Raw genomic sequence first — 142,154 nt, 5'->3', positions numbered from 1 at the left:
TGAGCACATGTCTGTTTTACTGTTCACATCCCATCCAGGATAAAAATCGTACCAACAATGGCCAATTTATTTTTGTACTTGAGCTAGCACTAGTAAATTTAGTGTAAAACTTCATTGTGTATAAAGCTGTAATCACCATATTAAGGGCTTGGAAAAAAAAAAAAAGAAAATCCCAAATAACTTCTTGAGAGCTGAGAAGATTTACTGAAAGGCAAAATGCCATTCAGGGTGCTGAGATTTTTTTTTTTTTTTTTAGCATTTTTTCACTACTTTCCGACATTTTACTAACCAGTAATTGGAAAGAAAAAAAAAAAAAACTAGCTGCAGCCTTAGACTTAATAGATAAGACTTCATTCAGATTCAGCTCCATAAACAGATGATATGACACCATGACCTCCATGAATCAAAGGGGACACTGAATGCTACACCCTCAACTGATTGCCACTCTTCAGTGTACTAGTCTGACACACAGATGCTCTTAAACCTTAAAATGAGTAATCTGCTGCCTTCTAGTAAGTGTTCCCTCTATCTGTCTGTCGGAAAGAAAAAAAGAACAATAACCCGCTAATAAAAAAGAAAAAACACTTTGTATGGTCTTGAAGATGAGTAACTTATTACAGAACTTTATTAAAAGATTTAACGCCGTGCCATATTTTGGTTTTACATAAAGCCATTTACAAGGCTTCTGACTAGTAAACCTAAACCAGCAGTTTTCACCCTCACTGAACTTTGGTCTACTCTAAGGCACCTCAGGTTGAGACATCTTATCAATGGCTTGTACAAAGTTCAGTTACCCACTTGAGCCCACGTCCTAACAGAGTGACAGCTACTAAACAACATTTATATATCAGTCCTACCAATGCATCGTCAAATGAAAATTATGATGTCAGATCTCTAAAATGCTCAGAGCTGAAAGCACGCAGGCTGCAGACAGACGGACTCCACAGCTAATTCAGCTGATTCCGTTGCAGGGTGAAAACTACACATGAGCTAACTAACTCTATCAAAACAACTCGAGTAGAGTGAATAAACATAGTACATGTAGCCAAGAGGACGCACCAGGTCAAAGGTCAATGCTTGCTCTGGCCTGGGAGCAGTCAAGCAGAGGGCTAAAGATAGGTTTCAGGTGGACGTTAGCGAAAAGCTAGCTAGTTAGCTGGCTATCTGTCATTGAGCTATAACAACATAAGTGGATGGTAGGCTAATGTCGCTAACTAGCCTGGAAGCTAACTGACAGCCAACCAAGGAAAGCTTTGCTAGCCAGTGCAAGACTGTGGGAGCCTGAAAAGCTCAGCTCAAGTACTACACAGAGCAAACGAGAATACTTCTGTTACAGAAACTAAACTGTCAAACTTTTCAAGTAATTAAAACAGTAATTTTCGAAAATACTTACAAAGCAGCCTGGCAAACAACCTGCTATGAGACATCTTCGGTCATTCACCAATGACACCGGAGGCGGAGGACCTGACCCACGGAGTTTAGCTGACTACAAATATCCCCATTAAATGTGTATTTTTAAATGAGCTTGAAAACATTTTCTTTTTGTATCGAACTCCGGAATTTCAGCATTTGTTTAGAATGGACTGTCGTCTGCTATATAAAAGACAGAAACTGGCAATAAAATGATTTCAGGCGAAATAGTGGACTACTTCATTTCACAATGAATTCTGGGTAGTGTTGTTCTCTTCGGTGTGAGTGAAAGAAATCGTGCCAGCACTAGAGGGCGCATCAACCGCATGAATCATTTCAGTAAACGTCACCCTGAGTGCCCTTGACTAAAAATAAAGATTACAAATTTTTGAAAGCTTGACCGTTACTTCTTAACCCTGGAAACGGTAGTAGTAGTAGTAGTAGTAGTAATAATAATAATAAGAAGAAGAAGAAGAAGAAGAAGAAGAAGAAGAAGAAGAAGAAGAAGAAGAAAAAGAAGAACCTAAGGCCTTTTGTGAGGTTTTGTTCCTCCGTTACAGGAAAATACTGTAGTTTTAATTTCACTGAATTTATTAGACAGTCACATGTATGTCAACTTTTACCAGCACTTCTAGAATACAGTGCATTGCTGTAGTGACACTGAGTGGACCATCTAAAACATTATAATACTGTTTACGTATTAACACCTACAGTAAATAATTCATAGTTATTTCATATTGTTAAAGGAACTGAGCTTCAGAATAAATATTTGTTCAATAAAAAACTCCAATAATAATAATGTGACACGTGATCTTCTCTTGTAATGGGAGTATTTGTCTATTAGGATATTGCAAATTTGTGAAGAATCTGAGAACCCTGCTTCACCATTCTTAAGCAAAAGGGTTAACCTGTTTTACTTGAAGCCAGTTAAATTAATGGTGTCTGAGGTCCTGATCCCTGAGCCTTAAGCTTGGCTGGTTTTCTATACCAGCATGTAATTTGCATTCATCTGCTGTCACCTTGTTCCTGGAGGCTGGATAGTGGGAATGTCTGTTGGTGTCTACTCCAACTCATGGCACTCAAGTAGCAAGATTGCCTATGGCCTCATACAACCAGTAATATTAAAAGGCTACCTCCAGTGGCATGAACAGTACAGGAAACTCTGATGCTAGTCTCGACTAGCCTGGACAAATATTTGTCATCACACAGTAGGCTTAAATAATATTACCTGTCTATATATACTAGGTATGGTCAGAGATACCTGCAACAAACGTTGACTTACTCCCACTCTGGGATGTGAGGGCTATGAGTAAGAAGCAGTGAGCACATCATATAATAGACTACATGTAGCCACTTATATTTGCAAATCTGTGGATGTTTACAATTTCAGAAACACTCCTTCAACACTAATTAAAAATTGTGTCAAGCACGATGAGCCACACAAGCGCTGCCTTTAGGTACACCCCCAATATTTTGGAACCTATGTTGCTACTATGTTTTGTAACCAGATGAAACCTGAATCCTTTGGAGTGAAATCATGACTTTTAGTATGAAACAGTGATCAAAAGATTGCAGACTGAGAGGTGGCTTTGCATGTAAGGAGCACGCAGGCCTACTCAACAGTTAACAGCGAGGGACCAAAGTGTGCAGCAGCAACATACAACATGTGTCTAATTCCGTCAATACATTTTATTAAAACATTAAATACATCTGTGTAAAGTTATTCTATTAACACCAAATGTCACAGATTTCCTGTAAGATTTAGATTAGATATACGTACATATATAGCACATAATTATTTATTTATTGGACTTTATTTACGTTATCAAAATCCGAAGTTTACGAGGAGCACATGAAGTCGGCAGAAAGCACCTTCCTCACGCGGAATTCAAGTTGTCCAATCAGGAGACACCAACTCCTCTACCGCTGATTGGGCACGCGTTTTTACATCACGTGCCGTTTCTACGTGTATTCACGAAACCACTAACGCGTTTCTTCGGTTATTTCTAAGTCTCACGGTCAGCGTTTACGTACCGGTGGCGAGCTGCGCCCAGAAATCTACGCAATGACATGAACGAACGCCAGGAACTATCCAAGTCAAACACAAAACCTGACCCAGTGAGCAATTCAAGATGGTTTTAGAAAGTATTTCAAGGATAATAAAAGTCCAGCTTCCAGCCTACCTCAAGAGGCTTCCGCTTCCGGAGACGATCGGCGGATTTGCAAGGTTAACAGGTAACTGCAGCTGTGTTGCACTCCTGTGAAGATGACTTCTGAACTCATCGGGGCACTTTTAAGCACATAGCTCTCTACCTTTCGCTAACCTGCAAACGAAAAGTCAGTCATAGGCATGCTGTGGTTGGCAGCGTCCGACAAAACCTGTGTAAGGTCCTGAAGTCCTGCTCGGCTCCCGTAAATCTCTTTATCACCGTTTGATTTAGCTGTTTTTATTAGCACCATCAACTCCTAATGACCTCAAACTAGTGCCTGTTCTAAGGCAATAATCTTCACAGTTCAGTTTGCTCTTTTGTTTGAATGACCTTAAACATAAAACGTCTGCATCTTCTAAGTTGCAGCCTGTCGTCTGCTGTGTAAGTGATATCCTGTTAATTCCAACAATTGGAAATGTGATGCTATGTTTATCTCAAGCACAACATGTAACCAGCTCAGTCATGAAGTGATGCACAGGCGTGACAGTCAGTCCTGGACAGGAGGGAGCACAAAGTCTCCAAACACAGACTATTTCAAGGTCAGGATGTCACAACCTTTCTAGGTCTGTGACTTCATGTTAGATCCCCCAAAAAGTCATTTTTGAAGCATAAAATGCTCATCATGTAATAGTTCCAGCTTCTCGAATGTGAGAATTTGCTTCTTTTTTCATCTATAACATTTGAGTAAATGGAAGTTTTTGACTGCCGGTCAGACAAAACGTGGCATTTGAAGGATTATTTTTAATAGTTTTGAATATGACGATGCTGACTTTATTGAGTTGACTGATATCAGCCACAATCCACATTACACAGCCTGCAGCTTCTTAATTAGTGTTGGTGGCAATTTATTAATAAATTCTTATAAATGTTTTCTATTTTCTCCTCTCCTCTTACTTTGTTCTGCAACTGCTGCACAGCAGTTTCCCTCTGGATAAATAAAGTTCTGTCTCATTGTAGCTTAGAGAAACCTCTCCTGGACTACATCATGAGCTGTTTATCACATGCAGCATCTCTATTAAAGTGAGAGCACAAAAGCTGTGACTCAACTGTACACTGAAAGAAAGTCCTCACAGCTTGTAGTTCAGTACAAGTGCACAGCTTAAATAAAGGACAGCGTGCGAAGTGTCCAGTGAAAGTCCCCTTCAGCTTGATCTTTTGGCCTCACAGATCTTCGTAAAGTATCAAATGTGGCCTAAAAATAGCTCAAAAAAGCAGAAAAGCAGAGCTAGTCCTGCATCACTCAAATGCTTTTGTGACAATTGACATGTGAGAACCACTTGAGTAGAGCCTCTCCGAGAAGGCCATGAAACCAAAAGCAGAAGCAGGGATGGACGATTTTAGTGATCGTGGTTCTTATCACTAATTGATAAGGACTTTGAAAGTTGGAAGCATTACTGGCTTTTAAGTTAGATGTTTCCAGATAATGGCTGTGGTAAAACTTTTGTCCAAAGTTGTGTTTTCACTCGTAATTGTAGATGAAAGATAAGTACTTATAATTTCTTCATTCTGGTATTTTCAAACATGGGCCGTATTGTTACATATTTTGGGGTCTAAATGATGAATAGGTGGGCCTAAAAAGTCTTGGAATTGGTCCAGTAGATTTTCTCAGCTGGCTGCAATGTAATCTTTGAACGCAATAGTTGAGCTTATTGATATTTTCCAGTTTTGTATACACTGATATTGCGCGAGTGAATTTGTCTGTTTTGGAGTGAGTGGGAGCAGTGTTGATTGTAAAGTCTGACAGCAGCATGAAGGAAGGACCTGCAAGCAGCCTGTCACTGAAGGAGCTGCCCAGCGCTGTGGGACATGTTCTCCATCAGGGATGACAGCTTAGCCATCATCCTCCTTTCTCCCACCACCTCCACTGGGTCATGGGGGCATCCTAGCGCAGAGCTGGTCTACTTAACCAGTCTGTTAAGTCTTCACCTGGCAGCAGTCGAGATGCCGCTGTCACAGCAGACCACATCACAGAAAATGGCTGCCACCACTGAGTAAAAAAAAAAGGTCCTCTGGAGCACCACCTGTACTCCAAACGGCCCAAGTCTCCTCAGCAGATACGGCCTCCTCTGACCTTTCTCATATAGTGCGTTTATATTGTCAGTCCAGGCCAGTTTATTATTCAGGTGCACACCAGGGTACTTGTAAGAGTCCACCATCTCAGTGTTGGTCCCGTCCACCACCAGCTCTTTGGTTTTTCCTGTATTGAGCTGGATGTGCTTCCCTGCATCAGTTCTCAGCCAAGCAGGGCGGACTCGCAGTATCCTAACATACTGTGGTCCATGCAGTGAGGTGGTGGTCCACTCCTGTGGGCTCCAACTTGCCCCTGGGCTGTATGGTATTGAAGGTGCTGGAGAAATCCAAAAAGCCTGGTTCTCAGTGCTCTAAGCCTTTTCCAGGTGAGAGAGGGATCTGTGTAGGAGGTAAATGACAGTGTCGAATTAGCCCCCAAAGGATTATGTTGCTGCCATTGCGTCCCATTTTGTGGCTGCCGGCTGAGGCCATTATTAGTCATTTAGACACCAAAGTATGTGAAAAATAGGGCCGAGGCTTAAAAATACCACAATTATCCTTTAAAGAGATTAAGGATTAGCTATGTCCCATTAGGTATCAAATCCTTTTATTGCAAGTATTTTAATTGCCATAAGAGTGTCATGAAAAGTTCTGGAGTCTAACTTCCAGCTTATAGTGAAATTACATAACTGGTTAATCCTCGCTGTGTTTCACTCATCTGTCCTCTCCATGTATGGTGGACTGAACGGTGGGTTTTCCCAAAGCACATTTCTGGGCTCAGCGTGGCATTTCCCCAGATAGCTGCTTGCGTGAGACGATACTCTTCAATGATCGAGCTCAGCAATGGAGCAGAAATGCCGATAAGAGGTGAGCTGGTCCTCCAGCTGAGCCAGCAGTTACAGTGTGCTGCCCTGCACTCACCTCAGCAGGATTAGGAGGAGAATAGAAGCAGGCGTAGCAGAGATTAGACTCACCAAGAACTGTTTACATGATCGAGCATTTTCAAGTTTAACCGTGTTATACACCTTTGACATAAATACTGTAACTTTAACCTTGAGGATGGTGTAATGTCTCAATGAAATCAGGGTGTCAAGCGGAGGTCAGATCTGCTGCATGTATTCGTGTTAACCATTGACTGCTCAGACTGTTCAACATTTAGTAATTTGATACACCTTGAAGACGAAATAAAGTGTATTAGCAGTATTGTAGCTGACAAACAAATGCAGCACCGTTGAAGCTGTTCTCTGTGACGCCCAGCCTCCTGGATGGCATCCAGCCATGGATGCAGTGCATGTAGTGGAAGCAGTCTTACTGTGCAGTGCACACATCTGGAACTGAATAAGTGAAGAACTCATGTTTTAGCTCTGAATTTAAGTGTCAGATTTTAGAGGTTTCAGTAATGCACATGAAGCCCGATCCCTTAATAAGGCCGACAACCACAAATACACACATTTTCAACCTATAGCCAACACTGCTCTACACAAAGTATGCCAGTCTCCACAGTTCTCCTCCTGTGTTTGCGAATGTGTGTGTAATCTGCATACTGTGTCTGCAGTGTCCGAGTGGCTCCGGTTGCTGCCCCTCCTGGGTATACTGGCTTTGCTGGGCTATCTGACCATTCGCCCGTTCCTGCCTAAGAAGAAGAAGCAGAGGGACAGCCTGATCAACCTGAAGATCCAGAAGGAGAACCCAAAAGTGGTCAACGAGATAGACATCGAGGACCTGAACAGCGCAAATGTGTGTTACTGTCGCTGCTGGCGCTCCAAAACTGTAAGTTGTTGGTTTGAAACATGTTGCTGCATCAAATTGAGAATAACATATTGAAGCTGAAGAGGTCAAACATTAAATATATTGTCTTTGTACTGTCTTTGTAATGATTAGGAAGTCATCAAATTCTGTTTTCTTTTTTTTAGAATAAAACAACTTTTATTCCTGAAGCCAATGTTTAATTAATGTGTATATATTTTTTGACTTAAGGATAAATGGGAGTTTGCTGCTTCTACTGTATATTTTGCTGGTCAGCTAATATGAAGTTGTTTCCTGTTTTAGTTTCCTGTTTGTGACAAGTCACACTTGAAGCACAATGAGCTAACTGGAGACAACGTGGGACCGCTCATACTCAAAAAGAAGATACTGTAATCGACCACTGATGGAGTTTTCCTTTCACTTCCCCAGCCTCTAGTTTTCATTTGTTAACAGTTTGTGGTTTTGTCTGTTTTTTATTTTATTTTACTTTATTTTTTACAAGAGTCTTGGTCTCACCTTGGTGTCATGTTAATGTTGGCCAGAAAAATTGACTCTCAGTCTTTATTAGAAGTGGTCACAACACGGTCTGATTGTTTGAAAATCATATTTTAGGTTGAGCAGTTGAGAACGTTTTGCTCGTTGTGTTTTTTATGGCCCGTTATTCGTTGCTCACTTTTGTTGGTTGACAGGAATGCCTTTTTATATGACTGTCAGTTCAATTTTAGTCAGTCGCTTTGAGATCACTTACAGTGCACCATTGGGACCACTTTGGGGGAAAACTTGAAACATAATCGCAGTGACTTTATGATGACTTTCAGAAGCCATCAGGGAAAAAGGGTTTTCCCCTTTAATTTAGATGAAATACTCAGTCCAGCTTGTGATAAACACTTTGTACAGTATGTCCTCATTCTGGACAGATCTTTGATAGAATGGAAGTCAGCCTTTGTTCGCCTTCTTTCTCCTGTTCCAGATTATCTGTGTGCCAAATATGAACATGTCCACACGTTCAGGATGTGAAATATTCTCTTCTAAGTTATTGTGTGTGTGGGAGGCTGCCACTGCTTATTCTTCACGTGTTTTGTTCAGAGCCTTTAAGCGTTTGAGTTTTACTCTTTGTATTCAACTCCGTTGCCTACAAACATTTCAAACCACTGCACCGTTGAGTAATACCCAGTTATGTACAGTTTAGCCTCACTGCGCTCTGTGCTGTTTTTCTGGCCTCTGCATGGCCGTAATGGCTGTATCGACTTCCTGCTGGAGTATTTCCTCTTTAATTAATAAGCAATATTTTATACATAAATGGCCTCTATTGTCAGATGTGTATTTTCATGAGGATGTCTGTGAATGTGAATGAACCTAATTCATTCATTCTGCATGTGAAATGTAAAAAGTTGAAATCAGGATGTTCAACTCGACAGTTTTGGCGAACAGAATTGCAGCTTCATTTCCTTCTTGCGCTGTTAAAATTGGAAAATGCTTCATGTAACTTTGAGTTGAAATTAATTTAAATTCAGGCACCCGAGGACATCGCTTTGTAACTGTCTGCTACTCATTTTTTTCCAAGTAAAACTTCTATCCAGGTCATATTTCTGAAGAGTGCATTGTTGTCTGTCAGTACAGCCTCAAAAAAACAAAACACCACGAGTGTCAGATTTTCTCTTTCTCGTGCATTTTGTGAATTGAAAACAGGAAGAACAAAGCTGAGACTCCACCGGGTCTGTGAGGCTGTCCCAACAATCGTGCTGCTTTGAGCTAAATGCTAACAAGCTGATGTTTGGGAACAACTGTACAATGCGAACACTGTCACCAGCTTAGTTCAGCGTGTTAGCATGCTAACATTTGCTACTTAGCGTCACACACAGATTGGCTGAGGCTGATGGGAACAGAATTTGTTTTTCAGGTATTTGCTTAAAAACAACAAATGTTTGACCTTATGGTGGCATTAGAGGAAAAGTCAGAGGATGACTGAAGTCGTTAGATTTCATCAACTGGGCACCTTTTGGCTATCTGCACTAAATTTCACTACAATCCATCCAATGGTTGTTGAGATATTTCAGTCTGGACTGAAGAGGTGAAGCGACTGACAGACCAACACTGCTCAGGATCCAAAACTTAACGAGACAGGGACATAAATTAAGGACATCATAAAGTAAAATAGTATAAATATGTTCAATAGTAATAACCAAAGAGACTGACAATTCTTGGTATGTTTTATCATTTATTGTTCAAAGAATATTTGGTAAAAAACTAACGCTTAATCATGTCAATCTATCATAAATAATTGCTAAAAAAATACACAATCTTTTAAATGTAAAATTCAAACAAATCAAAAACATCTCAGTTCAAGTTCATACCTCTGTAATATAATAAAAAAAATCAAAACATGTAACAAATATGAAAAATCTACTTAATAAAACTAGAAAAGATGGGTTTGAAACAGACATGTTCATGGTTGAGCAGTCTTCATACTGGAAGCAGACGTAGTGAGTGTAGTAGAGTTTTAGCAGCACTGTGTATAAAGTAAAGCATTGTAGATTATTTCGATCTCCTGAGTCTTTGTAAACTATACAAACCCTTGTCATCACCAAGACGTACAGCTAATACACATTTGATTAAAAAAAAAAAAAATACACAAACACAAAGCGATAAAAATATTGTACTGAGTGCAGAACACCTAAAGACTGAAGTGTGTGTTGTGAAAGGTCAGAAACATTCAATTATGTAGCCCTCTGAATGAAACAGCCCATGATAAAATACAGCATTAATTTTCCAGATTGTCCAGATACAGCAAACAGTCATAAAAATGTAGTGGATTCAGTGAATGACAACAACAGAAGAACATCCACCTTTACAAAAATGTAAACCACATTCATGCCTCATTAATAGAGTTGATTAAAAGTTCAGGTCGGATCAGAAACAACCCCCCATATTCACACAGCAGTGCACAGTGCAGACGCCGGGTGGGGGTCATTTGCTTGGAGCCTGCAGCCTGGAAACCCCTAGAGGCTATAAATACAGAGTGATTCATGTCTTCCTGAAGTATGGCAAATATCAGGAGCTGACCATCAGATAGAGAGACAGAGAGAGCCACTCGGTGGCTAAAGGAAAGCTCATAAGTCTGAGGTGTGAAAGCACACCCGAAGTCTCTTAATATGTCCTCACTCACTGGATGAAGACAGGTGAGGTCAGAGTGTACTCTCATAGGTGACGGGAGTTTCATTGTCATCTTCACCTCCTGCTGCTGTTCCTAGGGAAGAGGGAGGGGAGACAGAGGGAGGAGAAGTCATGAGAAAAGCTTTGGCAACAGGCTGATTGCATGCTGCTTCACATTCTTAAGTAAAACAGACAAAATCAAAGAAAAGCCGAAGACTTGCTGAAAACCATGAGTTGCACTCACGCACTGTGGTTAACAGCCACAGTGCCATTGTTGTGTGGATGTAAAAGACATGAAGGCATGAGTGACAGGGTAAACAGAAGCTCTCTAAAGCTATGCAAATCCTTGTCCGAGTGGACGCATCTATCACACAGGTGAAGCGGGGTGAAGCTTTACAGGAAAGGATATTCACTACTCACACTACTACAAGGCGAGGGTCTGCGGGCGCGTTGAGCTGAGTTTGAATCATTGAACATTCGACTTCACCTACCTAAGAAAAAAGCTGACAAAGTGGGTTTGACTCGCTCACCGCAGGAGGAGTTCTTTGGTTTTTGGAGCAGGTAAGGTCCAGCGAGCCCTATGATAAGAGCTCCCACAGGAGCTGTGAGAAGGATGGCTAGCACGGCCACAGTCAGCACGTCCATGCCGTACTTCTGCAGCTGCTTGTCATCCCTCGTCCTGGCCATGTCTAAAGCTGTGGAGCCTATGGCTGCCTGATGAAGACAAGGACACCAGTGATCCTCTGCACTCACTCACAAATGAATTTTACCATCACTATGAGAGGACGCTTGAAATGACCAAGTTTATTTTTAATCTGCGTGTTCTGAAAAAAAAAACATTTGCAGATATGCACTAGGAGAAAAAGCCCTAAACTGAGCTCACAGAAAAGGAGGAAGGAGGAAGAGCGTACATACCTGCACTGTAGCTTTGGGCATCCATGCTAGGGCTATGAACACTTTCTCCCTCATGTTAAAACCAGCACACAGCACGCAGACAAAGGTGAACAGGACTCGAACCAGCAGGGCAATGAGCAGGGAGGCTATACCCAGACCTAAACAGACAGTCACAGAGAGGTGTTACGTCATATTGGTACTGAAACATTCTGCTATTAAAACAGCAGTTATTAAATTACTGGTATTTCCTGTTCACAGCTGTGGGCAAGGCAAAATAGTGGTGAAAAACAGAAACCACAAAGGCACACAGATGGGCTTTTATAAGAACCACTTAGAAATATCTTTGAACTGTGGTGCATGTACTCATATACTTATACCCTGTTTCCTCTTACACCTTGGAGTAATTTTATTGTATAAAACAAAGGAAAAATCTAAAACTGTTTCCTGTGGATCACAACAAATATACTATAATATATGTAATATATAACAATAAAAACTAGATATTTTGTTAAAGAAATAAAGTAATGAAACATTTTTTCAGAGCAAAGATTGATCATATCCCATGTGTCAGAACACTTAGAGCTTTACTGCATGAACTCTTGCAGAGAAGGACTTGACTTCCTGTCTGTTTCAGTCTCTAACAGAGACATGTTTGAAGTGTTTCCACACACATACCTGACTTCAGCTGAATAAAAGGGGAAAATGTAACGCAGCCACACACTGGATCTAAATGTCATGCGACCAGTCTCCAGCTTTGGTCTCTCATTTGAGTTTTCCATATGGATGGCAGCAACACTCCATAAGTTTGGCTAACCGGGCTAACCGGGCTAACGTGAGTGAGATTTTAAATAACACCTGCTCCTCTCATCTCTTTGACAAACATGGGCCAGTGGGCCACAGAGAGATTTCAGGTGGATTTTTCCTAAAACTGCTTTTGTTTTGTTGTTGTTTAGGTCCCAAAGCACAACTACACTGTACACCATTCCCAATACTGCGTGTACAGTATATCAACACTGCAAATATGTTCCTTGTGAAGATGATGCTCTGAATCATGCAACAGTGAATTTGGGTGAAATTTCTGTCGCTTTTTTCATCCACAATAAATTATTTTTCAAGAAAATTATGTCTAGTTACACAAAATATATTACTATTTTGCCATTTGTTTGGGCATGAATAAGATTGCTTTTCTGGGGAAAAATATAAGATCGGTTTTCCAAGGAACTCTCATATGGGAACTGCGATGGAAGCACAGCACATGAGTGCTAACTCAGACTCAGAGTTTAATATTTACTGGACACACAGAGAGATAAAAACTCTCCAGTGTTTTCTTTTTTGGCTATGCAAATATATTTACATCCATACAGTCAAATTTGAATCTCTCACAGTGATAACAGCCACCTCACTGTGTTATTCTAAAGCGTGTGTGTGTGTTGTCGTCGTCTCACCAACTGTGTTTCCCTCCAGCTCAGAGACTCGAATCTCTGCTCCTATTAGTCCGAAGAGTAGAGGCTGAAACACATCCCACGCCCATCCCACCACTTCCTCCACACGTGCCTTAAGACAAACAGAACACACAGAAATGTTTATCTTTGACATGCAGCAGTGTAGTCAACCTTGTCAGAATTCTGCTCTGAAGATGGATAACTGCAGATAGAGAGCTAAAATAAAAGCTGTATGTACTACAGATGTGGAAGGCGTATGTGATCACCTTTTCTGTACCCCAGCCGAGGCCAGCCAGGAATGCCAGCACCAGGGTGCAGAGGCCTCCAGAGCCAGGAAACCCCGCCACGCCGCTGCCGAACACGGCAAAGACGGACAGGCCCAAAACCAAGAAGGATCGCTTCATTACTATGTGTTTCTGCAAGGAAAAGACAGTCAATGATTAAATATATTTTAATATCATGAAATCTCTAATACAAATACTAATAACAGTCATATCTGTTATTGACCCAGGAAACTGTATCTTTTAAAACAGACATAGCAACATTTCACTGACTTTTTTCACAAGCGTTTGTTGGTTCTTCCCAAGATGTGTCACACACAGGCTGTGCTGTCATGGTTTTTAGGATGACTCACATCGTGATCAGTGTTGGATGAATCAGTGTTAAGAGTAATGAGCCACGTAGCATGCTAGTTTTGTGATTCAAGTGAGGAGTTAAAATCCCTGACGCATTTGCACTGTGTCTGTTTCTTTCCTAGTTGTGTCAGTGCACATGTGTGGATCAGCTGGCGAGATGGCAGAGGGGACAGCCTTTGCAGTGTGGAAGTATTCTCATTCCTTTGAATTTGTGGGTGAAAGAGACAAGAAAATGGCAATGAAAATGTAAACTATGAATGGGTGACATGTCTGTCATCTGTGAAGAGCTCTAGTACTCTACTTGAAGAAGCGTCAAGCAGAGCGCTACAATACTCAGGTACTTGCTTTCAATTTGCGTTCATTTATTTCTAGTAATTCACCTCGTTTCATTGCAGCTTACAGATTTTGGGCCATTAACCAGCCTAAGCAATGACAGTCAAAGGTTGATGTGCAGTAGACTACACACCTTCAGGACAATATAACCAAAATGAAGCAAGGACGGGCAAAGAGACTTTCAGTTTTGGTAATGCAAAAGTACTCTAAGGAGTTACTGTTCTCAGTGGGTGTCACACTGTAAAGTAACAAGTTACTTTTTAATGGTAGTAATCCTCTAATGTAAATAAACACCAATCATGGTATTGCTGTAAGAGCATGCCTACCTGGTCAACACTAGGAAAGTACTGAACGATGAAGCCGAGAAGAATCCCAGCAACCATCCCACCAGCCACCTCCAGTACACCTCTCAGGAGATTATACAAAGTGGAGCCTAGAATCATCAGCAGAGAATATATAGAGTTAATAAAATGCAAGTAGCTGAACCGATTGCCTTAAAATGTGTTAGCAATGACAATTTCGAGCAGTAGCTGGGTAAACAGTAATGGTATTATTTTGTGTTTGAAAGGAGTTTAGTATAGCCCTACAGAGGCTCTACATTGTGGTATACTGGAGTCATGACATAAAATCCACAGTGACTTGGCACAAAAAAACAAGAGTATGCAGCACACCAACACCCTCTGCTGAGCAACTGACTAACTACAGATAGAACTTATTTATTTCATGTGCTTCTCAGTGTTGACCTTCGCTGTGGTACACTGAATTCTGCCACTCCCTTTAAAATAAAGGTGGTGTTGTACAAAGAAAAAGAACATTAAATTCAGCACTTCTTATTGTCCTTCACCTCTCCACACACTCAAAGACGCACATGTCCACAGGTTACCTGTGGCAAAGGCCATGCCCAAGCATGTGGTGAACCCTGTGATGGCAAGGATGTCATCAAAGCTTCCCGCAGCCATCAGCAAGGTGGGGATACCCTGCTCCACGCCATAGCCATCCTTCTGCAGCAGCAGCATGGAAGGAACCACCACTGCTGGAGACACGGCTCCCAGCACAAAGCTACAACGTGGAGGGGATGGATTTTGATTAATGTACACACTACGGGTATCTCAAGCTCTATTCCAACTACTGACAGCACACAAATGGTGACGAGGCAGAAATATGAAGGCACTTATTCTGGAGTTTTAAATCGGCAAAAAAGCCCATCAACCATAGATTGATCTTGGAAATAATAATTAATGTCCTTGTCCTTTAGCCCAAGCTTATTAGGTTCAGACAGGAGGTTGTAATGTGATCTAGTGACTCAGCAAAAGTGTTTGCCATTCTCTGCTTCATGGGAACAAGTTTTTTGCAGGTACAGTGTGTTGTGCAGTGCTAGTCTAACTGATCTTTGTCACCAAAGTTCAGCCTTCCATGTCTTACTTCTAACGCTCGACATTCTCACCGTGCTGCTGTGTCAGTGGAGTAAATTGGTCCCGTAGCTCTGAGAGCTGCACGGTCTGCTCACACAGCAAATAATGGAAGTATGCTGTCAATTAAAAATCACTGATTGTCGTTCTGTTGCTTTAAACTCTGCCTGACTGCATAAAGTCTTTTAACATAACTTGGCTCCTGCTTTAGAGTTGAAACTGAAATTGTGCCTGTTTGTCTGTCCTACGCTCACTGTGAAGGTTATACAAAGCCTGTTAACTAGAAAACAGAGAGTGGAGAAAGAGAGGGAGAGTACGTAGTGTTGTATTTACCCAAGGATGAAGCCCCACACCCAGGGCAAGCCCATGAGGAAGTGAGACACCAGAGCCGTGGTGCAAGCCTCTATGATGCAGGGTCCGGCTGCGACTCGCACACACACTGATTTTAATTTCCTCAGAGCCTGAAAACAGATACATACATCACCAGTTGGTTACACTAATTACTTTAAAGCTGGGGTTAATGGACTCAGATCATTCTCAGTATGTAATGTAATGTAAAACAAATGCATTTGTGAATGGAGCCACGCCATGCGGAGTGTCAAAGAACCCAGTTCAAGTTTGTTTATCGATGTAACAACATCCAAGTATGTGTGTGATGGAAATTGTACTTGTATACAATGATAACTATTTGTGTGCACTGAAAAGCATTTATGTGGAGAAAGTCATTCATACACATAATCCCAAAATCTGTTTGTCAATCCTTCTGCGTGCATTCATTAATACTGAGACTGATCAGAGAAAAATCACTTGATAGCCATTTTTAAAACAAAAATACAAAGCATGAGCTGGTTAGGTCTTCTCTAAGGCTCAGATCAGCTTGGTTTTCCTCGTATCATCACTGGAAATTGGTTATTTCTGATTATCTGACTGCTGGTCAGATAAGCAATGTGAAGAAGTCGCTCTGGGCTAAGATTTGTCATTAGTTCAATTTGTAGAATTGACACTAATTAACACTAATCCATAAAATAATTAAAGATGAATCATCTGCAGAGATGAGGCTAGTATATCATTATTATATCTCTCTAAACATTTCTGCGTACAGATACAACAGTGGAGTATATGGCATACCGTGGGATCCAACCCCAGACCCGCTCTGGCCAGGATCACAGCCAGAGCGATGTTCCTCAGTGAGGCAGACCATCTGTAGTCAATGTACACCCCATCTCTTATAACTGGGATGTTTCTCAGCATGAAACCCATCAGCAGCATACCTGCAACACAGCAGAGGGTGTGTGAGAAAGGACAGATGATCCTTCAGGACTGTCTCCCACACAGATACAGAGCACGAATAAGGATCGCCTGTGGCTTTTTGAACTTACAGTGCTCATGTTGGACAACTGAGACACCAAGACTCACTGTGATCACTGTCTTGTAACACTGATGAATCAAGTTTCAACAAGATCCAATCCTACTCTACAAATTCACAAGTCATCTGCCAGTTCTGGTGTTCACAACATGCAACATGACAGAATATTACATTACACCACATTATTAAGAATCGAGAAATTCAGCTAAATTTAAGATATGTTCAATTTCGGCTATAAACAATCAACTGCAACCAGACAAAGGATACATCAAGAGCAAATATTTGAAACTGTTAATGAGTGGGGACAGAGGACTTCACTTTCAGCCTTCAGACTGACCACAATCTTTTTGTTATGTTACTCTTACATCATGATTATAGGAATCTTCTTGGCAGATGGCGTAAAAAACAGACCTTAAGCTGGTAAACAAGAACACTCTTTTGAGAAAAACACAGGAAAATGAAGTTTAGAAGGAAACAAACTCCAACATCTATTTTACTTGAACTTCGATCTACCTTTTGATGTCATTTGCAAATAAGGAGTGGCTCCAGCTTCCTTGATTTTTATCTTGTTACGGGTGCAGCTGGTGGCTTACAATTGCCATTTGCAGATTCATAACACCAGGAATTCACATTTTTGTTACATGTACACCAATGCCAATTATTCAAAGGCAGCATTAATGATGTAAAATAACAGACATTCATCACCTTGGGCAAACAGGTTTACTTAACCAGAGCATGACCACCACTCACATCTCTTATATTTCATAAGTAGTGACAACATTTGTCTTAAATAAAACAGTATTTCCTGCAACATCCATCCATCCATTATCTAATCCACCTATCCCTTTCGGGGTTGCGGGGGGCTGGAGCCTATCCCAGCTACAATGGGCGAGAGGTGGAGTACACCCTGAACCGGTCGCCAGCCAATTGCAGGGCCACATGCAAGGACAAACAACCGTTCACACTCACACCTACGGACAATTTTAGAGTCATCAATCAACCTAATGAGCATGTTTTTGGCCTGTGGGAGGAAGCCGGAGTACCCGGAGAGAACCCATGCATTCACGGGAAGAAACTTCACACAGAAAGACCCCGCCTGACCCGGGGATCGAACCGGCAACCTTCTTGCTGTGAGGCACGCGCACTACCTGCTGCACCACCGTGCTGCCTGTAATGTATCCTGTAATGTATGTACAGCACACTCAGTGTATGGTGATTACCCATTTGCAGGCATCTGTAGGTAGCTGTATGGTGTTTGCTGTTTACCAAAGAAGCAATGAGGGGATACGATTGATGGGGATACAATTGCCAGCAACTGGAGCAACATGGAGACAGCTGAAGTGGGCCGTTAGCTAATGCTAGCCTCTCTAGCTTATGCTTGGGTGGAAGACTTTGATCACTGAGGGCAATGTCATAACAACACAGTGTGTCCATCACCACCTCAATTTGCCATTTACTAACTTTTCAATACTTCCTGATTTATGGTGACTAATCAGTCTGTTATAACTATAGTGGTAAACACTGATTCCATAGTTGAGCCTTTATGTAAACTGTTGCATTGTTCTGAACAAACACATGGATTTCCTCTGTCAAATGAGAAGTTTTAACACAGACACTAGAAGATGATACAATGTCCTAAATATGAAATAGAGGCTTGTACAAACACACCAGCACATAACCACGAAATCCTCGGCCTTACCAAGGAGCGGTGGGAACGGTGGAAGTTTGGGCAGACGTATGAGAGCCACCAATTTCCCACCAATGAGTGCACAGATGAATAGGATTGTGATGCCAAACAGATTGCCCCCTGGAAGACATTCCTCCTCCGTGATGGACCACACCACCCCAAAGAGCACAGCTGCCAAGAGGACTGGAGAGGACACAAGAGAAAGACATGAGAACACTATGTCACTGACAACAGGCTTGAGTGAAAGCATTTCCTGGGTAGGATCTCACTAAGCCAACTAAAGGTCAACCGTTGCTTACCTTTAGTGACGAGAGAGGCCAGAAGGCCTCTTGGAGGACATGGGCAAAATCTGTGGAGCAAAGGGCAGCAGACCACTGGCGGGTCTGTGTTGGTGCCAGCATCCACCACAGGGTTTCGAGGAATAAAATAGGTGGTCTCCTCTGTGACATTTGGACTGGAGCAGCGTCGTACCACCACCTGGATCTGGTTCACATTTAGGTGCTGGAGGAGGGGGAACAGGTCAGTGATCACATCTTCCTGATAACTTTTTCATATGTTGTAACATCTTACTTTTCTAAAATAGACTTGCTGGAAAAAGATGCAGATTAGTATAAACATTTTAACAGTTTTCAAAGCCTTAAAAATGATTATTGACAGGAAAAATTCTATACAGTACATGTATATTATTATCCAGGCCTTTAACAAGTAGCTGAGCAGTGAACATAAATGGGACACCTTACACAGAATATCAGATCTAAGGAGACACACTGACACAAATGTGAATGCGTTGCTCATGCAAAGATTAGAAACCTGGTAGATGTCCTTGTAGCCTCTTTAATTGTCAAACCCTTATCAAGTGTTGTGCTCTATCAGTTTTGTTGGCACATCATATCAGCAAATTATAGGCTACAGTTTCCTGGATAGTCTTGGATTGAAGGTATGAACTTGATAAATGATGACTGCGACTTAAAACAAACAACCTCTTTGACATATTGCTCCAGTGGGCGGTACACCGGCTCAAAGTTTTGACTTTGCCTCTGGCTGCATTTTAATTCATTCTCAATTTCGAACTGCAGCAACAAATAATGAACAAATTATCTATGGTGAATAAGCCATTTTACAAGGTAAGAGGAGAGTATACTAAAACATATTAACACACAGGAGACTAATGTAAGATACAAGAAGCAGAGCAGCAACCACACCATTAATGCAGAGCTGAAAATATGTCTTATTTAGTCAATATAAAAAGGTTAGGTCATTTTTTCCTACCAAGGAGCATTATTTTTTATCAGGCTGTAGTAAATGCTGTAAAAACTGACTAGAACTAGGTCACACCAAGAGTAAAATACAATACCTCCACATGGTTTGCTGCAGGCAAAGCAATTCTGTCCAGCAGTGGGCTGGGTGCTGGGCTGGGTGCTGGACTGGGTGCTGGGCTGGGTGCTGGACTAGGTGCAGGGCTCGGCTCCGGGGTGACAGGTTTGGGCTGGGTGTCTTCCATGGCAACAGGCTACAGTATTTCTGGTCCACTCGCTTCTATTTCACTGTACATCAAGCAGAGGGGTGGGGTTGGCCATGGATGGGCAGTTCCTTCACTTCTGCTCCTGTATGTCCAGCTCTGACCTCAGGCTCCTTTTCAGACAACACGCTCTTATCAGAAGGCAAACAAACTATTATGCACTTAACAATGGAGACCAGTGGTGTTGGGACAGGTTTTGAAATTGCCATGAAATGATAAGTATAATCTCTCTCACACAGAGACCTGTTTTGTTTAGTTTAACAGATACTGGACTAGGCCTGCCCCATAAGAATTAATGAGGAAAAAAAACTAAATAGGCTTTAAGAGACATAATTCCTGTTTGCATGATTTATAGTATGTAGCTGCATGCTAGCTGCTGTATGCTAGTAGCTGTCAACCTGTCAACACGACGCACGACAATAAGTCATTGAGCTTTAATTCATTACAAAGGCCAAATACTACACTCAGTGCTGCTCTGCTTTTCACAGCTCGAGTTGAAGCTATGTTGAAAACAAATGTTGACAAGTTACATTAAACTACCTCTACTACAATGTTGACAATTGCTTATGGCAACAGACGTTTGTTAATCCAATTGCGAACGGACCACGCTAATCAATACTTACAGCGCGACCATATGGCACACTAACGTTAGCTAGCGTTAGCTTACTGTGAAATGCCGACAACAAACCTATTCAGTTGGCATCGGTAGCCGAAGCAAAGCAAACGTTTCAGGGTGGTCTGAGCGCTTGGTTCAGTGTAGACACGGAGCTACCAAGTGACAGAGACAAGTGGAACTATAGCTACAGTAATTAGTTTGTGAAGAGGCAAATCCACGCCTCGCCACAAACCGTGTCAATGGACCCATTATCGGATAACGTGCGCTCTCGGTAGCGACATTTAACTAACGTTGATAACTACGAACTAGCGACTTGCCACAGATCTCCTCAATAGTAAAACATTAGCCTGTCATCGAAATGGGAACCGCCTTCAAATGCAGCATTTCGTTAGTTGCTGTCGATGTGCACCACCGGGCATGAGTCCCTTCAGGCTGCGTAACGTTAACGTTAGCTAACGTCAACGCTTCGGTTACTCTTTTAGCGCGAAGCTTCACCAGTCATCCACAATGTCTGAGTTTGGTAAATAAACCAACCCTCTATTTCACTTCCTACTCCGATACATACATGTGCGTAATCACCAAATTTCGCGGAAAGAGGAATCTCGTTGTCCGATATTGGGTTCATTGCCAGTAGCTGTCTGTACGCCCCTAACTGCTGTCAGTGTACTCAGCACGGCAGCTTGCTTAGCAGACACCGCTCCTGACCTCCTCTTTCAAGGTTCCCTAAATATATCAAATATCAAAGAAAAGCTAACTCACCTCATATCGAAAACACTGGCATCGCTTGTCAGTGGCAGCGTTTCTGGCAGTCCTGTGGCAGATAGACCAGCTGGGAAATAGGAATCAGGCGGATTAGTGATGGCCAAGCAAGAATGTACCGCGCACAGGAGCGCTTGGTTGGGGGGGGGGAGTTGTGTTCAAAGTCAGTCAGAGGTATTGGTGAAGACGTTTTAATTTGATGTTTTAATACATTTCAGTATTAGTCACATAAAAAAGCCAGATAGCTTAGTAAAACATTTTACAAGGGATCTATCTATTATAAGCTGATAACACCAGTATACTGCAGCTGTGATTTTTACATTTACCAATTTAATGATAATGTCAGTCAACAAATTAATATTTTGGCTTTGCGCACATTTGCAGCATAGATTTAAGATGGGAAATCAAATGACAAATGTCTCCCACCGAATCAGTGAACATAATATGCAAAATCAGAAATGATCAAATAAAATTTTATTTGGGGTTTAAATGAGAATGGAAGCAACTGCCTCCACTGCTGTCAGGATGAGCTCAGTACAGTTTTCTCAGAGTCTCCATCCTCCATCGATGATGTGCTCTGTCCCAGTCACATAGGTCGACTGTGAAGGAGCCAAGAAACATCAGATCACTTGGAAATGGTTTCATTACGGACCAGTCAACAACTTTCTAAACTACGAAATATTTAACGTTTACATTGGGATTAAGTAAAAACATACACTCAGGGAAGTTGCCAGGAAAGACTTTTATCAGACACTGAAATTTAAGTTTCTAAAACCTTTTATTCATTTGAAATTTGAAAAAACAAAATGAAACTTAACTGTTCAGTTTTACTCTCTGTCAATCTGATTTCCAACCATGAGGATCAAAAGCATTTAGATTTCGTTTCAAAGCCTCCTCTGCACTTCCAGAAATACAACTATGGTCAATCATTAATCTATCATTTATTTACCGACCTAAAAGCAGTTTAAGTGTATTGATTCTAAAAAATACTGGAACCAGCCTTAAAATATCCTCTGTGTCCTCAGTGGTAGGTACAGCCCTGCGACACTGCCTGACTGCCGATACAATGTACCACACATGCATTACATGGATCCGTTATCTGCAAGCACTCACCTCGTCAGATGCCAGGTATACGCACAGGTACGCCACCTCTTCAGCCGTGCACATTCTGCCAGTTTTCTGTCTTGCCATGAAATCCTTATAAGCCTGGAGAATTACAGAGAGAGAGAGAGAGAGGAGAGATTCACTTATAGCACTCATTATCTTCAATACTCAGCCATCAGGATTTCTTCTTGTGGAAATAAAGATAAGATGTACCTGTTAAGTGACTCATGCAGGCATTACTGTCAGATTAAGAATGGAGAAAATGACAGAGCAGAGTCTCCCTTACCTGTTCTGGGTCAGGCTGGGCCTGGATCCTGCCCCTCAACGATGGAGTATCAACAGTACCTTAGAAAATGTACAGGAACAACCTTGAATTTGTTCATTATAGCAACAATAACAATTTTGAATACAGAAATATAGATAGTCTTTGACAAACTGGATGATTTTGACTACAAAATAGGTTTGACGGTGTTCAGTCCTGGTCTGTTGTACAAATAAATGCCCGATGAGTTTGTACAGCAGTTATTCAAACTGGCTTTGAAGCCAGGCTTTGGTATTTTTAAAATACACAATGTCCTCAAACATTGAAAAAAAACCTTAAATTCTCACATTAAGCATCAGTCTGATTTGTTTACAAGGATGTCTACAGTATACAGTTTTAATTTAATACGCTCACAACCTTGTGCAACACTTGAAGAAGAACAGAAAGGACACAGTGACGTGGTTTTATTTTGCAGGGCCTCCTGAGCTTACCAGGACAAACACAATTACAGCGAATGCCTTTTTCAATGAAATCCGCCGCTATGGATTTGGTGAGTCCGATCACTGCAGCCTTGGAGGTGCTGTAGACACACCGGTTCACAACACCTGTCGAGGAAACACACATGTCGCTCACACATAGACACACACACGCAGAGCAATTATCTGAGATAAGAGGATTACAATGAACATGGTCATACTTCAACGACTCAATGGCCCTTTAATTGGCCATAACATTTGTTCTATAACCATCGACAGTGAAAAGATCTGTGAAAGATCATTTACCTTTAATGCTTGATGCAACAGATGCCATGTTAATAATGTTTCCAGACTTCTTTGCCAACATCTAGAATGACAAAATTAATTAGGAGGGTGGCATATAAACAGAATATAATTGGCAAAAATGAAGGGTCAAATTATGCAACAATCTTATTTCTATGTGACAAATGACAAATGTGCTGGGATCCAAACTAAAATTCCTCAGTGGGACAGTTTGGTTGGTTTGCAGCTAAAGCTGGATTAGTGATTGGGCAGTCACCGCCCATCATGCCACAGGCTCAGAGTAATACAGCTAATCCCAGCAGACAAAGGATGAGAACAAAATAAAAGCATATGTCGCTCCATTTACAACAGCACCTATTTTAATCTCTCAACAACAGGATAAACAGTGTTAAGCATTCAGTAAAGTGGGCAAAGGTCACCTTGGGCAGGAAAGCCTTGCACATGAGGTACATGCTGCGGATATTCACGTTCATTGTGAAGTCCCAGTCCTCCTCTTCGCAGTCCAAGATGGAGCCATGGTGCACAAACCTGTAGACGGTAGATGGCATGTAAACTTGGGAAATGCAATATCAGGTGTAATCATCTAAACACACAGCTTTAGCCAAGAGGTCAAATGTGTCAATCAGACACAAAACAGAAGAGCGCATGGGATCAATATGAGATATCAATTATTAAACGAAAAATAAAGCCTAGCTGAAATGCTGCATAACCCCAACATTTTACTGACCCTAAAGGTGTCCACTGAGAGACCTCTGTTAAGGAGATTGACAAAGGGTCAAGTCGAGGTTAAACCTCAAATTATGGGGATTTTGGATATGTAGTTAAGCGGGAGATGGATAAACGTGCTTAATGTGGAAACAGCATAGAACTGCTATACAATAGGCGTATACCAAAGGATAAGGCTGACAGTATTTTTTTTGTCATTATGTTCTATGTATTTATTATTGTCAACAAGTCCCATAAAAAAATGTCTGCCTGGCCCACTTAAAAAGTGAATCTCTAAAAGCTGCTATCAAATTTAGCTGTGGCTTTAGTGTGCTAATGCATATTTACAGCATCACAGTGGTGTATGTGGGACAGACTAGTGTCACCAATTCAGTATCTAAACAAATCTCCCCTTCTGTTCCTGAGATACGGAGTTGAATAATTGCCAAAAAAGTGTTTTTGCAGAACATTATGATGTCACAGTGAAGCTGACCTTTCACCTACTGGATAGAAAATGTCATCACCATTTTATTCTATCAGAGACATTAGTGTGAAACATTTTATCTTAATTAGGAAATTAATTCTTGAGTCATGGCCAGAAATGTGACTTGTGTGGACACGGTGACCTTTGACAATCAAATTCTAATGAGTTCATCCTTCCGTCAAAGTGAATGTTTGTGCCAAATTTAGAGAAATTCCCTCAAGGTGAGATATCACATTCACGAAAACGTGGCAGATGGACGGACAACGTGGTCATCGCTGGCATAGAAACAGAGCATAATCAGATGATACAGGAAAGAGGGAAAAAGTACCCTGCAACGTTGAACAGCACATCTACATGCTCATGCTCCTTGGCCAGGGCCTCCACTTGGTCCTTCTTCGTCACATCCACGACCTTGGTCTTGATCCCTGTTGGTGAAGAGAAGAATTAAGCTTTGGTTCCAGTCCCAACTATTCTAATGGCAGCTGCACCGATTTGAAACCAATAAAAACCAAACTGTCTTTATTATTGAACATTTAATTGCAGGAGAAATAAGTTTAAGATGAGGCTGACAACAACCTGCGTCACATCTGCACAATTACAGTACCCACATTCACATACATGCACATACATGCACACATGCTCTATCATTTCCTGCTGGCCACTCAACAGCTCTACAATTACATATGGAGTGCTTCGCTTGTGAGCTACCTGAAAGGAGGTTTTGAAGGAGAGAAGAATATTGATCACCTCCTATTCAGTCAAACCTGGCCCAGCAGGTTCAATTCTCTGCAATAAGCCTGCTTCTTAAATATATTGCTGACTCGTTACAAATACAGCAATTTAAAAGGATATATGTTAAAGACGATATAATAACATGCAATGCACTTGCTAGCCAGTAGATGGCAGCCTCACACCATTGGAAATTAATCTTGCCTTGGATGCCATCAAGCTCTTTTAGCTTCTCTCCATTGATGTCTGTTGCTGTGACTTGAGCTCCCTCCTTGGCAAATGCCTACAGTTGGGAAAAAAAGAGGAATATTCATAGTGATACAAACAAATATGTTTTTAATCTAAAATTAATTACAGCTGTTTGCTAAATAAGCTTTGGACTGTGTAAAAAACTACATGCTGGGAACAATGGGAGCAATTTTTAGGACAATAATTCAGTTCACAGTGCCGACACTAAGATCTCATTACCGGTCCATAGACAGAATGCCAATTTCTAACCTAATCCCTCAACGTTAAAATCCCTTCTACCTCTGGTCAGGTGAGAGCTGAAGGACTCACTGCATCATTGCACCATATGGCAATTTAAACACAATGTGAACTAGATGGACAGATCTGTCATACAAGGCACGTTTTTCCACACTTAAAGACACCACTTGAGGGGAACGGTTGTAATGATGAACCAATCTTTCCTGAAGTTGTGTTTGCGTCATCTGGAGAATCACTGTTACAGGCCACGCATGCAGAGTGATAGCATGTTCAAGCAAGGCGAAACTGGTTCTACCAATAAAACAATGTATTCATAAAGACATCAGCCTGTACAGTTCTTGGGGATTTCAGTGGATTTTATTAACACTAAACATATGCAAGTGGGTTTCTGTAGCACAGTAATTTGGAAGAAAACATGTTTTGGATCACCATTGTTGTTGCTGTTGTTCAAGATATCATGGGACGTCTGTGACATTAAAATCTGCCGTGTGCATTACACAAAGCTTGTTTGAAATATGTAATGGAGTCAAAATATACCCTGCTTTGAGTCTGCACACCACAGGCTATTAAATAAACAATTTTGCTCTGTGATTTGGTAGGAAATATATTGGTGAGAAGTTCTTATTAAAGCTCATTACTATTGCTGCAGCACGTCCGATCCCTTGCGCGGCAGCTGACAACACAATCACTTTCCCGTCCAGACGGCCCATAGTGCACCTTTCGCTGCTGCTGTGATCAAAACAAACAAACAAAAATAGAGTGTTGAACAGGAACCATAAGTTCATTTTGAAGATAGAGGCTCTCTTTCTGAAGAAGAAAAATAACTAAAAATCTCCTGCTGCAGATTCATTAGACACATGCAAATGTGTTTATGAAGGACTGTTTAAGCTGCGAGGGAGCTGTAAGGAATGACCAATGTTCATATATCATTCATTCAAATGCGGGAATTCTGGTGTGCAGCTCAAAACTCACACAATGAGCTCTCACCAGATTTTCCACTTTAGCTTTGCTTCTGGATGCATTAATCAATCACAGGATGAACTCTTTTAAACTAAGAAGTAATGATTGACAGGCTATTTCTCACAGTTATTTTTGAGCAGACACCTAAAATGTGCAAAGTGGATTTACAGGAGGCTGCTGCAGAAAAGTCTCAAGTGACCATCCATACATTACCGAGCATTACGACACCTATAACAGACGCTACACATTGATGCTGTATCAGATTTTATGAATCTGAACTGATTGGCTGGCTTGCTGTGTTCTTAGTAGTACTAAGTCCACAGCTATAAATACTGATGTATTGCAGCCAATTTTATCACAATATCTTAAAAAAAGGCCTTTTAAGGACATGTCTTTTACCAGTGGCTTTATCTTAAATCTTCAAGGACAGGCTAATCACTGATCTGTTTTAATGTTCTCTAATATTCAGCCATGTTAAACCTTAAAGAATACAAGACAAATTCCTCTCAACTTCTAAAATAGGAGTGCTCCTTTATTCTTTTGTTCTTTTAGTTTCTCACCTTCAACAAATCGATGTGACCATGATGACTCACACTTATTCCTCAGAGTACTCGTGGATTTATCATCGGGGTGAACCAGAAATGCACCACCTCAAATGATCTTAACTTTGGTGAAACTTCAGGATTCCAAAATACAGTATCCAAAGTTATTTAATTTCCATTAGGATTATCATGACACACCAAAGCAATAGTGGGCTGTCGGGCACCATTGGGGTGTGTGTATCAGCAGCCATTGGGTTCAATTTCACCCATTTCCTGCAGTTCTTTTTTCCACCTCTGCCTTTTTCTCCTTCAACAAGTAACATTATGCAACGATTGGAGTCAGCAAAGAGTGTAGACAAGTCTCATGGAGTTAATATCATGCAGATTTGTACAGAAGTAGGTGTTTGTACAGAAGAAACAAATGAGAAACAACAATAGTAGCTTAATGCAACTCCCAAAGACACTTGTACACCACAGCCAACAGCCAACATCAAACTGCTGCTGTGATTCAAGCAGCAGTCATGTGCAATCAAGCCACCCTTTATTCTGAACTCCTCCGTCTTTGAGACTTTTTAAATCATTTTTAAAAGTCCACTTGAAAATCAAAGAAAATAAAACGACGCTCCTTGCAACAGAACTTGCCTGAGAATCACAGTGTTTTTAAATTTTCTTCAGTATTCGTTGTAGATAAATGTTTTTGCATGCATGGATGGTCTGCACTGCAAACAGGGACTTCTCATGGTTAATTCGGCTTACTTTTAATGATACCAGTTTGTCAAAGGCTTACAGTACCATAGAGCATCAGTGCACGGTGAAGTGAAGAAAACAAAAATCTAAACTTTTCATGTGCCTGTTTTCTTTTTCCTCAGTTATATTCTCAATTTGTATTCCTATCATATTTTGTTCCCACTCTATGTTCTTTTTGAGTAAAAAATACAGGCGTTATTGTTAATATTTCATAATAATAGCTTCTCATGCACATGCATGTCAGCCATCAGTCGCAGTGTTTAATGTGTGCTCAACGCAGCTAAGACCAGCAGACCTGAGGCAAGGCCAATGTTTGATATCCTTTGGTGGCTATGAAATAGGCTCAGTTACCTCTCATATACTGGAGGAATTGAATTAATGTGCACAGATCAGTTTGGGCAATATTAATCAGTCAGCACTAAAGAAGTTATGACTGACAGCTGTAAGTTATCTGCAGTCATATGACAGCCTCAGTGGCACAGGACATTCATACATGATGCCATAATTCAAAAGCAAATATAGACATTAATGAAATGACTTTGTCAGCTTTACTTTGAAATCCCGATGTACGTACTTATATCTGTCGAATGCAGATCTAACTCTTCTGGTTTCTCTGGCTCAGGGGTTTTCAACACTGTGGGCGACGGGGACCATCCATTTTGACAAACTGGTATCATTAAAAGTAAGCCGAATTAACCATGAGAAGTCCCCCTTTGCAGTGCAGACCATCCATGCATGCAAAAGCATTTATCTAAAACGAATACTGAAGAAAATTTAAAAACACGGTGATTCTCAGGCAAGTTCTGTTGCAAGGAGCGTCGATTTATTTTCTTCGATTTCCAAGCGGACTTTTAAAAAGGATTTAAAAAGTCTCAAAGACGGAGGAGTTCAGAATAAAGGGTGACTTGATTGCACATGACTGCTGCTTGAATCACAGCAGCAGTTTGATGTTGGCTGTTGTGGTGCACAAGTGTCTTTGGGAGTTGCATTAAGCTACTATTGTTGTTTCTCCGAAGAAAACTGCGTTTGTTTCTTCTGCAAAAACACCTACTTCTGTGCAAATCTGCATGATATTAACCCCATGATACTTGTCTACACTCTTTGCTGACTCCAATCGTTGCATAATACCTTTCTTTTTCTGCACTTAATTAAAAATGCAAGTTGTCGGTCACTGCAGCTAAACACACTGTGACGACCAGCACTGTGGAACTTGTATATTTGCTATTCGTATGTTACAAAATCAAGTTAAAGACCAGAAAACCTCATTTTGGAAACTCACCCTCCGTTCAGGTCCGACACATTGGACCTCAGAGATCACAGCGGCCCAACGTGACCTTCTGCCTGTTCCGCTATTGGTTCCAGACCAGGAAGTGAGCATGACAGCGGTTTATAACGTGAGAAGATGGAATTGGAGAGCAGGAGCCTGTAGTGTCTTCTTTGCCCAGCAGGGGCACTTCAAGTTAAATATAAGTATATTCCTCCTGACAGAGCGTACGTTTCTTAATGTATAAGAGTTTTAGCTGCCTCTTCACCTCTTCTGTGGTTTTTTGTTTGTTTGTATATTTGTTTGTTTTTGGCAAACATAACTTGGCTCTTCTTTTGGTAGCTGCGAGCTGTCTTGGTAATAATTGATTACTGACCTTTGTGATCTGCACAAAGTTCTTCGAGGCCCCAATTTTATTACAACTCAAAGTAAAACACTGACAGGGAGCATTTTGCTGATAACCTAATACTTACCTACTTTTACCCAAGTAAGGTTTTTAATGCAGGATTTACTTAATGCGTTTTTCACAGTGTGGTACTTTTTCTTAAGTAAAGGATCTGAAAACATCTTCCACATCTGATATAAATGCATGTATTGTGAGTAGTTGTCTGTCCATCATGTATGGTTTTCACATCAGTATTAATTTCTCTTGTCTGTTTTTAATAGATTTAGAAAGTCTGCACTCAAGCAGCAAGAGTCAAGGTGATGTAGACCCTTTAAAATGTTTCTATTCATTTTTTAAAATTGACAAAACAAAGAAATAAAGCCATATTTTTATAAGATTTGTGCCTCCCTTTTCCTTCTTTCTGGTTGATGTTTAGACTCAAGGAGAGCCAGATTCTCTATTCAAAGCAAGGAATGTCCTTTTGGCTTTAGAGTCTTTGTCTTTTCAGAGCCCTGCTTTCTGCTGAAGTTATCCAGCCAGGTCTCCCACACCTTTTGAAAATCTCATGCATTTCTTCAAAGCACATTATACTGACTGGCCTCAAATTACCACTGCCATAGTTGTAGAAACGTCCTACTGAGCCAACTAGAAGATGAAGAAGGATGCTTCTAACCTATGTCTGTGGTGTCAACGACACCTGATAACATCCATTTAATAAGGTTAACATTCAAAGCAGCTGCATTATCTTCACACACACACATACATGCACTTTTCTTTATAGTTTTATGGTGCCTCCTGTATATAATTTTGGAGAACTTTTATATATGAAGGTTAGCTCTGCTCAGCCTTTGAAACTTTTTTTTTTTTCTCACATTTATTCGACAGCAGAGAAGAAACCAGGGAGAGAAAGGGGTATGACATGCAACAAAGGTCACTTACCGGAATTAAACTGGCAGTAAAAATAAAAAAGGATGGTGTTGGAAAAAAAAAAAAAATCATGAAGACACACAACCTGAATTAAAATCTGTGGGCGTGGAGTTTGAAAGGCAAAGCCATTCACCAGGTATTGATTGTGTTACAAAAATATGGTCTTAAACTTTTGACCTAAAGTTCACTTACTGACTTTTTCCAGAGCTCTCAACCACGCCTCACAGGCTTCAAACTCTATCCACTAATAATTATGATGACATGCAGCTGGAAATTATGAGAAAAGCAGGTGAGTGGGCCTACTGTTAAGATTTATTTTGTCAAGATACTATTTCCAGGAGAGTTGCATTGATTTTGACCATTCTATGTGTCTCTGAATGCAAAACAAATCACTTGAGTTCCCTTAAAGAATCAATGCATTTGTGCAGAATCTACATCCAAGGTGACTTGTAGCAAACCTTTAATAACTTATTGATTGAACTGGAAGAAAAAAATGAATGTGTTTGCTTCATATGGTTATATAGCCATTTAATCCAAGGTTTACACAATTTGTTTAACCCAAATGAGCCAATGAATCAATACACAGAGAGCCATTACAGCACACAAAAAGTGTTTGAATTACAGTATGTGTTTATATAGAGTTATATCTTAAAGCAGCCCCAAAAATCAACCGTGAACAGCCAGGATTTCTTTGGCTGTGAAAAGCAGTGACACGTCCACATCTGAAGGTCTGACCTCCTGCTATTACTTTTCCTTCCTGTAGGTGGTGCAGGCTGCTTTGAGTCTGAGCGAACAGTTCCACCTTGTGGGGAATCGAAACATTTTTGCATCGGGATGTGTTGCAGAATACAAGCTAATGCAGATGTCTATGTGCAATTATTGATTAAGATCAAAAGGAATATCAACTTATTTTATGGTGTATGCTGATGAAATGATACTTCCAGAACATTTTGCTGTAAAGATGTTCAGAAGTAGATTTGTAACTTTTAACTTTAAGTTAATTTAATGTTGTATTTAGTGTGCTTCCACGATTGTATTGGTTTTCTGTGAGTGGTTTCGGTCATCAAGCACATGCATAGTGGAGAGATATAGCCATTTTTTCTATAGCTTTATACATTATGTCTATCAATATTTGATATGCTGTCTACAAGCAAACTCATTCCAAATGCATAAACATGGATGAAACAGAATCCATGAGCAGACTTCCAATGAGACACAAATGCATAATGGAAAAAGAGTCTTTAAGCGTTTTTTTTTGTTGTTGTAATACACTTCATTTAAAAAAAACAAACTGGACTTTAACCTTGCCTCTCATGTTGTTAAATGTCCTTGTAACTGATATGTAATTGTCCTCTAAGAGCCTGTTAACACATCTCAATATGATCAAGGACCAAGTCACGTTAATGGGACCTCATGTCAGTAAGGAGTAACAAATTGCTGAAAGAAAAGCTTATTACGACCAAAAGAAGACAGTGCATTAATAATTATAGTTGGCAGTGGACCTTTCTGCTGTTACAAATTAAGAAATAGGCCTTTTTCACATTTCTGTAAGCTGTTTTTGAATGCCCAAAATAAATCAAATGTCTTAAAGAATAACAATAGGAAGGGTCGGCACCACACCACTGCATTAAGCTAGATCTAATCTTATTTCGGCTGCAAGCTTGGCTCATAGTTTGACCTCTGACGGACATTGCTGCTGTATTACTGCTCTGATCAAGCGACCATAAAAAAGAAAACATTAAGATTTTATAACATATGAGGAGGCAATTACTGGTACTGACACGAATTACGTAAATAGCCTCCAGCACAACTTAAGGTTTTCACACAGGAAGAACAGAGACAATTTCCCTCACACTGAAACACAATCACAATTACAATGATTACAAACTCATTCAAATTCTTAGTCAAGAGTAATTAGTCATTGGCAATATGCCACTCAGGAAAGCTCTTTTGATGCATTTTTATTTATCTTACTAGAATAGAACTGTAGACATTAATAGCATCAAAATGCCATCAGGAAAACAAAGCCAGGAATAGCCTAATATTACATTGTAATGATAATAATAATTCATCGGTTCGACACATTTTCAGACACATTAAAACAAGCTTAAAAAGCCAGGACTGAAGCTTAGGCTCCAAGCCACACGGTGATCTATACTGTCTGGTTAAATTCCCTGCATCTGTATTGACTTTAAACACCACAGTGGAATCAGTATGAATCCTTGATGCATGAGGTCTCTTATCTGATGACAGACAGGGACTGAAAATGTCACTGGAGCTTTTGAAATGTAATCTCTAGCCATTGTTCAGTTAAGCTTCATGCATAGACAAACACGAGTAACCTAACAGTTATATTGACTGACCCAGAATGAATTTTAACTGGACTAGCCTTATCCTATAAAGTTTAATAAAGTGATGTGTAGTAGCACTTAAATCTGTTTAAACACATGTGGGATAAACAACTGACATAGTCGCAATCATGAAGATGATATGCCGAACATGTTGCCTACTTCACAATCCAGCAGGCCGTGAGCATTGATTTGGAGTTGTGTTTCAGGCCACGGGATTAATGGAAGTTCAATATTTGCTCTCCTTTTTGCCTCTTTTTGGCTTTCACCAAATCCAGAGGGAAATATCTGGCTTTTGAGCATCAAAATGCTCCTCTATGTTCATTTCCTTTGTATGTGGCCTAGAACGAAAAACAGTAAAGATGTGGTCCGTAAAACCAAAACAATGAGCTGCAGAGTTAAGCAATAATTCTCAAGGGATCCATTACACTTTGTCACATGACTCATTGTCAACATAAAAATTGATTGCAGCAGCAACAACAGGAGGCTTTTCACCCTTGTTTTGCAGTCACCTGTCGCATTTGATGAAACTCTTTTAATCAATCCAGCTGTCTCTACAGGTTGCTTAATGGCTCATAGTTCACTTGCGCTTAAATTTTTTACAATATTTTTTTGCTTTGAGTCTTTGTTCGTCCATTTTACACAGTTATCTACAGTGATTGCGTTGGGCTCTGAGTGCTGCCAAAACATAGGAGGCCTACACTCAATACTGTGCATGAACGCATCTTGTATAGACCCAGACAGGGGGCTGAAGCTGCTGCTCTTTGGTGTATGCAGCATTTAAAGTATAATAAATTATATTGTACATTTACTGAAATACACATTCACATTATTATTGCAGCTTTTTACATTGTATATTATAATTTCAGTCTGCTTCACTTACATAGACATGAGACTTTTCATTTTGGATGACTTCAACTGTTGAAAGGCCTTAGAGAAAACGGGTTATGTAAGAGGCAACAGTGTGTTGTCAAAGGATCCAGCAGCAATAGCCTTGCACAGAGGGCTGATCTTGATTGCAATGGATTCGCTGGAAAATCCCATCAACCATTTCCAATCTACCGGAGTTGAATTCTATCATTTCAGTAATATGACAAAACTAAGTAAAAATTGATTGTTTGAATTTCTCCGGTTACAGAAAAATTGCCACCCCAACGTCACATGGCTACTGTTTACACTAGGCTTATTTCAAGTGCCCCTTTCGCCATTTGGAAGGTGAGCAATGTTGATTTTGATTCCAACTTCGAAGATGTCACTTGGCCAAAACAGAAAAATACCACCAGCTTTAAAAAATAATCCCATCTGTTGTTGCTAGACCTTAATTTCTTTGCTATTTTCCTCACACTGCCATCTGTAGAGCTATCCTCAAAGCAATAAGCTTACTGATATTTGCTCCCATACTGTGACAACTGAGCAAGGAGGATTGCGGTCCGAGGTCAAGGACGCAGGCCTGTGACTATATGAATCCTCTGAGAGGTTAGTTGGAAAAAAAAAAATCAGTAATAACCCTCTGCTATCTATAGTGCTCTAAATGTAAATAAGTTAAAGACATAGTTTGCCGTTTTAGGAAACATATGTTTTCATGCAGATAGTGGAAGGAGGGGAAACAGGTGGCAGCAGTTAAAAACTCCACAATTGAATCATTAATTAACATGTTAGATGTCACTGTTAATCTGCACACACATAAAAATGTAACAACAGTTTGTCATCTTTTCTAAAAAAAACAAAAAAAACAAACAAAAACCAAAAAAAACCCACATTCACATCACATTACTCACCACCTTCCTCCTCATGAATTTCTATGAGATGAATTTGAGCCAGTGGCAAATTGACGCTGCCATGTTGGATTCACACAGACTGAATGGGAAGCTGCTTCGCTTCATTGATTGCAGAGACATTTTTTCTCAGGGTAATGGCAATAAAGTTTTGATGCCATGGTTAAATTTCAACTTGTGGAATGCTTTTATAGCCTACTAACCATGCTTAGTTATAAACCACGTTGCAATATAGTATATTATTCTTTTCCAGCTGTAAGTTGGAAATAAATTTCCTCTTTGAGCCATTTGGCTGCCTTGATCTCTATCCATAACATCTCCTGGAGGGCCTTTGGGAAGAAGCCAGAATAGTTGAGGTAACTCCAGACAGCCATGGCACGGCGAAGTGTTTGGCACTTGCTGAGCTGTGCGTCCTTTAACAATAACATTTGTGTTTAAATCACTCAAGCTTGACAAATTTAGATTTGAAGTGAAAGCAAAAAGCAGTTTTGCTCCATGTTGAAGGATGTGTGCACCCTCACAAAAAAACAAGAAATGGAAAGCTTCCCAAATGGCAGGGATGATTTTTTTTTATTCCTTTTCATGCAGAGCTGACAAGCTAATGTTCACATAACCTTTGTTCTGTCTCTGAGGACCTCTATGAAAAAGTCAAGGCACTTGACTCAAAGTCTATTCGTCATACTGATTGTACTACCTGTTGTGATTTATGTTGCTGTCATGCCACACACGGGTCCAAATGTAAGAAATCAGAAAAGGATTTTGTGCTTTATCTGTCACATTTCCCTAGAGTGCAATTAAAGAAAGAACATGCAGTTTGTGTAAAAATCAATATATCTGTTTTCACATGGAAGTTATGCTTGTGCATACACTTAAGACAAAGAACCTCCAAATGTTTAAGCCACCTGTCGGAATCAGATTTTTCTGTCATAAATTTGTGGCACACACATTTCATCATGGCACCAGAACAGTAACTCATGGCACTGTAACAACAGCAATTCATAATCTGCCAAAGAAGTGAGCGCAGATAACAGAAAAAGGATCCATTTAATTTTCCAAAAGGAAGAGAATAGGTAAAGATGTAGTGTTGAAAACAAATATGTAGCTTCGAATGTAGTCGATGAATTCCCACTTAAAATCGCTGGCACTGGAGTATATTTTGGGCTGTTTAAAATGAATGAATGCGCGACTGGCAGAACACTGAAATTCCATGCACAAGGCTGGGAGACTTTGGCAGCCACATTTTGTATTTACAGACTGACAGAAAGACAAAAAACAGAATATCTCCAGTCTCAGCTGTCACCAGCAGAGGCATAAAAACTGAATTAAATGTGTCCATGGTAAAGAATTCTGTTCATTTTCCTCTCACTAGTCATTGTCCTCTCTGTTAAATGGCGAGCACCAACCTGGTTTAATTGCAGTAAAGTGTAATTTTCAAGTGTGGACTTGAGTATAAACTGAGTAAGAGAAAGAAAAGAACATTATTGCAGCCTGGCAATCATGAACATTCACAGAAGAAGCAAATGATTTGTCCTGTATCTTAAAAGCAAGGGAGGATGCAGTTAAAAATCTGGGGCAGCAACATAAAAGTAATGGCGTAAAAGCAAAGACTAAAGAATAACCGCTAAGAATAACTGCTAAAGAATAAATAACATATTATAAAAGTAAAAATATAGCTTTTTTAAATAAGTAATGCATAATGTTTTATATATAGCGATTGCTTCTGCTATATGTACTGCAATCTGTTTTTTACTTTACTTACAATGACGTAACAACAGCAGTTTGGAGTCATCTTTAGTAAAACCTTACAGAGTGATCCAACTTTGCAACTTTTTACAGTGTAATCATTGAAGACAAAAATAGAGCATGAAGTTTTTGTCGCTTGAAATAAATAAATCAAAAAAGAGAGGAAAATTGAATAAACAACTTTAAACAAAAGAAGGCTGTTTCAAGGAAATAGACATTTTCCACTTCATCCAGATTTCCCCTAAATTAGATTCCTGAAGCCTCACAGAGAAGGTGATTCTTTCCATTACAAAGATTTCATTAAAGATATGATACCCATCCTCTTAAGATGGAGTGTCTGGCCATTTCTTTTTACAAGCTTTTCTAGCAGCTACTTCAAATAAGTATTTTGTTTTAAAAAATGTAGATGTTGAATGTAGAAGCCCAACATTTTATGACACTGTAGTGGCATCTGCAGTCTACTACACAGTGGTCTGCTGGAGCTGTGACAGGGACAGAAAAGGACTGAACAAACTGGCTGGAAAACACAGGCTTAAATACACCGAGGAGAGGAGACTAATGATGGAACAGGTGAATTAAATCAACAATTATAAAGGTGGGGCTGCGCGGTGGCGCAAGCAGGTAGTGCGCGTGCCTCACAGCAAGAAGGTCGCAGGTTCGATTCCCGGGTCGGGCCTTTCTGTGTGAAGTTTGCATGTTCTTCTTCCCGTGCATGCGTGGGTTCTCTCCGGGTACTCCGGCTTCCTCCCACAGACCAAAAACATGCTCATTAGGTTGTTTGGTGACTCTAAATTGCCCCTAAGTGTGAGTGTGAATGATTGTGTGTATGTGCCCTGCGATCGGCTGGCGACCGGTCCGAGATAGGCTCCGGCCCCCCCGTGACCCCGAAAGGGATAAGCGGCATAGAAAATGGATGGATGGATTATAAAGGTGGGAAAACACAGGGAGTAAAGCAAAAGATAACACATGAGGACAACTTTCAACATAAAACAGGAAATAACAGAACAACACCCACCTCGCTTGGTGATCAGAACTGCATCAGCAAAACTAGATCCTCAAATGGGCTTACATATAGTCGTCCTTGTAGAAGAGAGTCCAAGTCCTCCCTTGATCTTTGCTAGTTGAGAATCTTATCATTGTTCATCAAACAAAATATATTGTTTGTTTGTTTTTTTCAATTAGTGACTGAAAACTTTCTGACAACAGGTTAAAATTTAAGGCATACAAATTTGTAAATTCTTTGTGGATGTCAACTCCTAGATAAATCCCAGTTTAGTTGGATGTTAGAGCTTATGATTTGGTTTGACCTGTAACTGATCTTTGGAATATTCAGTTAATAACCTGAGGCTGAACTAAAAACCTCTAAGAATGGCTATAATTGAGAAACTGAACTGTGTTTGACAAGTGAATTACAATGTCGTCTGCAAATAAGGATTTTTTATGCTCTTGACCCAGCATGTTTATACCTGTAACATGAACTGTAAGTGTAACTGAGTGATGGCCTGACTGACTCTTCAATAAACGTTGCAAACACTGATGGATTTATTGGACAGCCCTGTCTGGTCCTCTCCTTCCAGGCTGAATGAATTTGATATGGCTCCATTTATCTTCAGTTCGGCCCTTGAGCTACTGGACGACACTTGAATACATTTAATAATAATAAAAGTCTGATTAAATCCGTGAAAAATTACCAATTAACTCGATCAAAAGCCTTTTCTACATCAAGGCTCAACAATACTGCTTGAATTTTATCTTTCATTTTAGGTTCAAATACATTGAGTGAATTATCCTATTCTTGCTATCTTATGTCTGTCTTCGCATTTTTAATTTGCAAGTGAATAGTTTTGGCGATTTCCTCCCACTTCATAATATCTTTGTTTTAGAATGATAGCTTTTTTAATGTAATTTGAGCATTTCATTCAATTCATTCTTCTATTTGTCTTTTTCCATCTTTACTGCTTGATTCAGAGTCTTTTAATCTAAACTTCCTTTTCTCTGCTTGTTTAATTAGAGCAATAGCCAATAACCTTCCCCTTCAGAACCGCTTAGCATGCATCCCAAACAGTCTGTGGGGGTATTTCCCTGTTTTCGTCAAGATAATCCTTTATGTCATCCTTATTTGCTGCCTCATTTCGTTTAGACTCCCTGTGATTAACCTCCAGGTAACCTCCGTCTTTTCATGTCCATGGTTTTTTGCAATTTATCGCCCTATAAATCTTTTGGAAACATAAAAAAATGGTCAAACCTTGAATAGAGAAAATGTGAATGGGAAAGAAGGTATTGCTCTTCTTTGTCTTTTCAGATCCCTCCTTATATCTGAAAGTTCCCCATTATTAATTTTTGATTTTTTGTTGTTTTCTTCCCTTGTGAGTAGCAAGCTTTCGATTTGTCAAAGGTGAGGTGAAGTCGAACATTAAAGTCTCTCCCTGACCCTGAGCCTCTGAGATTTATTTAATTCGTTCATGAATTCCCAGTGCTAGTGCAAATCTTCGATCAATGTCTTTCTTTTTATATGTGCACTCAAAGTTTCATTTACTAGAAATTAAATTTGCTATCCCTCTCAGAACTCTGACTACAGGTAGAATAATAATTGACTTTGTACTTTGTATTCTTTGGGTTTATTTTAGTCTCCTTCAAACTTATTTACCTATAGCACCAACAAAATACCCAAAACATGATCTCTCTGATAAGTCCACCGTCATATTGTGAAATGTGTTTGACAGTAAGATCTGTTTCATTACTTAATTTGTTTTTTATTGCAAAAGAAGCCCACAAACTGTTCTTTTTTGACTAAAACTACATTTTTAGGTTTAGTTTCTCTTTACCAGTTCTCATGCAGAACCTGGACTGATGGTGGTACAGAAGGCAGTCCTGACCTTATAGGATTTCTATGTTTTGTCATTGAACTGACTTGCCTTGTCATCTCTTTTCTTCTAAGCTGTGGGACAAATGGTTGACAGCATGAAATCCTAATCAGTCCTTTGATGTTTCTGTGAGCAAACAAAGTATGATGGAGGAAGATAGGCTGCCTAATATCCTGAATCTTCACTCTAAGTACATGAAGATTGTTATCCACAAAGCAGACCCACACTGGGTATCTTTAAAGCTAGAGGACATTTTATCTAAAATCAGGTAAAAATGAACTTTTTTCAGTTGTCATTTTATCTGCAAGTTAAATTACAATGGCCATGTAATGCTGTTGACATCATAAAAAACAAAACCATTCTGCACTATGGTGCAGGTACCACACTGTCACATCCATATGCTGTACTGTATGTTCCAGTCAGAGGAACTTAACACTTCAGAATTGTGGAGAGAAGCCAAACACTGATGTACAGCAGGGGTCTATATCAAAAACTGAGACAGGTTAGCAGCTAACGATGAATTCAGCTTTCTGATCTTATAGAGTTTTCACCAGTGTAAAGCTGTGCACTTCTTTGGAAAGTCTGCACACCTGCAGGCAAGCAGAACTGTGTACATTATTAATAATCCTGTTAGTTGAGGGACAAACACTATTACTGAACAAGCACTGTTTGAATTAGTGGGGAGTCAATGAGGGGCTCAGTTCCCCCAGAAGAGAACAGAGCTCCACAGGACTCAACAGCATTTTGAGTTTGGGAGGGTCTCCAAAAACTGACCCAAAATAATGACCACGAGCATTTCCAATGCTGCAGTGAATTAAATTTGTATCTTGACATCAGCCATTTTAAATGTGTGTGCAACTCTGCTGTGGTCAGTGGAGCTGATTTTATTATCTGTCAATAATGCGTGTACGTGATTGACCCGGACATGTTCTGGGTGTCCTTTTATGTATCACGATGGTGAGTCTCAACTATCGGGCAACAGGAGTCAGCTACGCCTCCTGCCAAGCATTAAGTTCAGCAGTGTATCCCCTCTGCATTAGCATTTTTTTTTTTTTTTTGGTGAGTGGGCTACGTTCACTATGCCAGAAAAAGTCACCAGTGCCCTTGAATGTAGCGTAAACCTCTCCACCTGCATGTTGTGGTGGAGACAGCAAGAAATGAAAGCTACAGTGCCAAAAGGCTTTTCAGAGTCGAACTACAACTGTAGTAATAAACCATTAAAATATTTGCAGCTGTCTTTCAGTTCAGCAGCAAACGTCACTCATTTCACTCCTGTTTGAGCCATTTCTGAGTTCCACAAAATTCCAATTATGAAACCCCATCCTGCAGTAAATTACATTATACATGAAGCCCATTTAGCATTGAGGTTTTGTACTGAGTCCCTTCTGAAATGTGCCATGTTTATCAATACACCTCTTTGGTGTTGTAAAAGAATGGAAATCTCTTCATTAAATACCCCAGTCACATACTTACATATGGGCCTCTCCTCAGAGGAACAAAGCCCTCCTGTACTGCCAATACTTGTATTATTAAAGCTATCGGCTGCCATTTTTCAAGTCTAACTCACTGATAAATGAGCTTGACAACAGCACTTTAAGGGCAGCCCCAGGGAGGAACAGTTTTCTATATTTGGAAACCTTTCCATCCCTTTGGTTCTCGGAACATAAAACAGAAGAGCCACAAAGTTAACACTTTCATTTGTTTGCGAGGCCACCAATACAACTAGCACCATTTGAATGAAACAGTATTACTCAAAAACATTAATACAGTACTGTAGTTTATTATGGGGCCAGCCTTGGCATTTGCCTCTGTTCTAAACAATTTTCCCATCCTACCAAAATGCTGTTTCATGTTGGGCATCTTCCTAAAAGGGAAATGAGTGAAGGGACCCAGACAGAACACAGCATTCAGTGTTTTCTGTGCATACTATATGATGACATGTCATACTGTTTGATGACGTACAGTTTATCTTCCTGTTACCTCTCAGCATTGTCAGAATGAGCTCTATGTGTAGAAGCTGTCTCTATGTACTGAAGTCCATCATGGGGGTACATCTGAATCTACACAGGTGCATATGCATTGATGTACAGTTGCCTCCTAACATTTTTTTTTTTTTTTATACCTCTGGTTTAGTCTTAACCAACATTTTGCGCTCATATGGAGCTTCGGTGTGTTAAAAGTACCAGAGCAAAACCCCCAAACACTGCAAACATACCGTATGTGTACCACGTCCAAAGCTTCCCCCTTTGTGGATGAACTGTGAAAGAAAATGGCATGAAATGGACAGACGGAAACAATAAAGAACGTAGGACATGTAATTAGAGTGCATGCCTTACTGTGTCAACCAACCAACTCACCTCCTCCGTGCTCAGTGGCATTGAGCAGTTCAGTGCAGATACAGATGTGGCCTCTGTTTGCATGTCAGCAGTGGCAATTATTCCTGCAAAACCTCTCACCTGCAGACAAAAGCAGAATTCACAAACAAGTCATACTTGCAACAAACCATAGCAACCTTTGACATCTGTCAAAGGCCCATTACCCGTCATCACACTGCAGCATGTCCTTCGCTATTTAATACCAGCATAGTTACTGCCTTGAAACCATTGATGTCACAGGTAAGGAACTGCTTGCACTCAGACCTCCTGTAGAGACAAGCCCTGAGGTAAAGCGATGAATGTTGATATTGGAAAGCAGAGACAAGACATCATTTCTTTTAATTTTCTTTGAATGGGGCCTGTTCTGAACGGTGTCCTAAAAAAGAAGGATGGGCACACCTTTCATCTCAGTTTTTGCAGTTTCATCCCTCTCAAGGAGAAAAAGACCTGTGATAGTGATCTTGTAGAACAAGCAATAAAGACGTTTGCAGACTGGGAGAGGCTTTATGGCACTTGGCTAAAATGTCATTCAAAATGCATTTACCTGGCTCCCAGCAGCCAGTATAGTGATTTAAAAAGGCAAACAGTGCCAGGGGATGAAGACCTTTGGGGATGACACCCAGAAAACTTTAGAATAGTAACAGCTCTGATTGAAATTCAAAAAAGTTTCCAAAGCATGTGAGAGTTTTAAAAAATCCCTCAAGAGACGATCACACTGAGTGAATTGCATTTCTAACTAACTTGGTCTCAGAGAGAGAGGGACTCTGTTTTACAATCATTTCTTCAGCAATAAAAGAAGAATAATTAATTTCTAAGGAAGCTCAGCTGTGTGCCTTCAATGCAGTTAATTCGATTGCAGTATAGTTGCTGCCTATAGAGAAGCAGTAAGTTGAATATCAAGAATTATACTTGAAGTATGTAAGAGCATGCAGACCCATTCAAAACATGTATTTGTATTAGAGACCAGGCAGTCAGTGTATGTCATCCCTCATCAAGTAAAACAGAGAAAGATACGAAATGGAAATGAAATGGAAAGACGTGCACTCACAGCTCAATGAGATCTTTTCAATCTCTTTCTTTTTGTACAAGAACAATGCAAGAATGTTTAAAACATACAGTTAATACAGTTATTTCCCCTGAGCACTGAACATGTCAGAAATATGCAAGAACACAAATATTCCAGACATGTTCAGCATAGAAAAAAGGTTCTGCAGAGATTTTCACTCCTGGATGGTTACCTTTTTTGTCGAGGCACTAACATGTTGAGTTTGTCAGGTAAACAGACTAATAGAAAAGAGATGTATGCAGTTAAGATCAATCGCCTGTACAACCCAGATTCCAAACTGTGTAAAACAAAAATTGCCACACTGCATTCAGTCTCTTACCTGCTGCCATTTCCCTTTCATCTGTTCACCTGCTCAGCCAGTACTTTTCCACTTTCACTCTCCTTGCCAGCCACGCCCACCTGCCCACTTACCTGATCCTCTTTCCCAATCAGCGCAGTATTTAAGCTGTTCTCCCACACTCACTCTACGCCAGATTGTTCTTTGCTTCCATGCACTTCCAGGACTGATCTCTTGCTGCTGAACCTGCCTGTCTTGGACTATGTCTCCTCTCCTGTTGCCTGGTAAATACTTCAGCCTTCTGCCCCTGGCTAAGAGTTGCCCTGCACTTGCTGGTTCTTTGTTTGCCTGTGTTTGTTTACCGTTTGCCTCACCAAACATTTCGAGAGACTTTGAATCTGCTCAAAAAGACTGAGCGAAGTGAGTTTCCTCTGCACACCTGGCGCTCGACAGCAGTGAATAGAGTGAGACTTTTTGCTGAACTTTGTACCTGTTTCTGCCAAGTCAGATTAAAGTTGGTACAAGCTATATGTGTTCTGGTAGCACTACATTTGGGCCCTAAACCAACCAGAATAAAAACAGAATGTAATCACTTGCAAATGAATGGAGTTTACCAACAATGGTTTCATGAAGTGTTCCTGAGCCCATGTAGTAATATCCTTTATACAGCCATGTGTTCACAGAGTGGTGAACCTCGCTCCATCCCCGCTTGTGAACGACTGAGCCTTTCAAGGATGAAATATGTTTCATCCAAAATGTAATACCCAAACTATTTAGTACATTTTTAGGAGACAGGGGTTGACAACACCCATCTATTCCCAGACACAAGTCAACACTCTCATACACATTCCGAGCAGCAGTCTCATCAGCACCAGGAAGACAAATCAACACAGCACTTCTATTTTGTTCCTTTTACACTTTTCTCAGAGACAATGGAAGAGCTGGCATTACATTAACCACCAGCCCGATTCAATCTACAATTCACTCTAAACACTCACCCAGCCCAATGCTTCATCTGACAACTCATCAACCCTCGTTGCCTCTGTTCCCGGCTCACCCCTGGGCCCTGCCACATTGCCCACCTCTTGTCCAACCTTCACCAGCCATGCAGAGCACAATCTGAATCATGAGCCCTGCTAATAATAAAGATGACAGAAGGAGAGAACAGCTCTCTTTTGGCCAGCCAGGCGAAACAGATAAGGCCAGCAAGGTCACCAAATGTCCGCTTCTGCCCGTCGACAACGTGGACACAGGCGTGGATAAACTTACTCTTGGTTAGAGCTAAAAACAGCAATTGAGACCTTGAAGTTCATGAATGAGATTACTCATTTCATTTGTTTCAACTGTTAAAAGAAATAAGAAGAGAGGTGGCGAAGCAGCTATTGCTCGTTCATTGAAACCTGCGGGGTCTCATCTACTGTTTCTACAATCAAATGATTATGCAGACTTTTTTGATGACATTGCAAACCATCCATTTTTATTGCTTTTGAGCCATCGTCAGTCATTTTAAGCCTCATACAGAACAGCAGCATCAAAACACTCTTCTGCATTCTGAATAATGTTGGACAGACTCAGCGTGAGACTGTGAGGAGTCATATGAAAGGTCTTAATATCCTGTGACAATCACACCCACTTTAAACCTCATGCAGTATATTCACCAGTCTGTATCTACTCTGATTTTTCATGTGCTTTGACGCCTGTCAATGGCCTTGTTCTTAATTTCCCTTCAAGTTATGCAAAAAGAACTTCACAGATATACACCATAATGGTTAAATTCCCTCAAATGAAAGCGTTGGAAAGTCAAAAACAAAACTTCAAGGCCTCCATGACATTTATAAAAGTTCACATCTATAATTTCAGACCTGAGAAATGCTAAACAAAGTCTATGATATGTGAACAAAAATAATACATGAATGTTATTCGCTGCTGTTGATTGACAAATGCTCATGTACGACACGTAAATGCACCTTCTGATCTGAAGTTCCCATCTGCAGGATGACATCTTCTTGTGATGGTTAGGGTTTGGATCTCTTTAGACACAAAAACAATTACTGAATCTCTTTTGGCTCCTCCATATCAGAAAAAAACAAAAAACAAAAAACAAAAATGACATCACACCAGCAGTGACACAAAACTAATGCAGTTAACGTACCATTAACTGTGGAACCTTTGTGCTACATCTAAAACGCTCTTGTTTTTAATAGCCAGGCATCAGCAGTGCTGCAGAGAGTACACTGTTCTGCCATACCAGGTTGTTTCCTGAAAACTGCTGTTTAGATGCTTTGGCAGAAGCAATTACAGATTCATTTCAAAAGTGCAGTTCCCAGGTAAGCCATTGAAAAGAGCTGTTTCAGAAAAGCTCTCAGCTTTTCACAGTTGTTTTCCAGGCAGTGCGTCTGCTTCCCCATCACTGCCCAAATGTGGTCCACCTAAACCTGAAGATTTTAAAGTAATAAATGTATAAGGTGCCAAGCAAAAAGGAAACAAGCTTTATAAATGTTATTGATTTAAACAAACCTTTTACAGCGTCCGACATTGATAATAACTTGAAGTGAACTGTTCTCTTGCGGTACTCTGACCCAGCTCAACCTTTTGCTTTCTCCTGCCTCTCTTACACATTTCCCCTTAGAATACACCTGTTGATAGTCCCACATCGCAGGCTGTTGTAATAGAGCTCGTTGTGTTCTTTGTCTTGTACAACAACCAGCAGCTGAACTCAGCCCAGCATTATTATGTGTACCAGAGTGCTGTTACTCTGCTATGCCAATGCTCGGAGTCATTATCCTCCTCACCCACACACAATCACAGTTTTCAAGGGATAAAGACAGTCCTTAGAGTCCTTCAGTCGCTCTTGTATACAGTTTTCTCACAGCAGAGTGTGCTGTGTTAGATAAGCACTTTGCCTCTGGGGTTTCTGCTGAATTAACACAGTTGGATCTCTTAAACAGGAGCTCTTCAAACCGGCAGCCCTGTTGCTTGAGGTAAGGGACAACACCATGGTGTCATATAAGTGATTTGAGTTTAAAGTTCTATGTGATGTAAGTCTGGAGTGTAAAACGTTATAGAAAAAACAATTGTATAACATTTTTTTCAATGTTGTGAACAAAAGTTGCTGAATTTATCCAAAATTGATCCAGAATCTGGGAGTAAATGTATTAAAGTAGCAGACTGGATTCTTGATCATAAACTCACTGTTGGCTGCACCTCTGATATAAATTGATGCTCAGTGATTTGATGTTTCTCGCCAAAATGCATCATGGGAGTCATACATTAAGTTTTCATCCAAATTAAACACAGATTGTAATGGAATTTTGAGAAAATCAGCACATGAAAATGCAAATGAAGTCCCATTTCTATCCATTACTGTTAAACAAAAAGAAAACATGCATAAAAACAGGTAGATGGAAACATTACCTCTTATGTAGTGTTTATACACACAGGTGTGTTAAACATTTTAGCAAATCAACTTGTTCATCTTTTGCACTGATAATCTGGAAAGTTTCATGTCCATCTAAGCTGTGAAGGTGTTGATATGAGTCACCTCAAACTATACATGGAGCAAATGAATATGACAGTTCAGACCAGTGGTGCCTGAAAAAGCTCCTTCCTTTGTGTAACTCTGTAGGTGTTCATTATGTACATAAATGTTTTTTATTTGTTTGTTTGGACATGCTGGGCATTTATGGAAAGAGCCTGAACGATTGTGACATTTGGCACCTGGAAATGAAGTGTGCTCTGTCCTTGCACAGGCTAGATTACTATTAGGTTTAAAACTAATTTGTTCTCATTCTGTATGTAAAGCCTTTTAAATTTTGGACCTCTTCTGTCCTACCAAAGCAACCCAAATTTACATACTGGTCCAATATGAGAAGAAACTCTTCAACATCAACCTCTGGAACAACAACTGGCATGGTTTATTAAAGCAAATGTGTGTTTGTGCAAAGGGAATTGAGAGATGAAACATATAGTGATTTAAAAAGGCAAACAAAACGAAACATAACGAGGTGTCTGACATGAGCAAGTCAACCCAGTTCTGTTTGCAAATACTGCAACACCATTTATGGCTGAACTGCTTTTGATTGCTTAGTTGTTAAATGCCATTGAGATTAACACACAACATGGGGTTGCTTACATTTAATCAAACATGCTCCAACCTGATTAATTTGCACAAGCATGTTATATAACAATGTGTTATTCTGAATGCCACACATGACAAAGTTAATAAAGTTTTCACTGCTTTATTTACATATTAGAAGTCACATTACTCAAACACTTAACGTTGTGTTTCATAAAACATTAGGCTTGAAAATGGATGAGTAGTTGATGCAAAAGCAAAATATCACACGTGGCACAGACCTGCCTGCTGAGGATGAGTCAGAGAGGACTTGCGATAGCACTTAACTTCTGAGACACGTCATGTTTTCTCTGCACTGGAAAGAGCTCCCTCATCATTGTCACCTTTCAGCATGAAAAGGAGCGCAGTGGATGTCATCACAATCGGTTTTACTGCTGTGTTGCTCGAAGCATCAATATTTGTTAATGATATATATCTATACGGGGGTGTGAGATTAATCATTTTAATTGCAGCTTTTTGAAAGAGAGCAGTCTCACAACAAAGGAATAGTGATCCTGGATTCTAAATATAATCATAATTTTCCTAACAAGGGAGAATTTAAGGCAGCGGCCATTGATGCGCTCAGCTACAGTTTTGACAAACTGCAAACTGAAGCTAATTATTGTTATTCTGGCAAAAGAACAAAAAACAAGCCCTCATGTTTTGTCTGGTTTTCACAGTATGCTTTCTCTTAGGTTGGCGTTAGTACTGATTACACTTGGCCCAAAATGGTCTGATTGAGAAAGAAACATCACAATTGTAATGTTAAAAAAAAAAGTCTCAAGACTTCGTCTACATATACAATGTAAGTAACCCCCGAACATTATTGTCAGATGGGAGCAGAGCTGCCTGAATCTCTCATTGAAGCTTCTGAGCACATGTCTTTGTTTTAAGCCTATCAGTATAAAAGTTCTGAATGAGGAGGAAAGATGCAGATAGGAAAAATGAATTTAGGTAAAGACATCATCGTGGGTTGAAAATGTTTCAAACGAAAAAACGACATTGCCAGCTCACTACAGTTATCTTCACAGTCACAAAAACACGGTCCACGTTCAGCCATGCCATTATTTGGTGAAGCCTTATTTTAAAACCAAGTCTACTGAGAAGACTGAAGAATTACACCAACAAATTAACAACATTGCATATGCAGAGGACCATGTCTGCTGCCACGTGAGGTTTGGCTGGGTCCTCCACCTGCAACTGTTGGGGATCTTAAAAGAAGCATGCAGTCCTATAGGCTCTATGACCAAATACACAGTTATGATAAGACTAGCAGACACTTAAAGATGCTTGAAATAACTTGTGATGCTTTACCTTGACACCTTTGAATTTTGTCAAGTAAAAAAAACCCAAACAACCCAGATAAAGATGAGATCCTCCTCCTCATACAGAACATTTTAACTGACATCACCACCTCCAGCTCAACAAGAGGTGGACCTTCATAAATATATTATGCATAAATGAATGAAATGTAAGTCTATCGCTGTCACAGATCTAATCACTGAAACACAAATGAGCGTCAAGCACTTAATGAACGTGAACTTTATGTCAGAGAGGGCGATTGCTTTGCTATCATTATATTCAACTTTCACGAACTGTGACTGCAATGAAAAGTTACATGAATGCAAACATATAATAGCTGTATTAATAGATTAGATAAGAACGCCACATACAGCATACATCTGCACACGCAGGTCAGACTGGCTGAGGACTCTAATCAAAATCAGTCGTCAGTGTGAATGTGAGGGATTGGCTAAATCCAAATGTCAACTCTCTGAATTTCAGACTGAGCCTTTGAGCCTTTGTTGACTTCAATCATTTGTACTGTGACATGTTCACAGTCATCTTGGCAAATATGCAAGGGCACTGAGCCACAAGGGCATAAAATATGTTTGTAGACAGGGCTGAAGACCTGGACAATTTTAGCTTTGACCCTGTAATCCGTCTCAATGCATTTTTCTGTGAGGTTATCATTGTGTTGTGGGTCAAAGCGCACACACTCTGAAAAGTACGTGCACATTTTCTCTGGCACCTTATCGCTTCATGCCTTTTACTGAACATCCACATGTAACTTGTAGTTCCTGGTTGAAAAGTTAATTCAGAGAACTAACTTTGGACCAGGTGTTTCCTTACATGGATACAAACAGGAGTCTGAATGATTTATGGGGTAATTAATTGCCTAAAGATTGTGTCCAGCTGTCTATATAAGGCATCGCTGCTAATGCTGGTATGTAAGAATGTCTCTATCTCTATGCAGTAAGTCAGCGAGTCTGTAAACGTGGAAAAGTCTGGACAGTTGGACTCAGCTTGTCAGACTGTTTTGCACATTTCCAGGGTGTTGCCACTCTATTGTAGTGTTTGAAGGTACTCTATTTGTATGTGTGCAGTGTTTTGTTTTAAACTTTTCCTATCATTCTTTGATTTTAATAAATATTGTTCAAAAGTGTTTGTGCTCTTACATATACCAGAATAAACTGGAGATTAGATAATAAACTTTATTTTGTCCAAGAGCACACAGGATTGCATCTGTTGTAGCTGTCCTTTCACAGTGGATGATTAATGTTAGCCAACATAACACAATGTAGCTTGTCATGCATGACAATGAGAGTGGAGAATCTGCAGAGGATTCAGCGGAGGATTAATATTAATAGTGTTTGAAAAAGTCAAGCACACATGTTCTCAGTCTGTTATTTTCACTGTAATATTTGTTGGTTGATGATATCAGTGCTAACAATGATATTATGACCTCGCACCATCACACACATAATTAAAAGAAGGACCTGATGTCTGGGAGTGTAATCATGCTGCATGTCATTAACCTGATGCAGATGGTTTGCCACACAGAACCATCTGGGGGTCGTCCATGGAAACTTTTTGGAGAAGGGCAGGCAGAAAATACTTGGCAGGTGATTGGATGACTCATCTGTCCATCACCGCCTATAACAGGCTAACTTCAACCAATCAGATCAATGAACCATGTAGCAGCGTCTGCGCTATGGAGCCATCACTGTTGTTTATGAATGAACGGCCCCTTTTGCGCTGCTGTCACATCTAAACCTTGTCCACCCGAAGGTGGCACTAGTTCCTCACAGGATGGTGATTGGTTGGAACGACTGTTGCACGACCATGAACGCATAACTTGAAGCCTTACGAGATGAATTCTCACCTTGTGTGATCATGTGATCTCATGAATCGAGCTGCCTCGCGGGTGAGCATGCTGTAACTAGATTCAACATAATTCATTGTGAATCGATAAACATCTTAGTTCACCATGCCCGTAATTCATTTTTTAGTTTTTACAGAGTCTCTGCTTCCTCCGTTCTTCCTCACTAAAACATACTTTAAATTGTCAGGAATCCGCATAGTTTGAGGCTCCTGGTGTGTCATGCAAGACTTAACTCACTCTGAAGACTACATTACCCATTCCTACACTCCAATCAAGTGTTCATGGGGCTCCTCCAGCGGACGCAGCTAAGGTCAAACACGCTTTTCAGGGTTATCACTCAGGAACAGCTCTTGAAACAGACACAGTTTAACTTCAGCTTCTCACACCTCGCTCTTGTTATCAGACCTGCATTCGCACACAAATACGCACCTAAAAATAACAGCCTATTGTGTCACAGCAGGAAAAGCACAGGTGTAACCAACAACAGTAATGATGGATTTGTTCAAATTCCCCTGGAAGAGGAATGTAAATGGAATAGAGCCATTGTCTGTGCTATTAATTAGACCTGTGTTTGACAAGTAAAAATGTCTGTTGTGAGAAAGGAACTCACGTCTCTTGCCATATTGCCTTATTTGGACAGTTTGGTTGTATTTGGAAAGTCCCTAAATTGTAAACATTTTATCAGATTTATCAAGTTAATCTTTTCACTGGCCAGAGTTACATTCAAACAATGCTAGACCTACCTGCTCGCAAACATGGCTCATAAATAGTCTCTTTGTATCCATAATGTCTGAGTTGGAGGTTTGGCTGACTCACCGGGGTTGAGGTTTCAGGCCATGGCTCTGTACTGGAGACCTGCTTGTATGCTGCCTGGTTTCACTCTAATGCAGGTTTGTTGGTGTCACTGGACCAGCTCTCGTTCAGAGTCTTACCCTGTTTACACCTGGCATTAACATGCTGCTGATTGGATCACAAGTGGACAAAGTGGAAATACAAGAGTATACAATCACTGAGACGCATTGTGATCCCATCATTCAAACCATTTGCTGAGGTGGTCTGGGATGCTTGTGACCACATATCTTTTGTAAAGTAAATACTAGTGCGTCCTGATGTGTCCCTGACAAAGAAAGAACAGGAACATGTCTCACCAGTGCAGGTCGTGGTGGTTGTTACAGTTACAGAGTACAAGTTCCTTTTTTGCCTTGTCCTGCGCTCATCTGCAAGTCACAAATGACTTTGTTCCATCAATCTCAACAGTTGGAATAGCTTGCACATGTATATTAGATCTGAAACACTTGTTTTCTTAGCTAGCTGTTAGCCAGTGTGAAACAAACATGGCAACACGTAATAAATGTGCGCAGTGCCCGGCTTCAGCTATGTGTCTTGGCTGCCTGCTTTTGATTGGATCACCCAAGACGCATGTTAACGCCAGGTGTAAGCAGGGCAAATATGTCTCCAAAGCGTTTCTGGGTCTTCGTCCTGTCCCAATGGGCCCTTTTTCACAGCTTGATTTGTTATCAAGTGTCCCAGTAAGTCGTGACAGCGTAACAGTGAGTCAGCATACGATACCAGAACTGAAGCAGCTGAATGGAATTTAATTCATTTTAATTTTTCATTAATTTTATTATTTGCACCTGTGCTTTTCCTCCTGTGACATATCTCATCCCTCTACCTTAACTTTCAGCTGATGATGACTACGTTTGTAGCTCATAAAATACTTACAGGTAAAAATAAAATTGATAATTTCATATAAACGTGTCAGTCACTTTCACTGTAATACAATAGAAAGTGAATATGCACTTGTGGTGCTGGTGTTTATTGAGATCCATTATATTGAAATACTAAAATTTATTTAAAAGAAAAATTACCTGACAGAGATAAGATGGATAAGATAAGACTTTATTGATTCCACACCGGTGAAATTCAGTAAGTAAATTCTACTTTTTACTGATTCAGGGACTGATGCAGATGTGATATGTCATGTCCCATTATTTGGAAACATGATGATCGTCTTTAAGGTATTTAACTTTTATTTAATCAGACAGCCCTGACCACACTGAAAGTTTAGTTGTATAAAGTCTGTTAGCATGTCAGGTAAGTACATCATAATGTAAACATGTGTTTCGAACATCTGGGAATGATCGTTAATTGTACTGTCTAAAAGACTGAAAGGCTACAGATAATAGCGGCATATAATGTTTCAAACACTGTTTTCCATGTAAGTCTGCACACCAGGGGCTTCTTGATGCTCATCAGAATACACTTAAAGCTACTGTATATCCCAGACTGATAATGCATGCCAGCTCTCCAAAAAAAAAAAAAGACATTTTGTCACATTCACTGTCTGGAACGGCACCTTCTGTACCTTCACGACTTCCTGTGTGATTCATCCAGTGTGTGCTGCAGGCGTCTGTTTCTGACAAATGACACATGGAACCATGACACTGCTGATATGTGTTGCACTTGAGTCTACAGCTAATGATCCCCCTCACAGCTCTATGACAGGTAGCAGCAGTTTGGTAACTGATCTGTTGCACTGCATAGCTTACTGCATAACACATAATATTTATTCAAAATGAACCATTTGCAAAAAAGAACAAGAACAACACTTTCACATCTGACATGCATATGCAGAGCTTAATGCTGGAGGCAACTGTAGATCACAGCACCATGTCTAATATAACTTGCATTGTATTTCAGTGCACAGTGAACCCTGACTGTAAACTCCCAAACCATAATAATGAGGTGAAGAAAAAGAAAAAGAGTCCTTCTTGAAATGACGAATAGATGAAGGTGAGTGAAATGTTCCAGACCGCTAATACCATTTTACCAAGTCACAGGAGTACACACTGGGATAAGACCTACAAAGGCTGATGTAACATAATAAAAATACAGCAGTGGCAAAAACCTATAATCTAGTGTAGCAACAATTTCCTCCTATGTGCCTGAATGTATAGGGCAGTGGTTTTCAAAGTGGGGGCCGGGGCCCCCTGGGGGGCTGCCAGGGGGCGCTAGGGGGCCTCAGAAAATTGGAGGGAAGCAAAAAAGCAAAACATGTTAGTTAATAATATTCTTATGCTAAACAAATGGGGGGCCATGGCATGGAAAGGTTTGGGAACCCCTGGTATAAGGTACCCCAGCCTCACCTCAGTCCTACCTCCCCACCACAAACCTTCCTAGACAGCAAAGCAAAGTCCAGCGAGAGCAAGAGAGAGGCTTTTAAATGGTGTCCTCTGTCTCTGATTGGCTGGAGTGTGATCCAATACACAACTCTTCTTGGGATCACAGGTAGCAGCCAATCTTCCACTTCTCACCTGCAGGACAAAGGGAGGAGAGAGAGAGAGAGAGAGAGAGAGACAGAGAGAGAGAGAGAGAGAGAGAGAGACGCACACACAACTCTATACACGTAACAGTTTCTATAAACATAAAGTACAGACAAACCTCAGCTATCCTGGTCAAATTCAGTCGCACCATATTCACATGTCCATGACAATCGTTTGTGATATGCAAATTAAAGAAAGATTACAGCAATAATCCTTTATACATATGGATATCACAGTAATTACTTTGGGCTACAGTTCATATTGAACGTATGGAATAGAGCAGACAATCCTGATAACCTTTTCTCATTCTGGGAGAAATGTAATCCACAGTGGATTTCTGAAAATCTTTGATATCAGAAGTGTTGCAGCGCGTTTCATCCCCTCAGACTCAGAGGCTTGAGGAGACCCCATAGTGTTTGTGAATGTGATCAAATTGGGAGCTTATTGAAAATGTATTGAGTTACCGGACAGATATGCGCAGATGTGGGGGAGAATATTTTCCTTCTGTGAGGCAATGAATTCCTTGACAAAGGAAGATAACAAGAAATGCAAATTTTTACAAGTGGCAGTGAGGAGGACTGAAGAATAGGACTGCAGTGTTCACACATGCACTGTTAGTGGTCTAACTGAAGGATGCACAAGGACAGAGGAGCAAAAAGGTTTTGACTGCTTGTTGCTGCCATCAGAAGAATTATGTGCAATCACTGAAATAGATCCGTTCAATGTTCTGTTGACGTACTGTAAAAAAATCAATAGCTGTGACATTAAGAATTGTTTTCTTTTTGAGAATAATTTTAACCTCCAGGCATAAAATGTGTGTTTTAAGAGCAACGGTGCAAATGAAACGGACAGTTTTACGCAAGTTTTCCTCTCCAACTCTGCGGTGGGTGAAAGGCTGTTCTAAAAATCACTGACCTGCCAAGTGGTCTGACACAGACCAGCACTCCTAAGCCATATGCAGTAGACATGGATTGCTGTGTCACAATTGCCTTATTTAGTGGTGCAGATCCATGCTTCGTGGTAGAGTGAAATAGCGCTTCAGAAACACTGTTATTCTGCGTGTGCATCAAGTTTTCAACACATTGGGCACATCAACAGACGGGGGAATCACTCAATCAAAGAAAAGAAGTCCCCTGTGACTGTATTGCTTGACTAGAAAACACACACACACACACACACACACACACACACACACACACACACACACACACACACACACACACACTTCTTTCTACACGCATTAATATAATTATACATTTAAAAACTAAAACTATATATAATACATAAAAACACATCCTTGACAAATGTATTGCCACAGAGCAGCAGACTGAACTATAAATCAGTGAGTAGCAGAGACAAGCTGCAAGCTGCAATGCAATGCTGCATATTGCCTCATTTAGCAGTGCTCACTGTAGAGTAAAATAATTGTTTAATACAGCCATGATGAATAATTGAACCTTAGGTTATATGCGCTTGAGAAATTAATATTCCAGCTCTATAAGATGAAAAACGCTATTAGTTTAAGAAGTGGGATCTGAAAGGACGAGGTCTGAGCATCCCCTCTCAGTTCTATTACTTTACATTGAACAGTCTGAATGTGTCGACAGGATTTAATGTCTTTTCATGTTTCAGAATACCGACAGATTGTAAAACCAGCTATATTTCCAGGACATCTTCCTGCTGCTCTTCCATGTCAAGTTATCATCAAAATAATAAAAAAACAGGCACTCAGATGATTACATGCTGTGTTATTTCCAGTCATTGGTGGTAAGTGCATTCCAGCGAGTGTCGTGTTGTCATTTATCCATCAGCCCTCATCATCAGTTGGTGGCCTCTTAAGGTTGCCTACAGTACAAACAAGCCTCAGTAATTAAACTGTGACCTTTTGATAAAGAGAGGGGTAAAACGACGCCTTATCAAACAGGGCTAATGTCACCGATAATGGATTTGCTCACAGAAACAACATGTCATCGGCTCAACTCAATTCTGAGGTTTCGTAGATGCGCTTTTTGAGTTGCTACCTAACAAAAATTCTCATTGATTAGTAAAAAAGGCACGAGCAATCAAGCATCTCAAAGTGTTTGATGACTGTTGCCTGGTTACATAAACATCTGTTAGCCGAGCACAAGGAGCATATGGAAGATAAAGTCTCTTGCTAAGTGCACAATTATCAAAGGCACTCTTAAATTTGTCAAGCAATGGTGTAATAATGTTTTGAGGAAGAAGTGAGGTGAAACATGTGAATGCAGTGTGGCTTGGAGTTTGAAAAGAAAGGCAAAAGAGACCGAAGCTACTCTGCCTCGCTGTGAAACCGGGCATCCTCACTCAAAAAGCTACTTTGATGCTTTGAGCTACAAGTCAGGTAATTTGTTCCCCTTCGGTCATGTTTGTCTGGCCTTTAGCCTGCAGTCTAGATATGGAATTGAATGCACACGCTAGAGTAATTTTGCTTTGTTTGTGTCTGCAGTTTTGACATTACATTGAAAAATGCTCCTAACTTGCTTGTTCATCTCGTCCATCTGCTGTCATGAGTTGTGGGCTGAACTTTAGCTGTAAAACCTCTGAGGGGTCCCGCGATGACACCACAGGCAACACACGAATGAATAACCAGACTCCTTCAGCTCCAATGTTCATGATCACTGTTCCAGCGATAAGAAATACTTCTAATATTAAATACGTAATAAATGGTTTATTAACCCTGTTTGTATAGCAAGACAGAGACAACAACATATATTGACACTTTAACAAAGGTCAACCTAATGTTATAATCCGCAACGTTTGTTGATCCCAATTTTGGTGACTCATTTGGTGCTGATGAGTGATTATTTCAATGGTCTGACGGCAGCAAAAATTAAAACAAGAGGCAGAATTTTAGTCTGCGCCGTACTGTGATTATGTTCACTGACAGAGTAATTCTTCATTTGTGCATATTTTGCATTTAATCAGTGTCTTTTTCCTAAACTTTCTGCTCCTAATGTGGGTGTTTCTAAAACTTTTCAGCAGCAAACCTGTTGCTGCTCACACCCAAAAACTCTAATATAAGATTACAATCTGCTTGACTGTGGGTTTAGGAGCTCCCTGTTCATAAGTACTTTACAACAGCACGTGTAAAAGGTTTGACAAGATAAAGATTTTCAAATTACGTAGAAGCAATCTCATAATTACAAAACCAAAATGTTTAGATGCAATTATGAGATGTGATGGAATTCATTGCACCTTTCGTTCATAGTTTGCTTCTCTGGGGTTGAATGTATGCTGTGTGCTATAACATCTGTGAAACTTCATAACAAAGAGATATTTTAAAGTTGTGGATTATAACAGTAGCCTGCTTTGACAGCTAACATAAAACAAAACACTACTGGCTCAGAGTTGTATTTTCTTTTTTTCCTCATTAAAATTTGACTGCATTTGTAACACGTCACAGCTACATTTCATCATAAGCAAGTCATGTCATTTGTACACTCACGATGCTGTAAGGAACTTTTTTGCAATAAAGCTACATTAAGCAAATATATATAGTACTCACCACTGCTGAACAATGTCTTACTATATATATATATAAAAGTCACTTCAAGTATCATCAATAACAAAGAGTTCCCACAATTCCTCATCTCAAATGACCAAAACAACTCTTATTTTCCATCAATAACAACATACTTATTTGTTTAAAGGATAGCACAACAGTTATTTTCAACCTGGGTCATGTTTTTCAGTAAAAGCAGTGAAATATGTGTAAAAATATGTTTTGTTATGTTTGAATGATAACGTGATTATTGATTGCATGGTGGTAAGACCAGAGAGATGAAGCTCGGGTCATAACTAACTAATTATCCTTTAAAGACACAACAAATAATATAATCACCACGAGAGAGAGAAACAGAGCGAGAGAGAGAGAGAGAGAGAGAGAGAGAGAGAGAGAGAGAGAGAGAGAGAGAGAGAGAGAGAGAGAGGCACAGGTTGTACTGCACATTCAGACCAAACACATTTATACAGAGAAACGTGAAAAGAACCTCGATACAATCACATACAAATATTTAAGCAACTTCAATATAGTGATTATACCACAGCTTCACACTGAAATTCACAACATGTTTTCCTTCACATTCTTGAGTAAATACTTTCATGAAGTCTGAACATTCAGAACTGTTCATAAGAATAACTAAGGACAATTATAATTCTTGCATTTTCTTCCATACATGACAAAATGAAAGCCAAGGAACCTTTTACCATTGTTAAAAAACACTTATAAGAAGCTGTGGCCACAAAACGTCAAACTCCAAACAGCTTTTACTGCAACTAGCAGGACAATACAGTGTTTCTTTGACAAATATTTTGTAGTATCTTTAAAGAGGGTCTGTTTGGTGGAAAAAACACTAATGATAACAAAACTACTGCATTATTATGCTTGATTCCCAGCAGTGACACTTGGGAGCACACAGGAGACATTTTTCCTCACCTTCATTAGTGATCGTGTGTGTTGCTGTGCACTGCATCAGAGAGGTGCACACTGTTGCTATGGTTGATACAATCCTACGTATGTCACAGTATGGCTCCACTTATATTGTAAGCCTAACACTGCAAAGGCTAACGTTTTGCTTGGCGCAGTTTCAACGCTTGATGTGCACACAAGCAGAGAGTTAGATTGAGAGCGAACACTGGATGACACCACGCTGCAAGGAACTACTGAACCAACGACTGCAACAGCCGAAAACTGTCCTGCGTCCAGAGGAAAGCATATAAAATAGCCATAGAACGGCAAAACAAAGGTTGACTGTGCTTCAGTCCCCAGGTTCCTTTATTTATTTTGTTGGAAATGTAAAAATGAGAAACATTGCTCCGCAAGCTCCTAGCTGGTTAGCTTCCTCTCAATCTGCTCATTCTCCAGCAGCCTGTTTATTGACATGCAACAAATGTATACTGGATTTGGACTCTGGCTCGTCACCAAGTACCAGGAAATATGTTTCTTACAACAGTTACATAACTGAAAGCCAAACTCAGAGCCACACAGAGCCAAAACGAGTTCAATCAACAACTATTCCATTGGTGCTGTCGCTCATTCATGGCTTCCAGGGGAAACCGATGCAGAGTGCATCCTCTGTCGCACATAAAGTTCACAGTAAACACTTACAGATGGAAATGAAAGCTGCGACATACTTCCATAATTACAATCACCATGATGTATTTTCAGATGTTCTCCATTATAGGGTGGTATCACCTTCCCAACATATATTTTAATAGCGAATCTCCAAACAGAGCTGATTAATTTAATTAGAAATTACTTGAACTGTGGAGGTGAGACCTTAATGAAGCAGCATGGCACTGACTGTTTATGTGCTAATCTCAATCAGAGCTGAATGTTTGGCAGAAGAAGGAACAGCTACTAACAGGGGTTTATTAATGCAAAGGGGACCTGGGATTAATGCAAAGTGCCTGGAATTTAAATGATCATACTGCAGGAGGCACGCATCGCTCACCTCATGTGTTGTTAAGGCTGCTCCTGAGCACAGATGGATTATGAGACAATAGGCCCCTGAGCACAGAGATGTAAAGGGATCCCCACCAGCGCACCACCCCTACGCCAGTTGTTAAGAGACATTTTGCATCTTTTTCTGAGCTATTTTGCAGGTTAACCATTACTCTACAGTTATGCTGTTGCTTGAGAACAAATCCTGAACTTCAGTAGTTTGTTTATGCTGGATGTGAAGGCAACCTGTAGGAAAGCAGAGGCCCGTTTCACCAAATTTCCCCTCCTGTTTATTTTTGAGACGTTTCAAACTAAACACCATGCTTGCAAGCCATGCATGCTGATAAAAGAGCCCCGTAAGGCTCAGATGTATCTGGAACAGTCTTTTGTGAACTGTGACGCAGCCAATTTTCGGGATCTGCTTGTAAGCTCAAAAATGGCTTTTGTGAAACAGGCCCCTGGATCCACAGCAATCCTCCTCTCTACAGCTATTATGCAAAATACTTTCAATGTTAAAATCTTATGGACAGGCATTGGAAAAAAAAAACTTGTGACACTTACTTTATTTCTTGAAGCAGAGCAATTCTGCTGTGAAATACATTTAGACTGCTGTCCATCTTTTAATGTAGGTTTACTAGTATCCTAGTATCACCTGATTCATGCATGTATCACACTCTGTATCGGCTAATATAGGGACATCATTACTTTTGAGTGAGCTGTGTGTCTTTATAATGAGAACTGCTAACATTCACTTTAAACTGACACCATGGGCTATGGGGTCTGTGCTCAGGGAGCGTGCTCAGTAATCCATGCATCATGCTCCAGAGTATCTAAAAAAAACAACAACAACAAAAACATAAAATAAATAGTCCATCAAGGCAAAATATTAAATAATCTCTATATATTCTCTGCACATTTAAGTAGCCACTTCTGCCTTGATACAATGCCTACCAGTCTAAATTAAGCAAACACCCGTGCACTTTGTATGTACAGTGTATTATGCATGTGAATACATATCTTACAAGCGTATGTCTGAGTGTAAGCCTGCAACAACACCCTTCAAGAGAACTCCTCAGGCTGAGAGTTTTGAGCCCCTCCATTTTGTGTTTTTGCACCATCACTGTTGCATCCAGTGATCTCCGTGTGGCGAGACGTGATGTAGCTTTTCTTCCTAGTGGACAGGGAGGGCTTACTTTCAGAGCCACCACCGCCACCAGCTCCGCCATCGCCCTCGGCAGAATCGTAAACCACCACCATGGAGGTATCCATTCGTGACAGCGTGTACATGCTGCTCTGGCGTGTTGGGTGTAGCCGTGTAGAGCGCAGTTCCAGCTCGTCATAGCTGGACACCTTGATGAATGGGCACCAACGAAACGCTCGCTTGAAGCCAGCTCGAAACCTGGTGCCACATGGGGAGGGGGGAAGTTGACAAGCACGAGGCAGGTGGTAGTTTGGAAAGAGAGGGAGAGAAAAGGAATGGAAAATAAATACAAATAAATCCGCCTTTTGGATATATTTAAATTAGCAGTGTTTTAATAACACGGTATTTTCTGCTAAATGTGTGTTTTCTATTGCACAAAGCAGCACACTATAGTTCTGTATCAAAAGTTGGCTCTTCAGAAGAGAAGAGATTGAATTCAGGTGTCCCTGAAGCTTTTAAAAAGGCATTTAGTGACGCATTTCTACATGTTTGAGCAGTGATGGAAAGAGGTAAATTGGTGTTGAGTGCAGTATTTATAGAGAGAGCATTCAGTAGTAAAGTGACAGAAGTTGAGGTGCTGGCTGTGGGTCCTTTTCTGAAAGCATTGATGATGTATTCATTCACCACTGACACAGTGTTAGACGCTTCAGAGAAGGATTAACAATCAAATCCACTTTTATGAGTAATTGAGTGATGTACTAAATAGATTCACTATTCACTGAAAAACACTGTTTTTCCACAGTAATGTTCTCAACTGTACTGAATCCACAAAAAACGTTGTTTTTATTGTCATATCTACAAATGATTCAAAATGACCCTCATCATTTGTCAGACTCCACATATTAGTGAGACCTGGACCACACGTATAAAAAAACAGAATAAAACTCACAGGGATGGAAATAACTCATGCAACTAATCTTGATAAACTGATTAGTTTTCCTTTGCCGTGGCAGAGTTTTAACAGTTTATGCATCCCAGATGATTTGACGAGATATAATGAGCTCATTTCTTTCTGTTATCACAGACAAATGAAACCGTGCTGAACTTTTATCTTATGAATACACACGTAATGGCAATACATTACACTCAGTGACGTGATGTAATAACACAATCAACTCCACTTTTGCTGTATCATTTGGTAGCAGTGCTGCAGTGGTGAGGTTCAGTTCTTTACACTGACAGCTCTGTTGTTACTCACCTGCTGTTGAGGCAGCAGTAGATGATGGGGTTGTACATGGTGGAGCTCATCGCCAGCCACAGCACTGACAGGTAGACCTGCTGGATGTACTTCCACCTGCTCAAACGCTTATTGAGACCCGTCACAATGAAGTAGACATGATAGGGCAGCCAGCAGAGGGCGAAGGTCACCACTACGATGATCATCATCTTCACCACCTGCAAGAGGGAGCGATTGAACAATGAAGAGGAGCACTCAGAAACTGTTAGCTGAGGAGTCCTGTGAGCACTGAGGGAGCAGAGTGAAGGACAGCAGGAAGCCAGAGGAAGTTTGAACAAAAATCAGCACAAATCACTGCCATTCTCTCTGACTCTGGTCAGTAGAAATGAACATGAATGCATCAGGATGAACCTTTGCAGATGTATCATTTTGTTTTCAAGGGGGTCCCAGAACAAACACTAATAGAACAAAACAATGCAGTCTAGCAATCTACTCAATAAGAAAAGAAGAACAGAGCTACTGTATAGGACGGATATGCTGTCATAGGAAAAATAATCAAACTATCATTAAAGAAAACACACACAATTTGTAATAAGATAAGAGATGGAAACATTGTAAAATAAGCCAAATGAAGTCAGGTAAATTATTATAATGAATCCTTAAACATAAAAGCTTTTTTCCAAAGGGGACCATTAAGTGGAGCTGATCAGAGCATCTTACACAACAATCTGAACTATCAGGGACAAAGAATTGCTTTAAATAATAAGGATAGTGAATGCATTTAGAGATAAACTGATACCAGTGAAATGGTCGTGTCATATCGGGGGCCATCTGAAAATACCAAGCATTGCACAATGATGCATAAAACAAGAACATCCCAGTATGAATCTGCAGTGCTCTTACGTCTGACATGAGAGGAGGAAGATTGGCTTTAAAAGCATTTTGATAAACAATGTCAGCGTCGTCCGGTTTCAGAAAATATGCTGTGAAGTAAGTCTCGCTCTGACATGAAAGGTAAAGCAATGTGAAATGTCATAGACCACCAATATCAAAATCAACTAGTCCAGTAAGTCTCAAGCCAAAAACCCAAAGACTAATGACTAGAAATGATACCTTTCTGAAGAGTCATTACAAGCTAAAACCAGAGAGGCGTATCTGGAGAAGAGGTTCTGTCTCATACCAAACACTATCTATATCTCTAAAATGTAGTCTTACTGACATTACACTGTGTTGTGTATTCTGTAAAGACAGAGTTAGGTCTGTTGAGCATGAACAGGACTGTGAGAACAGATGCCCTAAAACTAATCTGCTATGGAATTTAAATTGAAAAACTGAACGTAAATCTTTTGGGAACACTTCATTATGGGTTTAACAGAAATCACAATTACGGTAATGCTAATAAAAATGATTTTAGATCATAAATGTAGCCGAGTGTTGCAAGTAGCATCTCCATCATTAGGTCTCATTTAAAATGCCATAAAAACTAAACAACCAAAAATGCAAGTTTTTATCATTTTACCAACCTCTCTCCAGACAACAATGTCCATATTTAAATTCTGCATCTATGCATGGCTGCTGTGGTACAATTACAGCAGGGAAAGATTATAGTTATGGTTAAACACTGCTCTGCTTCCTGCTCCATGTCCATCGACCGCCCTGAGCTCCACAGCCTTACTGCCTTACTACTGCACCTGTACCTGAGCTCTGTACCTGTGTTGGCACTGGACATAAACTGTGACTTGTCTAGTATTAGTTAAAAGAAAAAGAAAGAAGAAAGAACAGAAAGAAAGAGAGAGAACAGTGGAAATCTAAAGCGTATTTTCATCAGAATCAGAAGCAAGTTTATTACCAAGTCTTGGTATGTCGGTGCATAACAATAAACAGAGAGAAAGAACAAAAAAGAAAAATCAAGGACTGCAAAAGTTATGTCAAAAATATACTATAAAAATGTGTAAAATCTATAGAAATTATGGAAAATATATGTTTTTCAGATGAAAATGGCTGCGCATTGTTTGAAATTAAGGGGTTGGAATGTGCAAATGTTCACAGCATGCAGAATAAAGAAAATGTGCATTACTCCAAAACATGTGAGTTATTTAACACCGAGTACATTTAATGACATTTGATCATTGACTTGTAAGCCAATCTTTAGAGTTCTAAAAAGTCCATTTGTCTATCTTCCAGTGACTCTTTCAGTCTATTTCTATTTGGAAGCAAACTGAATGAACTGCTGCAGTTCGTCTCTGGGCGCTATCTGGGAACAATCCATAATACTGTGTGACTTGTCAGCGGCAGGCTGCAGAGGAATGCTACCAGAGGCAAAGCAGACATCAGTGAGTCCCCCCTGAAATCCAAACACAAGTCCTGCCACCCCTTGTTTCGAGTGCATGTTTCAAAGACGTTTATGGCATAACGCGAGCCATGCTGTAAACTGTGCCAGGTGGCTGCGAAACAGCAGTGAAGCAGTCAATTAGTACTTTTGTTTGACAACAGCGTGGATGTTAAACGGAGGCTCAGATTCTCTCAAGGAGATACGAGTCAGGCTTGAAACTGATGTGAGAAGAGTAATTGAAAGATGTGAAAACCAAAGCAGTTGTAAATGTTTTCAATGGATGTGAGTTCTCTTCCCAAAGAATCCTCCAGCTGTGTGTTACAGCAATGAGAAGAGGGGAAGGTGAACAGTCCAGTGTTTTGTTTATTTTAAAGTAATGCACTGTGTCAGTCAAATCCACAGGTCTGCAGTAGTGAAACTGAATTTCAGCTGACATGTTCATAGCTAGTTTTAAAGGAACAAACATACATTATTTATGTCACATTGATCGACAGCTCAGAGCTCAGAGCAAATACGACTACTGACTGAGAATGACTGAATAAATCTTATGTCAGTAATCAGTTCTTTGTTACTTTAAAGGGCGACGCTGCATTAATCTATATTCTTATTATTGTCAACAAATCCCAAGAAGCCAAGAAATGTGTGTGCCACTTTCAATACTCTCACACTTCCCTTCACCGTCTGTCTGACACCTTTTGTTCCAAATCTTTGAAACCGGGTCACAAATGCATTTCAATTCTAGAAAGGCCTCATTAAATCCCTGAAACAGCGGGTCAGTGTAGATTTCAGCAAAATGTACTCAAACAGGAGGAGACTGTGCATTCGATGTAAACTATTTTCAGTTGTGGATTAATACATATTTGATGTTCTAGCAAGAACAGTGTGTGTGGGATGGACTGAAAGTAAACTTCAGTGGCCATATTCATGGTAATGACACTTCATCCAGTGCAACAGTGTGGTTACAAGTGATTTTAATCATTTGTTTGATTGCAAGTACTGGAAATCTTGTTGCACTCTTTGCTTTCTTGATAATGCATTCTTTAAGGCTACAGTATGTTGTTCCATCATGATGAAAGTTTCATCTGATTTCTCAATGGGTTAAATATGTAAATAAATGTGGAGGAGAAACACACTTGCTCAGTGCTCTTAAACAGTCTATATTTGAACTGCTCTCAGTATAAGTTATTGTGTATACACAGGATATTTTATATGACGCTGGCTTCTTAAACATTTGAAGTATGCGTCTGCTTGACCACAGCCTCTTCTGGAGACTACACATACGACAACAGAAGATGTGAAATTATATGCAAACTGTGCAGCAGTACAGATGGGAACAAGTGACACTTAAAATATTGTGCATTATACACAGACAACTAAAAAAAGTTTTGCAAATGCCAAAGCAGAGCATGCATCATTGTCTTGCACAAAATCTTGGCCCCCATGGCCTGGATTTTACGGTATTATAGAAGGACAGAATCCACAGCCTCATCCTCGCACGGCTAACTCAGTAATATTGAAAGAATATCCTGTGAGGCACAGGAGGTTTAGGTGAACTCATACAGTGGCTTACATAAACATTATTGGACTGTCTTCAGGGCTGTGAGCACATCTAAAAAAATATATATGTTGAAAGGTGCTGCTCCCCCTACTACCCATTCTTCATCATAGGGAATAATGGGAATGTCTGAGCACATATTTCAAGCGATGTCCTGTGTTCATATTATACGATATTGTTAATGGCAATAGCATGGCTGCATGCTATAAAGCCCTAAACTGAGCTGAGAGTGTGGACATCAAACAAAAGTCATGGTATAATTGTTTCTGCCAGCTGGAAAAAAAGAAGAAATCATTTGTTTGCATGCTGATTATCCTATGCCACAGACTTCTATTGTTTGCATACATGGTGATTAAGAATTCACTTAATCACAGACACTCACATCAAACTGTTGCAAAATGAGAACAAGAGCAGCACAAAGTCTGGTTGATGAACCAATCAGAGAGGCAAACAACAAAAGAAAAATGGCTGGACGGAGTGTAATGGGTTTGTGTTTTTAGATGTCTTGTTTGTGGTATATGTTATACAGTTATGTGTTTTATAATGAAACAAATAGCTGAAGAGCAATTGCATAAAATTTTAAGATACAAAGGCATGAGAATGGAAACAGAATAAAAACAACACAAAAGTACAGCAGAGTTAAGAATAATATATTCTATAAGCCGAGGACCAGGAAGTGAAACAGCCACAGCTGGTCACACTCAGTGATCTCTGGCTGTGCTGTGGCTCACAGGGACTTGGATATATCTGCAATATGATGACTTTGAATTTATCTGAAAGTAATCCTAAAAAGTCTTCAAACCTTCACAGAGCACCATTGAACTGAGAAAAACATGCAAATAGGGGGGTTTTCATTTTCAAGAGTTGTTCATAGCCCATTGTGTAATCTATAGAGAGGTAACAATTTTCACCATAACTGCTTTGAAAACTGAAGTTTTTGTCCTAGAAACATAAATAAAATTGTCTGAAATCTTCTGCTTAAAAATCGATGATTAGAAAGTGAATTTATTTTGTATAACTATGTGAGGAATAAAAAGAACAACATGCACATCTCAGTCTGAGACAGAAACCAACTCTTGGTCATTTGCAAATAAAGCTATCCATATTATAAAGATGACACATGAGGAGAAATCTGTCTAAATAAACCAGGAACTAAACTAAAAACTCAAAAGTCATGACAGTTGTATAGTGTCACTACAAACCACATAAACTTTCCGAATGATTTCATCACCAATGTGAAGCCAGCAGCTACGTTTACAAGAGCAAGAGCTCAAACGAATCATTTAGCACCTCTGACAATATACAAGTCTTACTGCTCTCAGATTATTGGTGCTGAGTTTGTGCTGAATAGAAGCATATGTGTTTTTTTCAAAGCTGATATATATGAAAACGTCAAGGCGTGTCTAACTACCTACAAACCAGCTGACAGGCCTCAGACTCCTGAGGGTTGATAAAAACAACTACAGGAGTGATAAAAGTAGTCCTCAAGTGGATGGAGCATGTTTGTGCAGCTCTTGGTTTTCAAAGGAAAAGCTTGAAAGTCTTGTATTCCTGCTATATTTTATTGCAGATGACAGACAACCAAGAAAGCAAATTTCCACTGACACTGACTGTGTTCCAGAGCTTTGGGGCGTAATGGACAAAGATTGCATCACCAATTTTCTTACAACATTTGCTCGAAACCTCCAGTAGACCAGCAGCAGATGATCGCAGTGTTCCTGAAGGCAATAATAAATGAGGGAGTTAGCGATGTAGCTTGGTCCGAGTCCATTGAAGGCTTTGTATGCGGGGAGGCGGACCTTAAAATCAATCCTGAATGTTACAGGAAGCCAGTGCACAGCAGCTCCGACTTCAAGGTTAGATCTGAGTCTAGGCTAACACAAAGATTTGTAACCTAAGATTTAATCCAGGGAGTCAATTTCCCGAGATCATTAAACAGCATCTCTCATTTTGTTTTGGGATCAGTGAGTAGGATTTCAGTTTTGGACATTGAACATTGTCGTTTTTGACTGTGGAGATCATAAGCGGGCACTATAACGTGATAACAGTTAAAAAAAGAAGTGTGAATGTTGTCCAATGAGCAGAAATGTCATACCAGAAATGCTGAAGTTAAAAGATTGATTTGTTCAAAGTGGTTTGCAGTTTAGTACAAATCTCTGTTTGAGTGGACAGGATATCATTTCAAGAGTAATATGAACACAAATTGACAGCAGCGAATGGATTTTGCTGCAGGAGTCTTTTAAGAACATCTTTATACTGCTGTTGTCAAAATGAATCCACTGTAAATGACATGAATTTAAAATGACAATGGCAATTTAAGCACTGGCAAATTTCAATAAACAAAATAAAAAAACAAAAAACAAAAAATATATAAGGCCTTTAAGGTTGCCAGTAAGTAATTAGAATTGCTTGAACATGTGACACATCTGCATAACTATGATAAAAAGTATCTAAATGACTTTTTTGTAATATTTCACACTTCTGTTATCTTCGCTCTCCTCCTGGACTCGTTGGTTTGTTTTTCTGCTGTGATCAAACTGAGAGATTTTTAGCCCAGAGAACCAAAATAATTCTCTCTGGCTTTTTATCTATGTTCCTGATGCAGAGGTCATTTTATAAAAGGGCAAGGAATTGCAGAAAAGTCTAACTACTGAGGGAGCCACATGATTGCACATCACGCACATCTCCAACAACACCCATCTGCCTATGAAGAGGAATCCAAGTGAGGGATGAACAACTAAAGGAGGGTTGCATTGAACAAAAACAAATCAGCCTTATTTGCACTTTCACTGATGGGTTTTAAGGTTACCGTATATGTGTAGTAAGGTTTATAAACTTTGATCTTGGCTGAGGTTTCTTTCTACAGTAGGTTGCTGGAAGATATTGATTGTAAACCCACATTACATTACTTTCTGAATACACGCCAGTGAAACATTAAAGACTTAGAGATGAATTATTGAAAAACAGCTATAGGACTTTAATTTTTGTATTAGTATGTCACACTAACAGTATGTTCTCCACCAATTATGTAAAGCTCAAGCAAACCAATTTAGACAGACAAGACAGGGCAAACTGGATTTATACAGCATATTTCATAAACAGGGAAAACAAAATGTGCTTTACATAAAAATAAGAAAGGAAAGAAAGAAAAAGATAAACAAATGCTGCGTCAGCCATCATTTTGACCAGACACTGCAATTTTGAATAATGTCACAGCAGATGCATAATTTCAAAAGGTTTTATGAAAATTACCCAGTTAATACAAGTGAGAGTACACTTTTTGCATGAGAGTATCTGTGCACATTCAGAGACCCTTTGAAGGTTTCTTATTTGGATTCAAGTTGAAAATCCAACACAGACGGGCTCAGACAGAGCATAGGGAATAAGAGCTGAGTGAAGAACAAATACAGGACATTTATATACAGTAAAGCAGACCTCAAAGGCACAATGTCTGATCTGTTTCTACCACTTTGATGTTTTGTGATTTCTGTAGACTACTACAAAGGCCAGTGGGACAAAAACAGAGAAAAAAATCATGTCATATAATAAGAATAATAATGGTAATTGTACTGTACCCAAGAGTTCTGTAGCGCAGGATTACTAGTGCTATTATGCTAAGAGAACATGAAAAATAACCACAGAGCCATGCAAAATAAAATGTGTGACATTCAGGGAAAGAAGAAGAAGAAGACCAAAATCTTGTACACAGAGAACTTAAGTTAAACAAATAGTTTGACATCTTGGGAAATGCTCTCATTCACTTTTTTGCCAAAAGTTAGACAAGAAGACTTCCGCATGTGTCTGTAAAATATGAAACTACAGCCAGCAGCCGGTTATCTTAGCTTATTTTAGCAAAAACAGCTAGTCTGCCTTTGTCCAAAGATTAGCTGGTAGCGCCAGGAGTTCTTCCTCTATTAGTGACAAGTCACCAAACTAAGTAATTTCACTTCCACGGGTGGCGTTCCCGGGTAGCTTTAATGCTGCGTGACTTGATGCTATTAGTTAGTTAGTCTGTCTTTGTATTAAGGAACAGTGGCAGACACATTCCTCTTTTTGGATTTTGTTTTCTACCTGCAGCAGAACATATACATGGTTATGCTTCTTGCATGGGCGCAGCCACTGACAGCAAACATCGGCATGCAAAATCCTCCTTGCAGTGCATCTGCAGCCGGCTTGCTACGCATGAATGAGTCTGTGTGAGAATGAGTGAATTACTCACCAGTTCCATCAATATTAACGCAATAATTTCTCACAGCCATGGCTGTTTTCTTGCAAAATAACAGGAGGATAGCAGGGAAGTGGATGAGGGATGCCTCACGTGTTGATCATGATACTCATGCACTCGCCACACGTCCATTTTCTCATACAATGAAAAACTAATTCAGAACTGATGATGGTATGAATCTCGTGTATTCTGTAATCTCATTCAACAGCTCTTCCGGCAGCAGCACAGCATCTCTACCTCACAGGCAGGAGTGACGGTGAGTCTCTGTGATTACGAGGATGCTCTGTGTCTGTCACTCAGAAACCTTTTCATGATAAATAGTTTTTCAGATTAGCATAATGCAAAATCATGAATGTAATTATACCTAAATATTGAAGCCTTTCTTCATGACAGACTATAATGACATATGTTATATATGTTTTCTGTGCACACAAGACAAAGAAGAGTGTGCGCACACCTCCAAAATCAAAACACACTATCTTCATTACTATTAACACAATATGATGTTTGACAAATTGAAATGTTCATAAAAAATACAACTTTTATTATGATTAACAAGGGTTAGCCCCTGGAGGTAAGTACTACAAATCTGAAAATCAAATCATCATCATGCAATGGTATTTATTAGTGCTGTCAAAAATCTTGCATTATTAACGTGCTAATCAATTTTAGCAGCATCATTTTTTTTAATCGCGAGATTAACGCTCTTTGTGACCTAGTGAACTTATAGTTTTTTTATCAGCTGTGGCCACTGCTAGTTACGTAAGAAAAACGACAGGTTGTAAACCAGAAACAAAACAATAGGCACGCCCCACGCATGTGTTTGGTCTTGCCTGCTCGCTAGCTTTAAAAAAAAATAGGCTACCAGTTTGTGTGGATGTCAAGCGCAAAATGTCGGAATGGATGCGAACAAGATTCTGAATGGAAAGTGTAGTTTCAAAAAGTTGCCAGATGGGTCAACTGACAAGACAAGTTATCTGTGTGCATTGTCTGTGTGAACTGAATTATCCCCGTAGCACATCCAGTCTGAAATACCACTTGATGGCCAAACACACGGCAAATGCGAATTCTCCGCCTCCTCCTTGTCAAAACCAGGCGACAATGGATGGCTTTCAGCAGAGGCATATGGATGCTATTATGTTCAAAGGAAACTTAAGAAAGGAAAGTTTAAGCCATGGTTTAACTGCACTATAGCCTGAGTCCTAGTTTATCAATAATAGTGATAAAGTGCACTTTGTAACTTTATCTTGTACCACCTTGTTTTGATCCCTTAGAAAAGGTTGTTGAAGGGGCTTTTTTGTCATGAAGTATTTATTTTTTTGTCATCTGTTTAATGACAGTGTTAAATCATGTGAGATTTTGCTTCAAATGTGAATGACTGCTCAAAGTGAGAATGTTAGTGTGAAATATAACACTACACGTTGTTGTTTTCAATTAAAAAACATTTGCACAAAGCAAGCCTATCCAGTTTTCCATGTTGATAAGAGCATTAAAATGATAATTCAAGGGACATTTAGAATAAATAAAAATGTGCGATTAATTTGCAATTAACCGTGAGTTAACTATGACATTCATGAGATTAATCGCAATAAAACATTTTAATTGACTGACAGCACTAGTATTTATCCTTGCTATCAGACAGTACATCTTTGTTTAATAGTTTATTTTAGCTGCCGTGGTCAGAAGATGAATTGACTATGTCGTTCTTTCATGTGTGAAAGCACCTCTGACATAATCTATGAGAAAAGCATATGTTTTTTCTCATTTACTTTCATTGACTTCACCGACACCACATCTCACTCAATAGCATAAGATAGGCCTGTGAGCTGCATGGCTAACTGAGCTAACTAGCTAACAGCAGCTGTTAGCAGTGACGTTGGTGATATGCTGCTCTCTATTGGTTTAGAGCATGAATCCAACATGTGGACAAGTCTTACATATTGCACCTTTAACAAGGAGAGGTGCAAGCTACATCACTGCATCCTGCAGTAACTATTGTCCAAGCCCTTCCATCAGGTTTGAAGTAGATTTTCAAGTGATTGTGTTCACGCCTCTAAAATACAGAGAGTTGACCTACAGCAGCCTGGCTAATAGACACGTCTGTGTAATTTCATATCAATCCTACATAATGGAAAATAGGGGACAAAGAGAAAAGGAGCATGTTCTCTATATGTGAAGGTGAAAACTAGACTGCAGGGATTTACTTGGTCCCTTGTTAGGGAGTTTGTTATGGCTGCCACTGTTTTGGGTGTGTTTTGTGTGTGTGTGTGTGTCTTGCATGTGTGTGAGTGGTTGCAGGTGAAGGGGTGTGGAAACCGGACTCCTCCTCAGAGCCAGCCGCTGCCCAATCGCCTGCAAGCTGTTATTTCCTGCATGCTACAAGAGTTGTCTCAGCCTGGCAGTCGGTGGCTGGCATCTTTGGTGACCAATCCTCAGCACAGGAGAGATCCAACTGTTTTGTGACAGATTTGTCAGAGCTCTGCTCCTTTTATCGTTTTGGCAACCACACTCGAATTGAGCTAGGTTAGAGGGGGGATTGATTTTTGCACACACTAGAGATACTGGTTGTTGGCCTCACTAGGCTTAGGGGTGCTATTCATTTTGTATTTTGATTCTTGGTTCTCACCTTTTACTGTAGGCCTCATTTGAGAGGGTTTTATTTCTATTCTGTGCGGTTAAGATAAGATCTCATTTTTGGAGAGTTCTCTTTTGGTTTTGATTATTTCATTTGTTTGAAAAGCACCCACTTGCTCTTTTCGTTGTCTTGGCCTTTTGCCTTTTGTGTACTAAAACAATTTAAAACACTTTGATTTAAATAAATAACTAATTTCAACCATTTCCATCTGGTTGTTTTTTGTTACTTCCTTCCCCCTAGTGAGCTGGGTTGTAACAGAGCTCGAGGGAGGAATGTGTGATAGACAGAAATGCTTCAACTGAGGTCAGCCTGCAAGCAGAACATCACACATGAAGGCCGCATAGTAGGATTCAGATACAGAATCAGATAATACAGGTACCATCCGGTGTCCATGAGCTACGATCAATTTTCATCATTTTCACCCATTCCAACCCAGAAAACATAATAACTGCCTGGATTATGCTCAATGTCATTTTTTGAATTGTTATGTATGTTGTTTTACTGAACATAAGTTGTAGGGCAATGGTTGGGGTGGATGGCGGTTTGTAAAAATGCAGGACTTGGGTTTTGCGTGCACTTGCATTTGGTCCTGCGTGTGGGCAGTCATCCACTTCTCTTTGAATCAGTACAGCTGTCTGCATGTTTCACTCGCACAATACGAGCCTGACCTGAGTCTTTTCTGCTGTTTCACAAACGTAATGACAGTGAATGCATGTTGAGCTCTGAGCACTGCCGAAAAGGTGTTACGACCTACTCTGAAAACTGTGCCTGAACACATCCTGTGTAGACACACAGGCGCCTGGCTGCTGCTGCACGGCTATCAAGTGGCTTTCACCCTGTGAACTGTGTAGAGTATTCATGAAATAAACCCTCCGGCTTTGTGCTTCAAGCCACTTTTTCTGTATTAAACTGAGACCATGGTATTTTCCTAACCATAACCTTAAAAGTACCATCAGTGTCTGAACATAACCATAAAAACATTGACTTTTGTGCTCTAATTACCACACGCAAATATTGCAGATATTATGAGCAACCAATGAAATATATATTTGCCTGAAATTAGTATATAACAGTAACACTTCTAGGAGAAAGAGTTGGTAGTTAAGTGAACAATGAACTATCTTTTTATTACTTCAGCTGAAGGGTAGCAAGCTATGCAGTCCATTACGTGAGGTAGCCTAACTTTACTAATAATATGTTAAAGGTGTAAGTCATCCCTTCCTAACAGGTGTAGCAAAGATAACAGCAGACTGAAGGAGAGGTCACTGTCCGCCCACACAGCCAAAATAATTCTTCGGCCTTTGCTATAGATGTGAGAGGCCTCAGTAACCTGTGTGCAATTAGCTAATTGGCTCAATAGCTATTCTAATGAAGGCCTTGCAGTAGACATTATGAACCACTAGGAGTAAAAATATTAGTATTTACTTGTATTAAAGCAGTGATTCATGGGTAGCTTTCAATTAGTTTTTAAGGTGCTACAAAGGAACAAAATTACAAAGTGATGAGCACAAAAATAATGAAAAGAACAGCGGAAAAGAAACAGAAGTAAATTCTTTCTACCAACCCACTGTGCTGTGCTATGCTAGAGTGTTTCACATATAAATTAACATAAGCAGTGGGAAACAAATGAGAGTGGATGAGAAAAACATTTTTGTTTGCTTTTTTAAGTAATGAAACTCACATGCTAATGAGCTTCTTAATGCATAAAACGGATATTGAGTTAGATTGTAATGGACCAAAACAGTCTTGGGGCTAGAGCGCTAGATTTATGTTTCTTCATTAATCCAATAAATGACTATGCATTAGTTAGCTTAAAGCCAGAGTGAGCCCCGCCAACAATTTGAAATGTGACATTGTGAAGACAAACCTCAGCAAGTCGCACTCCTGAATGCCACTAAGTGAATAAACAAGAGAGAAACTCAGTTAGCAGAAACCAAAGGTAACAAAAGAAAGAGCAAAGCAGAAGAGGAGAAAGATTAACTGAAAAATTCCCTCAGTGATAAACAGGTTGAGCCCAGCCTCCTCTCCACAGCTGTCCTCAATCAAGCAATCAAGACTCACCTGCCTACCCAGTAAATAAGCACCAGGGTTTCTGCCAGTATTTGTTGAACTGTCAGTCTTCCTGAGTGGTAACAACCAAGAACTGAAAGATTGCTAATTACATTTTTGTCTTGTCTGCTACGTGCCTTCCTGACTTTCCTTTTTGTGTCTGTTCAGGTGCCAAATGATCCCCTTTATCTACACAATGACAACATATTTCATTTGTTATTGCCATTGTATCCACTGATGGCAATAAAGCATGAATAAGTTTTTTAGAGTTATATCTCTAGACTGTATGAAATATGGATGTGGTGTCTGTGATGTCACCCACAGGTTACTCAAGAGCTCAGTGACAGTGGCTCCGGCCATCGCCCTCTTGGCAGTGCCTGACCAAGTAATGATTCAAAAATGGGCAAAGAGGCGCTTGGGTGGAGCTGAGGCGGCTGAATGAAGCCTGGTTGCTCACTAGTGAGTGAGTTGTATAACAATTGTACAAATGTACCAGGCTGTGAACATGTTCATGTTTCAGTGTCTCCCGACAGCGTGCAACACTTTTAATACACTTTTGGTGGCACGGTGGCAACACTGTCGCCTCACAGCTAGAAGGTCCCGGGTTCGATTCTCGCTGTGGGCACTTGGAGCGTGTCCTCCACCATGCCTTCGGTGCATGCTGCTTGAGGAAAAAGGGGCCTTTCTGTGTGGAGTTTGCATGTTCTCCCCGTGTTCACCTGGGGTATCCGCCATAAAAAAAAAAAACACTAAAAACATGCAAGAAGATCACCACCTGACCAATGGTGACAGAAAGGAACTGGGTCCTCGGGCGCCGCTGTCGGCTGGCAGCCCACAACTCCTGGTCTGCCACGGAGGAAGGACATTACAGAATGGAATAAATGCAGAAAAATAATTTCACAGAAGCATGTCGTGTGCAGTCCCCCCCCCTTCTTTCTTTCTTTCTTTCTTTCTGCAACTACCCTGTTTTTACGAGACGCTTCGTGAACAAAGGCGCTTTTTGGAGTCAGCAATTACACACCTGACACCAAGTGTTTCAGCAGGCGTATTTGCCATTTTGTGAAAAAAAAACAAAAAACAGTGGTTCAATTTTTGTCATACAGACAATTGCTGGTGAGAAGAAAGAGCTCAGGAGAAGTGGCTGTCCCCACAGTACTCAGCCACAGGTCAGCAATGACTCTCAAAAGAAAGCAGCTGACTCCTGCTATATAATAGTGTGACCTGAAGTAAATTGCTTCTACTGATTTCGATTACGGAATAGACCTGGGCACTTAACTGAGCACCCCAATGCTTGTCTATCTCAGGACAGATGGATCAATTGACACCTGTCCTGACAGGATTAGAACAGTCCCATTAGCGCTGGAGGTTAGCACGACGCTCACAATCACTGCAGCTTAACACTGCTGTGCTTCATTTCTGGAAAAATCTGATCTTGTAGAGATAATCCCTTCCAATCCATACATCTACACACACATGCACGCACACACTGTACTGTCTTCAGGGAGAAAGGAAGATGGGCGATCGATGGTGCTCACAAGTCGAACACAGACTGTCTGTGAGAGCTGTACTGCAGACTTGCGATAGGTCATTAGAGTTGCACTTGAGATTGAAATTTGGACAGCACAGTCGCAGGCATGAGTTTAAAGTAGGACATCTGTGGTGTGGTGATTGTGGCAGAATGGATTAACTCGAAACAATTCATTATTGAGGCTTTCTTGCTTTGTGGATGATGAGAAATCATTGAATGATGGAGCTTTTTCTTGCTTCCTATCACCTCATGACATGTATAACCTGCACAGTAGGATGATCGCAAAGGTGAAACACTCGAACATACTTGAGAAAGATCTTGAGAAATAATAGCGCTCTTTATGGGTTATTTTTGTACAAAACCATCGCTTCCTGCATCATTACTTCAGTCCACCCATAAATTACATCATAATGACCTTGACCACCATCATCTCAGCAGCAAAGAATAATTACTCTGTCAGTCCTTCAGTGGGTGACTAACTCTTCAATACGCACTGGACATAGAACCATTTTTTGACATGCTAGCTGCATGAGTCCAGGCATGACAGTGCCAGTTGGTCTGTCCATCACCTTGATTCTGACTAAAACATCTCAAAGACCGTTTTCCATGAGGGTTAGTGGAGACATTTGTGATCCTCAGAGGATGAATCATTGTGGCTTTGTTTGAGCAAAATATATCAACAACTAATGAATGGACCGCCTGGAATGTGACACATTTATGTCCCCTCAGGATGAATTGGAATAACTCTGACTATGTCCAATTCTTGGTTTAAATACCTGCAAAAAGACATTCCCATTAGCTTCCTCTCTGATATGTGTTTAGGGCTAATTAACAAATGTTAGTTAATTAACTAAAACACTAAACTATGATGGTGACATCGGTTAACTTTACACCTGCTAACTGTCAGTGTATATCAGTGTGCACATGTTAGCATGCTAATGGTAGCACGTATACTGCATGTAGTCTTGGTCAGTTCGTCCCTTGTACATGGTGTATCAAGATTCCTGTCAGTTCGTGAGTGTCTCCCTGGATTACCTTTGTCTGGGACTGGACCTTGCATGCCTTTTTGTTGTTGTTGTTGTTGTTGTTGTTGTTGTTGGAACTCTATTCCCTTTTCATTGGATTTGGATTAGTTGGTGTTACATATATATAAGGTTTTACTGAGTTCATCACTTTGTCAGTATGGACACTGGACTTTCAAAATAATTATTTATTGAGTGTTTTGGAGTCTGCTGTCTGGAACACAGTGAAAACATCCGTTTTAGTTAGTTTTGTGATGCTTCATGGTGTTGCTTGGGGCTGTTATCTCCTTTCTGTAACATTTTCTGACCAGAGGCCTGCAAGCATAAACCTCTCAACCTGCATGACATTCATCCTCAAAAATAAGACACTGTTCAATGTAGACCAGGGATGAGGACAGGAGAGGAGTTGAGAGACAAACATGCTTCATCTCCAGTTTGATGCTAAAATGTTCAAATTCATACATGCGAATGGCTTCTGAAGTCAGCACTGGAATCAACAACAAAATGCAGGCTGTATGCCTGAATTGGCCTGTGTGCAAACAACCAAACACACCCGGACGCAAATATTCCTTTTTACTCATTGATCTTCACAGCTGCAGAAGGGAGTCCTACACATACCCATTTTCTGGCCAGAGGACTCAGAAATAATGACCACTGTGGTGATGCCCATATTGATTCTTAGTGAAAAGGTGAAAGCACATAAAGGCAGAGACTCTGCATTCATAGGTAACAATTGTATGGGTGCTAGGGAGCTCAGGCAGCCACAGGAAAGAAAACATGCAGCTGGCTGACCAAATTAGAAACACTGTGTTGTTTTCTAATGACAATACGATATAAAGAGGAACGGACATAATGTCAAAGCATTGATTTAACCAGCAATTCCTGACTTTATGTCTCTTGGTGTTGTCTGATGGCCCTTATAGGTTTTGACTACACAGTAGTTAAATAAAGTGACACAAAGCAGGCAGGAAAACATATTAACACACAATAACATTCAACCAGTAGAAACCGTTTTCATTTTCGAAGCTTTTCTTTGAAAAAAAAAAAAAAAAAAAAAAAAAAAATCAAATGGAGCAACCATGGATTGACATTATGGTAAAAAGACTGAAGATCACACAGCAGCACAACAGGAAGTTCACCGACATATTAAAATGACCCCCAGACACACACGCAAACACAGCCAACATAAAATGACAGAAAACAGAAGCAACACAACTGTGAAAACTAAACAAACAAAACAAATTGGGTTAACCAGTAACATAGCCTGTCCTGTTGCTTGCAGTGACCAATCACCATCTGTCATTTGACACCTGTGCTGAGTGAGCATATAATGAAAGCTGTGTCAGTGGATCAAATGTGAGTATTTGGTGGCTATGAGTGGACTTATTCACTATCTTGTATGCTTTTTTAAACAATATTCAGTAATTAATAGGTAATTAACATCCAGTTTAATATAAATTCATTTTAGACATTTGGAATATGATGGTGGCCAGAGATGCAAGAAAAGGATGCAGTGCCACACATGCTATCCAAAATGCTAGAAAATGACTTAGCTTCTATTTGCCTGTAAATTGTTAAATAGCTTATTCCTTCCTGTGTGTTTTATTACAGAGGTGAAGTAGTCGCACTTTAAATCCGAGTCACATTTAATTTTAATCTTAACCACTGTTTGCTTGGAACTGTTTCACCATGCGAGCATAACATCTATTATGAATTAAGTGACGCTGCTTGTGCCAAGTGTGATTTTATGTGTCTGTGATCCTGCAGCAGTTGATTTATTTGCCTTTATCACCATCTTATGACCTAGTAGTCTGCAGCGAGATGTGTTCTGGTTATATCTGGTGTCTTGAGCATGTCTTGAATGAGCTCCTCACTCCTGTAACATAAAGGTCTTGGTGTCAGATACGTCCACCAAAATACAGCCAAACTCAATGCCTTGAGACACTGTTGGTCTTCAGAGCTTGTGCCTGTCCAGACGCATGGACAAACAGCTGATTGAGGACAAGTGACAGCCACAAAGGTTGTGTGCAATCCAGGTTTTCTTCCCTGAAATGGTCACAGTGCAGTGGTTCTACCTGCTGCACACACAGTGATTATTTCTTTCATCTGCAGCTGATGTTTTTAAGTGTAAAATAATAAGTGCCTGGGAGCTTTCGCCACCTGACATAGAAAATTACATTATGTTAATTATTGAGCTTAATCAAGATTATTTTTCTTGTCAACCTCAACACTGGGAATTCAATGTCATATTCCTATTTTCCATGTATTTCCTTGCTTTGGTGAAGAAAAACAATGTGCTGCCCTACTGCATGTCTAATAACTTTAATACTATTTTGGTTAATTTAAACATGTAAAATATTAAGATGTAAAACTGCACATAATCATTAATAGGGAGTTTCTGTAAAAGTTTCTGGATGTTATTTATCAGCACTTAACAACAGATTACCAAGATCACAGGACAAGCAGCAGTTAATTAGATTTGGTGGTGGTCTGGGATTTCCCCCTTTAGTCAATAAATGTTTTTAGCGACAGCAATTAAATTAACAGCGATAAAGGCTTAAATCCAAGTCCTAAAGGTGAATATACAGAAACAGTAAACAGATAATTGTTCTGGCTGGGTAAATGCTCTCTGAATGACTTGAAGCGTTACAAAAACTACTCCCTTTTTTAGGCAAATAAATTTCAAAATGGCATATTGGCTTCTTATTGCCCCCCCCCCCCAGCTCAAATCTGACTGAATGTTGGACTATTTCCCCTCAAACATGCTTACCTTCCTTTTAGCCCTGAGCTGTCCATGATAGTTATCAGATGAGTCTCCGGGGATCTCCCCTCCCCACAGAGTCACCCCCACGATGGTGTAAGTGATGCCCATCACCACTAAGGGCAGCACGTAGACCAGGACTGTTACTATGATATGATACCTTGGAGGGAAAACAGAGGAAAGAGAGTTTATAAAATATTTATACCCAAATCTCATTTCATACACAAAATATAGCTTGCATACTTCAAAGCAGGTTGAGCCGTGTATAGTTACTGTACAGTACCTCTTGAAGATGAACGTAGGTTTAATTCAGCTTTTGAGTGTCGACACTAATTACTACATTGTAACTAATTGAGAAGCAAATTCAGCCATTTCAACAACCCAAAAACATCATACATATGGTTTAGTTCAAGTGACTGTTGTAATTATGGATGCAAAGTCAGGAGTAGGAAGAGGTGTGGGTGGATGGATGGGGGGGCTCCAGTAGAGGGTAAGGCTTGTTTCCTGCCGACAATCAGCAGATTTTTGTGCCCAAACTTAACCAAACCACAGTGCAGCAGAACTTGTCTCATCATAAAACAGATTTATTTCTCAGCAGTGATTTGTAGATTTGTTTTGGAGAATATGCTGTCCTGCCGATGGAGGTGTCAGAAAGACAGAAGAAAACGCTTCATCATTCTGGAGAAAATGGAAAAACAACATGCTTTGTTGACGCTCTTTAATTTGGAGGGCTGGTGAATTGTTTGTTCTTTGTTCACTTGTGCCGTTGTTACTCAGATTACAAAACGTTGTCGTAGAGTTTTCACCTGGTGCAGCTTTCCAGTAATATGGGAGAAAACCACATCACCTGAAACCTACAAGAGAATGATTAATAAGGAAATATGCATATTCAGAGTTAAATAAAATCGCTATCACTCTCATGTCTTTATAGCAAATATGAAGCTACATCCAGCAGTCAGTCTGGTGAGCCAGTTGATTCAGGAGTAAGATTCTGGCATAATGTCCAGCGTGGAAAAAATGTCTAATTCCAGTATTTTTAACAGGATTCATCAACAGACGTAGTAAGGGATGGTGGTTCGGTAGCCATCACTGTCAGTGTTTGTGTATTTTTGGGGCCTGGTGGAGTGATCTTGGGTAAGACTGAGCTGAACTCGTTCACTCGCTTCCAGCAGCTGCCCTTGCTGCGATGAAGTCGCCTTACAGAAAGTTCCCTGGTGCCTTTGATGACAAGCAGATGTGTATTTCTTTCTGACTGGATTCAAGAGGCAGTTGAACATAACTCGAACAGGCAAGAAGAAGGAGATCAAGCTGACAGTATTATTATTACAGTAGAGTAAAGTAAAAGACAGATTTATCAGTAATATTTCAGTTCTTAAGTGGTTGTATAACCTTCTGCTTGTTCTTTTCTGTGGACAATTGACTTGTACCCCTCGTGTGGAGTTTCAAACAAACGTGATCCATCACGGCGATAACTTGCAGAAAGACTCAAATGAAAGTTTCAAAACAAATCTATGTATTAAAAGCACAATCAGCACCCCTTGACCAGCTCCAAAGATTCCAGAGAGGTGCTGTGCCTTGTGCAAGAGAGCTCAGCTAGATGTATCTCCTGATTCCTGCTTTTGTGCTATGCTAAGCTAAGCTGCCACTGGCGGTATTTAGTGTACAGACATTGGAGTGATATCAATCTTCTCATTTAGCTCTTGGAAAGAAAGCAAACAAGGGTGTACATCAAAACGCCAAACTGCTCCTTCAATAAAAAGAGAGCAATCTGTGTGATCACATGTGAAGTCGCTAACATTTGATGCACCTTGTGATTGTATGTCTAATATAACCTGGAGACGATGTATCACACAAAACACGATCACAAATGAGAAAAAACATCAAGGAAAAATCGTGAAAATCTTGTAAAACTTGCATCTTGGCAGAAAGAATAACAGAAAGAATTTTCTGTTACAGCAAAGCAACTTATTCCCTCATCTCCTTTGATTATGTGACTGTCAATATGATGTGCCACAGGTAATGTGCTCCCACTGTAAATATAAAAAAACAGTTTCCTTTGGCTCTTCTCACATTAGTTTCTGCCATTTTTCTCACCTCTCTACTGTGAAAAATGTTCACAAGGACTGTGTGTAAATTACATCTTAATTATATTAATTACACTGTAATTAATTTGCATGGAGCAGCCTGTTAAAATAAGCTGCATGGAGACAAAGCTGTTGCAGCAATAAGCTGAGGTGGAAAGAACTGAGATACACTGGGTACAGTTTGTGTAAAAGCAGGTAAAAACTAAATATTTCTCACATGAAGGGGTCGTCAGCCATGCGGGGCCAGGCCACGTAGCAGATGGTCCTTCGGGGCAGAGTTCGGATGGTGGAGAAGTAGCAGAGAGGGAAGGCCAGGACCACGGCCAGAGTCCAGATACAGACGATGACTCCTGTGGTGGCCTTTGCCGACAGGCGGGGTTTCAGGGGATGGATGATGGCCATGTACCTGCAGGTCAGAGGGCAGGAGGTTGCGTTTAAAACCTTGACAACATATTACATTTTTGATGAATTTAATCTACAACCAGGAGAAATACATTATAGATTTTACAAGTGCAAAAGAAATATATTTTTCTATATTATCACTTTAATAATGTTGTCCCACCCCTCAGATTCCCCTCGGGAAGCAGTGCTGCATGTGATTAACTCTGTAAATAAATTATCTGACCTGAAAATCAATGGATGATTCAACCATTTTAACTTTATTTCTCTACATTTCATATTGTATTTAATGTTCTGCAGCCCTCTCCGGGCACTCCGGCTTCCTCCCACAGACCAAAAACATGCTCATTAGGTTGATTGGTGACTCTAAATTGCCCCTAGGTGTGAGTGTGAGTGTGAATGGTTGCGTGTATGTGCCCTGCGATCGGCTGGCGACCGGTCCAGGGTGTACCCCGCCTCCCGCCCATTGACAGCCGAGATAGGCTCCAGCCCCCCCGCAACCCCAAAAGGGATAAGCGGCATGGAAAATGGATGGATGGATGGATGTTCTGCAGCCTGTAAAGGTCCTATTGTGCTGTGGTCTTTGACTTTCAGGGAAACTGATGGATAACTCATTCCAAAAAACTGTGATGAGATTTTGTTTGAACCACACAAAGAAACACTCATAAATGATGGGAGATTATCGGACAAACATGAACCCAACTCAGAATGCAGCATGAGTTTCAATGGGTGGTTACGTAGACTCAGAGCCGCTAATTCAATCTTCATAAGACGGTAAAGAATCGACCTTGTCCTGTCACCTCAGTGGCTGGAACTCTCTGAGGGACAACAACAAAGATGCCCCATCTATTCATCAGTAATTGCTTGCCATTATTCTGAGTGTCTCGCTGGGCCTTTTGGATGGCAGTGTGTGAATAGCTTGTTAGATGCCCAATCAAGTATGTGCCACAGCAGTCTGGAGTTATTTGGGATCCACCTCACACAATGGGAGCTGATCTAATAAACTTGTAACCACTGAACAATAATCACAATGTAACGCCAGGAACTCTTGAATAAGATGAATATGATTACACGTCAAAACACATTCACTGAAGTGTCAGCAACAACTGGCCATGTTCACAGAGACATTACAGCAGCAAATTAATAAATCTTTTCTTTTCTTTTTTTCCCAACCTGGGACTCTGTCGCTGCAAAAAGCTTTCAGGCGACATATTGTTTTGAAACCGTGTCACCGCGGTGTAACAACACCAGCTAAACACTCACTTCATCACCGCCTGCTGTTTGACTAGCAGAGATTACGTCGGATGAGACTTCCAGCACAAGTAGCCAAACATTAGGCGCACAGCTAAATGTCCTCAGAGCGGAGGAGTATGTTTAACGTTTCAGCCCCCCTCACTTCACAGCATCGCACAGCAGAAAATACTTAAAGGGTAAGTTCACCCAAGTTACACTCACAGCACCACTAATGGTCGTCATGAAGATTGTTTTGTTTTGCTTTTTTTGGACATGAAGAAATCCACCTCGGACATTTCTGCTGTCACCACAATTCAGTGCTGACAGGAGTCAAATTTAAACATCTTTTTCCAGGGCAGCTTCTCAGAGTAGCTTCAATATATGCGCTGTGAATTATCCAGCATAACAGAAACATTGCCTCTGGGAAGACGTTGTGCTATTGTTTAATTTAGAAGAAGTCATTTTTCCATTTCTGTTTGAGCAAGAAACCATTTCATTAACTTTCGCTGTAATGGGGTGGAGGCAGAAATCACTCAAACTGGAAACCAATATTTTCATGAGTTTATAGTGAACTGACCCTTTATGGAAATCAGCACCTTTTATTCTCGGAGATGTATGTCCTTCATCTCCATCTGCAGTTCTCCCTGCATGTATATACAGGTGAAGTAATGGTGTGACAGTTCAACTTCAACACAAGGGAAAAAAAGGTGTGAGAAATGAAAAAAAAGTCACCGGCCGTGGTATCATAAGGAGCTTTGAGGCTTCGCCAGTTCCTTTTCACACAGCAACCGGAGTTTATTTTGCTGCAGAGCCTCAGGAAACATGCTTGGCAGCACAGAGTCTGCAGGAAGGACAAATTCACAGATGATCACGAACTGTGGCCTCATGCCATTTCAAGACATCAGAGCGGAGACAGCACCATACTGAGGTTACGAAAAGCATGACCGGAGGTTACATCTACATTGCGTAGGTCATGCCGATGTTCTCTTTCTCAGTACACAGTTGACAGAATCGAACGGACACTGCAGACCAAAAATACAAATGCATGGAAGTTGCTGTGGAGGAGCCAAAATGAGCACGGCCTCAGGAAATGCGCTGTTTCCTTTGTGTGTCAAGGAGAAGTATTGGAGGAAGAAAACACCTCACACAATATCACAACACACCGTGACACTTGTATTCTGCAGACACACACTGCATCTCATGCGACTTCTACATGCTTTTTGTGTTCATTATGTTCGACCTGTGGCTGCTTCCTTCATCAGTCTAATCCCTTTATTCAAACATGGTGACGTATGATGGTCCACTGATCAGTATCAAAGCCCTGCTGATGGTGATAACAGCATCACCACATTACTGGAAACCACAGGCGAAGGAAATGAGAGGGGGGTGGAGAAAGAAAGAAAGAAAGAAAGAAAGAAAGAAAGAAAGAAAGAAAGAAAGAAAGAAAGAAAGAAAGAAAGAAAGAAAGAGCAAAGAAGATAAATAATGAGTGACAGAGAACAAGAGAATCAGAGAGCGTGAAGGCATGGAGGAAAGGGTGATCTTTCTAAGTTGCTGGCACAGAAAGAGTCATTCGCTGCAGTGCAGAATCTTTGCAAAACAACAGCTTTGTCACTGGCAGTGAAACGTAAAAATACATGTGTGGAACAGGCCCATGGTGGGTGAGATGGCAGTCCCCCTGCTGGGAAACCACCTTTCCGCTATAATAATGTAAATCACAAACAGGGAGCTCGCCCCTCCTCCACTGGGAGCTGAAATAAATGTGCAATTAAATCAGCAGGGAGCAAAAACTCAGATGAAATAATGTGGGAGACAAAGTCCACATAAGATGCCCATCAATGGAATTTGAATTCCACTGATGGAGACTCCATATAAGTAAGTTATTATGAGCATGAGGGCACAAGCCAGTACATCAAATGACTTTAATTGCAGTCTCTCCAAATGGAGCGCAGTTTCTCTTCAACCAAGACAAAACGCTGATTTGACTTTTCTTTTTAAGCGCTAGATTTAATTTTCCGCCACTGCTGGTGGAAGACAGCTTAGCCAAGTGGAATAATCAGAAAGGAGATGCCTATAAAATCATGCGTGAAGCGCTTGAGATCAAAGTGTTCAGATGACAAGGATTTTTTCCATCTTTTTTTCCTTTTTTTTTTTTAAACATGATGTCTAGCTTGAAATATTAATGTAGCAATCCAGACCACATACAGAGAGTATGTGGTCCGGATTGCTTCTTTGATGATTAAGATTAAGTTGTGTTGAAGGTAGTCTGCATAAAAACTGAAAAACTGAATACTCTACTTCAGTGGCTTTACTGCATTTTGCCCTTCAATACACAAACTAAAATTTATTATTAATTTATCCCAATAAAGAAAAGATTTACACAGATAAGAAACTAAAGAGAAAAAACAAACAAACAAAAATACATTCACCCACACATCACACATGGAACTGATCGCCTAGACTACAGAGAAAGAAGGGTGGTGGTGGTGGTGGCGATGTAACATCATCACTCATTCGTTAAATGTTGTTCTTGCAGCATTTCGTAAGCCCACCTGTCCACAGCTATCGCAGTCATGGAGTAGATGCTTGCAAACACGGATGTGACCGGGAAGAAGTTGTGGAATTTGCAGTAAGCTTCCCCGAAATACCACTCCCCGTGTGCCGCGTAGATAAAGTTTATCAAAGTATTGAACGCGGCCATTGACGCGTCCGAAAACGCCAAGTTTAGGAGAAAGTAGTTCGTCACTGTCCTCATACGCTTGTGGGCAAGAATGATCCATATGACGATGAGGTTTCCAAACACCGCCACCGCCAGCACGAAGCTGTAGGCTACGGACCAGAGAGCGACGCGCCACGGCGGCTGCACAAATTGGTTGGTGTAGTTCGTCGTTATGTTGGATCCGTTTTGCGGAGCCGCCATCCTCTTCTCCTTTGCCCTGATTATAACTAATGCGTTGGTTGTTTCGGGAGTCTGATCTACGCACTGATGTGCCAAGCTAGAATGGTGGGACAGGATTTGCGTATGTGCACCATGACGCGCAACTTAAACACTTCACCATCCCTGAAAGATCTTCTCCCCAGAACCCTGCAGTGGTGTGTCCACACTTCTCAGTCTAAAGAGATACTAAAGAAAACGCGGTTAAGCTGCACAAGTGTCCGTCAGTGCCTGTTGAATGTGGGTGTGAGTGCGCAGCCTCTCCTCCAGCAGCAGCAACAGACAGGGCGCCGTGCGCACTCAGTGACGCGCAAGTGGCACAATTGTAGAAAGAGATTGATTGATACTCGTGGCTGCTGTTTAAACTCCATGAATAACGGATGGGCCAGGCTGTCTGTCTCTCCGCGGTGTGCAATCAGTCAGCGCGCTCTGTGTTCTTTTATCTCCGTGACCCCACAGCAGATAGATGATCATGTGTCAGCAGCATTTCAAAGGAGACACAAACAGGATATTGAAATGTTGCAGGCAGCGTGTGCAGCGACACATTTCTTTCCAGCTTTTAGATGTGGTGTCAAAGGACTTCATACTTCAGTGCCATCTCCTCCTGTTCAGTTTTCTACATGCAGTCAAATTGCATGTGACTCCCGGCGTTAAGGTGGTTCGGCCTGCTGTCTTAATGCTGCTTTGATTCCGACCTTAAATTATCCTCGCGGTGCACATGAGAGCGTAGACACGTGCAGTGCTGTATCACCGTGTTGGTGTGGCTGTGACTCTCCCCTTTTCTGTCACATCAAAATTCACAACTAACAGGCTGATGTCCCCTCTAGACATCCAACTGCTCACATCGGATAAACCTCCTTCATCTGCTTCCATAGCCGTCGGTGGTATGGTAACCTCTATGCGGGTACATTTACATGTCTTCCATGGCTGATCAAATCCAATCTATCAGTAATGCTTCTCAGCAGACAACTGTTTCTCACAAGATGTTAGCAGGAACCCATTCATTTACTTCCTTGAAAGACATTCCCAGCTATGATATAATTTTAGTCTATGGCTCCAGTTCTTAGTTGAGCAGATTTTCCTTATGTTTCAACCTCGAATAGTTGTCTGTCACCAATTTAAATGCAGAATTAGCAGAATATGCAATGCTGCATATAAATTTGAGAGAGAAGTCATCGGATGTTTTCCCTTCACCACACTGGATTACACTGCAGATGAATGCAGGCTTTGGAGTTTCTGCAGGTGTGATAAATCCTTCTGTTGGCACAGAACAGCAAGGCCACCATGTTTTTCCATTTCACTCTTCGTGAAATTCATCTTTGCTTACAAAGAGATACAAAGACATAAAAAGCTGTAAAAGGTAACGAAAAAAAGAGTATTGATACCGAAGCCATCATATTATAGTCTTATTCACACTGTTCACATTGGATGCATCTCACCGTTAAGTAATGAATGTGTGTGTAATCAGGAGGGTTGTGTGGTACAGGAATAAAACCTAAATTACTCCCAATTAAGAACTCACTGAATCATTACTAAGATGTTGCACTCTTTAAAACAAAGGATTGCACGTGTTATGCCCAGCCTCTGTGCAGTGCATCAAATGATTTTTTGTTCTGCTTTGCAATCCTGCAGGTTAATGCTGATTGAAATTCATATCAGCCACTGAGATTGTATTCCCTGAAGAAATGTAAATACTGCCAAAAGTATCATGACAGAGACTTGCTTTAATAATAAAGCAGCGTGTGGAGGAAGAAAATGGAGCATACATATTCAGAAATTTAGTTCATGTGAATTGATTGGTATTCATTGGAATATGATATTAGGTAAAGGTCAGTGTTAAGAAACTGATTCAGCTTCGGTTTGACGTGAACTGTAAGAAAACCAGGATTTAAAGACCTCAGTGTTTGCAATGCTAAAACTATGTTTTCCACAGAGAGAGTTAGTGCATTACATGAAAAGAGAAGAAAACTCAATTCCAGAAAAAAATCAGCATGTAGCAGTTTACACTGAGGAGACATTGACCTCATCTGTATGAGTCTTTGATCACTATTAAAAACCCTGAGGGGCTCTGGAGTTGTCTACTGTGCAATCTGAGTGACCTTTAAAGAGCACTGGAAGTCTTTCCATTATGTTGTAATTGAAAGGATGCATGCAGGCATGTGTGATACATGCAGGGATGAACCAGCGGGATGATCGGTGTACCTTAATGCTAAATCAGGTTTGCAGAGTCACTGTTTGTAGCAAAGAGGAATACATTGAGCTGTATGCAAACAAATCCCTGACATTTCTTTTAAAAGTCTGGTTTGGGCCACAATGTAATGGTCTCTCAGGTTCTGTGTTATTTTTGTAGGTCTCGAACTTTTTCCGTTCTCAGGCTTTTTAATTCAGTGGATCTGCAGACCCACATTGTAGCTCAATGTGCTATATGATAGAAGCAGTGATATGCTGCCGCAGTGAACATATTTCAATATTTAAAGATGGTGTGTTCACCTCTCTGAGGAATACTGTGAAGATATATTCTATGTAGTTTTATAAATACTGTGCAACTGCAGGGGATGAAAAATACCTTTGTGCTTGCTCGAGATTGACAGACTCTTGTTTACAACCTGACAAGGTGAGACCTTTTCAGTTCCTAATAGCTATCAGAAAGGTTTACATTAAAATTGTTTTCCTTTGTCTCTGGGATGAGGATGCTCTGAAACGGACATGTGATACTCACCCAATGATGATGAAAACCTCACTCATTAATACAAGTATTTTAATGCTTAGAACAAAGGAAGAAATCAAAACCTGTTGAGCATTTTTAGCCTTTCTGGAGACTGTAGAGATGGACTGGAAACATGGGAGGAGAGACAGGATGACACACAACAAAGGTCTCCTGCCAGAACTGAACCAGGGACATGTGCATGCAAATACAAGGCTGAAGGGATGTTCCTGAAATTAGTGCTTTGAAAGGGAGAAAAGATGATTAATCATCTGTCAAAAAAAATCCAAAAGGGACCGAGACAAAAATTCATTTGCATCAGATGCATATTTTCACAGAGTCCAGTCTTGACCCGCGTCTGTTTGGACAGGCTGCCTAATGAGGTGCTGTGGGCTCACTGTCCAAGGCTTTGTTATGTGCATGTTGTATACCAGAGACTTTGTCATTTGGTAATTACATTTTTGTGCTGCTTCTCATGGTATATTCCTTGTGAAAAAACCTGCAGCGTCGTCTTCAGCCATTTTCACAGCTGCCTCTGTGGTGTGTCGAATTCCGGTCTACTAGCTTTGATCAATTAAAAATATAACCACATGTTTGACATATATCAAATGGGTTTTTCGTTCTGCTTTGCGGTCCTGCATCTTACTGCTGATTGAAATTCATATGAGACACTGACAATTTTGAAGTTGTTTCCCTGAGGATATGTAAATACTGCCAAAAGTATCATGATAGTGACTAAGTTTAATGAAAAAGCAATGTGTGTGGTATGAAAATAGAGCATACATATTTGTTCATTAAGTTCATGGATGTTCACATGAATACTGATGTTGGGTAGAGGTCAATGATAATATTTACAATCACAAAATATTTAAGTTTTTGCCATTTTTCTGAAGAAGACAATATACGCAATAAGCTGTTTACATGGCCAAAGAAAATTAATATTCCACTGATATCCCCATTTACATGCAAGCCTGCATACTCCAATGTAATGATGAATTTCCTGTTTCCTTATGCTGCTTCTGTAACAGGTGAGGTTAGGACCAGTAGCAGCACTACTTGAACACGGAAGTCTCTTAGAGTCTTAGACGAGGCAGGTTTGATGCTCAAACAACTGCTTCAGGAAATGTTTGGCAAGCCAAACAATTGACAGTTCCACTGAGTAACAGATCCAGGAAGGGCAAGGCAACAAACAGAGTAATGTACAGAAGGCAAAGGTAATTGCCAAGGGGCAGGAGCGCCAATGAGGTCAGAGGCAGACTGGGTCGATACTGAAAAGGCAGTCTGATAGTGAGTGCTGAAGAGTCTTGCATGAGGGCACTATCTGGCAACGTGTGAGAGTGGAGAGCAGCTTAAGTACTGCACTGATTGGTGATGAGTCTCAGGTGTGTGCTCAGGTGGGCGTGGCTGAGTAGTGAAAGGGTGGTTGAACAGGTGAGCAGATGAAAGAGACAATGGCAGCAGGTTAGGAGCTGGCAGACTTGGAATAAGGCCGATAAATCTAAATGGACTATGTTGTCTAAATGACCCGTATCAAACTGAAAGGTTGTCATAATTCAGAAAAACAGTGGAAAATTAGCGTGCATGTAAACGTGATTCAGCTTCAGTTTGGAGTCTATTCTGGCATTTTTCCTTGTGCGAACTGTAAGAAAAGACCTCAGTGTTAAACTATATTTTGCAGTGCATTTATTGAAAAGGAGGGAAAACTACAGAAAAAAGTAGCAACTACAGTATGTAGTTTACAGTGAGGTAAGCACCGACAATGACCAAGACAAAAGATCAAAGGTTGAAGAAATGCCTCAACCTCTGATGGGGCATATTCTCACAGTCCAGTCTTGTCCCCCCTCTGTGCTGACTGGCGGCTTAATGAGATGCTGTGGGCGCATTGTCGGTCCGTTGCTTTGTTATGTGCATGCTGCATAGCAGAGACTTGACTGTCGTAGGTAATTACATTTTCTGGTATGAAATGTCACTTTCCCACATCTCTCATGGCATATTTCTTAAAAGAAGAAACATCAGCAGTTCTGTGGCTTCAGCCGCGCTCGGTCATCGGCTCCTTTCACAGCTGCTTCCGTGGTGTGTCAGAACTCGTGTCAGGGCTCAGGGCTATTTGCTTTGATCATTTCAAAATGTAACCAGGGACAGCAATTTATTTTTTGCTAATTGCTCCACAATTATGTTTTCATTTGTCCTTACCTCACACATTAACAGCTGAACATTATGCTCCTGAGATACAATAATGTGAAAGCTTTACTTTGTAGCTTATTGTACTTTAGTTTTTGAGGGCAGAGCAACTGTGAGTATTGACCACCAACACACAGTCACACGCTAATCAATTAGAGGTCATCAGAGGCCATGTTTGTGCTACTAAAAGACTTTGACACAAATTCAGAGAATCAGGACTGCTTTGGAAATGTAACTTTGATTAAAATGAGCAGTGTTAAGATGTTCTACATGCAGATGGACCAACCCTTTGCTCCTCTAAAGATACACCTCCTGCATTCGCAAGCAGGACCAAACTGGAGACTGACTGTCAAGCCTCAAGGAAACTTATTGCACTGCAATCATCTCTGAATATCAACCGCTGCTCTCAAGAATAATAAATACCTACTCCTGACAATGATTCTAATTATAATGACAAGCTTGGATGCATAAATGACAGCATATTAGCAGCATATGGAGGAAGTTGTTCCGCTTTCTTCTGTTAATGCAGGGTCTCTATAAGTATGTACTGCATACTGTACTTTCACTCTGACACCAATCAGTGGGCATCACTCTACACATACAAGGGTAGTGTTTTATGGCCAATGAGAACTGGGGGAGAGGGCTTGGCAGAGTATTGGCAGTTTTTGTCAATACCATTAAATGAACAACAGGAGAGATGCTTTCATGACCTGGTTGGACCGGGAGGACAATATGTTCATAAGCATCTAAAAACGCTCTGAGATAGACAGCAGTGGAAGAAGAGTTCAGATAGATCCTTTACTCTTTACTACTTTACCGCATTTTATTGTTGCAGCTGTTTGAGCTGCAGATTTTTCAATCCTTTTCTATACTGTTCTGTCATTTAATCTTTAAAATTGTGTAAATGTTTTCAGAATGCTGGTATTTTAACGCTCTGTATGCTTAACACTGACTGTTACATTTTAATGTTGTATTTTAATGAAAATGTAACACATCACCGTACAGTGCATCACTCCACCAATGTAAATTTGTAACACTAGATGCAATGTACAATGTTTTGAACTGTAGTTCACATATAAAACAAGGATTAGAAATATTAAATATATGGCATTACCATTAAAATAAGTATGCCTATGATCCAGATAAAACTTAAAATTGTAACTTACAAAGTAAATCTTAACAAAACTGTTTCACAGTATGTTTTGTTCGGGTTCGAAAACTAAAACGTGATGAAGGTAAGCTGAAGAACATGGCGGCACCAGAGGGAAAAGGCATCAACTGTGAAATTCAGCATCCCTGGTTTATGTTCAGCTGTGGATGTCAGTTGCATCTAATTCCCCCTCTTTTTCTCCCTGCCCCCAAAAAACACTTGCTTGTCCAATTGTCCAATATGGACACAATGACACGGGCAATACTGTAATCTCAACAATAACTACAGACTTGAATCTTTTCAGGCTGAACTAAAACAGGATGACATCTTATTCCTCTGTGACGCAGAGCTCCATTGTTGTCCAAAACCCATTAAAATGACATACACAAGGCACGCCGTGTGTGATGTGTCCTTATTATAATGAGGACGTATACTGTAGTTTATTTTGAGTAAACCTCTTATACACCAGCCTGCCACTGGAAGATACGAAGACCGAGTATGTATTCAACCTGAAAACTGGACCGTCCATTTGTGTAACATTTTCTTAAAACTACAGCTCCCAGCTGATTTAGAAAATGATTTAATTCCCCATGATTCCTGTCCAGCTCTACCTTCTTCTTAATTATTTGAGAAAATGTACTCACACTTTTACTGCAGGTTGGTGTTCCCAGACAGCTGAAATAATTCCCTACTTCCAGTGAGTTCACCAGTGGTTAGGTATTTTGATCATTCACATGATGAATTTGATAAACAGTCAAATCACTGTGAACACGGTGGATACATTCAGTAAACAGTGAACCATAAGTAAACAGCTTTACTGCTCAGCTGCAAGGTCGTTAACCATAGCTAATGTCAAAAATGACCATTTACTCTTCTTTTGATTATTAGTTGTGCTAATACTGTTCAACACAGTGAAGACCCTCCGGCTTTGAATCCCACAGAAATATCTCCTCTGGGAAATCAGCCTAATAGGCAGTAATTTCCCGAGGATAAATAACACGTGCTCCATCACTTCCCCGTGCTCAGCCTGCCAAGACATTTCCATTGACTATCGCAATTGAGTTCATGACAACACGGAGATTGTGACATTAATATTTATACAAGGTAGAGTGTGCTACAGTCACAGGTAAAAGCAAAGGATATGAAGGATCGGACCTGCTGATGGGAGAAGAGGAAACCGGCTGCACGTAGATAAACAACATCTACAATTGTAATGTACATAATTACATACTGCACACATTCATGAAACGAAGGAACACGATAGTAATGATAAAAGAAGCACTGATACTGATGATTTGATTAATAAAAGGATTTATTGTCACATATTGGTAAATTGATCACTTGGAGATGATCCGTGTTGATCAGAGAGGGACCGAGTAGGCAGGTGAGGTGGGTCAGCAGGTGTATGAGGAGACTAATCCGACGTTTACACGTAGCAGGCCCCTCCGTTTTCAAAAATAACATCGTGCACACAACATTGTCGTTTACATGAACCCGGATAAATACGCCGTCGAGCGCATCATCCATCCATTTTCTATACCGCCTATCCCTTTCGGGGTTGCGGGGGCTGGAGCCTATCCCAGCTTCAACGGGTGAGAGGCGGGGTACATCGCCAGCCGATTGCAGGGCAACATGCAAAGACAAACAACCATTCACACTCACACCTAGGGGCAATTTAGAGTCACCAGTCAACCTAATGAGCATGTTTTTGGTCTGTGGGAGGAAGCCGGAGTACCCGGAGAGAACCCACGCATGCATGGGAAGAACATGCAAACTTCACACTGACTCTAAATTGCCCCTAGGTGTGAGTGTAAGTGTGAATGGTTGTGTGTATGTGCCCTGCAATCGGCTGGCGACCGGTCCAGGGTGTACCCCGCCTCTCGCCCGTTGACAGCCAAAATAGGCTCCGGCCCCCCCGCGACCCCGAAAGGGATAAGCGGCATAGAAAATGGATGGATGGATGGATGTTGTGACGTTTCATAACCCAGTTTACACGCCAACAAATAACCGGCGTTTTCAGAAATCTCCACTTTTGCCTGAGTTTAAAAAAAAACAAAAAACCTCTGTTTGCGTGTAAACGAGAGGCCAAACTGCATGGAAACATACAGTAGGCGTTTTCCCTAAGTGTAAACGGGGTCTAAATAACTTGGAAAAACAGACAAGGCAAAATCTAGAGCACAGAGCAAAGCACAAGGACAGCTGTGTGACTGAGACGTGTTACCAGGCTAGTGAGGAGATCCAGGTTTATCCTGTGGCTGGTGATTATGGATTGGCTTCAGCTGCGGTGGCTGATTGGCACTGGGAGCAGGTGTAGGTGAGATGTGATCACAGAGGAGCCGCCCAGACCAGATGCACACACACACATACACATACACAAGTGAATGGATCCATAAAATGTTCAGCGTACATTTGTTTAAGCCAAAATATCCCCCCAAACAATACAATATCTGTATGTCGTCAACACAGCATTGTCATACTTTTCATGGTCGTGTTCAAGCGCTTAGTTAAGGCTGGAAAAACCTCCTGGTCAGTTTCATAAGGAAAGTGTCTGCAGTGACATCAGACACAGCATGTTTATTGAAACCAAACCGCAGTTTATCTCTAACCTTAACCACAGTCTCCAGACACCAGACTCAGGAAGCAAACGTCCGTCTCTGGAGTCAAAGTGCTGCACTTTGTACATCCGCCATCCATTACCACACACTCGCTGAAACAACTGGTCAATCAGTTGATTGATTGAGTGTAAAAAATGTATTACCAGCCATCATGATAATCAGTTTGGTGCATTGGTCATTTATTAAGGAATATTGCTAAATATTATCTGGTTCCAGCTTCTCCAGATTTGCTGCAGTTATTTTGGGGTTTTGGATGACACTACATTTAAAGATGCTTCACTGTTTCTCTTTTATAATGCATAATCAGTGAATCGAAAACAAATCAACATAATTAACGTAATTTTACATAAAACACTTGGACATAAAAAGCAGTTTTCACATGTCTCTTCTATATAATGGAAAGACAACACACACCACACATCCAAACACATTGTTCAGTGTCACATAGGGGTGATTTAACAGATGACGCATGCAGCTCCTTCAAGAAAATCCTCAGCATCAATCTGTTTCATTCAGCCATGCCAGTTGTCACGAGCCGTTGGTTGCTTTTCTTCTTGGTTTGGCTTTATCAAAGACTTGATTAATGCATTAGAGCTTGTGAATGTGCTGGTGCCACCTGGTCATCAGCGCTGAGAGACAAACAGAAGATGATCAATAGCCACATGCTCGGCTGCTCTCACACTGCTATTTAGAGGAGAGAGTAAGCGTGTGGCATTTCTTTTCTTCCCTCAGGCATCTGGCTTTGAGCGTAAACTGCTCAATGCTATTCACAGGTGAAGTGTGGCGGCGATGGTTGTGCCTGAAGTACTGACGAGGGAGGAAGATTTGTGAGCTGCTGATGTGAAGGCTTTTTGTTTAACAGCTTTTCTGAGCAAAATAAAACGCACTCAGTGCTGTAGAACAATGGGCCATACGCGCACACACACTGACACACACGCACAAAGCTCACATGCATACCTTTGAATGGTACACACCAACGTATCCAGTCATTTCTGTCTCTCCGTTGAATAAAAGCCTCTGCCTTCGAGCAACACTTTCCATTTCAGGAAGTCAGACGTTCACTGTACTGCAGCTCAAAACCAGAAACCAGACAGCCATGTGATTTCCCAACTGATGTTTCTTTGTTTCATAATGAGCTAATGTTGAACATTAGCTCACTTCTACATTCAATTAAGGGAAAAAGAAAGTCACTCAAGCCACAGTAATAAAATCTTTTTTTTTTTTTCACTGCAGCTGTCACGTAGTTTGGCGTGAACGCAGACTGAAGCATAGAACTGAGCTCAGTGACAATAAGGAACTGTTCACCTTTTCCGACCAGTTCTAAGTGGTCGAAGGGACGCATATTGTAATACTGTCAAGTAAATTTTCCTTCTTTCAACCCCTCAAAATAGCAGCTACATTATAAAGTGAAAAGGTGACATGCAGGCGATAACATTGCTGACATGAGGTGATTGTTCAGTCCACAATGCTCACTCACATGGCTTCCACATATGAGGTGTGATGACCGCAGTATTTTATAGCCGTCTCTGCTTCCCAGAAGGTGTGACAGCACGAAAATGCAACACGTATGCAGCCGGTGAGCAGCACAGCATATGGTCCTCTGTGGAGAAGAAAGCGCCTGCCCAGTCTGATATTGATGGGTTTATTGTGCAGTTAGCTGAAAGCCTGGTGCGTCTCATATAGACGCTGAGGGGTTTGACAGTAATGAAGATACACATACATGGAACAGCCTTCCCAGGGATTTTACACGCTGTTAAAGCCTGATCATGGTCAAATCTAAGCTTAAAACCAAGATATTCACTGCTGCCTGAACTGAACTTTTTTTTTTTAGTCTCACTTTTAAGTTATGCAGTTTGTAACCATTAAATCACCAGACAAATGTGATAACCTTTTGTGCAGAGCGTTTCAGTCCCGGAGCTTCACAAGCAGAGTGACTTCTCACACATCCTGCAGAGCTACAGTATGTCACGGATTACCTGTAAATCCTTGCTATTTACTAACCTCGTGTGTTCAGCAGTGTACACTGCAGGGTACCGAATAGTAGAGGGTTTTCCAGTATGCGACTGTGCATTGATGAAAAACACAACCAGGACTGAACTGAAGCCAATATTTTATTTGAATTGAATGTTAATGTTGTCATTGGCAACTGTCCATTGAATTACTGGTTGAATTAGTCTTTAATTTTATAATATATGTCTACAGTGGCAAATCCTTTTGAAGACTTGTTCCCGTCAGAATTTCAGCCAGTTTCTAGTGTTTCTTATTTAATTTATTTATTTATTTTGCAGTTTTTAATGATCTGTAAGTCATGTAAGATGCAAGTGTGTTACAGAAACGAATTATTTCTTCTCTTCCTTTGTGGTCTCCTCATCTTTTCTCTCCTCTTCTTATGCCTCTTCACCCTTTTCCTCTTCATCTTTTGTCTCCTCGCCTTTTTCCTCTTCTTCTTTTTTCTCCCCATCTCCTTCCCCCTCTTCCTTTTTCTCATCTTCACCCTCTTTCTCCTCCTTTTTCACCCCTCCTTCCTCCTCATCCTCATCTTCTACCTCCTCTCCTGTTTGGATCTCCAGAGCTGCAATGCGACATCTCAGCGCCTTGTCAGTGTTCTTGTAATTTCCCAGAATCTTCTTCAGCTTGCTCTGCATTAGCTCCATCGTGTTGTACAGTTTGTTGACCTTCTCCTCCAGCTCTTTGGCCTCAGGCATGATGTTAGCTGGGTCCAAGTCTATCAGGCCATCTTTCATCAGGATCTGCCGGCCTTTCTCCTCCAGCATGCCTTTGGCATCTGGATACTCTAGCAGTGACTCCATCAGGTCATCCTTGGACAGGCAGAAGAGGTCTGAGTAGCCAATGCTGCGGATGTTGGCTGTTCGCCGGTTGCCTGCTTTGCTGCCTTTGATATTAAGGATACTGATCTCACCAAAATAGCTGCCACTTCCCAGCACAACAAACTGTGTGACCCCATCATCAGCAACAACTGCAAGCTTTCCATCTTTGATGATGTACATCTCTCTGCCAATGTCGCCCTTTTTGCAGATATAGTCTCCGGGGCTGAACACCTGCGGCCGCAGCTTGAGCACCAGCTCGATCAGCAGGCCTGCCTCACAGTCTGCAAAAATACGAACTTTCTTCAGTGTTTCCATGTGGACCTGGATGGCGATCTCAGCCTTTAACTTGTCTGGAAGATACCTCAGCACCTCTCTTTCGTCCTGTGCCTTGCCGTTATTCCACAGATAGTCAAACCACTTGATGACTCGCAGCTCCAGATCCTTGCTGACCTTTCGCACCTATCAATAAAAGGAAGAACATTTAAAATGTAAACAAAGAATAGATGATTGTGCTCATTCTAGTTCCAGCTTTTTAGATAAAGAGATCCATCTACCTGCATGTACTGCTTGATGTTATCAATCCGAGCCTGAAACTGAGCTTGGGCAGCATTCATGTTGGAGATCATGGTGGCAATGTTTCCTACAATGGTGGCAAAGACCAAGACCCCAACTAAAAAGTCAACCACGTGGAAGAGAAATTCAGAGTCCAGGGCTGGTGGTGGAGTTTCTCCAATGGTAGTCAGGGTCAGTGTGGACCAGTAGAGGCTGAACGAATACTTTCTCATGGGCTGCCCAAACGCTGGCTCCTCGGGATCATCCAGAGCAGGGTAAACCCAGTCGTCAGCACCGAAACCAATGGATTTGGAGAAAGAGAAGTAGAAGCAAGCATTCCAGTGGATGATAATGAGGATATACATGATCAAGTTTGCGATGCGGAAGATGTTGGGGTAGTTGGTTTTAGTCTCTGTCTTTGTGAAGAACTCCATCATGCGGCCAATTCTCAGCAGCTTGTTGAGGCGGATCTCTGGGTAGTCAAGGCCGAAGTATAAATATAAGATGTCAGTGGGCAGCATGGAGATAAAATCGAGACGAAATTGGAAGCTGCTGATGTAGCGGTCCCTTAGCAGCTTCTCATCTTTCACTATCAGGCCTTGCTCAAGGTAACCTGCATTCAAAGAGGGAGAAAGTTTGTAGACAGAATATGTACAAGGTTTTTTTTGTTCATGAGTGGGAGCAAACATCCCAGAGCAGGGAAGGAATAAAATGCCTATCAAAATGCTTCCCTGTTATTGCTATAACAACTCCACGATGACACTCAGATCAACGCCATTCAAATTATTCCACAATGATGAACGGCTGGCTGCATCAGTGATGACTGAGTGTCAGTACTAATGTAATTTAGTGTTTTAAACATATTCATAATTTAGATTGATTTGCAAAGAATTGTTCTCATATTGTCTTTATTTTCTGTTGATCAGTGTCTCAGAAAATTCTCTCTGCATCCATCATGATTCACATTTGTAAAACAGTGAAACGTGACTTTTTTGACAGGTGAATGTCTTTATCTGCACTGTAAAAATATGTGTTTAGAAAGGATAGTTTCACATTATTTCATGTCTCACAACACTCACATGTGTAGTACACTACTGCTACTACTACATGTGTAGTTGGTTGCTGTCATCATTCTTCCTGTTCATGGTGATTTCAGTGGATTCAGTGATTGGGGACAGGATCCACTGCTGTTGTTACTTTATGTGCAAAAATGCATTTGTGAGTTCAGCTGAAGCTAATATATTAGGGTTCAGCAGTCTGAATTAGTCAAATAAAGTGGATATCTTCCAGAGTTTCTCATGCACATTTTCCTCTTTGTGTTTCCCCAGACAATCTTTCCTCAAAGAAGGAAAATAACACAAAAAGGGAATTTTGAGCTCAACACTTTCCACTTACTGTAATTTTGTCTAACTCAGACTTCTGAATGCTTGTGTTGGCTTCAGTCCTTGTTCTTCAACCCTGTGGATTTTATTCCCAGTTGCTTACTTTGAAATCACCTTAGGGATCTTTTTACATGAGTAGTATGAACAGGAGGAACAACAACAGCAGCTGCTGTTTCATCATTCAATTTCTTCAGTCTCCATGTGAGTACGTGAGTGCTGTTTTAAGACAGACTGGGGGGAAATGTGCTCTTGTTCTTTAGCAAATCTCTGCAGACTTGGAAGGCTTGGGTCAGTTTTTCACCTGTTCTGGTCCTGAAAAGCATATCAGCCAGGTAGATTATGTCTGAGGTGTAGTCCAGAATAACCCAGTAAATGAAGAAGTTGTGCTGCAGCTCCTCAAAGCAAGCCCTGTTAGCAGGAGAAGAAGACCACTGGCAGTTAGTGTGTTTCATAAACGAAAAATGTTGAACACCTTCACCGCTATGTCCTTTTCATTACTGCACTGTTTTCATATTAAACGAAAGAAGGTGCCACCAGCTTTTGAAAGGACAGGGCTATTTCTCTGCACAAAACCAGACTGCTGCTAAAATTGCAGCGATTTGTAGCAGCTTCACATGGTACAAGACATGAGTGGCACTTAATAGAGCTGGATGAAATCATATGAACATTTGATTTGCAGGGAAAGCGTTTCATCAAAAAAGAATCACTGATTTATAGACGTCACCTGGCTATGATCATGGTCCAGTTGTACATGACTGGTAGAGTGATGATGAACAGCCAGTTGTAATACAAGCTCCCAGCAGGATTAATGACAAATAATTCTTTGGGCCTGTGAAAATAGAGAAAGAAAGTGTCAGTGAAATATCTGAAAGTGTGTTTGAAAAGGAAATTGCTCTGAATGATGCACTTACTTGTCTTTTGCCTTTTCCTTTGCCTCCTTTTCCTTTGCTTCCTTTTCCTTTGCCTCCTTTTCCTTCGCTTCCTTTTCTTTTGCCTCCTTTTCCTTCGCCTCCTTTTCCTTTGCCTCCTTTTCTTCCTTCTCCTTTGCCTCCTTCTCTTCCTTTTCCTTCTTCTTCTTCTCTTTCTTTCTGTAACATGCATCAATATATTGGAGAACACTGAGAACTTAATATTCTTCCAAAGCAGCAGTTACTAAAAGGTCTATTATACAACATAATTACTCTTTTTTCTCCTTCTTCTCCTTTTTCTTTTGTTCCTTTTCTTCCCTGGAAAAGAATTAGTAATAATTAAACACATTTAATAGGACTTGATACATCAAAGAGAAACTGTGTTCTACAAAGGCTTCACTTATCTCTTCATGACTCCACAGTCACACTTACTCTTCATTGTTATTGCTGTTATTCATATTGAGCCAATGATGAGGATTTGGTCGGGGCACACTTCTGGGACAGAAACGAGATACATACAGAGTAAATTAGCTGAAGCCTATCTAGTTATTTCTCAGTGATGTTCTGTAAGGTCTGTGTTTGAATTTGAGCATGTTTCGCTTACAGGTCATCCTCGCTCAGCTCTTCACTGTCCGAGGAAAGTTGTGGTGCAGTGTGAGGTAGCACAGTGAGGTGGGGAGTGGTCATGGCAGCAGATCTGCAGTTTGCCCTGCAAAAATAAATCAGAAGAAAAATCTTCTCTGTGAAAAGGACAAAGTCTTTTTGCAAATGGTGCACAAATCTTGAGTTCCCATCTGCAGTCACTTAGTGGTGATACACAAAACAGAAAATAAAATTAATGCAGTGTTAACTTGTTTATGACTTATCATAGTCTTAAATTCTGCAAAACAGTTAGTGTGACATATCCAGCTGTGTGAAAAGCAAAGGGAGCAGTGTGAAAAGAACCAGATATGATCAAAACTTTAGTGAATGCATTTAAAGCTGAGATTACTGCATCACTACATTTGCAGTTCAAAACATTGGCACAGCTGCATCAAATGAATGAAGAACAACTGTATTACGTGCAATCTGGTGCACAAACAGCTGATGTGACAGATTCCAAATTGTATTGATAATACATAATGCATTCAGTTTCATATAACTTACCTTTTCCACTTGTTACTTTAATGTGATGTCCATTTTCCTTTGATCCCTCTGCGGTTTTTTTAAGATCTGGAAAGTGGCCACTCGCAGCAGCAGCAGCAGATTGAATCAGTCATTAGATGATAATTAAAATAATATCAAATTGTAGTTAGACCAGCGTCTGCGATAAGCATTGGGTCAAACTAACTGTGTCACAGAGTCTCAGTGACCCTGATAAGGATTTGTGGATTAGAGTTGGCTGAGAAGAGGAGAGGCAAAGTCGCTCATCCTCGTTATTTGTCCACTCGAGTGGGAGATGCGATACGTTAAAGTGAAGTTTGGACAACCTTCAGTTAACCTGTTAGTGAGGATCCAGAACACTAAAAACCACTTTGTGTTGACACCTATTTTTTATCTGCGACAGACTGTAATTTTCCTGACCATTTGCGGAACAGCGGAGGATTTAGTCTGCTTGCACACACACACAAACACACACACACATTACATGGGGACATGACATAGAGTTACATTCATTTTCTGGAGACTTAATCAAACCATAACTAAAACACTCATCTTTACCCAAGTCTTCACCCAGAAATCTAATGAATACATTTGCATTATGTCCCCATAAGAAAGACAGTCCCCACAATGTGAGTAACACACAAAACACACACACACACACACACACACACACACACACACACACACACACGCGCGCGCACACACACATCCTGGCATCTCCTGCCCAGTCAGCACTCTCAGTCATATCCGGCTTTGATCCTATTATGTGGTGCCGGGGTTTTACAGATTTCAGATCAGTCGGATCAGGCTCCTTTTATGTAAATAAGAATCAGGAGAGTGAAATTAAATCTGAACCTCTATCAGTTGAGTGCTGCGTCCTAACAGCAGGGGACCTCCTGCCCTGTGTGCTTTAGACATCCTGTGGTTCAGTGGCACTCCCTGTTGGCCGATGGGATGTTTGCACTTTTATGACAGCATGACACGGCTTTTACATGAACTGAGGACTGTATCCGCAGTGCAGAAACGTTTACTTTATATTGAGTTATTTTGGAAGAAATCCAAATTACTATGGCATTATGTAGTTTAGTGGTGTGTGTTTGTGGTGATGGGAGCAGAATTTTACATGGCCTGAAAGGAAAGACAAAATAATGCACTTGTCACCACTCTGCTGTATGTCTTAGATACCACGTCCATTTTTCTCACAGCAGTTTTGACACAAAGGAAAAGTGATGATCAAATTAATGATGGCTGAATTCTATTTAGCTGCTTCTCTTTCAGCGTCCTGGCATTGTACATGCTGTCGCTGGCTGTCATGGTTTATTGAGTTCTTTTCCTATTATGACACTTCAGAAGGTATGCTGTAAAAAAGGCCTATAGAGGACAGAAGATTTAGACTATTTTTCTCTTGTACGTACAATAACATACACTATGGATCTTGTGTGCATCTAATCAATCACAACTGAATTTCTAGTGCAGAATTGCAGTTAAAGCCAGAAAGAAGAACACACAAAGAGCTTTAATTGTTCAATTCTTTACTTGTTTTGCTTTATAAAGAGCTTTGTCATTTTTGTTTTTTTCATATTTTCACATATTTTGTCGGTCTCTATGCGGTTAGCCACAGCTTTTTCATTCTTTTGTGCTGCGACTACATCTCCCATTGCAGTTTCCAGCTATTATTCTGTCTGCTACCAGAGGAGCACAGTAATAAGATGAATAACAACAGTGCATCAGGAGCTGCTCCTGCTCCAGTCATGTCAATTGAATACTGCCGGTGGGGCAACGCCGGCATCAACAGCAGCAGCATCAACCGGAGCTGCATCTACAGGGACGTCAACCACAGCCAGCTCAACGGCTGCTGCAGGGTCTGCTGGTGCGGCTTCAACCACAGCTGGTTCAGCCGCGGCCGCCTCCACCTCCTCGGCCTCCTCTGCCTCATCAGAGTTTAGGGAGGCAGCGGGAGGAGCAGGTGCTGCAGCTTTGGGGGCAGGGTTGTCGTTCTGTGCAAAGCAGATTGAAAGAAAATGACTTGCATGCATTCCAGATATGCGGTTAAATAACAGAAAGGTGCAACACTGAAGAGTAATCTAAGTTTGCATTCGGCGATTAGAGATTTTAAGGAAAGCTTGTGTACAAACTGCAGGTGTAGAGTTTGGAAGACGTGGATATTTAGCAGGCAGTGAGAGTCGAGTGAAAGATGGCGCTAGCTGCATTATGTAACAGCCTCACTCATTCAGTGGACTATAGGAGAATATCTTAAAGTCTGCTGCTTCACTCTGCCTCTGCTGCACTTGCAACTTTATGGAAGTAACAATATTTACTGACCAAAATAGTAACTATTCGGAGGACACCTTTAGAATTATTACATGGAATATGTGAATGCTGTGTGTTTCCCCAAAGCAAAAAAGGAAACAATTCGCCTCACGCCTTAATTATTTCGATGAATTTTATTTTCAACTACCTGACAAAGGGCACATCAGCAAGAAAACAAGCAGGGGTGTAAATAATACAGTTAGTGATTTATTTTAGGCAGAGCTCCTGAAATTCAGTGCAGGAGACACACACCTGTTTCCTTCTATTAATATGCGAGTGCTACTCTGCTGTCTGTATTCTGTTTTTACAACGTCCACAGGCATCCATGTTTTCTCAAATCAGTGGAAATCCAATGGGGGTGTTTTTGTTGTTCATGCAGATCGTAATGTAATGTCTGCATTATTGTGTAATGATACACGCATTTATTCAATACATGCATTTAAGAACAAATATCCACCTCCAAACTGTGAAATATATCAAAAAACAGAGACCTACACATAGTTTATTTCTGTTTGGTGTGAAGATGTCTGCTCACCTCTGTCTCCTCCTCTGATGCATCTCCAACAGCAATGGGAGCTGGAGGGGGGGCATCAGCTGGCTGGGCTGGTGCAGCATCCACCTGCATAAATAAAGCACTTTTGACTCAAACAGCATATTGAATTGTGACAGGTTCGATGTGGCAAGGCGGGCATACAAAGAGTGGTGCACAGAGAAGTTAAAACAGTACAAAGTCAAAACTGAAATAAAAGTTAAAACAACACAATTCAAAAACAGAAAAAATGAAAGAGTAAAAGAAAAGAAATAAATAGAGATTTCAAACAATAAGCAATAATAATAATATAATAATAATAAGGCCTTGGCTTTTAAAAAATGGAAAGTTGAATATGTTTGAGAACAATGAGGTTTTTGGTCTGGATTTTAAAGCTTAAATGATTTGGACTTCCAAAGACCATCAAGCATTTGGTTCAAGTTCTGCATAATGAATAAAAGCCACTTCTCCTTGTTTAGACTTTTCTCTGGGCACCATGAGCACCCAAGTGGCTTCACGTGCTTATTTTGCTCACATCATTGATAAATTTAGGGCCAACTCCACATCGAGATTTAGAAATGAGTAACAAGACTATAAAATCATTTGTTGAGTTTTAGGAGCTGTGGTGATGTGGGCTGTCCTTTGGTTTTGTTTCAACTTTTGCATTTGAATTTTGAATAGGCTGCAGGTGCCTGATGGTCTTTTTAGGATGTCCTGTCAGAAGTCCATGGCTGTAATTAATATAAAAGTACGAATCAATCCCTTGCGGTGCTTCATGCATTCTTACCACTGCTGCCCCAGCTGGATCAGCCTAAACAAATGAATAATTCAGAAGTGAGCAACACACAAACACCAGAGTGTAGTTTATCTCAAAAGTTTCCATCTGAATCTAAGACTAAAGTTATGTTACAGTCTATCAAGATATAAACTTACAGGAACATTAGCAGCAGGAAGGAAAGGGTTTCCAACGATTCCCTGAAAGATACAGATTAATGATTAATACCAAACTATGTGAATTGACAAGCAGATGAGTCATATTTCTTTGTTTCTTTTTTGGGGTGAATGGACCATGACCCTGACTACCTGCTGCTGGTACAGCCTGTAGATCTCCATCCACCTCAGGGCCTCATTAGCATGAGCCGCAATCTGCTGAAGAAATACCAGACATATCCAGACACGCTCTGGAATTATGCCAATTACCCTCTTTCTGTCAGACATCTATCATGCTGTACATTTGATGACATGACAGAAACATGGTATGACATGTCATGGCAGAAAGACACAAAAACATCACAGAAAAGCAACAGCCTTACTTTTTCCTCAATGCTTCCACTCTGCGGAGCCTGCAAACCAAACAAGAGAAATGAGGAAGCAAGTTATTAAATTTTTAAGGGATCAGTTGGCAGAAAAAAAAGGTTCATCATGTTTAGGAGAGACTTACAGGAGCAGCAAACGTTGTGACCAGCAGGCACATCATGAACACCAAGAGCTTCATCATGACTGCTCCTTGAGAAAAACATATAAAATTCAGATTTGATCATTTGCTAAATAAAAGACAGTATTTTTGAAATTAAAATGATGAGAAGATGATTATAAAACCGATAACATCAGCAGGACTATGTTTCTAACACAGTGTAAAATTTTCTCCATATGAAGCGTGCGTCTCACCTTTTTTTGTGGTGCAGAGAGGAACTGAAGATGTGTCTCCCCGAGGATGAAAAGTAATCTACTTCATCTCTAACATGAATGCCATTTATATACTTCAGCATCCTGTGACAACCAATCACATCCAGTAAAGAGCTATGTGTTTGAAGAACACTTCAAAACTGTAAAGCAGAGACATGTAGGGTGAAGGCCCCTTTTATAGTTAATTACATGCTGTGCAAGTATGCTTTGCACACATGCCCCGCTCTTTATTGCCGAAACCTTAAACCGAAGAAGGAAAAAAAATGAAATGACATGACCGTGACATCAGGATGTTATAAGACACCACTTAGTTTGACCTGAAGGTATCAGGAGCGAAGTGTTTTTTGATTAAGGAAGTTCAAAACTGCAATAAAGCTACAATTAAAATTAAAATACAGATGATGGTGGCACACACACACACACACACACACACACACACACACACACACCAGCTGAACCAAATCACCAAATCAAACAGCATTTTGTAGGTTTTTTCCTTTACTTACAATGCATCGTTGAAGGTTAAACCAGGGATTTCTAAACTTTTGTGGTTGTGACACGTGTAAACCAAAAGAGACATTTGTCCTCTAAACTTCTCACAAGGTTTCATTCAACTATTTGAGGGCCAAAGAAGTAAAATTATCTATTATTTCAAAGAAAAAGACAAGACTAGAGAAAAGGTCAAAGGATGAATACAGATCTTTATGTTCTTTCTTACCCCATTAATCATTTCACAGCCCTTGTGATTTATCTTCTGAGCCTTTGGAAGTGGAACGTGGACTGCACTACCAGTTACAGTGAATATAAACTGAACCTGAACCAGCTTCAACAGTAAAATACTCCTTACACATTGTTGCTTCAATGTTGCTTCAACTAATACATATTTTTACATTATAGTTGTACCTTTACTGAGGAAAAACTATAAAAAAAACTACTACTATGACTACAACTACCGCTGCAGTTGAGTCATTCTCATGTTTCCAACACGACCATTCAGCATAAGTTTTCCAGACATCTATATAAACACTGACATTTACTCTGTGTATAGTGTACACACTGCCAGTGGGAAGAAGAGTTTTGTTAAGAGTTTTCACTGATCTCTGTGTAGCTGGTGTGGTTGTACTTCACAGCGATTTTGAATATTGTGGGTTTCTTGTGTTTATTTTGAGTGGTTCCAAATCAGATAATGAAGGATTTACTCTGTAATCTGCAAAACTGTATTTCAGACATTCTCCAACATGTTGAGCTAATGAGTTTCACTCCACACGAGATAACAATCTCTTCATTAGAGCTTTTACTGTTGTTATCTTGGCAAACAGCGGCATTGTTCCTCTGTTTGCTAAAGGGTAATGAGGTTTTGAACTGAGTACCAGTTTGTGCTGTGTCTCAGCAAAGAAACCTCAGCAGTGATATCAAACAAATGAATGAATCAGATTTGTTTTGCACTTACTTCAGAATACAATACTCAAATCATTCATATGGGTTGAATGATTAGACTCAAAGGAAGTAAGTTTTATACTTTCTTCTTCTTCTTATAGTGTTGTAAAATGACAAAACTGGGTAAAAAAAAAAAAAAATCTGTTCGCAACTTCCTCAATTCTCAAACAGGTGCTTATAGTTTGGATTCAGAAACCTTGCAAAGCCACACAAAACTATAATCCCGAGGTAAAACATCCAAACCAAAAAAAGTCATGTGGAGGTTAACTTCATGGAAGGAACTTGACCCTATATTGAAGTCTCAGCTCCTGTAAGGCCCAAGGTTAAAGAATAGGATTTACTGGTCTGAGAACAGGATCCACAGGTTAAAGAACAGGATCCACAGGTTAAAGAACAGGATCCACAGGTTAAAGAATGGGATCCACAGGTTAAAGAACAGGATCCACAGGTTAAAGAACAGGATCCACAGGTTAAAGACTGAGGCTCTTCTTGGCCTGCAGAGGAACCTCTGTCCCCCATGGTCTCCTATGTAGCCTGACAGTAAGAAACACCTTTGCCTTTTTGTTACTTGTCTTCAGCCTCACTAACAGTGTGGTTGTAGGGATGATGCTGCTGGTCGGTCACTCCTACAAATTAAAGAACAGGATCCACGGGTTATCACAACATCTGATCCTCTGACCTTGCCTCGAACACCACCATGAGGTTGACATTTGTGTTTTTCAGTAAAATGTCTCCACAAGTGTTGGAATGAAAGTTGTTTCAGACATCCCTGGCCCCTTCATGATGAACTGCAATCGATGTGGTGATCATCTGATCAGGCCAACATTGTAATTTGGCAATTTATGGCATAAAATGCACTTTAACTGTGTATTATCATGTTTAGCATTAATCTTTAATAGTTGAAATATCTGACATATCTGAGTTATGAGTATGCCTGTATCTCAGTAGAATAGTTGTGTTTTATACATACTCATTCAGGATTGCAGAACAGTTCATCATCAAAACCACACATAGCCATAGACCATTTTGCCATCCAGACCTGCACGTGTTGCCTCTGCTTATCATCTCATTGTCTGTCTGTCTGTCTGTCTGTCTGTCTGTCTGTCTGTCTGTCTGTCTGTCTGTCTGTCTGTGTTTATGTATTATATGCTCTTATTGTACGTTTGTTTATTTGTACGTGACTTTATACCTTGACAGAAGTACTGTATAGTGGCATCATACTGTTGTGACAAGTCAAATTAAGGCTATTAAACCTTCTGTCAACATCTCCTCTGCTGTGGGTGACAGAAGTTATGGATTTATGTGTTCTTAAGTTCCAGGAAAGAGAAGCTGTGGGTGAGAGACAGTCATAGCGTGAGAGGTTGGCGCCTGTGTATTTCACGTGTCTCTGAAGAGGTAAATGTTAGAACGTGTTGAGGCAGGATTTTGTCCCGAGGCGAGCGAGAATCAGGAAGATCTTTCACCTTGCCTTTATGGTATTATTTCTCTTAGACAGTTACATTTCAATGTGGGGTTATTTGCTCAAACACTGGCAAATTACATTGACTGTGTGTTGTAATTATTCTGTACTGTAGCCAATATGGTATGTAAGATACATATACTGCACCTGTACTGTATATGTTAGCTTCAGTGATTTCTCTTACATTACAACACAGAGGTGTTTGTAGACTTGACCCTTATGCTGTAAACCCAATAGACAATTTGAGGGGGATGCCACCTCCCTTCTTCGTAAAATAATCAAAATGCATCCCACTTCTTACCTGCCATCATCCCTCTCCATCCCCTCATAGCAGAGAGAGTGTATGGGGGTTGTTTAGTTGAATATCTTAGTCTAGTCTGCCTGACTCCTTTATCTGACTGAGCTTTGTGCAAGTTAGAATCTATGGCCCAGACCATGGCTCTGAACTATTGGTAACGTGACTGTGCTGTGTATTGATAAACCCATGGTGCTGTCCTTGGTGCTAAAGTAATGAATAATTAACTGCACCTTTTTCTCTCAGTCCCTACTGTCAGTTTCATCTTGGATGTATAATGTACTCTAAATTACACATTATAAATACTTGATTCTACACAGGGCGGCACGGTGGAGCAAGCAGGTAGTGCGCGTGCCTCACAGCAAGAAGGTTGCTGGTTCGATTCCTGGACGGGGCCTTTCTGTGTGAAGTTTGCATGTTCTTCCTGTGCATGTGTGGGTTCTCTCCGGGTTCTCCGGCTTCCTCCCACAGACCAAAAACATGCTCATTAAGTTGATTGGTGACTCTAATTTGCCCCTAGGTGTGAGTGTGAGTGTGAATGGTTGTTTGTCTTTGCATGTTGCCCTGCAATCAGCTGGCAACCGGTTCAGGGTGTACCCCGCCTCTTGCCCATTGAAGCTGGGATAGGATCCAGCCCCCCCGCAACCCTGAAAGGGATAGGCGGTATAGAAAATGGATGGATGGATGGATGATTCTACACAAATGTGTGGCCTATATGCTCTATAGAGTAATCTCACACTCACGATCAAATTGACAAGTAGTAATGTGTAGCCGCAGAATCATAGAGCCACACTGCTGCCTGTAGCATTCTAATAATATTCATAAAATATTTCTGTGTCGCTGAAAATAAAACCCCAGGCCAAGACACCTCTGTGACAAAAAAATTTAGGAGAAGTATGACTGCAGATATAGTTTTTACTACAGGGTTAGGGTTTGGTCAATGCCCCTTTAACAAAATCACAGACTGTCTACGTCTCTTACCTCCCCGACACTGACAAAGGTTGGTCTTTGTTTTAAGAAACTGGCTTTCTATCTTGTGGCGTTCCACAAGGGTCAGTTATGGCACTCTTACAGTTTTCAATTTCCATGCGTGAACGTTCTTCATACATATGGTTTCTAAACACATTCACTCACATGTTTGCAAAAATAATAACAATAAAAAAACACCGCAATCACTCATAGTAATAATTGATGGGGCCTTGTGGAGTTTTCTTCTAAACAGACAATGTTTTGTTTACAGTTTCAGTCTTACTCAACAAAACACATTGTGTGAATTATTGGGCTCTAAAACTGTCTTCAATGCATTTTCTTCCTCACAAATCATTTGCAGAACTCATTATTTATCCAACATTGTTTACCTGCTAACAGCCCTCTTCTTTTTTGCCATTGCTGACACACTGCATCATACAACATTGCTTTTACCTTTCAATCAGTAGAATAGTGTGAAACCATTGGCAAAAATGTGTTTTGCATCCTCAAGATAAACAAAACAAGCACCATCTAACAGGGAAACAGCTTCAGAGTAGGGACCGAAAACTAGGGATCAAAAACTCAAAGTTTCTGCAAGTTGAGTTTTGTATCACATAGTTAAATTAATGGAAACCAATGGCTGCCTTGCAGGTTTGGAAAGATTTACATCATCCACAACACATATTCTATGATTATTTTCAGTGAACTAAAGCTGTGCGGAGCTGGTAGAGTTAGTCTATTGAGTAATAAGTTGATCAACAGAAAATGTATCTGTTTTGATAATCAGTTATCTTTGAAGTCATTTTTCAAGCCAAATGTCAAAATATTGAAAAGTTTCATCTTCTTAAATCTGACATTTTGCTTCTTTTCTGTGTTTTATAACACGATAAACTGGATACCCTTTAGCTTTGGACTGTTGATCAGACAAAACAGATGTTTGCTTGGGCTCTGGGAAATTGCAATGGGCACTTTTTACTATTTTCTGAGGTTTTATCGACCAAACAATTAAATGATTAATTGATAAAATAATCACCATGTAATCTCTAATGAAAAGAATTAGTCGTTCCATTTCAGTATTCACTTGCAGCTCTCATGCTGGGTTTTAGTATGAGAGCTGCAACAATAATTAAACAATACTTGTGAAATGCTGAGATTCTTTGAATAAACACAGAAATCCCCCAAATTGCTTGAAAACTTTTAATTCTTAAGGAAAATGACATTTAAGTTAAAATGAGTTAATAAACATATGAAGCACACCTGTTTTATACTGTGGAAATGCAGCATTACAGTGTACTTCAGCAACACATTAATGTTGGAAATCTATGAGGACTGTTAAGTAAAGCTGAAAATTCCTCAGAAGTCTGTTTCATTATGCAGATACTATAATTTATTTTACTATAGTAACATAATTCTTCACAAAAAAAGTGGTTATTTATGATCATGTTAGCATTTCATTTCCTTTAACTTTAAGCATATCCACGTGTTGCAGAAACAGATTCAGTTCAAACTAGGGAGCAAAATGTTTTTGTCTCCTTTTCCCGCCTCTCATCCGCTTCACGCCTTTGTCGGCATCTATGGAGACAAATATGCAATTTAAAGCAAATGTTATTAATTCATCACACTCATGACATTTGCTATATATTCACATCAATAGTCATTTCCACTGTGTGCAAACTCTGACCAACCTTTAACACATAAAGTAATAGATAGATTGATAAGTACCTGGCTTGTCTGTGTGGGCTGGTCCTGCTGGAGGGTTTGCAGGGGATCCTGGGATGGAAGAGGATTGGCGTCGAATGAGGGAATCTGAAAAAAAGAAAAAGAAAAAGAAAACTTCATGAGAGATCTGAGAGAAAAGGAAAGAAATACTCAGAATCAAGCAAAAAAACATTGAGATATTTGAGTTTGTTTGTTTTTTCCTTTTTCTCACATTTGGGATTTGCTGGGGAATATTTTGAGGTGGGTAATCAAATGGGAGCACCTGTGAAAAGAAAAATGAAAGTGTTAAATGTTATATATAAAAAAATATGACAATAAACCAAAAAAGGCATAATTTAGAATAAATATCTTACATTTGGCATGTGAGGGACGTTTGTCATAGGAGGCATGTTTGTCATTATCTGGAATACAAGCAAATACAAATATATAGAGCACCACACCATGTAAAATGATGCAGAGGTCATTTCATATTTACAGGATGCATTATACAATATTTCAGAGACTAAAATGTTTACCCTTTGCTGGGAGAAGTCATAGGGGTAGTACTGCAAATGAAAAAAGAAAAAACAGAAACATCAATAATGTTCTCTCAACAACTTGTTGATTGTACCAAATGTGCTTCAACAAGCAAAAATGAGTGTTTTCAGTTCCAGTAGTGTCTGTTTTCTGAAAAAACACTTACGACTTCCACACTCTGTCTGCCTGGTGGCTGAGGAATGGAGTATTTGATGAAACCATGAGTGGGAAAGGGCTACAGACAGAGAGAAAGGAAAAAGAAATGAAAATCAAATTTAAAGCAGTGACTGATTTGGTGATATTTTTGCCTTTTTTTTCCTAGACGAAGATGTAACGCGCATGTGCTGACCTGTCCAGGGCTTGATCCACCAGGAAATCTGTGGGGATAAATCTCAGAAAAAGAAAAAACAGAAATGAACTATAAGCATGTGTCATGATCACAGCTAGAGGAACATTTTTCAATAACAAATCTCAGTGAAATGAAAGCCTGCATATGAGCAACAAAGAGTTTGACATACTAGTTCCACACTGTAAGCGCCAGGTATTCCAGGTTGTGGTAGAGCTGTGAACGGGTTTTTCACCTGAATGCATGTAAAAACAACAGTGAATGCCACATAGCAGTGTGTCTGCTGTGCTTCATATCTGTATCACATGGAAGCTTTGCTCAGTCTTGTATGTGTATCCTTCATTTCTGCATGGTGAAAACAACAACCTGTGATGCAGAAGTTACAGAACACAATGTGCATGATTACCTGTGAGGGTGGTAGCTGTTGTCTGGAACCTGCGTAATGAGGCAGGTAATGAAAGAAGGACTGAAAGTAAGACCAAAACAGAATAATTAGATCAAAGAAGCATCACAACTTCGTCTGATTTAGATATTAGGAAAACATATCCCAAGATGTCCCAAGGGTTAAGTGAGCAACCTTAAAACTTACAGGTGCAGCTGAGGCTGAGCTAGCCAGACAGAGGCAGAGGATGGCCAATTTCATTTTCGCAGATTCTACCACGTCCTGCAGACACAGTTCATCATTACATTAATAGAAATCCAATCCAAGTCATGCCAGATGGCTGCCGTCAAAATGCGTGCACAAATTTATGTTGAAGTTTTTCATAACTCACCTTCTTTGAACAAAAACACCACTGGAGAGGATGATGAATGTCGTTGTATGGATGATGCCAATCGCATCTTCCACTGAGTTACTTTGTCTTTTATAGGGCACAAACTCACCTGAGAGCCAATCACAGTTGATGGGAGTGATGAGTAGGTACAGCGCAGGTGTCTAGTCTTCAGCTTTACTAAATGACCAGTGGTCAAATCCACTTTCTGTGTAATAGCAGACTTGGTTTGATTACACCGTCTAGAACAGTGCACACCTCCACTCTGCTTGCTCCTCATTCTGCCAGTATGACAGCGACAGCACTGAAGCTGCAATACTGTGTCTATTACTTGTGTAAATTAAATAGAAAATGTAATATTGTTGCATGCATATTAATTGTGTTTCACAGCAGAGCAGAACAATTTTACAGTGACAAGTCTGTCCAGGCAGCTGAGGATGCATATGTGCACAGAAGGTGGAATTAAACTCCATGTCCTCAGTTTTAACTAATTACACATTAAAAAATATGAAAGGGGTGTAAAAACATTACAAAATGCTAAATATGATTAAGTTTTGATGCAATCAGATAAGTGAAGTTTAGCAAAGGTATGTTTTTAACATCCGATATTTATGTTTGTCTGTTTGTTTTTGTTTTTTAAAAAAACAACCAGAGCAGAACAGATGAGTTATTGTTATTTATTTTGAAGCACAGTTATAGCAAATTTGATTGAAGAAACAATAATGCACGGTGACTCAAAGCACACTCATAATTCATTGCATAGCACCATTTTTTATTTCGAGACGTAGCATGTTTTCCAGGTTCTTTCATAGAAAACCTTTTTTGCTTTATATTGCAGAGCACCATTTTCTTTTCAAAGGCTTAGCATTGTATTTTTCATAGTTTAGGAAACATCAGGGTACTGGCTGGTCATCTCTCACTGGGTTCTGGTCACCTAAAGGAGGAGGTGAAGCAAATAGATCTTAACTGTTCCATATTCAGCGACTCGGTCACACAGAAAGAGAATATGTGATGCCCAGATTTTTTCATAAATGATTTTGTCAAAACCCCAAAGTTTGAACTATGCAATGAAACAGGACACTCTGTGTGTGTGTGTGTGTGTGTGTGTGTGTGTGTGTGTGTGTGTGTGTGTGTGTGTGTGTACCTGCCTATGCACAAACGTGTGCACATCCTGCTGACTTTGTTTAATCATCGTCATCATCATCATCTCCGGTGGGTTTGGCAGCCTGAAATGACAGAGGCTTCTGAGGAGCCAATCAGGACTGAGGATGGTCTCTCTCATGTCTGCTGATGAGTAGATATTTCTCAACACTTCAGCAGAAATGTTTGGATGACTGTTTCTCTGACGCAATACTCATTTATTAGAATGAACCCGTTGCCCTCATCACCACTTCAGCACAAGCAGCTGTTTGAATTTATTATTAAAATCAAGCAAACCATTTATACGGTCGACAGCTGACATAGACCAAGTCTTACTGATTCTTCAATTAACTTAAAATGGCTTAAAATACAGATCCATAGTCATTCTTACAGGGGCACTAGCAGCAATGATAGGTTCAACAGGGACAGCAGGGGCAGCAGGGGCAGCAGGGGCAGCGGGAGCAGCTGGTGCTGCTGGAGGTGCAGCAGCAACAACAGGATCAGCAGGAACAATAACAGGAGCAACAGCGGCAGCATTTGGCAGGTCAAAACCGAAGGGGTAGAACTGGAACAAGGGACAAAGTGAAAAAAGACCATCATTCAATAAAGTCACACAGTTTCTGTCAGAGAAATGAAAACCTGCAGGCACTGACCACATCCTTGGTGTCTCTGCCGTTTGGCTGGAGGATCTCCTGCTTGATGAAGCCCCGGACCTTTCAGTAAAAACACATGCAGGCACACACATGCACTTAAAAACTACAGTACCTCAGGCAGAATCTAGCTCCACTCTGTGGTCTCTGAAACGTATTTTAGTCGGACCATTTTTCTCTTTCATTCCATCTTAAATACAGTAAAGTACCGTACGCTCCTACTAATCAAAGCAATACTGTGTCACTCACAGGTCCGCCAAGAGGCTGTCTCTGGGCATCAACTGGCAGCAGCTGGAAATGAAAACAGTTAAGATTATCAAAAAAGAGTGACTGTTGAACAAAATTCATTAAAAAAGCAAATAAGCTCTATAAATAAGCTCTTACAACGTCCAGAGATTCGGGTGCGGCTCCAGCAGGAATAGCCTGGGCTGCCTGTGAATATAGGATTATTCATTTTAAGATGAGCATAGATTATGAGAAAAGGCAGCAAACTAGAAGTAAAAGAGCCAGCACCAGCCTCAGCTATGAAGACATTACCATCAGCGGTGAAGACATAATAGTACACCTGCGTGCAGAGCTTATTCGGTTTGAAAATGTGTCTTTTCCTGTGGTTTCTGTGCATGTTATACACCAGAGCTGTGTTTTACCATACCTGAGCCGGAGCGTAATGGATGTCAAACTCCATGAACATCTGCTGCTGTAAAGAAGATAAAATGCTGCAGAATTAATAATCAATAATTGAGACAAACTTAGCATTGCTGAATCATTCACCAACGACATTGATTATGCACAAGAAAAAGTTTGAATTTCTACAGTTCCAGGATCACTGAGGAACTGCTGATAAAGATTATGTGATATGATTGAAAGCTCCAAACAGCAACATGAACACTGAGGTAAGATTTTTTTTTTTTTTTTTTGGTCAAATATTTACACTTTACAATGCTAATATGCACGAGAGAGAAATAAGATGAAGAAATGATTTCCTTACGGGGGCACAGACAGCCAACCCAAGGATGCAGGCAGCAAGCAGGATGAATTTCATCTTGAATTAATCTGTCAAAGACATTTCTTGACTTATTAGACAATATTCACTGCATTACTTACATTTAAATGATCATTATTTTAAAATGTCCTCTAAGAGCCTCATATGATATTAGTCGCCTACATTACCTTTCCTTCCTGGCAGCACACGAGTACTGATGGATTGTTGAGGAGAGGTGTGAGTACAGGAGAGAGATTTACTCCTATTTATTTGCTGACAGAACAAAGGACGAGCAATCCTATGACATGTATTGGTGATATGCCAAGGATCTGATTTTTATGATTACAAAACTGGCAGCTGTACGTCTGTGAGATATCCCATAATACATTTTTGGCTTGAAATGCACATTAATCATATTTAATCCCTCGCTGATATGTTTTATCAGGTGCCCCCTTGCGACATCATTTACACTAAAAAAGGGCACAGGTGTTACATATGAATAGAGGTCAAATTTAGTTTATTATTAAACATTATGCTGTCATTCTGAAATATCCCATATTTTTACAGCCCTGGTGTGTACCTGCCATGATATATAGGTAATAGACTGTATTATAGCTGATTATGACTGGATGATTATTATGATTATGTTACAGTTGTGCCATTTATACATACATCCTTCATGATAATCACAACATGCACGAGGCCTCTCAAGACTTCCTATTTTCTACCCACACTGCACACTTGACTATAGACTGATTTAATGGCTTTGGTGGAACAGTAAATTGGTGACAGCTTGAAAAAACAGACCTCAAACAGCCATTCTGTATGTGATCGTGTGGGGACCCTTAAGTGCTGCTCGTGGGCCAAAATCCATTAACTGTGAAGAAAAGGACTCAGCGTGATGATTAGATAACATCTTAGATCACAGTGTCACTGGGCAGAAAACACTCTCCGACTCAAGGACTTTGAATAGAGGTAAATTAAAATTCTTAAACTGGAGAAGCTACTACACAATTGAAAACACACAATTGAAACACAATTAAAATTTAAAGACCAATTGCGGAAAATAAAGGTGTGTTTTCTTGATATGTGCCTTGAGTTTGCAGCAAAGTCTTCTGTCAGACAGCTTTGTCCCACTGTATGAGCATGATCAGGTTGTTGCTGAGAATCAATCCTCTCAGTTCTGCAAAGTGTTTTAGCATCTTTCATCTCATTGATTTGGTTGTACAGCATCTAACTTTGCCGTGTTGATTCAGCCTCACCACTATCATCAAACCCATTTTCAGCCTCTGCAGGCAGCTGATTTCAACTTAAAAGCTCTATTAAACCCAAAGAGGAGAGTGAAATATTGGATTTTTATCGATCAGATGGACAAAAACACCACTTCAAATCAATGTTAATGTTACTCAGTGTCTGCTGGATGTACAGCACGTTCGGCATATCAACTTAAAAGGTGATAATATGTCAATATTTTGTTCACAGCTTGTTTTCAGTGCGCCTAAGTGGTGAAAAAATCAGTTGCGCAGGTTACAAAATAAGAATATATTTTAGACTAAAATCATGAAAACAAGCCATTGATGCACATTATTTAAAAAGGGAAAACAATTCACAATTCAGACTTTGACTGTTGTTATTTTTTATTAGATATCATTAATTGAAAAGAAAAAAACTATTGTAACAAATGAAATAAAAGGTTCACAGATAATAAATTGCTAAAATATAATGGGAATGGGCATGAGAAACTTCAGTGACACACTGTTAGTCTGTGGATTTCATGAATAATGTGTTAAGTGTTGTCTCAGTATGAGTTAACTGTGTTGGTGGCTGCACACTCAGACATGGTTTCCCTGTGTGGGCTCGAGTTTGGGTTTTTGGACAGTGACTGTCTCCTGTGTTGGTCTCTCCAAACCTACAGGGACCCTATTAGCGTTTGGCTGTGGTCCCGAGCTGGCCGGCCCCTGTGTCTGTGGGACTCCAGCTGACGAGGTCCCCACAGTTGGCACGATGCCCTGCAGTTCTGGGTTTGTAAGCCCAACGGCCTGATTCACAGGCTGAACGACTGCTACGGATGGGTTTGTGAGCACAGTGGGCAGGTACACGCCCAGCTGTCCTACTTTAGCTGCCATCTGAAAGGGAGAAAAGAGGAAAGATGCTGTAAGAGGCAAGGGAGGGGGAAGCAACTGGATCGTCACAAGGATCACTGAGTTCACTGCGTAGACTGTTTGAACAAGCTGAGAGTTTGATAAAAATCTTGGCTTTGTGTTACCTCGAGTTCCTCTGAGCTAAGACTGCCAAGAACAGCATTCTAAAGAAAAGAAAAAAAAAAAAGATAGCAAATAAAAATAAATAAACTAAAACATAATGAGAAAGAAAATTATGAAACCAGACTGAGCATTAATCATGGTTATATCTAAGTTTACAGAGTGCATTTTGCCTTTACCGTGGGTTGCTGCAGCAAGTACACAATTACAGGATTCTGTGGGTGAAAATAATACGGTGTGAGGATATTGCAACATTTGCTTTCCCTTCTGCCTCATATCGAAGTAGAATATCTTATCCTTTTTTATTATATGAACAATGCATTCTGATTTAACTTTATTGAGACACCTGTTGTTGCTGAATTGGCTGAGGTGCATTTCCTGAGGGAGCAGCTCCAGAAGGTGTTTCTGCAGGTAACACTAGACTGTTCGGAGGCTGATTTGCTGGAGTTTGCTGAGTTTGTTGAAAAGGTGGTGCAAGAATCATTGGGAAACCATATGGGGAAAACTGGCAGAGACAGCAGACAGTTGGATACAAAGGATTACAATTACAGTATGACTTGCAGAAGAAAAGCATGCTGAAGGCAAAACAGCTTCCACCCAAGAGCCATAAATCAAGTGACAGACTGTGACAGAAGTACAGACCTCTTTATTTCCATAATACTGTCTGTTATAACCTGTTCACTGTCTGTTATGACCTGTTCACCTGTTGTACCTATCCAGTACAAGTTGACATGTAAGGAAAAACATTCTATCATGCACATAACAGTAAATGCAATACCTTTTGAAGAGTGTGGAATGATCCATCTCCAAAAAACACAGACAGTTTATTTCTTGATAATATCTTACCAGCTGATTGCTATGGGGTGATGAGAAAAGAGGAAAGTGCCTGTAAGGAGGGAACATCTGAAAATACAGCAACAAAACAAACTTAAAATGAGTTCTGATGCACAGAACACTGTTTCTAGGATTTATGCTATTCTTTATGCTATTCTTGCAAGTACAAAAATGATAATCAAATAATGAATGGATCTATGAGAGAGTTAAAAACATTGTTTTGTCTGTTGTATATTTTTCTTCTCCTGTCCTACCAGAGGCTGCTGTGGGAGTGTCGGCAGGTTAGCAGGTTGGAACCCGTGGACGCCCGGATGCGGATGGATGGTCATTGGACCGCCCCCTAGTGGAGACCAGGTGTAGTGCTGCATGAGAGGCAGGAACTGGGGGCCAGCCACTTGCTGGGGTGGTTGCTCCACGTCAGGGGAAAGCGGGGCTGGCGTCTGAGTGTCAGGCCTCTGGTTTGTGGCTTGGGTGGCTCCTCCTTGTGAAAGGAGGGAAGGAAGGACATTAGGACGGGTCTGAAAATATAAAAGAAAAATTTCAACACGATAATTGTCACAGCAGATTTCACATGATGTGAATGAAATAAAATATATTCAAATGTTTTTAAAATATAGTCAAGACTACTTACTGGTACTGCAGAGGCCATTATGGAAAAATACAACAGTAGGACTGTGATAATCATTTTGAAAAGAGAAAAAAAAAAAAATCAGTATGGTTTTGAAATTGGCTCCCACAAGATCATCGAAAGCTGAGAGGAATGTCCACTTAGAGCACTTGAGTAAATTCAGTGAAACACAGTGAGCGGGAGCATTGACTTATGCACTGCTCACAGAGCCAAACAACCAATGACAGAACAGACATGACAGACATGACTGAAGAAACAGACAAATTTTACCTAATCTTCTGGTTTGAATGAAACAATGACATGGGAATCCACTGCATTCCCTAAACTGCCTGTTTTCCTTCAATTATAATGCCGTAATGTCTACAGAAATGAATAAACAAGCATATATGAACCCAGGAGTTGTGGTTTTCCTGTTAGTCGGAGCACCTCTGGGTGCGGCTGATGTGTCAGTGTCTCATGTTGTAATTATAGTCAAAGCAAAAATGTATAACGTGCAACAAAACAGAAAAAGAGATGAATAAGGAAATGGTAGAAGAGAAGGTAATGTGCAGTTGTGAACCTTCGATAAGCATCAAATTCAAATTAGAAACATGATATGAAGGGTAATTAAATGAATGCAGCACACAAAGTAATCAGTGACTCTTAATACTCAGGATGTTTAATAAAATTTTGTGGTGTCTACTCACATGAGAGTACAATTGCCAACGAAGCTGACTTGGCGTATTTTTGGTAAAGCATGTCACAAAATGACATTTTACTCGATACATAAAACATTTCTGTTTAATCGATACCTCTTAGTAAAGCAACAAAGGGTTTATAATAGAGGGATGACTGGTTTAATTTGTTTTTTGCCAAACATTATAAGTGCTGAGTTATGAGACAAGTTGGTTTGGTAACAACACAGCAGGCTTGATACTCTTATTGCTGTCATTTTTAATTTTTTACAGCGAGATGCTCAACACATGACATTTCTGCCATGTTTGAGTCACATGCAGTTAATTCAGGGAAGTGTCAAAAATAAGTAAATCAACAGAAGATGCTACTATGCTACTAGATTAAAATATATTTCACCACAAAAACTATGGCAGCAATTATCCTGCTTCAAAATAAATCTTACGATACAAATTATGAAACGTGTAAAAGTTGCTTTTCAGTGCATGATTCAAAAGTATTGATTTTCACCAGACTCTGCATGTTGCTTCGCTGGTTTACATTATTTAACAAAGATTGTAATTTAAACATTCATAATGAGCAGCTGTGCAAAACCCAGTGGTTTGGTACAAATAGACCTCATAGAAGGACTGTAATTAAGTTGTACATTGAGAGACAGGTGTGTATCTGTGAGAACGTTAAGGCAGTCGTACATATTTTTGTCAAAGTTCCTGCGAACAAATGCTGCTAAGAGTTGGCAGTGCAGTGCGATGGATGGGAATATTAATGGAGATGCTGAGTCATGGTAAAAGTACAGTGTGACAGACTTCACTGATGAAGCAAAGAGTCAGGTATTAAAGGCTCAGCACTCATCCCTTTCTTAAGCTGTGTTGATACAGAGATGGTGATGTGTGTGCACACTGAGTGGATATTACAGCGGTGTGTCGTCAGCATCTCCCCACAGGTGTCTCCAGCACTGCGCCCAACCTGCAACAGAACTCATAATTACACCCTGATGTCGTCCCTGTCTGGATTGTATATGTTCCAAAACACAATATATCACTACATTCTTCAGGTTCTATACGGATTGCAGAAAAAAACAAACAAAAAAAACTGTTCAACGGCACACTATGCTGATTAAAATGCGATGAAAAATGATCAGGAGTGAACAGAAAACACATGTGACTGTGGAGAACCAATACTGAAATGTGGAAAAATCTATATTTTGTAAAAGTTAATCAAATCTGGTCTAAGCATGATTTCAGTATTGTAAAATATCACCACAATACATACATGCAAAAAAAAAGAAAAGAAAAAAGAAAATCACACACTACACTTTCTGCTGTTGGAGAAGGGAAGAAAAGTATTTTAATCTGCTGTCCCTTCTCTCACATCAGCACAGTTTATCCGCTGTCTCCTCGGCTCTCAGTGGTAGTGACAGCTGTGGTCTGTGGGGTTGTAGTTGGGGCTGGGGTTGTAGATGGAGGTGAAGGTGGGGCAGTAGGTGGCGGTGGTGGTGGCGGCAACAGACCAGGAAGCAGCTCCAAGAGTAAATTCCAGTTAATATGCGGCTTGAGCTGAGACCACTTATTGCCACTCTGCAGCAGGACAAAATGAACACGATAGAAGATTTTTTAAAAATCAAAGCTGTTTTGCTCTATTTTGACTTTATTTTGAAAATCATAGGATTAATTCAACTCTTACCTCATTGCTATCAGATTCGCTGCAATAACGATGAGAGTTTGTTCTTACCTCATTGCTGTCTGAATCACTGCTATCATGACAGTTCTGCAAAACATGTTAAATTAAATACTGATACTTTTCCATATTAGCTGAAAATGATTTAGAAGTTCTTAAGATATTAACAAGAAAATAGTACGTATCATTTATTTTTGTACTTACAACTACAGCAGAGTAGATCAAATAGAAAATCATCAGAAGAAAAAACTTCATCCTGCACTTCAATCTGTAGTTCAGATCCCTTGAAAATCAGAGCTGCCTGCTGCGACAAGTGTAAACAGCTGAATAACGACTAAAATATTAAACCTGTGTTTGTTACCTTCAAGCTGGTCGATCCAGGAAACTCCATTAGCTTTTAAAAAGCCTTCGTGTGCCCACATTGCTCTCACACTTTAAAGGTGTTACTTCATGTCAGATGTGGTTGGTCTCATGGCAGCCACCGGAGACAAAACCAAAATAGGCGTGAGCTCAATTTCATTACCCAACTAGACTGTGTTTCTGCAACATTAAAGGCCAGCATCCTGTTTATAATCCTCAGAGACTTAAAATATTTTCTGACGCATACTGAGCTGCATTAACCCATAAACCCAATTTGTACAGCTGATGAGACACACACACGCACACACACACACACACACACACACACACACACACGCACACACACACACACACACACACACACACACACACACACCTTCACTTGTTTCCTTTAAAGAAAAGAGTATTTGATTTCTGACTACAACACAGAATATTAACATGCTGTCACACGTTACAGTTATATTTGAAGAATAATTTCAAATGTTTGAGGTCAAAGTCAGGGAAGGCTGATGTTTTTGAAGCGCTCCGTTCTTACGAAACTGTAGTATGTGTTGCCCAGAGCTATATTTCCACCTGCAAAACAATACTTGCTCAATCCTTTCCAACTACCGTAATCATCCTGTTTACTCATGGTGGACCTCTTTTATTTCCTCTATAGCAGTCATTAAACTTTACGACCTGTTGCAAGTGTCACCCAGAGATTTTATGTTCGACTATTTAGAGATTTAAAAAGGGTTTATTTCCCAAAGTTGGGTGAGAGTGTGGAGATGAACACTGGTATTAATACTTTGATATATAAAAGCAGAAAAGTGATGGTTCAGATGGGAGAATTTATGAGAATTAGAGCCCAGTATTTGCTGTTATGTGCACCTTCAAACAGTGCTTTATAACAAACCTTGTAACTGAATCTGAAGCCAGAAAGTTTCTCCTGTTGTCACTTTGGTCTCAATATGATGCTAATTTGTTTTTCTATAGCTGCATTTTAAAACACCAATTTGTCCCCTGTCTTAAATTGCATCCACAAGCGCTAACCTTGAATTGAGGTGAAATAAATTTTCACTTTTGGTGCGCTGGATGAGGGAGAGAAGATGCCAAATAGTAAAATTCATTGCCTCTTTGCCTCTGAGAAGAGAAGAGATTCTTCAGGACAGACATCACAAACAGACGTTTTCCCTGAGGGACAAAAGCAAAATGAATCAAGATAAAATCTGATCATCACACCGCTCATAAGCAGCTCATAAAGATCATGTTGGCAGCAGGTTTAATGATGTGTGGTTTCCTGACACGCTATATGTTCGGTAATGCAGGAGTCACACAGTGTTCGACATGTGATAAAACTAGCAATTTTATTGTCTTTATAATCACAGCACACTGCCAAACTTTGTACAAACTAATGAGTGAGGATAACCTAAAGATCCCAAAGGTATGTTGAAACAACATTATGCAAGAATGGGGTTTTTTGCGAACTGACGCCCCCTACAGTTTCAGATTCACTGTGACACTTTCTGTGAAGACCGGGATGTTATGGGGCTTCATAGTGCATTATAATGCATTCATAATGACACTCATGAACACATAACAGTCATGAAACATTATACGTGTGACTTATGATGACTTTCAATTTCAAGTGTCTTGTGGATGCTCTTAACTATTATACATTATGACTGCCTATATCACCTATACAGCCTTCAGCAATCAACCACAGTAGAGATTCAGAGTATTCTATAAAAGTCCATGCAGTATCATGAGTTATCATTTATGTGTTAAGTGACGTGAATATTGATGCATCTATTATAATTTATGCTTCATCACAATGTTTCATGGTTGGTGGTAGGTTCAGTGTCATGCATTTTCATGCTCTCTTTCTAGAAATGTGATTTTCTGTATCTCTTCCTTTTCTGTTCAGCTGTTATTGTCATCTGTTCATGACACTATCCACTTTCCATTTATTCCACTCTTGTTTCTGGTGATATAAAATGTGTCTCTCTATAAGTGAGCAGCTTCACACTTCCTGTCAGGACACTGCGATAAGACCAGAGAGGAAAATGATCTCTTGTCATTTGGAAACTGCCACCATTTTTTTGTTTGTTTGTTTGTTTGTTTGTTTATATTTCCTTGATTAGAAAAACCCATAAAAATTTCAAATTATGGTGTTTTCAGCCCTGCTGTGAAATCAGGGTGAAGATGCATCACTGGAGGAAATCCAGTTTTACAGGAAACGAATTTTAGTACAACACAAGAAACAGCTGCTGACACGTGTCAGCCTAACCCTAACCCTAACCCTAACCCTAACTGTGCACAGTTTAGAAGAGCAGTGTGAAAGATTTCATTCAGCGGGAGACAGATTCAGTCATTACCGACAGAAAGTATCAAAACATGTCAAGATTTTTAATGAATTTTCTCTTTGAACTCCTGCAAGGTGCCTAGGTGCATATCTGACTTTTGTAAACAGTGTAATACCTGAAGTCAAGCGAGCAAGTGACACAGAACCAAGTGACACCGGAAAGCCTGCAAGCTAGCTTGACCTAGTTAGCTTTAGTTTGGCTGTACACTGGCCTGACCAACCCGTCCTCATCCCCTTAGCATCAAATACCACCACTTTGGCACATCCCTCGACATCTCATACAAGGGTACTTTGTGCATCTGTTTGAGACACAGTGCGGCTGACTTAACTACACCTAAGATGTGGATTTTGGGTGCGTTTTTTGGATTCCAGGCGGCAGTGGAAAGACAAAATGTCATAAAGAATAAAAGGATAGCCCTGTTGCATGACTGACATTAAATGCACTTCATGACAATGATGTTCTATGTATGCATGTTTCTTGTTTTGTGAGTACAAGGTGGTGTAGGTATATCCTGAGTCAGTCTTTTGTTGCTCCTTTCCCAACTTGTTTGAAACATGTTACTGGCATCAAATTCAGAATAAGCAGATATTTACAAAAATCAATGAATGGAGTAAAACATCGAATATATTGTTTTTGCTTTCAATTCAGCATCTCAACTTTTTGGGAATCGGGATTGTATACTGATGAAGCAACTTTGTTTTGTGCATCACCAACTTTAGCAAAGCTCAAAGTGAAAGTAGAGAATGTGGAGCTGCAGACCATCACTGAATGGGTGAAAATGAACAGATTAGTACTGAGCATTGTCAACACAAAATGTATCATATTTGGTAGTAGGAATGTTCTTGCTCATGCCACTGTGATCAACTTGTCTATAGACGGGACATCAGTTGAAAAGATCACTAAAACCAGATTGTTGGGTGCTAAATTAGATAACTTGCTGTCTTGAGCTGACCATGTTGATTACACTGTCTCCAAGATGGGAAGGGACATTGCTATTTCAAAGACATGTTCTGAATGTGTTCCATCTTCTGTTATGATTGATGTTGTTAGGTCACTTGGTCTGTCAAATCTGGAGTACCACGTCATCTGGTCAACTGCTGCTGAAAAATAATTTAAAAAACCCTTCAAATTGTACAGAACAGAGCTGCCAGATTAGCTCTTTATTGTGTTTTCCATATTAATGTGGGTGAGAAATTGAGTCAGGAGGATGACATAACCAACATCAGCAGTTGATTGCAGTTGTGTGTTTTTCCACTCATTGAAATTCCAGGTAGATGTGTAACTATGACACATATTACACATTTGTGAAATGTATTTATTTCTTCCACCAGGGTTTTCAGTCTGGCATACAGTACATACAGTCTTTTCTTTCTGCCAATCAGAGAAGACACAAGCTCACACACCTCATATGTTTTGCAATGTAACAATGTCATTACAAAACAGACAAACCAACAAATGTCCAAACATTTCTCTGTAACCCACATGTTGCCATTCAAAGGAATTAGAAGCATTGCGTTTGTTTGCTCTGTTGGTTTCATGCATAGATTAATGAATCACCCGGACAGCTATAATTAAATACCCTGTGGCCAGAGAAAAAGGGTGGATAGCAGTTCCCAGTTGTCGACTGATTGAATTATTCAAAAACAAATAGACTGGATATCCAGTAAGGAGATAACATTTAGGTACACTTAAGAGTACAGTATAGAATATAGATACAATATGTAGTAGGACTGCAGACACGTAAATATATAGTGATAAAGTACACATGAAAATGCTCCAGGTGCTAAAAGTTGCAAAACAACTCCAATTAATTTTATTTTATTTTATTTTGACCCTTTAAACTGTGAACTAAATCTCCATCTTCCTGCTTCACTGTAACATTCACAGAGTCAAAGATGAAATGTTTTATTACCAATTGTCCAAAATATATCTAAAATGTATCAGCCTATTAAATTAAGACATATTGGGATTTACATGTCAACACATGGTCATGCCTAAACAATTGAATAGATCCATGGCCACTGAATCCCAAAATATCATATCACTGCTGGACAGTACCAATGACAAGCTGGTCTGATAAAGCAGACCTTGACGGTGGACCATCGCCATACCAGACCTTCCTAGGTTAAAATAAGTGTGTGGCTGTTTGGTACGTTATATAACTTAAGTACATTATGCAAGTTTAAATACGTTTTTGTCTGGCCCATCTATCCACCATGTTCCTCCAAATGTGGACTTTCTTGCTGATTATACAATGTCACCTGACTTCATCCATTGCTCAGTTCATAATTACTACAGAGAATATATACATAAATAATGGTTGTATTAACCTGCTTGCAAGGTCCACCTACACAGCCGTTCTTCTGGTGAGGATTAACTCACATCAGTCTATATCACCTGGTAAATGTTTTTAATAATAATAATAATAATAATAATAATAATAATAATAATAATAATAACTGTAATTGTCATTTTGTAATTGGAAAAAATGTTCACTATACTTGACACAGATTTATTTACTAGAATCTTTCAGAGCTTGCGTGTGCGTGGTTTGTTATCTCTCAAAAGGCAATAGCTTTTTTTCTCTTTTGGGAGGTCTTTTTAGCCTTTATTATTTAAGCAAACCCGGCCACTGTGGTCAGGATGCAGTCTTACTACGTGCAGCACACGCTCCTGCAGCCTAGCCACCAGGGTGTCCCACAACAGGTTATGTTCTACTTCTGTATCATGTCATTCAAAGGCAGAGGTGTTAACTCTCATTGGATGTTGCATAGTCATTGTGTTGTGTAGCTGGGTGATTGAATTGTTCAGAGTTATTTTGCGTTGCACTGCGTTGAGTGTTTGATATGCAGTTCAAGTCCCTTGCACTTGTGTGTGGAGAAAAGCAGGTATCCGGCGCGTGTGAATATTCATGTTTGTGTGTGCGCGTGTGTGCAGTTGTGCTTGCATGGGCATGCTCAATTTAGGCACATTCGCAGGACAAACTGTTAGCTCAAACTGTAAGAACTCAACTCAAACCATTGCAGAAAAAGAATGAAAATCCTGACTCCCGAGGATCAGTTCCTCTTCCTCACCCTGACACATTTCCATCAAGTAAACTCAAGCTGGTTTGTCTTTATTCCCTGCAGCAGACACACTATAGGCATCAGCCCAACGATTGGCAGGTGATGTCACCATCATATGGAAGAGCTTCTGTCGGCTATGCATACACGTCTGCTTATAGCGGTGGCATCACCAACTGACTTTCAGTAATTTTATTTGAGACTGCAGCAGAACTTTAGCTTCAGAAAAGCTTGGGAAAATGAAACTTGTGTGGATGCAATCCTTGATCAGTAAAAGAGCTGAGCTACTGAAAAGCTATTTTACCCAGAAAACAGCAATGCTAATACCATGCCACTGAACGAGTAGCCCAAAAATAAATGTTTCCAATGTACAGATTTGCATTTCAGAAGTTTATTCAGTGGATACTACAGAGAATACAATGATTCTGACAGAATGATGACTGTGAAAACACAAACACATCATCACTGAAATTTAAAAAGAGAAAGAAGCAGTCTTCATGACAAACTGACACAAAACAAAGCTGATGTTAAAAATTAGTGTCATTCTATACTGTTGTCATTCATTTTCTGATCTCAAGGTCAGATTTTATTTTTTAGTAGTGGCTACAGTAGTTGTAGTAGGAGCTGCAGTAGTTGTAGCAGGCGCCGCAGTAGTTGCTGAAAGGCGTGAGAGGAGGGCAGAAAAGAGCTGTAGGAACAGCTGATTCTGATTCAGCAGAGTCTGTGATTCCTTCAATAAAATCAGAAACATTGATTGTCAGATATAAAGCAGAGAAGGGTTTTTTTAATGAATTTTACAGTAATTGATATTCAGGTGTTTTGAATATTGTAACGAAAGCACTCACCTCACTGGAGGAGTCTGACCGAGCAAATCGTTTGTGCGCCTTGTCCATCTGTAGAAAATCCACATTTCAGTCACACATTTGATATTGCCTGCATTATACTATCACAATAATAGTAATGGTATCAACATATAAGAACACTGGTATTGACACTGAGTATCAGAATGTTACACTTACAGGATGAGCCAGAGCGAGGCTCAGGAGGCATCCAAGCACAAATACGACCTTCAGCATGGTTACACCTGTTGAAAAGAAAGACTTGTTCAGATGAACAGCTCTTCCAAAATATCACCAAAATCACCATTCCACCAGCCTCATACAGAAAACAGAGAGAACAAAGATTCACATAACTACCTTTAAGTCCTCACAATATCAGCCGACTGTCTCGCAGATGGTGCAGGAGGTTGTTGCAGTGTTGCTCTGAATGTTGAGCTTTTCTTATATACAGTTACAGGAGTGGCTGTCATTTCATCAGCATACAGCATTGTTGGGAAAATGCAATCATTAGGAAATCTTCCACCCCCACATTTCAAGGTGAGGAAATAGGCAGGTCAGGTAATTAACAGATCCTGGAGGCACACCTGGAGACTATGATAGGTACACTATATTTAATAACTCATTCAAGAAAAAAATGCATTACTATCAACTGGACTTTTTCCAAAGTCCTAGCTCATTTTTGTAACTTGTTATGTATTTTTTTTTCTTTCTTTTGACTGTCCTTATCCCACCTGCATGATATCCCTTTGTCTATTGAAAACCAACTATGACACAAGTGCCCATCAAAATGTACAAATGATCAGTGATAATCACTCAAAACATTCCTATACTGCAGTATTCCAGTTTAAGGTTGTAAAAAATATTGCTTATAATTTTACACACACATATACAGCAGGAAATTGTAATAAATAAAACTTTGTCTATTTACATATGAAGTGATTTGATTCTAACTTTTTGCTCTTGTTTCAAAAGCTTTTTTCTTTGAAAATATTAGATATGTACTCTCTCAATAATGTCTGCTGCTCAGTGTATCCGTCAATGAATGGATAGACTCCATATGTTTCAAATGCTGTTGCAGAAATATACGTTATGTGCTTTTATCCAAAATGAAAGTACGATAAAAATATGCAATCTCATTTAAAAATTGCAACATTTTAAAAAATATAGCAACAACAGGAGAGCAACATAGAAACAGAAAGGGTAGAAGAAATTCTTGAGAAACATGAATAGACCCCAGATGGAAAAAAAAAAAAAAAAGACTTTTATGTCCGCTTTTAAAGAGAAAATCTACCTCAACTCTTCCAATCAGCTGTCAAAGGTGTCTTGGTTCTCTATTCACCCTAAATTTGTGAAATATGGTGAAATTGCATCCACTCTCCACGCAAGACAAATCTAATTAAATCTTTGGAAACAGAGGTGTTCACTGAACATCATTCATGTGCACGGCTTAGCACGAAAAGTTGAGCAAAGTTCTGCTAAACCCTCTGTTTACTTCCTGCCTGAAACTTTGATGAGCTTCCAAGGTCAGAGTGCCTGCACCGGCATCTGGCCTCATCTGACGCAGTGTGGTTGATCAACTCAGCAGCTGGTGTGTGAGTCGTTGTTGCACTCAGCTCTGAAGTAAGAAGGAGGTGTTGTATTTTGGCCAGCTCACTGCATCATATTTTGGGATTTGGTGGGGCCATAAAAATTTGGGGAATTAGGGAGGGCATGTATGATTTAATATCTAATTTCCCATGCTGTTTATTTTTATTGTAATTGCAGTTTCTATTTCAGTTTCAGTTAAGTGTATCAGGTCCTGCATCAGGCCCCAGAAGGACCTGGGCCCAATGTGGAATCCTTGCAGACTCCCCTGACCTCCAAAGAAACTGAGGTCCGCTGTATTTTATTTCATCAGCTGTAGAGATCAGGTCATTTCTCACCACTTGCAAGAAGTTATTGTTGTATTCCAGCAGGTTTGTGTTATTACTGCTACTGACTACTACAAGGGGCACTATTTTCGACTCCACTGGTGCGGCGCAGGCACGGCGCAAAGTCAGGTCCGCTTCTCCAATGGGGCGTGGCAGCGTAGACTTTGGTATTTTCGTGCACTGCACTGCCGGCACATCTCCTCCCCCTTCTCATCTCAGTCCCACCCAGCGGCGCAACTCGGAAAGAGGGAGGGGAGAAGGCGTGGAGTGGGTTTGACACAGCCGAGTCACCAATCACACCAGCTCCTTGCCTCACCTTTAAAAACGCCATTGGCGAGGCGCATGGCAAGTTTCGAGGATGACTGAGCCCACGCAGGAAAGTGTCCAACGCCCAAACTTCTCCCAGGAGGAGACTGACGTCACTTATGTCTAAATATGAGGTCCTTAGATGGTAAATCCTCCTCCTCCTCCTCCTCCTCATCCTCCTCAAAGCAATGATGTATTCCATCTTTGCAGATAACATTAAGCATTACTATGATTACATTTGTATTTGGAATGAAATGACGTGTGTAATAGCGGACAACGATCATCACTTACGTTTTTTCCATGTGTCTGTCTCTCTCTTTCTCTCAAGTGCTCTGAGATAGATGCAGTATATATGCTCTGTAGGATGCCACGGCTGTTTCTGGTTGGCACAGCGACGTTTCACACCAAACCAGCTCCTCAAAGGGAGCGAATGCAGCCATATTCAGCCAGTAGAAGTGGGTGAAAACTAGGGTTCAGAAATGAAAATAAGGGATGTCCACCACAGCTCCTGGGGGCCATGACCACCATGGGCCCGACTCCCGTGGGGTGGGGTGCCCGCAGCAGTGGTATGTTTTATTTTGTGCCACTGTTTTTAGTAAAGGGGAGATCAAGAAAGCAATTAGTCATACTTAAAATTTGAAATGCTTTATTACCAATGAACACATTCTTTATTGTGCAACATTGTTGCATGTAAAGTGCTGTTAATTAGGTTACATAAAGCCGTAATTACATGCATCCCTATTTAACGTACAATGAGGAAAATATATAAATATATAAAGTGCCATATGCACACAACTTAGTTATTGCACAATCAGTTAACCTAGTTAATGATATACTGTATGATCTACCACATGGCAGTAGCACTTATATTGGCTAATACTACTGTATAAATGATCATTCATTCGATTCAATAAAAACTCAGCATCCTAAACAATCAATCAAACCACAATAGTCTCCTAAAATAGGCTATGCCCATGCACTGACATATTCTGGCAAAAGCACAGCCAGATAGGAAATTGAATCAATCATGAGTCATGACATAATGTCCCATACCATATCAGTCTCAGGAGATGATTGGGGTATGAAGAACTGTGACACTGACGCTTGGGTCTTCTGCGTTCTTACGTGCCTGCAGTGTTGCTCTCCTGATGCATGCTGTCTGATGTCAGTCAGCCCACCGTGAATCACTGAAATATTGACATATTTTATAATTTACCTTGTAATCATCTCCACTGACGCTGTCCAGCTAAGGATGTGCCTCTTCCCACTCACGTCTGTACTTTTGCAAGCGTTTTCGCTTTTGAGGACGTGGTGGAGTATCGGGTGTAGTCGACATTTTTAAAAGGCGCGGGTGTTGTGAGCAGCGCCGGTGTGTGATGTCTGACTCCCGAGGATCAGTTCCTCTTCCTCACCCTGACACATTTCCATCAAGTAAACTCAAGCTGGTTTGTCTTTATTCCCTGCAGCAGACACACTATAGGCATCAGCCCAACGATTGGCAGGTGATGTCACCATCATATGGAAGAGCTTCTGTCGGCTATGCATACACGTCTGCTTATAGCGGTGGCATCACCAACTGACTTTCAGTAATTTTATTTGAGACTGCAGCAGAACTTTAGCTTCAGAAAAGCTTGGGAAAATGAAACTTGTGTGGATGCAATCCTTGATCAGTAAAAGAGCTGAGCTACTGAAAAGCTATTTTACCCAGAAAACAGCAATGCTAATACCATGCTACTGAACGAGTAGCCCAAAAATAAATGTTTCCAATGTACAGATTTGCATTTCAGAAGTTTATTCAGTGGATACTACAGAGAATACAATGATTCTGACAGAATGATGACTGTGAAAACACAAACACATCATCACTGAAATTTAAAAAGAGAAAGAAGCAGTCTTCATGACAAACTGACACAAAACAAAGCTGATGTTAAAAATTAGTGTCATTCTATACTGTTGTCATTCATTTTCTGATCCCAAGGTCAGATTTTATTTTTTAGTAGTGGCTACAGTAGTTGTAGTAGGAGCTGCAGTAGTTGTAGCAGGCGCCGCAGTAGTTGCTGAAAGGCGTGAGAGGAGGGCAGAAAAGAGCTGTAGGAACAGCTGATTCTGATTCAGCAGAGTCTGTGATTCCTTCAATAAAATCAGAAACATTGATTGTCAGATATAAAGCAGAGAAGGGTTTTTTTAATGAATTTTACAGTAATTGATATTCAGGTGTTTTGAATATTGTAACGAAAGCACTCACCTCACTGGAGGAGTCTGACCGAGCAAATCGTTTGTGCGCCTTGTCCATCTGTAGAAAATCCACATTTCAGTCACACATTTGATATTGCCTGCATTATACTATCACAATAATAGTAATGGTATCAACATATAAGAACACTGGTATTGACACTGAGTATCAGAATGTTACACTTACAGGATGAGCCAGAGCGAGGCTCAGGAGGCATCCAAGCACAAATACGACCTTCAGCATGGTTACACCTGTTGAAAAGAAAGACTTGTTCAGATGAACAGCTCTTCCAAAATATCACCAAAATCACCATTCCACCAGCCTCATACAGAAAACAGAGAGAACAAAGATTCACATAACTACCTTTAAGTCCTCACAATATCAGCCGACTGTCTCGCAGATGGTGCAGGAGGTTGTTGCAGTGTTGCTCTGAATGTTGAGCTTTTCTTATATACAGTTACAGGAGTGGCTGTCATTTCATCAGCATACAGCATTGTTGGGAAAATGCATTCATTAGGAAATCTTCCACCCCCACATTTCAAGGTGAGGAAATAGGCAGGTCAGGTAATTAACAGATCCTGGAGGCACACCTGGAGACTATGATAGGTACACTATATTTAATAACTCATTCAAGAAAAAAATGCATTACTATCAACTGGACTTTTTCCAAAGTCCTAGCTCATTTTTGTAACTTGTTATGTATTTTTTTTTCTTTCTTTTGACTGTCCTTATCCCACCTGCATGATATCCCTTTGTCTATTGAAAACCAACTATGACACAAGTGCCCATCAAAATGTACAAATGATCAGTGATAATCACTCAAAACATTCCTATACTGCAGTATTCCAGTTTAAGGTTGTAAAAAATATTGCTTATAATTTTACACACACATATACAGCAGGAAATTGTAATAAACAAAACTTTGTCTATTTACATATGAAGTGATTTGATTCTAACTTTTTGCTCTTGTTTCAAAAGCTTTTTTCTTTGAAAATATTAGATATGTACTCTCTCAATAATGTCTGCTGCTCAGTGTATCCGTCAATGAATGGATAGACTCCATATGTTTCAAATGCTGTTGCAGAAATATACGTTATGTGCTTTTATCCAAAATGAAAGTACGATAAAAATATGCAATCTCATTTAAAAATTGCAACATTTTAAAAAATATAGCAACAACAGGAGAGCAACATAGAAACAGAAAGGGTAGAAGAAATTCTTGAGAAACATGAATAGACCCCAGATGGAAAAAAAAAAAAAAAGACTTTTATGTCCGCTTTTAAAGAGAAAATCTACCTCCACTCTTCCAATCAGCTGTCATCAGCAATTCCATCTGCAGAGTGTGCCCACACTCCAGGCGGCACTGGTACTCCCATTCCCTTGTATGCCCTCTGAATGACGTGTTGCAGTGGGACAGCCTAACAGTGGTTCACTGAAAGCGTGGATAGACTGCAACTTTTTGTGACTAAATTTGAACAAAACTGTTGATGACATAGTGACTCTGGATGGGATTACACTGTCCTCCAGCACCACTGTAAGGAATCTGCGAGGTTCCTTTGATCAGGATATGTTTTTTAACTGTCATGTAAAACAAATTTCAAAGCCTGCCTTTTTCACTGACATAACATTGTTAAAATCAGGCATCTCTTGTCTCAAAATGATGCAGAAAAACTAGTCCAGGTATTTGTCACTTCCAGGCTGGATTTTTGAAACTCCTTATTCTCAGGCTGCGCTAATACATTACTATATACTGCCAAGCTGATCCAGAATGCTGTGGCATGTGTCCTGACAAAAACAAGGACAAGAGATCGTATTTCTCCCAAATTATCTCCTCTGTACTGGCTCCCTGTCAAAATCTAGAATTGACCACCAATGTCAATCTTGCTTTCAACCTTGGTTGGATTGAGAGCTGTAATAGAATATCTATCCAATAATATTTATGAGAAATATCTTTCTACACATATTCATTCAATTTTCATGCAATCTAAGAAAAACACACATATTTGGCCCATGTTTTGCATTTATGAAGTTTATTTAGCAGATACTACAGAGAATACAGTGATTTTGATCTATATGTCTAGGAAGTAGATTGGCAAATGTGAAAACACATTCACCGTTGAAATTTGGAAAGAGAAAGAAGCAGTCTTTATGACAGATTGACACAAAAATGTGTTAAAAATCAGTGTCAATGGCAATAGACGCTGTCATTCATTCATTCATCACTGCCGGAGAAGGGCCAATAGTAACTGGATTAACTGCTCCCGTTGGGACAGTGTAGTTGTTGGTACAGCTGTAGTAGTTGTTGGTGCAGCTGTTGTAGTAGTTGTTGGTGCAGCTGTTGTAGTTGTTGGTGCAGCTGTTGTAGTAGTTGGTGCAGCTGTTGTAGTAGTTGGTGCAGCTGTTGTAGTTGTTGGTGCAGTTGTTGTAGTAGTTGTTGCAGCTGTTGTAGTAGTAGTTGTTGCAGCTGTTGTAGTAGTTGTTGCAGCTGTTTTAGTAGTAGTTGGTGCAGCTGTTGTAGTAGTTGTTGCAGCTGTTATAGTAGTTGGTGCAGCTGTTGTAGTAGTTGTTGGTGCAGCTGTTGTAGTTGTTGTTGCAGCTGTTGTAGTAGTTGTTGGTGCAGCTGTTGTAGTAGTTGTTGCAGCTGTTGTAGTAGTAGTTGTTGCAGCTGTTGTAGTAGTTGTTGCAGCTGTTCTAGGAGTAGTTAGTGCAGCTGTTGTAGTAGTTAGTGCAGCTGTTGTAGTAGTTGGTGCAGCTGTTGTAGTAGTTGTTGGTGCAGCTGTTGTAGTAGTTGTTGGTGCAGCTGTTGTAGTAGTGGGTGCAGCTGTTGTAGTTGTTGGTGCAGCTGTTGTAGTAGTGGGTGCAGCTGTTGTAGTTGTTGGTGCAGCTGTTGTAGTAGTGGGTGCAGCTGTTGTAGGAGTTGTTGCAGCTGTTGTAGTAGTTGTTGGTGCAGCTGTTGTAGTAGTTGGTGCAGTTGTAGTAGTTGTTGGTGCAGCTGTTGTAGTAGTTGTTGCAGCTGTTGTAGTAGTAGTTGTTGCAGCTGTTGTAGTAGTTGTTGCAACTGTTTTAGTAGTAGTTGGTGCAGCTGTTGTAGTAGTTGTTGCAGCTATTATAGTAGTTGGTGCAGCTGTTGTAGTAGTTGTTGGTGCAGCTGTTGTAGTTGTTGTTGCAGCTGTTGTAGTAGTTGTTGGTGCAGCTGTTGTAGTAGTTGTTGCAGCTGTTGTAGTAGTAGTTGTTGCAGCTGTTGTAGTAGTTGTTTCAGCTGTTCTAGGGGTAGTTAGTGCAGCTGTTGTAGTAGTTAGTACAGCTGTTATAGTAGTTGGTGCAGCTGTTGTAGTAGTTGTTGGTGCAGCTGTTGTAGTTGTTGGTGCAGCTGTTGTAGGAGTTGTTGCAGCTGTTGTAGTAGTTGTTGGTGCAGCTGTTGTAGTAGTTGGTGCAGTTGTAGTAGTTGTTGGTGCAGCTGTTGTAGTAGTTGTTGCAGCTGTTGTAGTAGTTGTTGCAACTGTTTTAGTAGTAGTTGGTGCAGCTGTTGTAGTAGTTGTTGCAGCTATTATAGTAGTTGGTGCAGCTGTTGTAGTAGTTGTTGCAGCTGTTGTAGTAGTAGTTGGTGCAGTTGTTGTAGTAGTTGTTGGTGCAGCTGTTGTAGTTGTTGGTGCAGCTGTTGTAGTAGTTGTTGGTGCTGCTGTTGTAGTAGTGGGTGCAGCTGTTGTAGTTGTTGGTGCAGCTGTTGTAGTAGTGGGTGCAGCTGTTGTAGTTGTTGGTGCAGCTGTTGTAGTAGTTGGTGCAGCTGTTGTGGTCGTTGGTGCAGCTGTTGTAGTAGTGGGTGCAGCTGTTGTAGTTGTTGTTGGTGCAGCTGTTGTAGTAGTTGTTGGTGCAGCTGTTGTAGTAGTTGTTGGTGCAGCTGTTGTAGTAGTTGTTGGTGCAGCTGTTGTAGTAGTGGGTGCAGCTGTTGTAGTTGTTGGTGCAGCTGTTGTAGTAGTGGGTGCAGCTGTTGTAGTTGTTGGTGCAGCTGTTGTAGTAGTGGGTGCAGCTGTTGTAGTTGTTGGTGCAGCTGTTGTAGTAGTGGGTGCAGCTGTTGTAGTTGTTGGTGCAGCTGTTGTAGTAGTTGGTGCAGCTGTTGTAGTTGTTGGTGCAGCTGTTGTAGTAGTTGGTGCAGCTGTTGTAGTTGTTGGTGCAGCTGTGGTAGTAGTTGGTGCAGCTGAGGTAGTTGTTGTTTCACCTGCTGCTGTAGTTGTTGTTGCACCTGCTGATGTAGTTGATGCACCTGCTGATGTAGTTGATGTACCTGCCGCTGTAGTTGATGTACCTGCCGCTGTAGTTGATGTACCTGCTGCTGTAGTTGATGTACCTGCCGCTGTAGTTGTTGTTGCACCTGCTGATGTAGTTGATGCACCTGCTGCTGTAGTTGATGTACCTGCCGCTGTAGTTGATGTACCTGCCGCTGTAGTTGTTGCTGCACCTGCTGATGTAGTTGATGCACCTGCTGCTGTAGTTGATGTGCCTGCCGCTGTAGTTGATGTACCTGCCGCTGTAGTTGATGTTCCTGCTGCTGTAGTTGATGGACCTGCTGTAGCTGTTACACCTGCTGCTGTATTCACTGATGCAGCTGCTGTAGTTGATGTTTCACATGCTGTAACTGCTGTTGTATCTGCTACTGTAGTAGTTGTTGGAGGTGGTGGTGTAGTTGTTGGAGCTTGGGTGCTGGTACACTTCAATAAAATCAGAAACATTCATTGTCAAATATAAAGCAAATGAGTTAGGAATTTTACAGTGACTGACTTTGAGGTGTGTTGAATGTTGAATTCTAGACGGTCAAGAAAGCACTCACCTCATAGGACCCAGAGTCAGAGTCAGAGTCAGATGAAGAGTGAGAGTTAGAGTGAGAGTGAAAGTGAGAGTGAGAGTGAGAGTGAGGATAAAAGTGAGAGTGAGACTGATAGTGAGGGCCTCTCCAACCATATCGCTTTTGCGAAATTTCCATCTGTAGAAAATCCACATTTCAGTCACACATTTGATATTGCCTGCATTATACTATCACAATAGTATAATAGTAATAATAATAGTAATGGTATCAACATATAAGAACACTGGTATTGATACTGAGAATCAGAATGTTACACTTACAGGACGAGCCAGAGCGAGGCTCAGGAGGCATCCAAGCACAAATACAACCTTCATCATGGTTACACCTGTTGAAAAGACAATAATGAAGACTTGTTCAGATGAACACCTCTTCCAAAATATCACCAAAATCACATTCAGTAATCACCCACCAACCTCACACAGAAAATACAGAGACCAAATAGTCATATAACTACCTTTAAGTCCTCACAATATCAGCTGACTGTCTCGCAGATGGTCCAGGAGGTTGCTGCAGTGTTGCTCTGAATGTTGAGCTTTTCTTATATACAGTTACAGGAGTGGATGTCATCTCATCAGCATACAGCATTGTTGGGAAAGTGCAATTATTAGGAAATCTTTCTTCCACCCCCATTTTAAGGTGAAGAAATAGGCAGGCCTGGTAATGATGAGAGACACACCTGGACAGTATGATAAGTTCAATTATTTAATCATTAATATTATAAATAGTGTGTTGAAGCCAATTGCATGTGTCTCTAATTTCAAGCACTGATAAGAAATTGACAAATAGTTACTGATAATCACTCAAAAAACACATTGCACAGAAATCCAGTTAAAGGTTATACAAAAATATTGTTTCCCTGTTTTACATAAAAATTCAGCAGAAAAATATAATGAATAAAACTATAGTACAGTCTATTTGCATATAAAGTGATTTCATCCTACTCACTTTCATGCCTGCTTCATTAAACGTTTTTGTATTATATTGTAAATCACTGAAATGATTAATAATCCAGAATTTAAAAAAATTCTTTCACAAAATGCAACACGATTTACAGACATAGATGAAATATTGAGTGAAAGCCCCACATCAGCATTTTCAACTGGTTCTCTTCAGTTGTCCCTACATGATAGTCGATATATTTTGCTACCATTCAGAGAACATGCTCAGTGTATCAACCAATGATTGGATGTACCGCAGAGGTTTCACAGGCAGGCAGGCAGGCAGGCAGGCAGGCAGGCAGGCAGGCAGGCAGGCAAGAAGAACATTTTAGAACAATTATAAAGAAGTATTGCAATGCAAAAGTTTCAGGTCTGCAGGAAATGCAGGAAAGTCAAAGCTAGCCTAAAGCGAAGTTTTTAGCTTTCTTTTAAAAATGTCTGACAAGCTGCTTCCCTGATATCTAGGTAGTGTGTTCCAGATGTTTTGGGCATAGTTACCAAAGGCTACATCCCCAATTTTGTTTTGGATGTTGCTGGAAACCTCCAATACACCAGCAGCAGATAATCGTTAGTAATGGAGTCTATAGCTGCAGCATCATTTGGTTCAGCACATATGTACAATTGTGTGTCATCTGCATAACTATGGAACATACTTTGTGCTCTCTGACATCACCAAGTGGCAGCTTGTATACTGAGAACAGTAATGCCAGCTCTCTTGTATGCTACTAGCCCAGCACCATTTTTGATGAGTGTCCAACGTCACCAGTATCTGCACCAGTAGCTGCACCAGTATCTGGCCTCATCCGACAGAGACAGTGCAGATGATCAGTTCAGCAGCTGGTGTGTGAGTCATCTTTGTTGCACTCTGCTCTGAAGTAAGAGGGAGGCGTTGTATTTCTACCAGCTCACCATCACATTTTGGGATATGGTGGGGCAACGTATAACAAATATTGGGATTAAGGAAGTGTATCAGGGAGGGAGTGTATCTTAATACTTTAATTTCTCATTTCCCACGACATTTATCTATGTTGCTATTGCATTTCTATTTGTTTATATTTCAATTTATATTGAGAAACATGCTGAACCAAACAAATTTTGTTTTGCCATGTTAAATATATCAGGTCCTGCTTCAGGGGTCCACAAAGGCCTGGACCCAGTCTGGGGTCCTTGCAGACTAATATCCAAAGAAACTGAGGTCTGATGTAATTTCGATGGATTTTATTTCATCAACTGTAGGGATCAAGTACTTTCTCACCACTTGCAAGAAGCTACTGTTGCGTTCCAGCAGGTTTGTGTTGTTACTGCTACTAGTTGTTATTTAATGCTGAAATTCAATTGTGCTAATGTGGGTTCTGTTTAATATTGCAGGCACATCATTAATTTCAAATGATTAACATGTCTAGACACTGTCAGCTGATTGCTGGACAGCTTAGTTGGGTAATCATATGCACATGTGCATTCTCCAGTTACACTCTTCTTCATTTACCCCCCAATCGATCCCTCCATTGTGCACTGTGTTAAATAAGAAACAGTAGATGTTAAGTGGAACGAAGATTTGGACCCAAAAGCAACACTCAGACAGGGAGAGCTTGCAACGGTGTGAGGTAGTTTTATTAAAAAGATGAGGAAGAGGATTTGGAGAGGTGATCCACAGTTTATGGTGAAGCAGGGCAGAAGGGGAGAGCTGTGTTGTCGACTGGAAGTTAAAGTGGTAGGACACTGGGCAAGGAAGGCAGAGACCATGGAAGGATACAGGCAAACACAAACCTAAGCATAGACCAGGAACAAAGGAGGAAAATACGAACAAGACTTAGAGCTGGCCATAGCGTTAATACAACAGTTGCAAAATGAACAATAGAGTGAAGACTGGAGTACAGAGCCAGAATATATATATACTGCAGGAACTTGATGAGTGGGTGGGCTACGGGTGCGCAGGTTGATTGGCAGGAGGACACAGGTGATTGGCAACTCGGGGGAGTAGAGTCTGACCAAGACTTCACACACACACACACACACACACACACACACACACACACACACACACACACACACACACACACACACACACACACACACAGAACAAACGAGAAATGAATGAGCGAGAACCACAGCCAGACCATGGGGTGTACTATGAAATGAGATTAATGGCTTAGCAAAGTATGATGTAGCCAGAGCCTTCAATGCTGCGAAGGTGACATGGCTCGATGGCCATGATAACTACTGTTGCATATCTAGCCTGCTCCAAAGGAGTATTTTCCAAGTTTCAAATTTCAACAGGCTATAAAAAGCACCACCATTTCACTAATTATTTTCCCAATGATTTCCCAGTGAGTGATAATATTCTGAACTGAGGGAATTCATCATACTTGCTGAGCCATGCATTAGTCGTGTCACTGAATGAAGCCATGGTGCAATCTGTATGCATCGCGTTGCTTTTTGCCACAGGAACCTACATTCAGAAAATCTTTTTTTCTCCACTTTGCTTTAGGCAATATTCACACTTGAAATTTTACACAGCATATCATCCATACACTAGAAGAATGTGTGCGATGATACAGAGGCTCTTAGCACTCAGTTTCTTGACACGTCAAACTGCCATTGACTCTGCTGCCCCACTAAAGAGCAGGCAGCATAAAGTTAAATCAGAGCCTTGGTTGAATGAAACAACCCGCACTGCCAGGCAGGAATGTCATAGAGCAGAGCGCAGGTGGAAAAAGGATAAACTGGAAGTGTCTTTTCAAAT

At 40.3% G+C, this 142,154-nt stretch overlaps 8 protein-coding genes and 6 long non-coding RNA genes across 20 annotated transcripts in view; 1 reads left to right on the top strand and 13 right to left on the bottom strand.

The window, feature by feature from the left end:
* suclg1 (succinate-CoA ligase GDP/ADP-forming subunit alph) overlaps positions 1 to 1,488 on the bottom strand; it is a 20,313-nt gene extending 18,825 nt beyond the window's left edge. The window contains exon 1 of the mRNA XM_070988582.1: positions 1,394 to 1,488. Within this exon, the coding sequence (XP_070844683.1) occupies positions 1,394 to 1,427 (34 nt within the window). The 5' untranslated portion in view covers positions 1,428 to 1,488. The remainder of the gene's footprint in view (positions 1 to 1,393) is intronic.
* Positions 1,489 to 3,451: 1,963 nt separating this feature from the next.
* cisd2 (CDGSH iron sulfur domain 2) lies at positions 3,452 to 9,913 on the top strand. The gene is made up of 3 exons (XM_070976487.1): positions 3,452 to 3,645; positions 7,186 to 7,400; positions 7,680 to 9,913. Exons 1-3 carry the CDS (start codon positions 3,543 to 3,545, stop codon positions 7,767 to 7,769), a joined length of 408 nt encoding a protein of 135 aa, XP_070832588.1. The 5' UTR covers positions 3,452 to 3,542; the 3' UTR covers positions 7,770 to 9,913.
* LOC139340540 (sodium/hydrogen exchanger 9B2) lies at positions 9,582 to 21,322 on the bottom strand. 5 transcript variants are annotated; one of them, XM_070976428.1, is made up of 13 exons: positions 21,190 to 21,322; positions 19,650 to 19,927; positions 18,595 to 18,796; positions 18,308 to 18,478; positions 16,371 to 16,513; positions 15,576 to 15,703; positions 14,717 to 14,892; positions 14,160 to 14,266; positions 13,132 to 13,281; positions 12,869 to 12,977; positions 11,445 to 11,581; positions 11,021 to 11,243; positions 9,582 to 10,623 (listed from the first exon to the last, which is right to left on the bottom strand). In XM_070976428.1, exons 2-13 carry the CDS (start codon positions 19,794 to 19,796, stop codon positions 10,562 to 10,564), a joined length of 1,755 nt encoding a protein of 584 aa, XP_070832529.1. In that variant the 5' UTR covers positions 19,797 to 19,927; positions 21,190 to 21,322; the 3' UTR covers positions 9,582 to 10,561. The 5 variants fall into 5 exon arrangements, with proteins under 5 accessions (XP_070832529.1, XP_070832556.1, XP_070832565.1 ...); XM_070976455.1 differs by having other exon boundaries at positions 11,060 to 11,243; XM_070976464.1 differs by having other exon boundaries at positions 9,582 to 10,617; positions 11,060 to 11,243; positions 21,190 to 21,313.
* Positions 21,209 to 29,283, bottom strand: bdh2 (3-hydroxybutyrate dehydrogenase, type 2). The gene is made up of 11 exons (XM_070976476.1): positions 29,267 to 29,283; positions 26,377 to 26,467; positions 25,457 to 25,535; positions 24,852 to 24,948; positions 23,754 to 23,862; positions 23,338 to 23,398; positions 23,047 to 23,160; positions 22,580 to 22,638; positions 22,303 to 22,395; positions 21,728 to 21,788; positions 21,209 to 21,322 (listed from the first exon to the last, which is right to left on the bottom strand). The coding sequence occupies exons 2-10, from the start codon at positions 26,446 to 26,448 to the stop codon at positions 21,735 to 21,737; spliced, it is 738 nt and encodes a 245-aa protein (XP_070832577.1). The 5' UTR covers positions 26,449 to 26,467; positions 29,267 to 29,283; the 3' UTR covers positions 21,209 to 21,322; positions 21,728 to 21,734.
* A 29,084-nt stretch (positions 29,284 to 58,367) lies between these two features.
* tacr3a (tachykinin receptor 3a) lies at positions 58,368 to 86,202 on the bottom strand. The gene is made up of 5 exons (XM_070981318.1): positions 85,832 to 86,202; positions 81,865 to 82,053; positions 79,573 to 79,723; positions 61,478 to 61,674; positions 58,368 to 60,477 (listed from the first exon to the last, which is right to left on the bottom strand). Exons 1-5 carry the CDS (start codon positions 86,197 to 86,199, stop codon positions 60,138 to 60,140), a joined length of 1,245 nt encoding a protein of 414 aa, XP_070837419.1. The 5' UTR covers positions 86,200 to 86,202; the 3' UTR covers positions 58,368 to 60,137.
* A 10,755-nt stretch (positions 86,203 to 96,957) lies between these two features.
* cnga1a (cyclic nucleotide gated channel subunit alpha 1a) lies at positions 96,958 to 101,895 on the bottom strand. 2 transcript variants are annotated; one of them, XM_070987153.1, is made up of 9 exons: positions 101,681 to 101,895; positions 101,139 to 101,243; positions 100,967 to 101,029; positions 100,808 to 100,852; positions 100,538 to 100,714; positions 100,351 to 100,455; positions 99,928 to 100,034; positions 98,247 to 98,857; positions 96,958 to 98,151 (listed from the first exon to the last, which is right to left on the bottom strand). In XM_070987153.1, the coding sequence occupies exons 2-9, from the start codon at positions 101,219 to 101,221 to the stop codon at positions 97,252 to 97,254; spliced, it is 2,091 nt and encodes a 696-aa protein (XP_070843254.1). In that variant the 5' UTR covers positions 101,222 to 101,243; positions 101,681 to 101,895; the 3' UTR covers positions 96,958 to 97,251. The 2 variants fall into 2 exon arrangements, with proteins under 2 accessions (XP_070843254.1, XP_070843262.1); XM_070987161.1 differs by lacking the exon at positions 101,681 to 101,895 and having other exon boundaries at positions 100,351 to 100,714; positions 100,967 to 101,026; positions 101,139 to 101,237.
* A 9,847-nt stretch (positions 101,896 to 111,742) lies between these two features.
* Positions 111,743 to 112,834, bottom strand: LOC139349677 (uncharacterized). Its single transcript, XR_011603473.1, has 6 exons — positions 112,764 to 112,834; positions 112,597 to 112,626; positions 112,435 to 112,482; positions 112,293 to 112,343; positions 112,085 to 112,168; positions 111,743 to 111,934 (listed from the first exon to the last, which is right to left on the bottom strand). It is a non-coding gene; the product is annotated as an uncharacterized lncRNA (long non-coding RNA).
* A 129-nt stretch (positions 112,835 to 112,963) lies between these two features.
* On the bottom strand, positions 112,964 to 113,764 carry LOC139337795 (uncharacterized). The gene is made up of 5 exons (XR_011602543.1): positions 113,717 to 113,764; positions 113,533 to 113,607; positions 113,350 to 113,409; positions 113,116 to 113,178; positions 112,964 to 112,988 (listed from the first exon to the last, which is right to left on the bottom strand). It is a non-coding gene; the product is annotated as an uncharacterized lncRNA (long non-coding RNA).
* An 855-nt stretch (positions 113,765 to 114,619) lies between these two features.
* On the bottom strand, positions 114,620 to 116,713 carry LOC139350219 (large ribosomal subunit protein bL25-like). Its single transcript, XM_070991464.1, has 9 exons — positions 116,674 to 116,713; positions 116,492 to 116,556; positions 116,156 to 116,200; positions 115,888 to 115,935; positions 115,753 to 115,794; positions 115,507 to 115,566; positions 115,245 to 115,418; positions 114,858 to 114,939; positions 114,620 to 114,647 (listed from the first exon to the last, which is right to left on the bottom strand). Exons 2-8 carry the CDS (start codon positions 116,543 to 116,545, stop codon positions 114,898 to 114,900), a joined length of 465 nt encoding a protein of 154 aa, XP_070847565.1. The 5' UTR covers positions 116,546 to 116,556; positions 116,674 to 116,713; the 3' UTR covers positions 114,620 to 114,647; positions 114,858 to 114,897.
* A 1,417-nt stretch (positions 116,714 to 118,130) lies between these two features.
* ambn (ameloblastin) lies at positions 118,131 to 120,911 on the bottom strand. 2 transcript variants are annotated; one of them, XM_070971081.1, is made up of 6 exons: positions 119,835 to 120,911; positions 119,593 to 119,649; positions 119,093 to 119,251; positions 118,926 to 118,961; positions 118,752 to 118,790; positions 118,131 to 118,611 (listed from the first exon to the last, which is right to left on the bottom strand). In XM_070971081.1, exons 1-6 carry the CDS (start codon positions 119,946 to 119,948, stop codon positions 118,318 to 118,320), a joined length of 699 nt encoding a protein of 232 aa, XP_070827182.1. In that variant the 5' UTR covers positions 119,949 to 120,911; the 3' UTR covers positions 118,131 to 118,317. The 2 variants fall into 2 exon arrangements, with proteins under 2 accessions (XP_070827182.1, XP_070827191.1); XM_070971090.1 differs by lacking the exon at positions 119,593 to 119,649.
* Positions 120,912 to 122,189: 1,278 nt separating this feature from the next.
* On the bottom strand, positions 122,190 to 123,093 carry LOC139336822 (uncharacterized). Its single transcript, XR_011602502.1, has 3 exons — positions 122,762 to 123,093; positions 122,612 to 122,647; positions 122,190 to 122,457 (listed from the first exon to the last, which is right to left on the bottom strand). It is a non-coding gene; the product is annotated as an uncharacterized lncRNA (long non-coding RNA).
* Positions 123,094 to 129,169: 6,076 nt separating this feature from the next.
* Positions 129,170 to 129,568, bottom strand: LOC139339446 (uncharacterized). The gene is made up of 3 exons (XR_011602656.1): positions 129,521 to 129,568; positions 129,344 to 129,408; positions 129,170 to 129,217 (listed from the first exon to the last, which is right to left on the bottom strand). It is a non-coding gene; the product is annotated as an uncharacterized lncRNA (long non-coding RNA).
* A 4,056-nt stretch (positions 129,569 to 133,624) lies between these two features.
* On the bottom strand, positions 133,625 to 134,023 carry LOC139339453 (uncharacterized). Its single transcript, XR_011602657.1, has 3 exons — positions 133,976 to 134,023; positions 133,799 to 133,863; positions 133,625 to 133,672 (listed from the first exon to the last, which is right to left on the bottom strand). It is a non-coding gene; the product is annotated as an uncharacterized lncRNA (long non-coding RNA).
* Positions 134,024 to 138,519: 4,496 nt separating this feature from the next.
* Positions 138,520 to 138,980, bottom strand: LOC139339052 (uncharacterized). Its single transcript, XR_011602645.1, has 3 exons — positions 138,928 to 138,980; positions 138,734 to 138,798; positions 138,520 to 138,590 (listed from the first exon to the last, which is right to left on the bottom strand). It is a non-coding gene; the product is annotated as an uncharacterized lncRNA (long non-coding RNA).
* Between the last annotated feature and the right edge of the window lie 3,174 nt (positions 138,981 to 142,154).

This window comes from Chaetodon trifascialis, chromosome 2 (assembly GCF_039877785.1).
Source record: "Chaetodon trifascialis isolate fChaTrf1 chromosome 2, fChaTrf1.hap1, whole genome shotgun sequence".
NCBI classification, from domain to species: Eukaryota; Metazoa; Chordata; class Actinopteri; order Chaetodontiformes; family Chaetodontidae; genus Chaetodon; species Chaetodon trifascialis.
The sequence above is the reverse complement of the archived record's forward strand: the minus strand, read 5'-3'. Positions and strand labels throughout refer to the sequence as shown.

What these genes read in the sequence shown, in the direction of transcription:
- bdh2 (XM_070976476.1), bottom strand. Translation starts at nt 26,448, where the DNA reads ATGGGCCGTCTGGACGGGAAAGTGATTGTGTTGTCAGCTGCCGCGCAA. An exon ending in CCCAGCCTGACCCAGAACAG is followed by an intron (nt 22,396 to 22,579) that starts GTAAGGGAGACT and finishes GTAATTCTCCAG; the next exon opens with GCTTATAAGGATTTCATGGC. An exon ending in TATACCTGGCATCTGACGAG is followed by an intron (nt 21,789 to 22,302) that starts GTGAGTGCTTGC and finishes GCTCCTTCACAG; the next exon opens with TCGACCTATGTGACTGGGAC.
- ambn (XM_070971081.1), bottom strand. Translation starts at nt 119,948, where the DNA reads ATGCAGCACTACACCTGGTCTCCACTAGGGGGCGGTCCAATGACCATC. An exon ending in CACCCCATAGCAATCAGCTG is followed by an intron (nt 119,252 to 119,592) that starts GTAAGATATTAT and finishes TGTCTCTGCCAG; the next exon opens with TTTTCCCCATATGGTTTCCC. An exon ending in AGCCAATTCAGCAACAACAG is followed by an intron (nt 118,962 to 119,092) that starts GTGTCTCAATAA and finishes TTTCACCCACAG; the next exon opens with AATCCTGTAATTGTGTACTT.
- cisd2 (XM_070976487.1), top strand. Translation starts at nt 3,543, where the DNA reads ATGGTTTTAGAAAGTATTTCAAGGATAATAAAAGTCCAGCTTCCAGCC. An exon ending in CGGATTTGCAAGGTTAACAG is followed by an intron (nt 3,646 to 7,185) that starts GTAACTGCAGCT and finishes CTGTGTCTGCAG; the next exon opens with TGTCCGAGTGGCTCCGGTTG. An exon ending in GCTGCTGGCGCTCCAAAACT is followed by an intron (nt 7,401 to 7,679) that starts GTAAGTTGTTGG and finishes TTCCTGTTTTAG; the next exon opens with TTTCCTGTTTGTGACAAGTC.
- LOC139350219 (XM_070991464.1), bottom strand. Translation starts at nt 116,545, where the DNA reads ATGAAATTCATCCTGCTTGCTGCCTGCATCCTTGGGTTGGCTGTCTGT. An exon ending in GGTTGGCTGTCTGTGCCCCC is followed by an intron (nt 116,201 to 116,491) that starts GTAAGGAAATCA and finishes TCTTCTTTACAG; the next exon opens with CAGCAGATGTTCATGGAGTT. An exon ending in TCATTGCTGCTAGTGCCCCT is followed by an intron (nt 114,940 to 115,244) that starts GTAAGAATGACT and finishes CTGTCATTTCAG; the next exon opens with GCTGCCAAACCCACCGGAGA.
- LOC139340540 (XM_070976428.1), bottom strand. Translation starts at nt 19,796, where the DNA reads ATGGAAGACACCCAGCCCAAACCTGTCACCCCGGAGCCGAGCCCTGCA. An exon ending in GTCTGGGGTTGGATCCCACG is followed by an intron (nt 15,704 to 16,370) that starts GTATGCCATATA and finishes ATCTGTTTTCAG; the next exon opens with GCTCTGAGGAAATTAAAATC. An exon ending in TGCCCAAAGCTACAGTGCAG is followed by an intron (nt 11,244 to 11,444) that starts GTATGTACGCTC and finishes TGTCTTCATCAG; the next exon opens with GCAGCCATAGGCTCCACAGC.
- tacr3a (XM_070981318.1), bottom strand. Translation starts at nt 86,199, where the DNA reads ATGGCGGCTCCGCAAAACGGATCCAACATAACGACGAACTACACCAAC. An exon ending in ACTGCGATAGCTGTGGACAG is followed by an intron (nt 82,054 to 85,831) that starts GTGGGCTTACGA and finishes TCTGACCTGCAG; the next exon opens with GTACATGGCCATCATCCATC. An exon ending in ATGGCTGACGACCCCTTCAT is followed by an intron (nt 79,724 to 81,864) that starts GTGAGAAATATT and finishes TTTCCCTCCAAG; the next exon opens with GTATCATATCATAGTAACAG.
- cnga1a (XM_070987153.1), bottom strand. Translation starts at nt 101,221, where the DNA reads ATGACCACTCCCCACCTCACTGTGCTACCTCACACTGCACCACAACTT. An exon ending in GAGAAGAAGGAGAAAAAAGA is followed by an intron (nt 100,715 to 100,807) that starts GTAATTATGTTG and finishes TGCATGTTACAG; the next exon opens with AAAGAAAGAGAAGAAGAAGA. An exon ending in TGGACCATGATCATAGCCAG is followed by an intron (nt 100,035 to 100,350) that starts GTGACGTCTATA and finishes TCCTGCTAACAG; the next exon opens with GGCTTGCTTTGAGGAGCTGC.